The 144179-nt window shown below is 38.3% G+C and overlaps 5 protein-coding genes across 6 annotated transcripts; 3 read left to right on the top strand and 2 right to left on the bottom strand.

Annotated features, from left to right (window-relative positions):
- Nucleotides 1-4793: 4793 nt before the first annotated feature.
- Nucleotides 4794-18936, top strand: lpcat2 (lysophosphatidylcholine acyltransferase 2). Its single transcript, XM_084720572.1, has 14 exons — nt 4794-5101; nt 5521-5663; nt 9576-9793; nt 10570-10682; nt 11052-11112; nt 11536-11594; nt 12345-12379; nt 12740-12794; nt 13137-13219; nt 14303-14428; nt 14522-14675; nt 15293-15391; nt 16085-16226; nt 17626-18936. The coding sequence occupies exons 1-14, from the start codon at nt 4991-4993 to the stop codon at nt 17802-17804; spliced, it is 1578 nt and encodes a 525-aa protein (XP_084576698.1). The 5' UTR covers nt 4794-4990; the 3' UTR covers nt 17805-18936.
- A 6521-nt stretch (nt 18937-25457) lies between these two features.
- slc6a2 (solute carrier family 6 member 2) lies at nt 25458-61607 on the top strand. 2 transcript variants are annotated; one of them, XM_084720559.1, is made up of 15 exons: nt 25458-25612; nt 29531-30000; nt 32973-33104; nt 36150-36387; nt 47764-47902; nt 48804-48938; nt 49577-49680; nt 51819-51943; nt 52117-52229; nt 55342-55470; nt 55678-55777; nt 56909-57009; nt 58043-58210; nt 59395-59466; nt 60717-61607. In XM_084720559.1, exons 2-15 carry the CDS (start codon nt 29709-29711, stop codon nt 60738-60740), a joined length of 1872 nt encoding a protein of 623 aa, XP_084576685.1. In that variant the 5' UTR covers nt 25458-25612; nt 29531-29708; the 3' UTR covers nt 60741-61607. The 2 variants fall into 2 exon arrangements, with proteins under 2 accessions (XP_084576685.1, XP_084576679.1); XM_084720553.1 differs by lacking the exon at nt 25458-25612 and adding an exon at nt 29009-29107.
- A 23763-nt stretch (nt 61608-85370) lies between these two features.
- slc12a4 (solute carrier family 12 member 4) lies at nt 85371-111071 on the top strand. The gene is made up of 24 exons (XM_084720540.1): nt 85371-85611; nt 98189-98283; nt 98379-98510; nt 98873-99019; nt 99386-99440; nt 100504-100634; nt 100777-101018; nt 101348-101562; nt 102767-102931; nt 103298-103396; nt 103522-103579; nt 103700-103874; nt 104143-104261; nt 104396-104494; nt 104716-104835; nt 105444-105548; nt 106577-106745; nt 107428-107623; nt 107921-108090; nt 108399-108530; nt 108846-108953; nt 109497-109684; nt 109879-110012; nt 110112-111071. Exons 1-24 carry the CDS (start codon nt 85476-85478, stop codon nt 110201-110203), a joined length of 3282 nt encoding a protein of 1093 aa, XP_084576666.1. The 5' UTR covers nt 85371-85475; the 3' UTR covers nt 110204-111071.
- An 886-nt stretch (nt 111072-111957) lies between these two features.
- dpep2 (dipeptidase 2) lies at nt 111958-123382 on the bottom strand. The gene is made up of 11 exons (XM_084724831.1): nt 123298-123382; nt 122596-122744; nt 122344-122470; nt 122006-122135; nt 120674-120824; nt 119288-119357; nt 118351-118527; nt 114697-114781; nt 114521-114596; nt 113005-113140; nt 111958-112474 (listed from the first exon to the last, which is right to left on the bottom strand). The coding sequence occupies exons 2-11, from the start codon at nt 122739-122741 to the stop codon at nt 112265-112267; spliced, it is 1308 nt and encodes a 435-aa protein (XP_084580957.1). The 5' UTR covers nt 122742-122744; nt 123298-123382; the 3' UTR covers nt 111958-112264.
- Nucleotides 123383-137706: 14324 nt separating this feature from the next.
- On the bottom strand, nt 137707-139936 carry LOC146333185 (uncharacterized). The gene has a single exon (XM_084724821.1). The coding sequence runs from the start codon at nt 139117-139119 to the stop codon at nt 138289-138291; it is 831 nt and encodes a 276-aa protein (XP_084580947.1). The 5' UTR covers nt 139120-139936; the 3' UTR covers nt 137707-138288.
- Between the last annotated feature and the right edge of the window lie 4243 nt (nt 139937-144179).

Genomic DNA, 144179 nt, shown 5'->3' with positions numbered 1-144179 from the left:
AGAAGAGTAGACAGGACCTTCTTTTTAGGACAGGTCAGGATAGAGTCGGTCAGCCCTATACGCACACCATGCAAGTTGCGTAGGGCCCTGCGAGGTATGCAAGGGCCCACCTTTCCCTCACTATAAAAGCTGGTGTCAGTGTCTACAACTTAGATTAGAGGACGAAACAGAACTAAAGAGAAAATAACATATCAAGAGTGAACATGGTGAACAGTAATCAGGTGAAGTTGTTTCCTCCTCTCCAAGTTTGATATAATTCATTCACACTAACGTTAAGTTGATGTTCCTCCCTCTGTCTGCCTGACTCATGTTAGCTGTGCTGCTGTCTGTGTCTCATGCGCAGAGACGGTCATGACCTCCATGGGGCCCTAAGCAAAATTCTGCTAAGGGCCCCTCCGAACTGACCAGAAGACACGTAAAACATTTGCCACAGTCACATGTGACACCCCAGTGCTTCCACTACTGTCAAAGAGTTTGCTTCATCCGTCAGTCAAAGGAAAATCTGTATAGAACACAATGAGGTAAGTGTAGAGCTATTGTAAGCTATTCTAACAAGCCGAGTCGCGACCATTGCGACGACAGCCGGCCACAGGTGGCACCCGGCATATGTTCAGGCCTGGACTACTATTGAACATGAGGAGTTTCAGGCAGATTTGACCAAGTCATCAGAAGTTGAAACAACTTATTGTGTTTTGGCAAAACATCGAACTTCGCCATGTCATCATGCAAAGGCTGTTTGACAATTCACACACACCATTTACACCATAGCATTACCATGGTGTTGAGGCTTTTCTGACCAGATTTGAGTTGGATATGGTCAAACTACTTGGAGAAGGACCTCAATGTCTAAAACATGATATTTCCTGTTGCGAGTAGGTGGCGCTATTACTACTGCAGAATATTTTCAGGTAGACGTGTCCAGGGTGGGTGTATTATCAAACATGTCAAGTTTGGTGCAGATTGGATCATTTATTCTTAAGTTCTAGCAATTTTGTATCATGACAAGACATCAAATTTCCACGCCACGGCCATGCCCTTCAACACTTTGTCACAGTGAGGCCAGTTGCCCAACAGCTGCCGGCTGGTCACAGGAGGCGCCTGCTGAGCTGTGATCGTCACAGCGAGGCTGAGCACCCAACAACCACTGGCTGGCCGCAGGGGGTACAGGAGGAGTTTGTTAAAATATGACACATGCAAAGCACCAAAATTAACCATAAAATTCAAAATGGCTGACTTCCTGTTGGGTTTAGCCTATGTATCCAAGACTTTTGTACATCTGGTCATGATACATATGCAAACTAATTTGGCTCATGTCAGTGAAAAATGCCACTGGGGCTGGACTTTAAAGGGCATGACCAAACCATCTGGCCTCTCCCATCAATAAAACTCATATCACATGTTCAGGACTGGACTACTATTGAACATGTAAAGTCTGAGGCAGATTCAAACAGGTAAACAGACTTTAATGCAACTTCCTGTGTTGTGGTGAAATGTCAACCTTCGCCATGCTGTCATGGCAACACCGTTTCACAAAAGGTCAAGATCTTCAAACTACAGGATTACCATGGCCATAAGGCCTTGTTGACCAGAATTGAGTTGGATATGGTCAACCTGCTTACAGGAGCATGCCAAAGACAAAAACGTTTCCTGTTGCCAGTAAGTGGCGCTATGATTATTGTGGAATATTGTTAGGTAGATGCATTCAGGGCGGGTTATCAAACATGTCAAGTTTGGTGCACATCAGATAATTTATACTGAAGTTATAGCAATTTAGCGTGTCATGGCGAAACATCTTTATTTTTAATGACATGGCCACACCCCTTCAAAAATTCATGTTGCGGCGAGGCCGGGCGACCAGCATATGTTCAGGCAGATTCAACCAAGTAAACGGAAGTTGAAGCAACTTACTGTGTTTTGGCGAAACAGCCATGCCGTAATGCAAATGCCGTTTGACAATACGTCAAGAACGATGTTGCGGCCTTTCTCCAAAAGCTGGAAGATTAACACACAGATTAAACTTTCGCTGCATGTCTATATTGGCATCGACGTATATTAGCCAAAGTATTTCATTTGATTCTCTGGGAAAATGTTGTAAGCTAAAGTGTGTTTCTGAAGTTTTATGATCAACTTTACTAGAAAAAATAAACATTTGAAGAGTCAGAACTGCTGTTTGTTTTTGTGGTCATATAATGATGTCACTTTGATTTGGTTTGATCAGAACTTTAGAATATCAAATCATTGATCTTTGCTCTCTACATCTTGGCCTGTATGTCCCTCAGCTGTCAGTGAAGTGCAGGTTATACTGTATGTAGGGATCCACAATTATTTATGTCGGGACTTTTTTCAGCTGATGCGATTATTATGTGCTTCACATGGTCAGTACCAATAAGATAACCAATGATTTCATGTTTGTATATGTAAAAGAAGTGGAAAATGTGGCCGTAAAGTAGCTTCATCATAAACATTTTTGCTTTGAGTTATTTAGCTTGTTGATACTTATGTTACAACAGTGCTCCTGATATGAACAAATAAGGAGGATAAACAGCCTCAGTAACCAGGAAAACCAGTTAATATGAACAAAATTAACAGGACAACCCACAGAGTTTTTGTGATTCGGCTCCTTTTATCTAAACATTTATTGGAATAACAAACTCAGTGGGACGATTTCATTCAGAGACCTGATGACTGTACTGACAGTCAACTATTGTTTGCTAACATTTTATATATTATATTAATATAATATGAAAGGCAAACAAACAGATCCAACTCTCAAATGGCATTTTATCATCAAGTCAAAAAGGATTTACAAAACCATGCTAAATGTGCATTGATTACATCTGTGGACTACAGTCTTTTGACCAGCTACCAAAGCTATTTTGCCCCCTGAATGCTCACATACCCTGTTATGTTTGTAAACAAAAAAACTGTCTATACCTCTCCTGTGGGCGGGGAATCACTGCTAATGATTTGTGTAGTGCCACCCCCTGATTAAGTTTAATTTACAGCAATCATGGTCTATAACCTTAGTCCCTAACAGGCGGACCGCAGTCCGAGTCCGGACCCAGACGCTGTCCTATACGGACCCGGACCTATAACCAAGAAATTATTAAGAGATTTTAAATTTTGACGAGACACTTCTATTTTAACTGGCGCAACTTTTCTAGTCTTTCCGGCGCCGGTTTAGCTGATCAGGAAACGCACAGACCAACTGCAGAGAACTACTTGTGATTTTAACATGTGAACAAAACATTCTGGTGACTGTTTCAGTTAAAAGACTTAGTTCCATCTTCTGTTTGTGGTTTCTGCAGACATTACTACCTTTACTTTTACCTTTGTACTTGAAAAAAAAAGTAAAAAGTAAAGTAAAAACAGTAAAAGTAAAGCTACTTTACGGAGTATTTTTAATTTAGCAATTTATAGTTGTTCATTTAATAGACCTGTCTTATCTTCTCTTTTGTATATTACCATTGTTCTTAAACAAAGCAAAAGTAATGGAATAGAAAAAAATGCAGAACACGCAATATTTCTTATCTGATTACTCGATTAATCAGCAGAATAATCAATAGATTATGCTTTAATTTTACTGGTCCAGCCCACTTGAGATCAAATTGAGCTGTATGTGACCCCTGAACCAAAATGAGTTTGACACCCCTGATACAACCACTACACTACTTCAGTATATATCACTCTAAATCATAACGCAAGTTAGACATTATGATGTTCCGGACCTTTGCTTTAGGAAATTTTCTCTAACTGGACCTCTTTGAATTTTAGTTGAATACCCCTGATGAAATGTCTGTTGTGTCCTGAAAGAACCATGTATCTCAATAAAGTCAGAAAACAGATTTTTTTATTTAATTTTTTTTCAGCCTTGTGGGGTGTAGTGTTGAAGCACAATACTGGATGAAATAGAACTCAAGTAAAGAATGAAATAAGTACAGTTCTTGATATAAATGTGCTTAGTTAAAGTTCACCACTGAATACATCTCTGATCTAATGCAAGATGGAAATGAATGGATTGACAGTGACTAACGATTGATTAAATATGGAATTTAAAATCAATCCACTGACTAATTACCAGGCAGAAGACACAAAGCTCAGTGTTATGTTTTAGTATTTTATATATTTTATATATTCTATTTATTTTAATGGCAATATTCAGATTCTACACAAAAATATTTCTATTCAATAAATATTGTTTGTTTTTGTTTTTTGTACCTCATTCTGTTCTGTATAGATCTATTTATTCTTTGACTGACAGATGGAGCAAAGTGTTTGAAAGGAGGAGGGATTGTAGTGAAACACTGGGGTGTCAAGTGTAACTGTGCCAAACGGTTCAGGTGTCTCCCTGGTCAGTTCAGAGGGTCCATTAGCAGAATTTTGCTCAGGGCCCCATGGAGGTCAGGTAATTTGTTATGAAACTGCGCCACCTTGTGGAAATTTATGAGAGCTTATAAACAAACATGTTAACACGTTATTATCCGTTATTAGTCCCGTATTCTTTTTTTTGCTCATTCGCCAATGGGGCCATTAGGCTACTACTATCATATATTGACTGACAAAAACAGGCTGTCAATCAGTATTTTCACAAAGCACACGCATTCTCACTGGCAGCATTTTATCTGTTTTTTTGATCTGATTTGTAATATCAAATGCAGATCATTCCAGTAGAATAAAAGCATCCTGTAAACATTCATAATACGGGTTCACAGAGTGCAGAAACCGGTGCAAATCCGTGCAGGCTTGGTGGAAACACACTGCTCGGACCCCGCAGCAGCAGCAGCAGCAGCAGCACGTTGGAGGTGGAGCCTGACGCCACACCGTGTCCTGCTCTCGCTGCTGGTGTCTGCGCCCTGCTGTAAGATCGTCTGATATGGGGGGGTTGGAAATGAAAGAGCAGGGTCCCCCGTTGAGGAAGTGAGATGATGATAACATAACGGCGCCTCGACAGCAAACATTAGCCTGTTTCTCCGTTGAACTGGACTGCAGTATGCCGCCACAGCGAGTGTTCGCCCTGCCGAGGCAGCAATCCCTGCTGCTGCCTGCGGTCATCAACCCGTTTGTCCAAGACACCAAACTCACCAAAGCTGCTATCATGAAAGTGAGTATTCAAGCGTTTCACTTAAGTGGTCACGTAAATGCAAGCCTTTGAAGAATATAGTCATCGCTTTGACACGGCTCACATACACACTGCTTCACCCGATGTGTGAGATTACACACACACACACACACACATACAGGCTGCCGTGTGTAACCAGGGCCCATAATCTTCTCCAGCCAGGCTTTGACAATCGGCTTGTAAAGCCTCGTTATGTGCAGCACAAACAATGAGAGCCGTTGTGTGTTTTTTTCTAGAAAGCTGTCCAGTGATGTGGATTTCCACACTCGTGCATGTTTCTGCTCTGAGGAATGTCAGCAGCCAGGCTGTGGTTACCTCTGACAGCAGTCCCGTCTTTATAGGCCTGTAAACTCATGTTCTGTGTACTTTAACCCTGTGCGCCGGTCCCTCTCTCCACGCAGTGTGTCCTCCTGGGAATCTTCCTGGTCCCAGTTCGAGCCATCCTTCTGTCACTGGTTCTGATGGTGACGTGGCCAGTATCTGTCATCATAACCTTCAAGCATCCTCTGAAAGGAGCTGTGGCACCAATGACAGGCTGGAGACGGTAATTAGGATACAAACACCATCCTCACTGCAACAGTCTGACATGGAGTTACCCATGTCTCATACCACATCACTCAGACCAGCAGCTTAAGTCACATCCTTTTGGATATCAAACTTACTTAGTCATTAATAAAACTTAAATCGCTTTAAAACATATTGTTATGCCACACCCAATTTACTTTAGCAATCAAATTTAATAAATTAGTACCATTTTTGTACATCGACACTGGTGTCAATATAAGACAGCTGTGCTTTGTGATTACTTAAAGGGAGCACTTTTCATATCCAGTCATTGTTTTTTATTTTATTTTATTTTTTTCCTTTATCATTCATGTTAGAAGTGGCCATTCATATGAAAGTGCCACAGCAGAATTTGAATTCTCATAGCTCATCTATTCAGTTGGGTAATCCCATAATCCTTATGTACATTGCTTTCCATTCACATGTTGATGTGAGATAAAGTGAAATAACCAAAAATAAATGAACAACTACAGTAAGTAAAGAAAAGTAAGTTTTAAAAATGATGTAATAAAATAAAACTTCCATCTACACTTACTTTGATCATAAACTATACTTTACATACTCTTTACTCCAACCTTCCCTGTGGCCTGAGTTCTTGTTTTTTTTTAAGCTATAAAGTTAGATTTGCGATTTACACAGTTATTGAATTCCCTTCTTGATTTTTTTTAAATTATAGTATTACAAGTCATACAGAAATTTAGATATACTGGGTTATTATATGTTCAAACATAATCATGCCATATTTTGTATCAGTTCACAATATTTTATGGAACTACAGATAACTCAGACTAAATAAATATGTCCACTCACTGCTGATGGTAAATGTAGTCAATTGAAAAAAATAAATTCCTCAGTGTGTGCTATATTGACCAAGAAAACTGAGTGTTCCTGTTCACGGAGCTGTGCTAGCAGCACCTACATGTGTCATAATGCTTTACAGGAGAGCTTATGACTCCCAAGTCATGTTGCTCTGTTATCACCACCCTTGACTACAGCCACTACTTTGTCAGCAAAAACATAGTGTTAGGTTACAAAAATACTCATCCAGTATGCTCCTTGGCTACCCAGAGGCAGAGACTTGAAATCCCAGCTTAAATAACCTGTAGTTTTTAACATTAACTACATCATTGTGATATCACTAGATGCAGGAAGAACAACAGATTTAGCAGTTTAGCACACACTGGGGAATTTATTGCTTCAATTTACTACATTTACCATCAGTCCTAACTGGACATCCACATGAAAAGTGCACAATTTTCTTTAGTACTTGCACAGTACAGCTGCCTCATTGATACCAGTTGTGTTTACATGTACAGAAAATTCCCTTTTTTTAAACTTGGTTGCTCAAGTAAATTTGACGTGGCATAGTGCATGTGTAGTCACCAAAGCTATGGTGTCAGAATCTTATTTGAATACTGTTTTGCTTTTTCACTCTTATTACTGCAGTGCCAGTAATTATTAATTATGCCAGTAATTTTATTTTTGCACCATAACTGTGTAGACTAACATCATTTTGTTATAATATTAAACTCACATCCAATCCAATCACATCCAGTGCATGTAAGCATAGCTTTTGGTGGAAGCATACATTGCAATTAAAAAAAATACATGGAGTTTCACTGCACTAAAATAGTGAATTCTATTAAAGCAAGAAGTAGTAGATGTGGTGTGTTTCCTGGGTTCATAAGCTGAACAGTAAAATACAGTGAAGGCAGCATATTCTCAAAATAATAGTTCCTGACATGAGTTGAAGAATGTGCAGCTGCTTGCAATACTGCCGAATCATGCTCTTCTAGATCATATCTGCACCACAAGCATTACTCAAGCTCAGTTCCCCCCTCAGTTCTCAGAACCGAAAGAGTCAAGTGGTATTAGCAGGGCTTAATAAAAGGAACTGTGAAACTGATGTGTCTCTTTATAAATAGCCAAACCAGTGTTTCATCATGTAATGCATTGTTTCCCAGACTTAATTTTTCTCTGGGGTCCCACTTTTTAAAAATGACACCATCTCCACACTGCCATTTCTGCATCAACTTAAATTGTCTCGGCATATGTTGTTAAAAACATAAAGATATATTGGACAGTGTATATCTACACAGTACAGATACATTATTTAAACATCTTATAAGGTGCTTAGCATGTGATAAGCCATATATTTACACATAAAATGTAAAATAATTGGGTTGTATGTTACTTTTGAGTACCGAAGTGGGAGCAGTATTTTACACTGTTCAGTTGCGCAGATAGTAGCTGCAGTTCCACAGCTAACAGGAACATTCTTGTGACCTTAGTACACAACTATATATGTGTAAAAGCATGGTACAGGTGACGAAACAAGAGAGAAGCTTATCTCGTTTAAGTTGTAACTTTGCTGTCAACAGGCTCAGACATTCTCAGTTGACAGCAGAAGATTTATGAATTTTACAATTTGAATTAGTATTTACCCTTTAAAACCGGCAACGTGAAGCTCCATTAAATGATGTGTGTGATGTTATCACTGAATCAAATGATTCCCTGGAAGTGTGAAAAAGCATGTACTAAAAAATCCACTTTCAAGTTTTGATTTGCTTTTTTGATTTTTCGTATTTGTTGAGTCACAGAAGTTCTCAGCAGCCGGCTCAGTTAAAGTGTGTAAAGCCCCACTGAGCTCAAAAGTTGTATGTTCCCTGCCTAGAGACAAATGGCGAAGAAGCAAGATAAATGAGATTTGATAGACAAAACCAGGGCTTAAAAGACCAGTATATTCTGCAGCAGGCTGCACCAACTGGTCTTTATTAAGTATAGTCTTTAGAATGGACTTCATGTCAATTGCACCAACCAATCTTAAACCTAGTCTTAACTACACATGGTCTTAGCAATGCATGTTCATAAGCAGTGTGCATTTTTAGAATACATAGCAATCTTCTGTTGTCTTGCTGATTTACTAATCAAAGTTAAAAAAAAACATGTTATTTCATCTCGCACTGAGATAAGAAAATTACTACTGTGGTAAGCTGACTATAGAGAAATAACAAAGGACGTAAATGGTTGTTCAGATAAAATCGATTGGCAGATGTTTGTGAACACACTGTTATAACTGATTTAACTGATTTCACCATTGAACTAGTAGCTGTTTATGACGAATTCTTCATTATTCTGGCCTCCTCTTGATTTTAAATATGTTTTAGATTGCTAAATTATTAATTTTTTGTGTAAACAAACATGTCCATTTGCCTCAATGTGTTGGCTACTCTGTTTTCATAAATGAACAAATGGAGGACTGTGTTGCTATTTGTGCCTTCTGCATATTTAATTTGGCAATGTTTTAGCCACAGTAACCTAACCAGCTCATAGTACTTGTTGATCCTTTGTGATTATGTCGGAAGCTTTCTGCTCTCAGTGCTGCCATCATGTTGCATTAAGCTTCCTGCCCCACTGATCAGAAAGATTAATGCAGTCTTAAATATTCATAGGTTTGTATACTCTGGATAAAAGTTTTCAAATTTCTACATCACCAATTCTAAAAGTCTCAATCCATATTATTATGTCCCTCTCTCCATATTATGAGGAAGTAAATGGAATCTTACAGTTAAAGTACAAAATGGTGCAACTCTTCCTGTTACTAAAACACTTCCATTTGTTAAGACACTGACGTTTTGGCCCATGAAAGCCCTGGAGGTGAAAATTATTTAAAAGGAAATCTAACAAAAGATGCTGGAGACTTTAAAATATTTGTATGCATCTGTTTTACTTCTTTATATCTTGCACTGTTATAAGATAACACATTTTAATATTGCTGATTTCAGTGTGAAACAGTGTTGTGTCTTTTCAGCAGTACATTCATTTCTCCATGCGACTAAATTTTTCCCAGCCTCCTCAGTCCTGTAGTCTAAATTGTTCTGGTCATCTGCAGGTTCATGTGTCGGAGAGTGATGGCTGCCTTGGGGAGGGCGTACTACTTCTGCATGGGCTTCAGAGTGGTGGTGAAGGGCAAGCAGGTCAGCAGCAGTGAGGCCCCCATCCTGGCTGTGGCCCCCCACTCCACCTTTTTTGACGGGATTGTGTGCATCGTTGCAGGCCTGCCCTCCACTGTCTCTCGTGTCGAGAACCTGGCTACACCCATCTTTGGCAGTAAGATAGTTTTCACTCTTTTTTTAATTACAGGAAACTAGGGTTGAGTGTGAGCGCTTTCTTTTCCTCTCAGCCTCCAGAACGTGTTTAAAACGTATGAAGACGAACAGAAGTGTGAATCTTCTGAGTCATTTAGTTAATTTTGGTTTATCTTCATCACGTAGAATGTGTGAAATAGTACCGTCAAATTTCACACATTATATTTAGCCTTTTCTAAAATACAAAAGTCAGAGTCATTATCCTACAATGCCTTTAGTCTGGTAGATTTTATTTTTCGCCCATACATCAAAAAAAGAAAGTTCACAAGAGTCCAATATGTCTTATACTGAAACTGGTTTAATAATACTTGGCCAAGGAGAGTGAAAAGATAATCGGTACTTGTTTTGTCCTGATGGTTCCCTTAAATTCTCGAGTTTCGGTCCTCCAGGATAGTCTTTAAACATTCACAGATAAGGTCATGATGAAACTGTGCCCAAATAAGGTCAGACCCAACACATCCACAGCATAAAGAATTAGCCTATTGGTCTGCAAATCCAAACACAGGAATTATGAATACACAAGGTCTGAGACAACAGCTTAGCACCTTTTCCTCCCGTTCCTTGCACGGTAAGTGATACGATAACAGTTACGTCTGCTCCGTTCAGAGATAATAAAACCATGTAGTTAACCAAGGCCTGTGCATAAAATAATCAGTGGAAAATATAACAAAAAACTATTAAAATTAATTTTATCTTCTTAGTTTGCATGTTTATGTGTGTGCGTTGCTCTCTCTGCAGGGTTTGTGCGCTGTCTTCAGCCAGTGTTGGTGTCCAGAAAGGACCCAGACTCCAGGAAGAATACAATCCAAGAGATTGACAGCAGAGCCAAGTCAGGAGGCCACTGGCCACAGGTCTGTCACAAAACAAACAAAATACCCCCCAAGGCAAAATGGCCCTAATTTTAATTATTAGCATTAGTGTTGCTTACAGCTGCAGACAAAACTTTAAGCTTGTCAGCTTAGAAAACCAGCAAGTCGTAACGCAGGATGTTGCTTTGGTTTCACAGTTTCCTTAGTCGGTTTTAGAGGGACGCATTGTATAATTTTGTTTCTTACTATCAGAGAAGCAGCCAAAAAGGGTATCATGTTTACTCATATACGAGTACTGTCATTTAAAAAGCATGCTTCACCTGTTATAAGCAGCAGTAGTGTAAGATTGCATACTTGGATCAAAATACAGCATGTGATTTTAACATTTACCACTTATTCTTTGTTCCTCAGGTTCTGATATTTCCAGAGGGAACATGTACAAATCGTTCATGTCTTATCACTTTCAAACAAGGTAAGATACAAACTGTTCATGTAATGTCATGTAAATGTAGCTTTTTTTTCCCTTTGCAACAAAACTCCCAAACAAAATTAATATAAAAGATAAAAGAAAAAGTGCAAAACAACAATCTGTTTTACTGACAGCTCCATCTGTTGCTTATAGCACCACTATCTACCACTTTCACCCAACTTAACTCTAATCCATTGAGCTAAAAAGCTACACGAACAGCACTACTTGATACTACAGTGCTTCATTCATTCATTATGTGATGTGGTTTGTGTATTTACTTGTTGTTAACTGATGCCCACAAAACTTGCTTAGAGGGAAGAGGGAGAATTGCTTTTTTGTTTAGTCACAAATGACACAACTATCCAGCTTTCATTCATAACAGCCTCCATTATTTTATCTTCATGCTGTGCGTTCCTCGCCTGCCAGGTGCCTTTATCCCAGGGGTCCCTGTGCAGCCTGTACTTATGAGATACCCCAACAAACTGGTGAGAGACTGTGATTTTAATACAACTTCAAATTTCACCTCATATCTTAAGAGAAAACTTCATAGAGGCCACACTTTACTCCACAGAAGGGCAGTAGGGCCAGGAATAAGAGAAAAAAATAAAGAGGAAACTTTTCTTTTGCATTTCGAGAATAAAGTTCAAATTTTTCTCATGCCTGGCACTAATACTCAAAGTTAGACTCAATATTTTGACTTTATTCTTAACGTTTTGACTTTGTTGTCAAAATCCCTTATACCTGGCCCTAATACCCCTCCATACTGCTCTGCTAGATTGCACTGAAGATAAATGTATTTAGGCAGAGCCAAAGATTACATGCATCCTGTTGGGACACATGACATACTTTTGGGTTTGGCAATTTAGGTGGAGCCTGCAACCCAAAATTTCTAGATTTGACAACCTGGGAGGGAGACTAATCAGTAACTTTCTTTCTTCAGAATCACTTGTTGTAGCTTTAATAATTTGTTTATTTCGATTCAAGCAAAGATAATATGAATTCATCAGTAAGCTGAATCCACCCATCTTTGTTGAAAACCTCACATGTTGTTTGCCATTTCAGTTTTTAGGACCTTGGCGAGCTGAACTGTCAGACTTGAATGCAGTCAGTCATGAAGACAGACTGATAGCAACACTAGAAGTTTAGCTGTATCACACAACGACTTGTGTACACATTCAGTCCCAGTGTTAATGTTTTATGAAGCTTTATGCCTTCCCCTCTACTTTCTCCTCCAGGATACAGTGTCTTGGACTTGGCAGGGTTTCAGCTCGTAAGTGTGCTTCCTACAATTGTGCATATCAGAATCACAAATCTGAAATGCAGTTATAAAAATAATAGCATGTAAGAATATAAAACAAATAAGTACACAGACAAAGTACAGACACAGTACAGACAGTAATAGCAGCAGTATTTAATTTAGATTAAAGGTTATTCAAATCTTAAGAGGTTTCTCGTGTCATTTGTGCGTGCATAGTGTGGTGAAGGTTGTGTGTGCTGCTACTTTTTCTTACACAATGAAGATGATTATAAGACAATAACAGCCACATTATGGCCGTGTATCACAATGACTGTTGGTACAATTGAATCAATATGTAACTGAGTGTACTGTGTACTGTACTGTTGTTTGCAGGAAGACGCTGCTGCTTCTGACTCTGTGCCAGCTGTACACCACAGTAGAGATAGAGGTAACAGGCATTTCCACAGAGACACCACAACAAACTGTTTTTTTTCATTTAGACATTGCATCATGGGTTCAAAAAGGATTTTTTCCAGTGTGAAACGTCTCATTAAGAAGATCATTTGATTTTTAAAAATAACATAAGTTTTACTGGTAGTATCAGTGCCTCTCTCTGCTACAGAGTTAAATTTAAGAAAACTAAGTATTTTACCTTAATTTGCTCATTTGATTTTATGCCATACTCCAAGGTGCCATATTTACTGGATTGGTTTCCATTGCAAAGGTTTAATAATTTACTTTCAGCTTGATCTTCCTTATGACCTCTACATCTGTTTGGTCTGTTTTTCAGTTCCTGCCACCACATGTCCCCACAGAGGAGGAAAAGAAAACCCCCGCTCTGTTCGCCAGCAGAGTGCGAGATACTATGGCCAAGTAAGTGTTCACTTGTCGTAAAATACACATTTTGCTATGTTTAACACATATTTGTGGAACACAAATGGAGTACAAGTGGTAAGTGGTGGAGAGTATGTGGTTTAATATGATGGCCTTAATTTAAATTCAACCAATAATTCTGCATTTTTCTGACATAAGAACCAACATAGTGTACAGTGAGTTTGATTGTTGCATTCCTCTGATCTGTCCGACCTTTGTATGTCTTCCTGGCCTACTGTGCAGTATTAATTTTAACAGTAAATTTTAATTTAGTTTTAATCTTAGCCTTTGGACTAAAAATAGCCATAATTCAGTTGACTAAATATCATTATGGGTTTAGTTTAACAGTGATGCATTGCTTAAACATTTCTCAAGAATTTCCAAAGCCATTATACCATTTAATTATTATATATTATTAATTATCATATAAAAACATCTATTAATCTGCCATTAACAGAAACATTGTATATACTATATATCAGCTCCATTCTCCCATTATATATCTTACATCACGTGCACGTTATTGTTACATGTTTGTTTCAATTTGTGGATAGCGAAATTTAATTTATCTTTAGCCTGCCACTTGAAATTGAATTAATAATCTAAGATTAGCAACTCAGGGTCATTCTCTAATCAATATAGAGCGTTTGTGTTTCAGGTTTAGTAAATAGCAGCTTGGGTTGGCTGATAATATAATGTTAGCTTGAAAACCAGAAACATTTAACTGTGTATACCTTTGCATGCATTTTGGGATAGCCTCATTTGCAAATGTCACACAAGTTTGTTGTGTTGTAGGAGTGACTGTCACTCCTCACAGCGTCTTGTTTGCCTTGACATCAAATGTGACATTCGTCCATGTGTCTGTTTTCCCTGTATAGTTTATATAAGGTTTCATTATATTTTGTCATAGTCTTTGTCATGATAAATTAGTCTTAATTTGTTTTATTACTCTCAAAAAATGTGGATGATGAAAACTATGATGCAAATTATTACTCCACAGATTAAACTCTGCTACTGCGTCCATCTTTCAAGCATCACACACATTTGATCTGAGCTCATTTTATGCAAACTGTTGGGTTTCAGGGCTTTGGGAGTTCCAGTGACAGACCACACATATGAAGACTGCCGCCTGATGATCTCAGCCGGTGAGCTAATGCTGCCCATGGAGGCCGGCCTGGTTGAGTTCACCAAAATTAGCCGTAAACTCAAGTAAGAGCATCTCACTTAAATACACTGTTGTGCATCACTAGGGCAGGGACATTAACAATGACACATGTGGCTCCTTGTGCCCTGCTCCCTCAGTCTGAAGTGGGACAATTTGAGGAAGGAGCTGGAGGGCTTCGCGGCCATGGCCAGCTCTTGTAAAGGAGGACGGATCACCATCGAGGAGTTTGCCAGATTCCTGAAGCTACCTGTCAGCTCGCCCCTCGAGGAGCTGTTTTCACTGTTTGACAGAGTGAGAGACATGTATATGAATAGCACCATTGTGAATGGCATGTAAATAATCATGTAAAATGTAAATAATCTGGTAAATAGGTTCCCTTTGTTATCACAAAGCTTTGGTAGAATAAAAAAAAAAAAACTGGCCCTGACACGTCCTACAGGAAACACACTATAAAAATAATATTTGACAGAAAAGTGCAACAATCTTAATATTTGATTTACAGATATTTCATCACTGGATATCAAGTGTAGCACTGAAAGTTAAATCATGGTGTTGGGTTCAGGATTTATACAGCCTCGAAGAGGAAACTATGACCAAAGTAGTTTGGCCTCCCTCCCTGGTATGTCTATCAGACTAAAAGCCTAAAAGCCTAAAAACAGCCTCTAACATCTAATTCGATGACTGTCCGGTTTCCTCAGAAAATGGGTGCCTCTGTTTTCCAATTTTCCAGTTTTATTTGTACATATACCCCCCTTTAAATTCCTCATACTCTCTTTAACATTCAAAGCTGTTGATGCCAGACAGAAGTCTCTATTCTAGACCATAAAGGATAAAGCACTGTCCATCATAATAATCTGTGCAGTGACCTTGTTAAGTATTTTTATTGCTGTCTCTTTGACCTTGTCCAGAACGGAGATGGAACCATAGACTTCAGAGAGTATGTCATTGGCGTGACCATCCTGTGTCGACCAGCTAACACCGAGGATGTTCTTCGAATGGCTTTCCAGGTACGACAGAAACATTTTTGACACTGCTGTGCTCCTATTAGGGTCTGAAGAATACAATAAATACAATACACTAAAACATAGAAATGCATATGAAATGCATGGCAGGACCCACTTCATAGGGCAAAGCAAGATAGTACTGAGTACATAACTGATTGATCAGTCAGGGAAATAATCAGAGTAATAGACGCTGACAAAAATTATTTGTTATAGCCCTAATGTATTTAGTTGTTATACTAAAATGGAAAAAGAAGATACTAAAATTACAATAAAAAAAGGCAAGCATAGAGCAAAAGAAGTGCTACATTTAAGCAAAATCACCCAGCCCTGCCTTTATTTGATATTAGAGGACAGCAGACAGTAGCAGCAGCACTGTAGGAAGAACAGAGGCAGCATTCAGAGAGGATTGGATAATGTCAAGTTAACAATGTCTGTCTGTTGTGGAGAACATGGAGTCATTTTACTGGCCATAAGGTCAAATGTGGTTTTGGATAAACAGTTCTGGTGTATGTAATGTGGCTGAAGAGTTATTTTGGTCCTACTAATTCAACAAAAACAAATTTCCCCAATTGCATGTTATCGTTTTCTAACCCACCCACCCCTTTTTACACCTTAAATCATCTTTATTTTTTTCTGAAGTTGCAAAAATTTGTAAGTGAAATGCATTTTTCCCTATTTTTGTTGTCTCTCCTGCAGCTGTTTGATACAGATGAGGATGAGAGAATCACCCGGGAGGAGTTTACAGCTCTGCTGCGCTCTGCTCTGGGTGTGTCAGATCTAAACATGGTCAAGCTCTTCAAGGAGATTGATGCTGACGGCTCTGGTTTCATCACCTTCAGTGAGTACACTCTGCCTGAAGACAGACGCTACAATTTGGTCTTCTAACCTCCTTTTGTATTTCCACCAGAACGTTATGAAATGGGAGTATGAAATATGTACAGTATTTTATTTTATCATAATTATTTTACTTCATTCTTTTGACTTTATTTTAACTTATTTTTCTTAATAATGTTTTCACCTGGGTCATAAGTACAATAAACTCAAACAACCACTGAATGATTCGTCACGTGCCTATCACACTCTCTATGACTAACTCACTGTGCAATATCCTCTTTGCGCAATATGCATCCGTATTAGTGCAATATTACATTCATTCATGTGTAACAGTTACAGTCACACTACTGAAACTTCTTTGTGCGCAATATACAACGGGTCTCATGCAGCAACATTCTCTTAAATTGTCTCTTAATTTATATTTAATTTATATTTTCTCTTAATTTTCTGTTAAAAGAAAAAAAATTTCAACTCCAGATGCATGATACCCAAATCTGCTCTAACTGATGAATCCCACTTGAAAACTTCAGGGTGTAGCCAGCTGTTTGTTATTACTATAGGTAACTCCCACTAAACACTATATAAGTTTTCTGAACAACAGTCTACAACCCTTAAACTATTGAATGTGACATGATATAACAGAGATAAAAGCAGCAAAGTTTGTCAAACAGGAAGTAGATATGGGAAGGCTTGTAAAATATGACACCTTTAACTGTTAACAGTTAAGGGCATCCCCCTAGAGGCACTAAATATGTTTTATCATTATCTAACTATAGATTAACTATAATTATAACAAATAATTATATATAAATAATAATTATTATTATCATAAATTATAATAATAAATACTTAAATCTGCTTTAAACTCGTTTCCTTGTGTTGAACAAATAATTATTGGACTATGAAAACATGGTTTTCTGTTCTCTTGATAACTGTGCTCTTGACCTCTCAAAGAAAATCTTCTTACCTAAAGCAAAGTAAGAAAACATATGTGAATCCCAGAACTCAAAAAATAAACTCAAATAGGAGAAATTTTGTTTGTAAATGGTTTCATGCATTTCTCCCATTATAATGCATTAAATTGATTTATTTTTTTTTACTTTAGAATACAAGTTTTATTCTAGTATTATTCTTCTTGCATCTTTTTCTAGTTTACTTTATTAATCTATTTTTTAACTTATTATTGACTATAGGTGTTTGCTCCCTCTGGTTGTTTTTGCTCCTGTGTGTTTTTGTATATTTTTATACATGTCTTTTTTTATTCCACCGATTAGGAACACCTTTAATCCTTTAACACCTTTAATTTCATTGTATTTTGTACAATGACAGTAAAGGCTTTCTATTTATATTTCTCGTAGCCTACACCGTATCCAAATGCTTTCCTCTGTGCCTGTGTTTTTCAGGTGAATTTCAAGCCTTTGCCACGACCCACCCGGAGTACGCCAAACTCTTCACCACCTACTTGGAGCTTCAGAGATACCAAGCGATCCAGGAGGCGAGGCCAGGTGATCTGGAATTGTCCTGTCCAACCAGTTCAGGAGAAAACTACGAAGACAGCACCTCTGACAAAAAAGACGACTGATACCGAGGACGACCGTGAAACTCTCCCTGACTGCGCCGAGTGACAGAGCACTGAATCCGCTGTCTTCGTTGAGAAGGAAGAATTCAAAAGTGTCACCTGCCCTCCAACAACTTTTAGCAAATTCGAGTCATTTGCCACAGCAGAGCCATATTATAGGTTATGTGCTTGCCTTTTTATAGATGGTTTTTAGAGTGCTTCTGTTTTCAATTTTAGTGCCTTATAGAGATTTTGAAGAACCACTTCCCCATTGCCACTGCACAAGAAATGTCTCCTTTTCACCCCTAAATTTTCGTGAGTGTTTTGGTTGTGTGTCCATCCAAGAAAAAAAAAACTGAAAAGCTAGTCCGAGGATGAAAATCTATCAAAAAAAAAATTCATGTGGGCACTCATCGGTGTTTTAAGTGTTTAAACCCTGCAGTCTTTAGAGTTCTAACTGTTTTATGATGTACTTGAATATTTTTTCCGGATCGTAAACTGCCTCTAGACTCAGATACATCATTCCCTGTAGCCTGAGTTTACCCTTGTTTGGACTTAGATGAACATAGCTTTGTGTACCTTCTCCTTTGTCTTTGTGGTCCTTGGTAAATGAGTGAAAAAAATTGCCAAACCAACACCTTTTTAAATATAAGCAAAGAGTCCTCGTGCTTCTGTGTTGCGGTATAATTAGTGTACAGTAAGCTTTATTAAGATCTTTCCAATCTGGCAACCCGCAGATGTTCTGTATTAAAGCTATGTCTACGAAGAGCATACATGCTGTGCATTACACTTTTTTCCAGCGCTCAGGGACACAGACCTTGTAAGACGGCTGTATAATTAGCCAGAGGTTTGCTTTGCATGTGTATCCATTTGCATTTCTACTGAAGATTGTTGTTGCTGAGACAGCAGCATGTCGATGCAGCTTTAAGTTTACTAAAGCAAATCAAGCCGTGAAAAAAGGGCAATTTGTGAGCAAAAAGGCAACAGTGCTTCTTCACAACAGCGTATTCCAGCGGGGTATGCTTAGAGATTAACAAGCGGCACTGTTATTTATTTAGCAAGGTGCAGTTGCAATTATGAGATTTCTTTTTTCCTTTTTTGTTAACACTGCAAAGTTTGCTTTTTAAAATAAAACAAGAATACAGTTGTAACTCTGCCTGTGTATTTATATTCACCACTGAGAAAACTAATGACTCCATAGACTTTGTTCATAATGAGGCGTGGGTGCGATGAAGGGGCCTCGGCTGTACCTCTAGTTCTCTAAACCTCCACCAGGTGGCAGCAGTTATCTATTACATCTCCATTTTGTGTGGTTTGTTCCAGTTTGAATCTGTTTTTTTGTTTTTATTTTGGCCTGTCCTTTAAATAATTGTTATGGCTGGACAACATGAGGGTATGCGTTAGAATCAGATTAAAGGTGTGGCATGTGTTCTGATTACCTCAAGAGTAATGTTGTTTTTAAAAGCAATGGATATGTATATTCAAAACGGATATCTGCGTATAATGACATTTTGTGTTTTTTCTGGGCTAAACTTAGGGCCATGACTCCAGACATGAAATGATTTGAACTGAATCGTTAATTGTGTAAAGGAAATATTTAAGTTGCAGCAAATGTTACATTTAATCACGAGTGAACTCCCACATTAACACAGAGGGTAAGGCATGAATGATTTCTGTAATCATGTTTATACTTTCATTCCAGCAGGAAATAAAGTTGATGTTTGATCTTGAATATTTACATTACAAGAAATTTATCATTTTTGTTCAAAGCACTGAAAACCTTTGCAGTATCTTCAAGAATATATTACACACGACATATGTGCTATAATTGCCTGACTTGTCTGCATTTCTTCACTTGGCCTTTCACAACCTGTTTTCATTGTGAGGTGGGAAGAACACTGGATCATGAACAGATGTAAAATCTATATTCTCTTAAGATTTTATCATTTAAAAAACATTTTAAAATGGTCCCAAAGGGGAACAATGGACTGTATATGTTAAAAGACAGATGCTGAAGGATTCTTCACTTTGTGAATGATTTTGTTGTTATATACTGTGTACATGTACAATTTCTTCAACAAAGAATTAGTATAGAATGTAAACCAGTGTACAAAAAAATAAACATTTTCATCAGATAGACTCTTCCTTTTGTTACAAATGAGTTATCCATCCGCTTAAAGCATTGCTTTGTGCTGCGAACATAAATCCATTTACTCATAACTGATTATTCCAGCTGTCAGGAGGCAAGGGAAGCAACCCCAAGTCCCAGGAGTGCACCTGAGAAAATGTTGTTCAGGAACTTACAAATAATGAAATGAATGCAAATATTTCTTTTATCCAAACTTGCTCATTATCAGTCTGAAAAAATCAGCTCTATGATTATCTCACCATAGTTAAAAAGATCTGATTTATGTTAATGAATCACTGATTTAATGCTCTCAGATTATTCCCTTCATTTGAGAGATATTTTATATATGTATTTATCTTTTGTGCAGAGTTTCTATTTCGTATTCAAATCAGAATCTTTCTGGACATTTTTCTCGGTGTCTGATTTTTCAATATCCGCCAGTCAAAGGGGAGGTGGTGGTCGGCTTCAGACAGTCCATAAAACTTAGTTTAGTTAAAAATAAAAAGAGGGAAATTGTAGGCACAACAATTACATCACGAAACAGGTTAGAGAATAAAACATTTGCCTGATTTAACATGACTTCTGGTTAAGTCATGCCTGTGTCTGGTCCTCTATTCGAATACACAGAGACAGAAAATGTTGTTCGAATAGATAAAGATACAGATAATCATGTTTCTGTGCACTTCTCCAGGAGAGTAGACTACTCCATCTGTAAGGAGGCCATGGTGCTGTTACAACCTAATATATGCTGTTCTCATTACAGCTTCAAACACTCAAACACACACACAAAAATGCACAGTCTTGCTCCATATACACACACAGGAGGCTGAAATGAATGATGGAGACCGGGTCGCTTCATTAAAAGCCCGCTGTTAGACAAACTGTGATTACCAGCTGTGATTTCCACCTTCAATTTGTTTTAACCTTTTCAAACGTACAGAGGCTCATTTCATTTTAATCAAAATTGATGAGATGGCATGGAATCAATTAAGTCACATTGTTGCTGCTCTTACAACAGCGTGTCTCCTTCCCTAGCCACAGCTTCCTGCTCTCCTCTTTGGTCCCACACCCCTCCATCCTCCCTCTTTCCTCTGCATGGCTGTTGTATATTGCTGTATCCATTTCTGCCCTGCCTGGGGGGTGATCCTGTCGCAGTAGATTGTGGGAGATATGTGTTGGTAATCCGATTTGGTCTCCTCAGGACCTGAGTGAGTGAGCAGCCTCTGTTTGTGGACCCACGCTGGACACGGGTCTCATACAGATGAGAGACTCTCTGTGCCAGGCTGGAAGGAAAGGTCAGAACCGACAGGCCTCACTGTTAAATTGAAGTGACACTACTGTGTCCCTCAATTTAACCAGGTAGCCCGGCTGTCTCAGGCGAAAGGAGGATGAGTCCTGGCTGAGCTCCACTTCACAAGTTTAGAGCCACACGGCCATTTATTACAAAAACTTTGAAGGTATTTTACCTGTTGCGTGATGTTGATAGTTCCACTTACAGGAGTAAAAATAGTTTCTTAATATTTTGAAGCTGAAAGTAATGCTATCATTCATTGAAACTATGAACATATTTTTACATCTATATAAACAAAGTATATGCAGACTTCACCCAAGTTTACCCTGCGTGACCACAAAAACACAGTGCAACAGACTGACTCATTGTCAGCGCAGTATTCAACAGAAAATTTCAAGTGAGAAGTGATTTGGCTTTTTATTTAAAGGATGTTACACAAGAGGAAGTATAGAATAGACCTTCCTGCTTAAAACAACAGGATACCTGGGTGTGTATATACACTCCTGTGACCCCACCTTTGTCCTCTTGAAAAACATGGATGTATGACTTTAAACATTCTTCAGCATGCAGTAACATTTGCCCACAGGTTAGAGAAGTGCAGGTAAGTTGATGATGTGCGCTAAACACTGAACAGAATGAGAAAAGGTTAAGTACAGTTGAAGATATTGACTCCAAACCTCACACATGACACGACTGTAGCACTGGCTATGTTTGCATGTGCACTAATTTTCCACTCTTATGTAGAATGAATTTGATATAGTTCATGTAAACAGCATTGTTAATTAGGCCTTATTCTAAATAAAGCATTTTGTGGGATACCCTGGAATTATTCAGGTTTTAGGAATATTATTTGGACATGTACACAGCACATTCAGAATATACGGCCCAATTTTATCTATGTATATTTTGGGGGCTTTTGCATTTATTATACAGTACAGCTGAAGAGCAGACAGGAAAGGTGGGAGAGAGAGAGAGAGCTAATGACACACAGCAAAGCGCCGCAGGCTGGAATCAGACCAGGTCCGCTGCACAGGAGTGATAGCTCCAGTACGTGGAGTACATGCTTTACTAACTGAGCTATAAGGATATTTCTCAGTTGTTGTTTTTTTTTTTACCACATTTTGCGACCAGGGTGGGGACATACCATTAGGCAAATGTCGGCAATTGCCTTAGGCCCCAAGCTACCAAGGGCCCCATAAAAAGCCTTATAAACTTATGGTTGAGTTTTTTTGTTTGTTTGTTTGTTTTTGTTTGTATTCTACTTTGTCTTTAATTCATCGTGTCTTTCTAAAAATCCATAGCTAAAATTGCTTCAGAAAGCTTAATTCATGATGGTCTCAGGGCCTCATCTCTAACTTATTATAATTCAATGATCTTACTGCGCATCTGTAGAAATTAATCAAGAAGACAGCTCATGTAAACAAATAGACTGTTCTAAAATTAAGTGAAGGTACTCCAGAGGTGTTGAAAAAAGGAAGAAGTGACACGATAGTAAAAAATAAAATACCCACCCAAACCACAGCCTTTTCACCCTGCTGTCATCTGCCAAAAAAATACAGAAGTATCTGCTGCCCTAACACACGTCTTCAGAACAGCCTCTTTCTTGAGGCTGTGAGACTCCTCAATTCAACTCTGCCATAAATAAACGTTTATTTTTATGACTTACCATTAATTCAACGATTAAAAAGGGGGGAGAGCAACAGATGTCGAGGGCCAATGCCTGCTTTTGCCTCGAAATGACTCAATCAGCCCCTGTTTACAACACACGTCTCCTGTCCTGTTTACTGTCAACTCTGCGCATTGTAAAGAAGACAATTAGCCAACAGTGTGCCACCGGTGGAAAACTTTGAAAAATTACAATGTGCTATTTTGTCATGAAGCAAAATGGCTGACACAGCTCTAGTTACTTTCCTATAATTGTATGCACAGCTACATGTTAACCGGAATATTAGTGGAATATTAATTTTCATTATGTAAACAGCTCAATAGGAATATTATCTGTTTTGTAATAAAGGCAAAATAACAGAATATATTGTGCATGTGAACATAATCACAAACTAGGTATTACAGAGGCATCTTATTTACATTAAATGTCTTCCTCTTGAAGTCTGTCATCATCCACCTGAAATATTAGATGTCTTGTACATCATTTTATAAACATTTCCCTTAATTCAGCATAATATACTTTGGCAAGTAGTGTGATGTCCAGTGAAATTGGCAATAAAATTCCCTGAATTTGAACAATGCTTGGCAGCATGACATATTTTTGTAAAGATGGACCCACTGCTTTGTCTGCTCACAGAACAGACATGGCTTCTATCCAGCTGTGCAGTCCAGAGAGTTCATTTAACTCTGATGGGTGTTTATTTCTATAGATACTGGCATGGTGTGGAGTTTTACATGCTTTTGATGCGAGTCATGCAATCACAGAAACACACCCACACAACACACGCACCTTGCACCACCCCTGACTCCTGCAAGCTTGAGCCTGGCAAGCTGTCTCCTTCTGCTCTACAGGGAGTTCCTCCAAACCTCATTGTTACGTTTCCTTATCGCCCCCGATGACACCTTGTTGATTTTCTCTCTTCTATTATTCTCTCAGGGAAGTGATTGTTCCTTAATTCCTGTGTGATGGTTTAGAGGAACAGTGAAGGTCCTGTGAGGGCAAGTTTTGAGGAATCATCTGAAACATCAGTGGTCCAGTGCCGGTCTCTACAGCCCAGCGTTGTTTTCTTGCTCATGTTTTGGGTGTTTCACATCTCTGTGTTTGATTCTTTTCCAGATGTTTTTTTGGATGACAGGCAACAACTTTTCCTGTGTAATGTTCAAGAATGGGTCAGCGTAAGGTTGTGGAAAAGACATTTGTCTTTTACTTGTCAGCAAGACTGGCCAAATAAGGTGTGGAAGTGTTTATACAGTAGAAACAAACTCAAACTCATCCCTCTACGCTCCTTGAGACAGGGAAAAAACATGTTCAATCACTGTCGCCAGTGTTTCTCTTTTTATTTCTATTGTAGGAACAAATTGTGATGTGTGACAGCGTTTATGACTGCACAACAATATGTCCTACGCAACATTTACATAAGAGAAAATTTGAAATATCAGTATGGAAACTAAATGTACTCTGAATCTTACTGTGAGACTGTCAGTCAATTCCAGCCCTTATTTTCTTTTTTTTTTCAAGCGCTCTCACAGTTCAAGCAGCAATCATGCCAATCCTCCTGCTGTCAAGCCTCCTTTTTGTGCCCCCTAATTACTACCCACCATTCAAACTCAATTTGTGTGTAGCCCCCTATTGTGTTCTTCATTCACCAGTCACTTGGGGATTGAAGGGGTGTGACCAACTGAAAGATAAAACCCTTTGATATATAGATGAAGGAGAGTGCCAAAGAATCATGCTATTATTTTAAGCATTTGAGGACAATGGCACAGCATTCTTACAGATTGATTTTAGAGCATAGGTGTTGGTTGTGATGAGGTGCTGCTACAGAGCTCACTTTACGGCCTGCATCTTTGTGTAATTATGCATCATATTTTCCAGATGTGCAGGGAGCTGCTGAGAAATGTAGCTCTCTGTGACTTGGACACCTGACTCACACTGCTGTTTCTTCTCCATGAACCTATACGCAACATGTAGGGAAAAAGACTTAACATTGCTGAGGTGCTTAAATCTTTGTAGATACTGGTAAAGCCCTGAGAGAAGCTTAATGACACTCCTCCTTTCGTAAGACCCGGAGAGATTTAAACCAGAGAGTTTTAATGGGGTGCAGAACAAAACAAACCCCACTCAGGGCTAATACCACGACCTGATTACCATGTCGTAATGACCTGGTACTTTAAGTCTATGGAATGACAAAACAAATGGTCCTCAAAGTCAGAATGTCACTTTTATAATGGAGTATCAACAAAATCTTTTTTTAGATCAAGTTTTAGAATGTGGGCTCACATATACAGTTCATTTGTGACACAAAACATCTAATGAATGGTTACTCTCAGTCATTCTTTTTTATACTAGAGGTTTTCTGATGGAGGGTTGACATCAATGGCAGATTTAGTAGGAATTACTGGGACTGAAACTGTGAGGTCACCTAAACACTCAAGAAGGTGGGTGAAAGGTCATGATGGGGTGTGGTGTGAATGCATGTGTGTTTGTGGGGCAGGCAGCAGTGCATGTTTGTACAAGTAAGTCTAAAGGTAAAAGGGCAGACAGGAACAGAAGTAGAGATCTCTGTTGTGACCCTAACCAAATGCACGGGTTAAATCCAGAGGGTCATATACTGTGACTGCGTCTTGTCGCATTAGCTTCTCATCCTCAGGTCAGCGTGGTAGAGTCCGACCCCTGAGAATGAGAAGGGAGGTCTCAAGAATTGTATACCAGCCAGAAGCAGGGATCCGGGATGATCAAGGTAAAAGGTGAGCGATGATATAATTTTGCCTCAAGCGGTCCTGTACACCCTTCAGGTTCAGCATGATGGTCAAGGTTCAGTTCCTACCTGTTATTTTGTATTCTCCATAATAGCCACATTCTACCCAAAGCATTTGGATCTTTTAGTCCCAGTAACTACTTTTCAAAAGACTAAAAAGAAAGGTTGTGACGATTACCACATTACTGCAACACTGAAGCCATGTGATGAGCTTATTACTGTCATCACAGTGCATTTTATTTTGGAAGGTCAGTATCATTTTATTCCATTGTGTAATGCATTTGAGATTAGCACTGTCACACACAGGAAGTCAGAAACACAGCCACTGATTGGTCGATACTCAACCCAAGGCATCATGGAATTGCCAGTAGACCGCTAACAGCATGCTAACAACAACTAACCATACTCTAACTTTAACAATAACCATTTTCAACATGGAAAAATGGATAAATGATCACAAAAGAAATTCAGTGTGATTTAGTGTTTGATTTATTTTTCATGGATTTGTTTTACCACATCTCCAGAAAGACATTGCTGTTTAAGGCTGGATTACAGAAGAATAAGGATGGAGAAGTTCAGCGTTATAAGCAGGCGCTTGGCTGTGTAATGCTCTCTAGGTAGGAGTGAGAATTTTAAACTATATTCTAAATGAAACAGGGAACCGATGAAGAGACTTGAGTATGGGGGTAATATGAGACCGTCTACTTCACTTAGTAAGCAAGACAGGACAAAGGAAACAAGGACAGGGGGAAAACGAAAGCCACAGAGCTTTATATACATAAATATGCGTATGAATGTATATATACACACAGATATACATGTATAATACATATTCTACATACCATAAATATCAAGTTGTACATCATATTATATTGACCAGCTAACACCTCAGATTATCTCAGATGTCTTATCTATCAGCTTGCAACATAGGAAGGGATTTTAGCCATTTTGTCAAACCACTCCTTCACTGATATATCTCCTTTAGTTTTCCACTGTTGCAGCACTATCCTGCCTCCAGTAATAAGTGCTACCCTGCACATGAGATTTGGTGAGCATTAAGACCACTTCCTTTCGGCAGCACATCTAATAGACAAAGCATTGGTGTCTGTACGAGTGCAGAGGACATCACTGTATTGATGAAGGAGATAATCTTAGGCCATAGCAGATCTATCATGGGGCATGAGTACAACATGCCACAAGTTTCTAAGTCCTAACTGTGCCATTTTACTTGGGGTCCAATAAATCCTACTGATAATTTTACAATTAATCAGACTTGTCTGCATTTGTCTTGATACTTTAAACCACAATCAAATAATTTCCCCTCATGTTCCACTAGTTATCTCTTCCCCAATATCCCTCTCCCAGGCCTTAAGGCCTTAACAAAACTGGTTGTCTGAGAGCCCCTTAAGAGGTTATAAAAACATGTTTTTCTTTTAAAGTGCCAATCCTATTCCAATCTGTCCTGTATTTCAGTTCCAGGTATGAGTGACGGTTGTTTAAAGCATGTCAAAATGTAACTGAAATGTAACATGATTCCCAGTTTCACCCATCCACCCATCCATTTTTTGTTTTTTGTTTTTTACATATTTTAAGGGTTGCATTATGCCACAATGATGTTTTATGGGTAAAACTGGCATCTGAGCCCATGATGTTGTGTGAGGTTCCCCAGGTCTCCTGTGAGAAGTTGAGGATTGGTGAGATTATTGTGAGGGATCACGCCACCAGTTTGAGTAATAAAGGCCTGGACAGGGTAAGGGTGTGTGAGGTCTTTCTCTATAGACACACACACTGGAGCTTGCTCAACTGCCATAAATAGTTTAGACAATTGTTTAAGACAGAGAGCATAATGATACCAGGCTATATGGAGGAGGCCCAGGCCTCCATCCTATATGGTGGCATAATGTTTTGTCCGATTTACATATGCTTTTTTTTTTGTTTGTCTATTTTTATCAGCCCACAAAAAGTTGTTTATAGCTTTTACATGTCAATTTGCATCAGCACCATCATTATGAGTCACTGAAGTCCAGCTGGATTTCATCCTCAGCTCAATAAAGTCAGCACTTTATTGTTGGTTCATCTGTCATATGCCTTCTTCTCTAACTCCTGCTGCTGAAGCACAATGAACAAAAAGAACACATGAACTGGTTAGCAGCTGCAGTTTGTTTAAATGGTGGCTGAAATAAAATACTGCAAGTATTTGATCCAGAAAATCAGAAAATTCCTGTACTTTTGGGAAGTACTATCCCCTTTTGGGGAGTAAAATAATGTATCCTGAACTTAATTTAGTTCCTGCAGTGGAAAGGTTCCTCCAAAGGTTCCTGGTCCCCAGGGAAAGTGGAAACACGACCAATATGTCACCTACAATATGCACCTGCTTAACATCTGAGTCATTTGTGAGACAGTTTCCATCAAACTATGCTACTGTACATTACTTTGAAATTTTACCTTGAAATTTTCAGAAAACCAGTTATTTAATGTACATCAGACGGATATTTAGAAATACACTCCCCATCAAACACTATCATGATAATAACACAAAACATTTGGCTCGAGATACCTGACAATACCAAACAAAGTGCAAAAGAATAGAACTAAATCAGGAAAAAACAGCAGTAATAACACATTATCCGTTCCTGATACCTGTTCCTTTGCTTTACCATAGCCGCAGTTATTCGATCTTCACAAACAAAACGCCCAAAACCAGCCCTATTAGGCTTTTATAAAACAAGCACTGGAGAGCAAAGAGGACATTCATTGACTTTAATGGGATGAACTGATCAACCATATCTAATAGAAATCATTGCCACTGGCAAAAGCTGCTGTAGAATTGAATTACACATGGAACACAATGCTTTTTACGGCTTCTTAGAAAAACTGTAATTCAATCTGTGGAGTACAGAGAAGAAACAGATCAAGTCCGAATTAAAACATTAAAAAGTTTTGTTGTATGTGAAATTCAAGTACAGATATTAGGCTGAAGGTAAAGTGATCTTAAGACTCTTGTAAAATGTTAAATTACCAGCCTGATGAGCAACGACATGTGTCTTTTTTTTTATGTTGCACTTGAAATGGAAATCACATAAATAAACACGCAGATAGCTTATAAAATTCACATCAAGATTTTCTAAAGAGAATATTTGATTTCATATTATGTTCCACTAAACATGCATTAATCTTAAAACCCCGCTCTGATCCCGACTGATTGTTGAACTGACAAGTCAGAAGCAGATGCACAAGTTTATGAGAACTCCGAGCTCCGACAAGAGGCGATCCTGCCAAGTCGACATCAAACTGGAGAGAAAGTGTTCAATTATAAAATATCACGTGGAAGAGAGAGAGGAAACCGATTTAAAAGCTCGCATTTTATATGGTCTCTGCTGGAGAAGGCGAGTCTTATAGTTCCTTCAGAATGGGCAGTCTTCCCTCAGATGCATTTGGACAACAGCAGCATCGGGTCATGGATAGGTGTCCATAGCTTTACCAAGTACGGAGGAAAGCCTCGCAGCTGCATATTTTTTAATAGCTTAACTGACGGTGACATATTCAAATAACCATTTATCTTTCTTATTATCCTTATGTTTAATGTTTTTAGGTAAAAGTTTGATTGAGTAGACTCTTTGGCGCACAGTGGCTCAGTGCGCACGGTGACGTAGAGAGGAATTTGCTGTCTTTCACTTGACGTCTGCTATTGCTCTGCATCAGACTACAGATACAATGTTTTATCTTAATGCTCTACGGGCATTAGTAGTACACAGACGTTGTGTCTGTCTGCTTTAGAAGGAATAATATCGCCTATTCCTGCCTGCCTGTCCTAACCTGTATTTATCGCTGTGCGTAACTGTGCTGAAACTTTACGCACAAACACCAAACCACTCCAAACTCTGTTTTTCTCTTCCCTCCTCTCCAGCTCATGTACGCGGAGGTGTCAGCTGTAGTTTCGGGGGAGAACACTCGCTTGTCCGGGTTTTGTCAGCGGGATTTCCGTCCGTATCCGAGCGTACCAACTCCGACCATCTGCTCCGCCAGAACCCGCAGGGGGCCGTGAGAGCACCGGGCCAGCTTGGGCTTCGTACGCACCAGAGAAGATGAATATCCAAGTCCTGCCAGAACACAAGCTCTCGTCGGTGGCCCCGCTCAAACAGTGCAATGTGGAGAAAAAAGAGGTTGAACTGATACTGGTGAAGGACCAGAATGGCGTCCAGTACACCAGTTCCTCCATCATTCCCACCCCTGGCCACCGCGCGGGTCCCCCCGGATCCGAGGACGAGCGAGAAACTTGGGGCAAGAAAATAGACTTTCTCCTGTCGGTCATTGGCTTCGCGGTGGACCTGGCCAATGTTTGGAGATTTCCTTACTTGTGCTACAAAAATGGAGGAGGTGAGTAAACCATGTATTTCTGATCGCTTCATGCTCGTACACAGACGCATACAATTTTAGAAGAGGTCACAAAAGTTATGATGGCACCTCGCCAGGCTCAGGTACTAAGTCCTGTTGTAACACAAGAATAAAAATAGAAGGCCTGAACTGCAAGTTAGTAAGTCCATACAGTAAAATTATAGTATTTTTTCTTCATAGATGTTCTGTCTTCTTTTATTCAGGGTCAAGTTCTAACCTTTTCTATTTTCACTCTTAAACGTTTCGGAAAAAAAAAGGTTTAAACCGTCTAACAAAGCAAATACTACATCACTGTTATGTAAGTTTAAATTATAGTTATTTTTGCAATGTTGTAGCTCTAATTTAGGTTCCTTTAATCTTCTTTAATTGACTTTTTAATAGTCCCAGGTGTATTAATTGAGAAGTGCATTTAGCTTTCATGATGAAGGAAATACCTCATTTCATCAAGGCATGCGCATGGCGAAGGATACTGTGTAAAACATCTACAGCTTAACTCAATCTTGTGAGGCTGTCATGAAACGTGACAATATCCCCTGCCATTCATGGATCAAATTCATGATTCATTTTCTAAGAAGCTGCTGAATATACAGCTCAGTCACACATGCAATCACTTGAAATATGTTGAACAAATGACCAGGTTTGTGGTCACTCAGCAAGTCAAGATGCAGAATAACCGTTAAAACTGAAGTGTGTGGGTTAAAAAGTGTGTTGAGTCACTAACAACAGGCTGTTTATACAGTGTCTTTCCTCTAATATATTGCTGTTTTCCTTTCAAATATTTTTTTATTTATCTTAATAAACAAATTACATTGTTAACTAACACTGGCTCAATGCAGAGATGCTCTTTTATCATGTTTTCCTTGCCGATACTCTTCTGCCGATACTTCTGATACTGTTATCAGCCAATAACGAGTACCATTCCGATACCAGAGTCTTAAAAAAACTATTTTTTAAGCAGTTTATAGTCCTAACCTTGTATGGTTATACTATGATTCCTATCAGTATTGTGTGGCCTGGCGCAGGTAAAAATCCTTTGCAAAACATGAACAAATACATACAGAGAATGAATGGCATAAAACATGACAGTGTTCCATTTCAGGGTTAATAAATTACATGGTATTGGATCTGTGCATAGACACGCGTACTTGCCAATACGAATACAAGCATTTTAGGCAGTATCTGACGAATTTTAAAATATTGGTATCAGTATTAGAACAACCTTGGTTTAATGTTGTGCTTTCAGTTTATTATATCTATTAATAGCTAATAAGAAAGTGTTTTAGCTTACATGATAAAGACAGGCATGTACAAGTGGAGAGTCACTGTAGCTCTAAACCTAAGCCATAATGTTTAATTTGATGATTGATGAAATATTTTGACATCTACTTCCAAGTATTATGAATATCTGCTTCATACAGTTTAAAATACATTGTTCAGTTTTTTGCTTGTGTACGTGTCTGAGCTCAGGTTTACTCATAAAGTCTGAATAAAGGAGTAACAGACTGCCATCTGGCACTGTTTTCAAACCTACTGACCACTGAAGCCGCACCGTACTGAGAGAAAAAAAAAGTACAGTGCGTGTAGTTGAAGCAACAAAGGCTGGTTTTAAACACAGTGTTGTTTTACCTTCAACTCTCATGACAACAGAGTGCTCACCAGAAGGTAAGCCTTGTCCTCTGCCTCTGTGTCCATTCACAGGGTGAAAATCAACATGTTGTACTCAGTGCCACAAAGGGTCAACTCCACCACTGGCCTGTCAATCATATTGGCCCTCAGCAAAATGTATTCATTACTGTAGATAATGTGTCATTTGTGATGGACAATGTCAAGAACAATTCAATTATGAGAGCTCATTTCCTTGTTGGTGGATGTGCATGAAAATAGCTCTGAGCCTTCCTGCGTGTATGGTGTGTTTTCTAACAATGTCAAGACCCCTTTGAACACCTCTTTTTTTCCTGGTATTTTGTTACGTCTAGCACTTATTTCCACAATTAGCACATATCCTACAATGTCATTTTACTGCGAGCAAAATATAAGACACACTAAGGGATGGCTCAATACCACTTTTTCATGTCTAATACCGATACAGTAACCTTGAGGTCGGATACCAATCTGATACTGTCATATTCCCTCTCTGAAAAAACTAAGCTGTTAATGCATTTGTATGGACACAATGCTCAAACTGTGAAACAAATATTCTACTCCCATGAAGGAAGAAATTCAGTCCACATCATGACTCAGTTATAAAATACAGCTGCTTCTTTTTAGTTAAACCTCTTTAAACGGAGAAGATTTAGCAGCATTTTTAATTGTTCGGCACCATTCAAACATTCAAAATGAAAGTTCATAAATGCATATACAGCATTCGGCTGTTTTGTAATAACTCCACACTGTTGACACGAGGACAGCCCTGCTGACAGGTCTCACTTTTGTTCTAGCTACCGTTCACGTGGCACATGCCACTCATACGTGTTACTTGTGACTCATCTTTAATGGATCATATACTTTTTTTCCCAGTAGATATTGATTCTGAGTATTGGATTTGCGCATCCACTGCGCAATTAATTGAAGTATTATTGAAATCATAATGTGGGCAAGTGCAATATCTAAACTGCAGAAGCCACAATTTTTTGATAAAGGCAAAATGTGTGGCTACAGAGATGCTCTGGATCACAAATCTTCTCCTGATGTAAGAAAACATGTTTGTTTGGCATAGACCACAACAAACGTTACATCATCATGATTTTAAGAGTTTTTTCAGTAAAACAAGAAAAGTCGTGATTCAAATGATTATCATTCCCACTAATCGTGAATCATATTGCAAAATCTGTCAAAATAATTGCAATATGATTTTTTCCATATTGTACAGCCCAAATCTTAGATACACTAGCAGAGAATTAGCTGAAAAATACTTAAAAATATATAGCATGAAATGTAATTATTTCTCTTTCCAGGTGCTTTTTTGATCCCCTACATTCTTTTCTTGGTCATCGCGGGGATGCCATTGTTCTACATGGAACTTGCCTTGGGCCAGTACAACAGGGAAGGGGCAGCTACAGTTTGGAAAATATGCCCTGTCTTTAAAGGTGAGCATGTCTGTTTACTTCAGCCTTCATCTAACCTCTTAAACCGTTACAGCTCAGTCATGCTCCTCTTTGCTTCTCTTCAGTTTCTTGCCCTTTTCGTTTCATCCCTTTGTTCTTGTCTTTTCCTCCCCATAGGCTCAGAAGTGTCACATGTAACTAATCTCTCTGTCACGTCGCCTCTTTCCCTGTCACCTCTCTGTATTTTTTTTTAATATCTTTCCTTTGTACTTGCAACCTTACATCCCTGTCTATATTTATAAAATATTTGATTTCAAATGACAGAATGCACAAGCAGAAGCAAACCATTTAATGCTGGGGAAAACAATTTAACTGCAAGACAGTCAGCTAAATTAATCAGAAACACAAACAAAAATTTCAGATCAAACAAAACAAAACAATTTTTTTGTTCTAACCTGGGCTGGGAGGGTACTTTAAAAATGTATTCCAATACACTTACAAATTACCTGTTAAAAGTGTAGTCAGTAACCAAGTATCACAATATTAATGTAATGTAACTTGATTGCTCTCCATTGCTTTTAGATTACTTCAGTACCATACTTCAATACAATAAATGAAATTATTTAGCATAATACAATGTTTTGCATATCTATTTTTGTCGTTTTCGCTTTTTGGTTTATTGATTGTTTGTCCAAGTCTTCATATTCGTATTCGTTTGTTATGTGGCACTGCATGTTTACATTAATAGCGTTCCCGATTTCTTATTTCAGAGCAAAATAGTGGCAAGAATTTCAATTCAGTGAAAGCATTTTTTCACCAGAGGACATGATAATGAATTGGCACCTATAAAACTAACATGGTGGTATAGTGTTCTTTTTTTTAAAATGTATTTTAAAGTTGTAATCCTACTAATAATCCCTATTTTTACTTAATGTATTTGTAATGTGATTACATCTTTTAGTTCTGTAACTGTAATGGAATATAGTTACCTTTTTTGTGTCCAAATTACATAATCCCATTACATCCATTACTCCCCAAGCCTGGTAGAAACAGTGTACCAGTGCAGTGCTTACTAATACAAACATGTGGGTACAAGGGATCAAGATATCAGGCTAGGAAATAAGGGCGTAATAATCTGGGAGCTCAAAAAATAATTTATGCTGTACAGTTTTCAGTGAGTAGCCATTCTGGTGTCATGAGACACTGTATGATCATTACTGAGCAGCAAAGTTAGAAGTTTGAAAGATTGAAAGATTGGATAATGAGTCCTATGTAGCATAGCGTATATAGGCCTACCTGCAGTATGGAGTACAATATTGTACTTCCACAGGACTCGAGAAGCTTGAGCTGGTTCAGGTGTAAGTGGACTGATTTATTGTTGGTGTACAGGAAGTAGAAAAGCTTTCTTATGATGAGACAGTTGCAGATGATTGATTATGTCCTGTCACAGTGTTTAACTATCATAAACAGCAAAGGACATGATCACTACAGTCAGTGAAGAACTTTGCTGAGAATCACTGCGCAATATCAAAATGATGACGAGCTCGTCTAACCGTGAACTAACTACTAACTTCAAACTACTTCAACGTGCATGCCTGACCAAGCAGACCTAATGCCAAAACCACAGGAGTTATACAAAACACCTCTTCACAAAAACTCAGTGGAGGACCAGTCTCTGTTTCTACTCACATGTGACCTGACTCTGAAGGATGGTCATGCTCACATTAGAATTTGTAACTTTTCATTCATATTATTCATATTATACTCATAATACTTACTGTCCATAAAATTCTTCCCAAATGCCTGATTGTTGTTCAGTAAGTCATACTGTATCCTGATATATTAGAATAGGTATGTATAGTTCATTAGTGTATAATCACCTAAAAATAAGAATTGTTGTGTTTTTGCAAGAAGTCAGAATGAGCCATGTATATCAACCAAATACTACCATAAATTCTCCTACACATTTGGAGGGGGGGATAGACAAGGTGTTTGCAATCTGCAAGCTTAGTTCCCACATTGTAACCACTTTATTACCTCACATGTATGTACCTGTGCACAAATTAATATTAGAAATAACTCTGTAAAAAGGGAAGAAATATGCTGTACATTGTGGGCTGTAACCTAAAGCATTACATGTGCATCTGGAAATCCATAGAGCTGCACATAAGACCGGACTACATCTTACTCTCAAGGCTCATATTCAACAGATATTACTTGATACAGGATGTTTCAAATACTGTCAGATAAGTACCTCGGACTGCACTACTGAATCAGCACCAGTCAGTGCTTGTGTTGGCCTCAGTGCTGAGGAGGGTTTGTTTTTTTTCCTGGCTAGAATGAGTGGGTGATGGGTTTATGGCTCCTCTGTTTTCATGTGCGGACATCACATTCCAGTGGAGGCAAAACAACTCATCCCAGAATCTATCCGAGAAAGCGCAAAATGGTGGAAAGTACGCATGAACACACCGTGACCGTGTGTTAACGCTAAGATTTGGAGAGGTTTGATAAATGATGTGAATGTACCACACTGCTGACAGAAAGATATATACTGCGTGACTATGATAAGATGGTGAAGGGACAGAAATCTGTTGCAAGGTGCACAAGGCCTCAGATACTGTATGAGGCAATACTGACGTTTGTTTGTTGAAGAACAGAACTTTACTAAAGGTGACTTTTTATCTAAAAATAATATATAACACAGCAACGAGAGAGAGGGGAGAGAGGGGGAGAGACGTTCTTTGAGATGCAGCATCTGTTGAATATTATCAGTGCTTCAACCTTGTAAATCTGTATCTGTTATCCATGATTTGTTTGTTTGGAGCGATGACAGTTCCTAAAACAAATTTATGTAGGCTATTCAGTGTTAGCACACCTAATAAAGCAAATATGACTTGCTTTTTTAAAATGCTATGTGCACGTATCAGTAATTGGGATGCAGCATGCATTGATACAAATTATTTGAAGGCCACGGTCGTCTCTAAAGAGAGTGTGTATTTAAGAGTGTTTGCACTGGGCTGATGTTCCTCTGCAACATATAATGATATAATGTTTGTTCTTCCTCACTAATACGTCTCTGTTCCGCAGGTGTGGGCTATACAGTGATCCTCATAGCTCTGTATGTTGGCTTCTACTACAATGTCATCATTGCCTGGTCCCTCTACTACCTGTTCTCCTCCATGACCAGAGAGCTACCATGGCTCAGATGTGGCAACAGCTGGAACAGCGAGAACTGCACTGACCCCAAAGCCATCAACGGATCCCTCCTCGGCAATGGAACATCTTACGCCAAGTATAAGATCACCCCGGCAGCAGAGTACTATGAGTGAGTCAATTCTCAAATTCATTGTAATTAATTCATCAGATAGTGATAGATAATTGCATGATTCACATTTCATGTGGAGAAAATCTGACAACTTTGTGGGAACCTGACTTTCTCAAGTTTTAAAAGGAACATAATGTCCTGGACAACACTTCTATTCAATCATGCAATTTCAACAAAACACAGATCAAATAACCCACAGTCACACTGCTGTGTGATTTCTGCTGTTCCCATGCAACTGTCTCTGGCAGCGCTCTTATTAACACATGAAGGCTGAGTCTTTACTGACATCTTTTCAGGTCCCTGAAAACCCAAATCCACAATAACCCCTTAACTATGTCACTTATGACCTTGTGTACATAATAGTAAACATCTAAAACATATTAGAAATTAGTTTATTAGTATATCATAAAATATATTATAAAATGTTTGTGCGTTTGAACTGGACATTGTTAAGCTTGGACATATATTAAGAAAGTAATGCAATTAATTCTGGGAACTAACCAAAAAAAAGTTGGTAAAGGTGTGCAACAAAGCCTCTGGTCTTGCTTAATCTGCCTCTTTGAGTCTGAACCAACTCAGCATCGGGGAAGTGAAGCTGTCAACATTATATTGCTCCAGACTCCATTGACAAAAACAGTAATTTTGGAAAGTGATGTCTTACAGCAAAGTGATGGTGATTTTTTAGATAGTACTTTTTTTTGTGTGGCTAAAGTATGTCTTGCTTCTAACCCTGTCCACACCAGTACATTGTTTACCTTCCTACACAGTGACTCCTGAATCAAAACGTGATCTGCCACGCCTACAGTCTTGAGAAATGATCTAAATGGCAAAACAAGCTGTTTTTTAAAACTACTAAACTTCTAATAGTTATGAAAGTTTATTTTAATTCAGATTTTTGTGGATCCGTCATGAGACACTAATTTTTGATATCATATATGCATTCTTACTAATTCAAGCTATTTGGTAGATGTCAAAATGCAGCAATCTTAACCAGTTACACAGATGGATGCTACTAAATATTTTGACCACAGTATTGAACATAAAAGCTTTGGCCTGCATGTGCCCAGTGACCACTGTCCTCTCAGCTTTCTGTTTGGTTCATTGTCTGTGGATGTTTGTTTCTTTTGGACACTCATAACTGATCAAATTTGGCTGAGTCAGTATTTGACTACAGTCCAACCAACAAAAAAACAGCGGTGCGAGGAATTGATTCTTTCCTGTTTAGTACAGTTGTCTAGTTCACTAAATACATGAAACAAGTGAACCACTATCCACAGGAAGGGTGTCCAGAAACCAAAAACGTGAGCAAAGGAGTCCAAAATTACCCAGCTGTAACCGTTTGCACTATAAAAGGTGTATACATAAAAAGTTCAAATGCAGTCTTTGAAGTGCATAAAAAAGCTCCATCTGTTTATACTTCAAAGACAGCCAGTTCTTCCCTAGCTTCTGTGAAGACTGACTGTGCAGCCCAGAGGAAGTCTGTGAAGTGACTTGGACAGTACAAGGGATACATGCTAAGCGTGACGCACACAACACATTGAGCATGCGTCTCAGCAAATAATTGAGCTTGTAAAAGTTCCAGTCCCATTCTGCTGGGCTGCTCTGTCTTATACAGATACAGTTTATTTAATCAGTATCCCTGGATATCACTCAGCCTCCAGGAACCTTTGATATATTTTAAGTAAGTAACACAAACATGAGGAGGTCAGCATTCACATGAAAGCTTCACCAAAGGCTTGTGAATTACTACAGACCTTCAAAACAGTGATGCAATATCACTCAACAAGTAGACATGGTCTGTAAAATCAGAAGGTGAACTTTACGTTCCAGGTGAACTATCACACTTCAGTCAGAAGAAAAAAAAATCAGTAGATGTGTCCAGACAGACTGCCAACAATAGGATGCTTCAAGACAGATCTTGCATGGGGTTCGTCTCTGTAGGGGACAATAAATCCTCTTGCTACAGCTAGCTTTGAACGCAGGAACAATGCCAAGGCACAGCATGAAAGAGTGAGGCCAACTGAGCCAACATTTCTCCTGCTTCACCTTTAAGAATCTTCTATATACACAAAACCTATTGAGACTATTATTTTCAGCTATTATGAGAGTAGCTGGCAGCAAGATCCAACAGTAAAACAAACCTGTTGTAAAAAGGAACATTCTTCCAAACAGAGATAAAATGGGAAATTTCTTATCATGATTAGTGAAAAAAAAAGATCACAGTTATCAGTATTCTTACGTGTGTGTGTGTGTTTTTTTTTAATGTTCTCAGAATCTTCAGAAGGTACTGATACACCACTGCAATTTAATTTCATTTCAAGTTTGTTATTGAAAACAACAATTTGAAATGTCATCATGTCCTTTACATTGAGTTTTTCAAACACACTTTCAACAATAATTAAAATTTGAAACACTAATACTAATCATCAGGAATTTTATCGTGGTTTAACATGAAAGTGGTAGTTGTTTCACTCGTACTTTCAGACTTACTTATTTTGCACTTAAGCTGGCATGCTTTGCTAGTTCGTAGAGTTCGGGCCCACTAACCAAGGTTCTTAAAACAGTACACAGCATGAGTCTTCACGGGAATTTTGTTTTTCAAATATAAATAATAATAATAAGAAGAATAAATTCAAATATTTCTGAAAAGTATACATTAACGTGAATTCAGCAGAGTAAAGATAAATCAGCCTATTTTGTAATCCCCCCACCCACAAAAAAGCATTTAATTTACACAACATTGACAAAAGGCTACCCATGAATTTTGGTGTAAATTATCACAAAGTGTAATAAATTACTTTTTACTTATTACTGGAAAATATGCCTCTCTCTCCCTTGTTTGCTTTTTGGCTAGCAGCTGATGTCACCTGCCGCACATGCAGGTCATCATAAGACAGCCTACCTAGGTCAAAAAGTAACTAAGTAACTCAGAGTTACTCAAAAAAATAATAAAAAAAATAATTACTGTTTTGGAAATTGTAACGCCTTATTTGCCACCAGGAAAAAATAATAATATTTCAGTAATGTATTACTGAGTAATATATTACTGCCCAACACTGATCACGTGAGCTAGCTAACCTATCCACTGCATTGAATTAGTTAGCTACATATTATTGAAACATTATGGCCAGTTAGTGTACACTCCACAATGGATCATTTTAACTTCACAAGCAAGAGACTCTGACCATCAGTGAAAGTGCAGAGGAGACGCTAACACACCTAACATTAGCCATGCTGCTGACTTAGCAGCTACAGGTGAACGTAAACAAGCACAGATCTGAAAATATTCAATGTTGCTCTCTCTCTCTCTATCAGCTCAGGGGTCCATGGCCTGAAAAACACTGAAGACCTCTGGTATACAGTTTTACTATTAAGCTCGTATTTAAGCTGTTTTACTATTAAAGATTTACAGTACAGGAGGCTATTCTTGACCACACACAGCTGTACTATTTATGATAATATAGTGTTTGCAATGTCACCGATCTGCTGACACTATAGATAATGGCATCATGCAGAAGACACAGATGTTGTGCAACTAGCAATTTCCTATTTACACATTAAGTAGAGACATTGGCATTAATTTGGAGCCATGTTTCTGAACACCTGATGAATGTAAATCCATTATTCACACTCCTTTAGCTCTGTTTTCAGCCTCCACAAACTCCTGAGAGAGAGGGCACTCAGAGAGTGCAGACTTCTACCAATGCCAAATGCCCTCTCACAATGTTAACGAAGTGAAAAATAATTTGTGTATCCACCCTGTGCTTCGGATCTGCTCCAAGATTTAATGGGTTCTTCCTTGGCCCCTGCTACACCCCTCTTCCACAAAGTTTCATGAAAATCGGGCCTGTAGTTTTTCTGTAATCCTGCTGACAAACAGACAAACAAACTGCACCAAACCTCCTTGGCAGAGGCATTAAGCTACTATTTTTGGAGCATTCAGCTGCTAAATGCTCCACTATGTTAATCATCTAGTACACTACTAGATACCACTAGTAGTAAGAAAGTAGTGTGGGTTTCACACATGAAAACAAACATGTATACATATCTTTTTCTTTCTTTTATGTCTTTAGTATGAACATATTCTGGATTTGAGAATACAGTTATCTTAGAGTTAACAGCACCCAAAAACAAGTCTTGGACAATTCATCATCTTGAATTGAGCTCTCAGGTAAATGTAATACACATCATTAAAATTATATCACCACCAAATCAACAAACCCTTTAAAGACGAGGGAATCACTAGGAATTTACAAAGAGGTTACTTAATCATCAAATATCATATGATGAACCACTAACTAGAGCCATTTACAATTCTTAACATGGATTATCAGTCTAACAATTTAGCTGCTCAAAAGATTGCAGAGGGCATCTTACTGTATTTCTGCAAAAGGTTCAATAAATTTTAATCATATATCATATCTAATACAAGTTAGCACTGTAATACATACACTTTTGAGAAGAAGAAGCTGGTATGAGGGTAACATATGAATTTAATAAGAATATATTGTAGATCTCTTTATGACTTGACTTAATGTTGGTGAATGAAAGTGAGTTTTAAATCATACAACAGGGGATGTTCGGTAGATGATGAGTGGAAAGGGCTATGTGAGGACAACCAAAAACATAGCCTCTGCCAAAACACTGACCTGGAAAGAAGAGATTGTGGGCATTTCTCTGATTAATTTTATAACTTTGTGCAGCCTCACGAAATCAGAGAAAACTCACGGATAAAAAACTCCCAAATCATAGCATCATGTCCATTAACTCTGGAGAATGATGCTTTCTCAATGTTGGCTCATTGCTTAAAGGCAATGGCAAATCATAAATCAGTTGGGGTCCGTATTTAAAGACTTCTTAAACTTATTCTTCATCAGAGGTGCTTGTCAGATGGTCGAACAGCTTTGGAAACCCACTCCTCCTAAACCTTTTTGATTTGGGAGGGTTGTGTCCGATAATATCTGTAGCTTTTGTAAACTGACAACCCGACATTCACATCCACACCAAGCAGTGATTGACCAGGTATGTGAAGGTGAAAAAATAATAGGGTTTAAAAGAAAAGTCTGTGATATATTTACGGAATAAAGCGGAAAATACTACGGAAGCAAAGCTGAAATACTTGCTTCCCTGATAACAACTCTGCAGCCACAGTGTCCTCCTTTGAATTTCTATTCAGGCCTTTAACTTGCTGTAAGTGTTTGCCCGTTTCATGTTAATTAGAGTTCAAATTAGTACAGAATATTTACTGAATGAGTAAGTGTGTGTTATGAGTTGTAATCATTAATAATCTTTTAGAAGGAGTACATGTTTATAACGGTTAAATATCTTAATGGAGTCTGGCAAGCAGAAGGTAGGCAGTCACTGAGCTCAGCCTCCAGAGTGTGTAGTTGTGTAGCAGTGGGCTTTTGTTTTCAGGATAATGAGCTTAGCTTTACATTGACAGACAGGTGTCAGAAACAGCAGCTTACAGTAGGACCTGTCCTCACATGCCATTGACAAATTACAGTGTTGCACTCGTCTTGCACTCCTGCAGTGTTCTTGCAGCCTGCCTGAGCTTCTTTGAGTCTAGGGAGGAGGGGGCAGGGGGAAACAACTCACTTCAACCATAGATTGTCTATTAAATAGGATTTCAACCTTTTTAATATACCATGTATGGTTCCAACTCTATTCAGACTGCAGTAATAATTTTTGCAATTGTTACACCTTTAACTTCCAAACTCTCTTTTATAATTTTGTGCACAGCTTGCATAGAGTGCAACGTAATGAATCTGAAAGTGTGCACCTCTTATTCCATATTTAAATGATTATTGCATCTCATTTGTGACAGTTTTTCAACCTGCCTTCAAGTGTGACCATTCGAAACAGCTACAGACACCTTTGCCTTTCAACATGGCCAGACAATATGTCATACAACCTAGTTTCTTTGTTACGTGAACACAAAGTTGACATGCATATACATACTTGATATGCACTTGATTTTTGAGTATGGTGCTCATGGATGCTCATGTCCCACAGTGCAAAGTGTTATATTTTTAAACAAACACTGGGCTTTCTGTGTGGGTCTTCCTGCTTGCAGCATAATCAATCATGTAGACGCAATGTATGACAGATTCTGTTGCAAACTTTAAGGGAATAGAAAATAAACTGGTGTTATTTAACCTTGATCTCCAGAGTGTTTAGTTTTACTTATTTATCAAATCATGATTTTTTGGAAAAAATCTTAAACTGTCGATGATCTAACAAAACCAAAATGACAACAACAACACGTTTCATTAGCATGCAACCATTTCCTTTTTCTTTACATCTATCCTGAGGCAACCACATCTGATTTAATGTCAAGGATAACTAGACTTGATAAATGGCCCTCATTTAAACAAAAAGATCTAATTACATAGACACTTGAGAAGATTGCTTTCACTTCAATCTCACACGCAATTAAACATATTTGTTGAAAGAATTACTTTTAAAATAACAAGGACAGAATCATTTGCAGTTAATTAAATAAATAAGGTTGAAATTAGATAGAACCCCTCAGCTGTGTTTTGATTCTGTAGTCCTTTTGTATTTATGTATTTTTTGCATGCCCTGTTTCTCCTTCTGTAACCAACATTAAGACCAGACTGGATGCAATAGTGTGCCAGCCTCAAGTATACTGAGATCTGCTAATGGCAACACTGTTAGGATGGCAGTGTAACCAGCTCACTGAGTGACGATAAGAGTAAATGTGTTTAGAGTAACTGGGCCAGAGGGACCCAGATTGATGTTATAGTGACCATTTACTGGAAGTGCACTATCAATGCTATCAAATGAACAAGGAGGCCTTGGGGCATTGCAACACATCACCAACACAAGGCCTCCAGGTCAGAGCACAGACTCTAGATGTCCCTCCCCAAATTAACTGAGGTCTTCACGCTGCTATCTGCTTCCCCAAAGACTGAATAGCTTTGAATTCATTATCAGCCACAAGATAAGCGTATGCGAAAGAGGAGTTTCACAGATCCTTCGGTCCCTTTGGATTAAATGTCTGAACATACTTCAGTTTGCGCTTTTTTTTGTGTGCTGGGCTGTTGTGTAAGCAACCTGTGTATCAGATCCAAATCCAGTTCCGCTGTTTGTCAGCTCATAGCGTCACATGCTGACTTAATTGAATCTGCCTTGAGGCAAGTTTTAGGAGAAATGTGAAGGCAACACAAGTGCTTTTAAATGTGTTACTGCAGAATATTGTTATCCAAATTAAATACAAACCTGTTCCTGGTTGTAAGGGACTACACACTGTCCAGGATTTTTTCCTGTTTCAGCTGAACATGTCCAATGAACACGTGTAATGGTAATTGGAAATATGCAGACAAAAATAAATAAGTAAAGGAAAATTAATATAGTTTTGATCTGTCTACAACAACTTACTGTAGAATGGGCAGAGTGGTGAATAAAAGTATCATTAGCTGGATTATGCTGCCCTCTATTGGCTGCACATTGGTGCAGGATAAATATGAAAAAATGGTAAATACCGGTGCAATAATCACAATTTGGTGCAAAAGTCACCTTTAATAAATTATAACCTAGTTATGAACAACAAATACAGAAAAGTTACAACACAAATTGGTCCAGTTAAGAGAGTATAAACAAAACAACATAACCACATACAGACTTAAAAATATACTGGAAAAAACATTGGAAAAAACAAAACAAAACCCTAAAAAACCCAACCAAAAACAAACAATTTTTGCTTTCACTAACTTATCTTTACATGTGAAGTTCATGAAATGGAGACAAAATAAGAACTAGAGTAAGAAACAAAAAGCAAAGAAATAACAACAAAGCTAATATATCTGACAAAAATACTAAACCAACTATAAAATAATAAGAATAAGAATAATAGCAAATTTAAAAAACATGAGACACAGCAATTTTCTGTTTCCATTGCTCATAGTAAAAAGCCATGGTGATTATATCCATTAAAATGTTCAATTTCAGCTGTATGTTAGCTGTGATCTTTTCATAAATGATCACTTCATTCTCCTGTTGTCACAGTTGCTGTGTTGGGGTTTTGGCTGCAGTCATAGATTGTAATAGTTTTTTGGCTATTTATAAAAGTAAAGTATGTAAAATAATTACATTTTCTTTTTTACCATCTGATTTCCAAAGAGAGTTCCTATGATGAATAACTTTGGGTCCAAGTTTTGCATCCAAGATTAATTTATTCTGTTTCATTTTTAACATCCTCCCAGTACCCCTGCAGATTTGGACAGGCCCATAATTTACGTTAGACATCTCCTCCAACATAATCCTGAAGATTTTCCATATTTAGCCATTATGACAGGAGTTCTGAAATATCTGTTTTTGACCTTCAAGTCAAACTACCTTCAATTTGGGTTTTTTGCTACTTTATGAACAGACAAGGATGTTTCATCCTATTCGTTTGCAGAGATTACAGTGTTCAGTTCCAGTCCCCATCTGTTTTTACCAAATTTATAGTCTTAAAATTGTGTGACAATGCTCCATAGAATCTTGAAATAGTTCCTTTCTTCAATTTTCTACTCTACATCTTATGAAAAGCTGTTCTATATTAAAATGTTCTCAGTATGTTTTCCTAATCTTTTTATTCCTGGAGATAATGTGTGACAGGGCAGGGAGCTGGATAACATTTTGAGGAGATATAGAAGCAAACCTGACAGGCCCATACTGTTACCAGATGTCAGGACAGCGTATTGACAGCAGCATCTGACCAGTGGCTAGAACAATTTTATGTTATGTACCACATTAACTTTGCCCGTACCCACGATTGTAAACTGCAGTTTTGCACTTCCTTCCCACTACTCTGAGCAGACATTCAAAGAATGAGCTCACAGCTGGAAACAATATTTAGACAGGGGTGGAAGAGATACCATTTGTCTCCCTTTGTTTACTATGTCATGATAAAGCACTTGAACCTTTGAACATTCACCTTGATCTGACAGTAAGTGTTTGGCCTGAGGAGGCTGGCCAATAATAGCAAAACAATACCGGAGGTCATTACTGACCGTTTCAAAAGCATGTTCAGAGAGAGAGGAGGAACACTGTTAATTCACTTTAAAAGCCAGTCAACAGATGACTGATTGATCCAGTTTCACTCAGCTTTTGCCAAGATGGATACCTCTACTTTAGGTAAAAGATATTTAATCTACATTAGTGTTGAAAATTTTTGAATTGATTTGTTTTAAGACATTTAACTGAATACTTAAGCCAGTGATGAACAGTTTATGGTGGAAATGCTGTGTGAAGATGGAGTGCTGCAGGGGTGTTTCTAGGAGTTAACAAGGTCAGCGGCTGAGTTCAGCATTTTTTGTTGGGTGGTCCCTGCTGTTCTGTCTGGAACTCTAGTGACAAAATTTTGTTTCACTTTACTGCATTGTGTGACTACAGCAAACATATTATTATTAAAAACATCTCAAATGAAATGTATAGACAATTTCTCTGGACAAAACACACCTCAGCAGGGCTGCTGGCACCAATGTTTAATTGCTACTTTACTTTTTTATTCTGTTTTTGAATTTTTTATTTGACTATAAACCAGCAACCTAATGATGGTACACTGAATTCACAAACACATTTTTACTAAGGTTGTCCAAAGTATCAAAGCATTGATACGTTTAAATACCACATGTTTAAAAATCATAGGATACAAAATTTCAGAACTATACAAAAAAATATACAATTTTAATGTATGTATCATTTCTTTGTACACACTCAATAAAGAGGCAAATTCTATACCCCCCAAAAGATCTTTATAAAACTTTGGTCAAAACAAACCCCAGGAAGGCTGTGTGACACATCAAAATTATTTTTGTCTCCCACCAGCATGCTGGGAACTGCCTCTGATTGGCTAGTACTTGTTGTCTCTGGCTGGTTATAGAGGTTATATGGACAGTATCAATACAGGTGTGCCCTGAGATTTTGGGTTGCTCTTTCGTGTACATTGGGTAGAAGACGTTTGAAAACTGCTGAAAGGGAATACCGTGTTTTTTGACCATCTCGCTTTTCTCCAAATTGTGTAACCAACTATCAAATAATTCTATATCCTAAATCATGTATCACATTAAGAATTGCTCATTGCTTAGCCCTGCTCTTTGGCAAAAATGTCACAATGCACCAGCAGCAGCTATCACAGTTATGTAGAGTTTGCCACAGATGCTGGAAACTTGAATGGCCAGATTGATTTATATGGAATACTTAAATACAAAAAAAATTACACCAGTTAAAAAATTTGAAAATGAAATGAGGTGTCATAAATGTACATAAATCTATGATTCAATTTGAATCATGTCAACAGTACTGTGATGTGCCAGGTCTGTATGTTATGTGCTGATCTAGAGTCAGTTTGGCAGGATTTAGATATAAAATGAATGATTTTATTTCAAATATGTATCTGAATGTATAGATGTTATTAATATGGTTTCCATATAAAATAAGTCTACCCAACCAGCAGATAAAAGCTTCATCTTAAAGCAAAGTGAAAAAAGTACCCCAAATCTGTGAGAAAAATGTGGACCTGGCAGCCCTGCCATGGCCGTTACTGAGAACTCACTCTGTACATGGGTCACACAGTACCAAGTGAGCTACTGGGGTTCTCTTACTTATCATTTCAAAGTCACAAATTGATTTGATTTTCCAACGTAAACACTAATGGCTATGCCATAGTTAGACTGCCGAGTCTTGATTTGTAAAGATCAACTGGTTCATTGGTTTTATATATAAATGTATAAAAACACATATGACAGAATACGCAGTATGTGTCACCAGGGACTCCAGTATGCAATAAAGTTCACTGATAAACCACACAATTGTAGAGCAGCATTAGGTCTCATGGTCAAATTAAGTTTTTACATCATGTTGACATTTCTGTCCATAGTTACATACTCTTTCTCTCTGAGTTTCTCCTGCGTGCCCTCATCACATTTTATTAACAGAAGCAAGGGCTGGGGCTGGCCAGGAATTAAATTATTTATTTTTCATGATGACTATAGATTTTTTCCTCTGTCAGAAAGATTTGGGGTTGGTCAAAAAACATTTCTGGCTACAGCCCTGGAAGCCTGATGCTGACACTGCTAATAGAGTGCTCTAAAACATGTCCTAAGAGAGCCTCTGTCCCGTGCTTCATCTCCCACCTTCACATCACGCACTATCAGTGTGGGCTGTTTTGTTTAGACTCCCCCAGCTGAAACTGGGTGGGCCTTTGACAAAAACATCTGTTAAGATGTAGCCAAAAAAACAACAGCGTGCCATATCATAGAAAAATTACAGTTACAGGAAATGAAGTGTACAGTATATCAGGGCTAAAAGAATGTCCTCTGGTTATCATGATACTGTATCTTCTGTTGTGTGTGTGTCCTTCTGCAGACGGGGTGTGCTACATCTGCATGAGAGTAAGGGTATCCATGACCTGGGCCTGCCTCGTTTGGAGCTGACCTTGTGTCTGGTCGTGGTGGTCTTCATCCTCTACTTCAGCCTGTGGAAAGGTGTCAAGTCCTCAGGGAAGGTACAGGCCTAGACCACCAAACAACAGTTGTTGCTTTCTCACTTTTTACTCTTAAGTCTAGTGAAACATTGTGAGGATCAGAGACTATTCTCCCATTTACTCTTGTAGGTACTTGCATTCAACAAACTCTTTTGGTCAAGTTTTCAATTAAAAGCTCATGCACACCTTCAGTTTCTTGTAGACAGGTGCATAGAAGGAAAATCTATGGGTGAAAGAAGGGAGTGTTCATGCACACTGTCCTTGCAATCGACTTTATTAGGATAGAACATTTCAGTCCTTACACCTTCATCAGGTACAAACGTTCATCAGGATTTACCTTATAACGGTCCAAGGACCCTAATTTGTATCCTAATAAAGACTAATGCAAGTAAAGGACATGCTGTACTGGTACCCGGGACTTTTAGTCCCAGGAACTACTTTCATGGAACCAAGTGGTTCCTTCAGCCCTTTGTTGTCTACATTTTCATCAAAGACCAGCAAAGACTATAAACAAATTGAACTCATTGAATTTTTTGCATACATTCCATTTCCAATTCCTGCTGGACGTCCCGGACTTTGTCACTGATCCATCTGTTGTATGCTTTCATCTATAACTCCATGTTGATATGTCGAAGCACAATGAATAGAGTCCCTAAATCACGCCCCTTTTGGTGGACCACCATGGGACTGAACTTTGGAAAAAATATGAACTATGGCTATGGCAAGAGATACATTATTTCTTGATCCCATTTTAACTTTACCATGAATTACACATATGATATTTGTCAATTTAAAACATAACTTTACACATCAAGAAAGTTGCTTTTTATGGTAAAACTGCTGAAGACTTTGAAGATATGTAATTTGAAAGACTGATGTGTTTTTTCCTCATTTACCCGACTGTTCTGTGTCTGTATTTCAGGTGGTGTACATCACAGCTACCATGCCCTATGTGGTCCTTTTCGTTTTGCTGATCCGAGGCATAACTCTCCCAGGGGCCATAGAAGGCATTAAGGCTTACCTCCACATCGACTTCAACCGGCTCAACAATCTAGAGGTTAGAGACAGTTCATGATGATCAGATGGATTGCCGTGGGATATCCCCGGTTTCAACAGACAGGCCTTCAGTTTTATGTTACTTTTTGACACCTGATTTTGTGCTAATCCGTGGGACTTCCAGATCTATCCATTTAGACTTTACGATTAACACTTACATCAGAGTTTATGTGGATTTAGAGAGCCTTCTTTCAATGTTACTGTAATTCACTGGGGTGGAGTAACTCGTGCTGTGAAGGTTAAAGGCTATGTACTTTCCCATTTCACTCCCATACTGAATGCGAGTGTACGAATGAATGCACTCAATGCATGCATACCTCAGATACGATCTTTAACCAGCTGAACTGATGTATACTGAATGTGTAAGGGTTGAAAACAAGTTCAGTTGTGTTGCAGAACATGTTTGGCACTTATCTGACTTAATCACATGTTTTGCACACCAGAGCCAGGCATTGCTGGCTGATAAAAAGTGTACAGGTAAACATACATGTTTTTCAAAGAAAGCCACACAGCTTGCCCTAAATGATGGAAATCAGCATTTACATTCAAGCCCATTCCTGTTTGTGTGTTTTTTAGTATTGAAGCATCTTTATTAGGATTTCTAAAGCTTTCTTGTTTCTCCTTTTATTTTTTCTGTAGGTGTGGATTGATGCTGCCACCCAGATATTCTACTCACTAGGAGCAGGATTTGGGGTGCTCATTGCATTTGCCAGTTATAACAAATTTGACAACAACTGCTACAGGTAAGAGTGTGCTACGTTTGTGATTTTTGATAGTCCAAACAAGCCCGCAGCAACATAACATCCTGCTGTTTTGGAGCTGTTGGCTGTCTCCATGCGTGTAACTGGATCATGAAGCAGCAGAGGTGATGCTAATCTGACCCCAATGGCCAGGTGTTAGCAGGACAGATAAAGCACAGACCAGGAAGGGTTGCCAGATAATAGCCAAAGGCTATATGTTGCCTTCTTTGTCACTGTGCTGCTCTCCTTCAGAAAAAGCAGGCATAAGGTCGGGAGCTTGGCTAATCTTTTTCCACATTAATAGGTTGCAGTGGTGCTGTTGGAGGCAGATGCAGTTGGCAAAATGGCAGTTTAACCCATCATGGTTATAAATGAACTACTCCCATCAGACAAAACATGTTTTGCTGGCTGCACAAAATCAGAATGATAAAATGATTTTGCTACTGCAGTCCCACTTAACTAAAACATAGAAAGGTTCTTATCAAATAAAATAACAAATAACAAAATAAATTATATCCTAGCAAGTAGAATATAATACAAGTTTAATCACAGCTCACAAGCTTCCAAAATAAATCATCACAGTGTAATGTGTCATAAGAATTATGAACCCCTTCCTCTTCTGTCCTCTCTCACCTCCTCTATCCTCCTAAAACCTAAATGGGGCCTCATGCCTGACTCCTCTTAATGTCCCATATAGAGATGTGTGTGGACTGCTGGCAGGTGGGATTTGCATTATGCCCAAACCTGAACTGGGTGAAAGGCAGCAGTCTTGAAGAGCCAGTAATGTTAGAAAAACAAGCACTGAACCCAGACTTTTTTTTGAATACCCACACAGATGGAAGAAATCTGCATAAGATACAGTGAAGTGAATGAGCAGCAGAAAAACCATAGGAACCAGGCAAATATCATTTATTAGGTTTCATTTTTTTTCCTCTACTGGGGGAAAACTGCCAAAGCAATCAGAGGAGTAAAAGCTGAGGATGCAGCACTGCTGTCAGACTTTGTTCATTATCTACTAGGACTGTGTGCTGGAAAGAATCTGGCAATATGATACGTATCACAGTACTGTTTGAGTTTTGATTCATACATTGTTATATATTGCGGTACTGCGAGCAAGGTAAAATACTTTTTTTTTTTTTATCTAAGACTTAAAAAATCTTCCTTTTTATCCAATCAAAACAGTTCATATAAATAACAACACTTCTGTCTAGCAGGTATCATAATATTACGATCATGATTTATCTGTATTTTCTTACACCGCTGTTATCTACTCTTAAAAACTATGTTCAATATTTTTCCAAATTGAGCTAAAATTTTACTTGACTGAGTTATCTAAAATGAGAACTAATTGAAATAGGTCAGAAAAAAGATCAGTAAATCATACTAAATATAAAATGAGATTAGAGTTTTCTGTTAAAATAATATTGCTAGATATTTGTATTTGAACTGGGCAGCTTCAAGTTGTAAATTGGACACAAATTCCTTCTTTATTTACCACTTAGCTGCAGCAATAATTTCTCTGATCGTGTTTGCATACACAATATATTGTTCATATACTTTCTGTCCTTAATTTATGTATTAGTTTGTCATACAGATGCTTTTTTGTGATGTGTAAAAGCATCTGTTTGTGTGTAATGACCTGATCGACCACAGTGAGGGCTGAACAAAAATAGAAAAAGTTTGATCACAGCCTGCATGCAATATAAAAAGGAAGGTAAAGTCAGTGGGAAGAGAAGGCTTCATCGAGAGATTTCTGCTTCCTCGGCCCGGGAGGCAACTAAGGTCAACTTGAAGTTGTTCAGATTGTCAGACAACTGCAGATCAGTGGCCACAGAACAGCTCACTAATTACTGATTAAAGCACCAACCAGGAGCAGAGAACAAAAGCTTCTCATTAACCCTAATGTCCCCCTAAAACACAGTGTTTGGCTGTCAACTTCAAAAGATATCAACACATGGCCCCATTTTGACTTTCAAGAATGTCAGCCAACAGCACTGGACGATGGCAAGAATTATACTGGCTTAATGTCTCTTTTGCTTTAGGGTAGTTTGTCTCTGTTAAGTAAATGTTACGAAATGGAAAATGTACAGATAAAGAAACCCTGCTTTCCTTTCAACCTGTTGTGTGTTTTCTCTCTCTAGAGATGCTCTCCTGACCAGCACAGTGAACTGCGTCACCAGTTTCTTCTCTGGGTTTGCCATCTTCTCCGTGCTCGGCTACATGGCTCACAAACATGGAGTGAGAATAGAAGATGTGGCGACAGAGGGTAAGTGCTGATGTTCGAGATACAAAACAAATGTTCTCGCCATCACTGATGGGCTGAATACTGTATATTGCTGTAATTCTGTGTATCACATGGGCCTTTGTTTTTTTCTTCTCTTTGTTGTTCATGAAAGTCAGAACTTTGGTGTATTTATGTTTCTATGTGTGTATGTACAGGGGCAGGATTGGTGTTTGTCATCTACCCTGAAGCAATTTCTACACTGCCAGGCTCAACATTTTGGGCTATTGTGTTCTTCATCATGTTGCTGACTCTGGGCATTGACAGCGCAGTGAGTCCCAACAACCACCACAACTGCTCCATAGAACACAGTCATACTCTTATCACCAGAAGACAGACAATTACAGACATAGATACTAACAAGCAGCAAGCAAACAGTTATAGATAAAAAATAAGCAATCAGATTACAGATACATTTCCTTAAAGTGGGCATTATTAGCGGGGTTAGAATTTTCAATTCAAATACACAGTTGCACAAAATGCTTCACTGGGCAGAAATTTTGACATTTGAATCTCATCTCATCTTTAAATCAATCAATCAGTCAATAAATTGTGCACAACAAAAGACGGTACAGCTGGAAAAACTAATAAACCCAACAACAAACATAAGACACTCAGAGCTGATAAATCTATTATTAATCAACTATTTGACTATCAACTACCAACTACTTTTTTTCAATATTTTCTGACATTTCATGGATGAAACAACTAATCAGTTAATTAAGAAAATAACAAACTGATTAAGCGATGATGAAAATAATCATTAGTTGCAGCCCTAAACTTATTAATCTGATTAGGCTAACCAATTTTACCATAATTTATAGTGGGGTAATCCAAAAGCAACTTAATATTGTGATACTTGGATTACATTACTGACTTGGATAATACAAGTGCAAATACATCAGTAAGATGCAAGTTTAGGGGTGAACAACTCCTACAGCGCTCACATAATGCTGGATATAAGTTTATACAGGTGCAGATAAGTTCTTCCTCTGAAATGAGGCATAGTTTTCCCGCTGTGTTTTTCACACAGTGTCACTTTTTAGTACAGAACAGAGCAGACACAGTCTGCGTCTAGACCTCTTTGGAATAGTAATGATATCCATGTATCATGGAAGATAGCTTCACCGAGTTGCCCATTAAACCTGACATTTGTTGGAAAATAATGGTCATTGCATACCCACTGTGCAAGTTAATCTCTGAGAAACTGCAGTTTTTCTCCTCAAAGCACCAATTTGCTCTAAATAATGAGAGATTACAGTGACTTATCATGTGACCAATTAGTCCGCGATAACACAGAAATAAAACAGTAGAAAGACTTCTAAATCAGGCGGGCTAAATAAATGTCAAGTGTGATGTACACCAAGTTTCTTTTCTTTTGTCTTTTATACTTCTCTGTGGGGACATTTATATTTACAGCTCAGGTTCTGAATGGCATTAACGTTGGCGATTAAAGGGATAATTGGCGATTAAAGGGATAATTATTTGATGTGGGGTTGCATGAAGTACCTATTGATAGTCAGTACTTTACCTAATGCACACCTCCAGTCTGGAGAAAGAGAGAGGAGCACTAGCACAGAAGCTAAGCAATGAACTGCTGTGGACAGGGTCAGCAGCAACATGGATTTTAGCCACTGAAAAAAGGGCAGAACTAAAAAAAAAATCAGCATGAGTTTAAACTCTCTTCTCACCAGCCAGAATCCATAGGTGAAATAAGGTATTTTACCTGACAGAACATGGGAGCTGCTGATCTACTGCCACCTTGTTCTGTTAGTTTGTTTGTGCTATTGTGTGACTTGCTGTTCTGCATTTTAAAAGGACAGTTTGGATTCACTGAAGTCATACAATGACTCAAACAGATCAAGGCAGTGTTAGACTTGCTGCTTCTGTGAAGTAAAGTTACTGATTTTGCCCGTGGAATCTGATTGTTTTTTTATAATGGTCTGATGGTGATGAAAATACACTACACACTTACACTAATTTTGATTTTTCATGGTCATGGTTAAAATGATCACTCCTGCGAGATCTTGACAGTGACAGTATAGATAATTTGGTCGACGATGTTAGACAGTGGCCCTCAGTAACTGACAAAGGTACCTTTTAAGATGGCAATATTAACTTTCTTAAGATTTTACATAGTAAAAGTACATTATTTCTACAAAAGTTGATGTTTGTTATGTCAATAGCCAGAAATTAATGCAGCAATGGTGACTGATTTACTTCTGGAACTTCACTGTGTTTGTATTTAAACTCACATCAGATAATCCGAACTATCCCTTTACTCACTGAATTGCATTGAACATGATGTTACCAATGACTGGTGTTTTCAGTGGGTACTACCAGCTGTTCAATGCACAAATAATAAAGTTGATAAGAGTGGACATCCTTGTCCAGCACCTCTGTGGTGTGCAAAACTCTAAACTAACATGATTCTTGACCACTGATGATGTGGGTAAGTTGTAGAATCTAAGTAATAAGAATAAAGTCATGTAGAGTATACAATTCTTAAGTGTGGTAGACATTGAAGTGACTGTAAAAGGTCTGCTGGAGCAAAAGCTTCCTTCTTTGGTGCTTCAAAAGCCAGAGGTAATTTAACAAAACATCTGCCTGATGACTCACTGAGGTGCTAAATAAACAGGATGGTTAAATCATCTCCTGTCTGTCAGCAAACGTCCCCAGGTAATTCTTTCAGTCATTTATCAAGTGGATCACATGTCAGCATTATACTGTATGCTGTAATGTACTAGTTATGTGTATTTTACTGGATCTTTCTCTGTTTCTAGGACTGAATTGTTATGCTCATGTTGGACCAAAGATACATTTCAAGCCCTGGTTGGAAAATAAAATAAAATAAAATTTTAAGCAATACTATCAATAATATCAACCTGTATTAAAGGATATATGGTGTTGCAAAATGACCCAATTAAATTTAAGTATGGTTGGATGTTACTACATTGCTATTTAAGAAGTCACATTCACTTATGGCAGACTGAGTTAAAAGACATGATGGTACATTTTAAGGATTGAACATCAAAAGATAACATTTTCATTCATATTAAATGGACATACAATATTGTGTTAAGTGATGCATTAGTGTTCCTTTAAAGGATACATCTGAACCATAAATGAGTATTCTTCAATACTGTGTTTTATCCACTATTTCTTATTATTGATGGCTGAATATTGATTGGCTGCTCAGTTTAATATACAGTATGTATGAGGATACTAGCAAATTCAAATTATTAAAAATATTTTTGTCACACAAAACTGACTGAAATCCTCAGTTCAAAGTCTAGCAGGCCAATTTATCCTGCCTGTGAGAGAACACTCTCAGTGGGTAGAGATTTCTGAGTGTCATGTTTCCCCCTGTTTGTGTTCACCAGATGGGTGGAATGGAGGCCGTCATCACAGGCCTGACAGATGACTTCAAGATCCTCAAGCGAAACAGGAAGCTCTTCACCTTTATCACAGCCTTTGGGACTTTCATGTTTGCCCTGCTCTGCGTTACTAATGTCAGTAACAGGTTTTAAAGTGCTGTTAAGTTACACACAGTTCCACATTCAATACAATGCTGGCTGATGTATCATTTCTACATTTTATTTCACTCCTGAGAGGAAATTATTTAGGAAATTCTAGGTCTGCATTTTTTTTTTTCACCCATGCAGAAATACCCTACAAAGAAAATCATACACTATTTCTGTCTCCCTCTCTCTCTGCAGGGTGGCATCTACATGCTGACGCTGTTAGATAAGTATGCAGCAGGGACTTCTATACTCTTTGGTGTGCTGGTCGAGGCCATCGGAGTGTCATGGTTTTATGGTATGAAATTCGACAGTTCTTTGGCATTATTAGGAAATTATGTTTTAGAGAAAGACTACGATTGTATTATGAACACTGTCTTCTACAACAGAATTATATGAGCAAGAAATTAGTAAGATAATGCTTAAACATCTTATTCACTCACCTGTTGTCAACCTTAAAAGGACAGTTCACCTCAAATCAAAAATACACATTTTTCCTCTGGCCTGTGCTATTTATCCGTCTAGATTTTTTTTATTTTTTGGTGTAGATATCAGATGTGGAGATGTCTGCCTTCTCTTCCATAAAATGGGACTAAATGGTACTTAGCTCAAAAGTCTTTCCAAAAATCATGACTTGTTTACTCAAGATAATCCACACACCTTGCTGTGAGCAGTTTCTTGTAGGAACTACTTTCTTTAAGCAGAAAGTAAGTAAATCTAGGAGAAAGAAAGTAGTACCAGTAGATTCTAAAGTCATTTCAGTAGAATCTACTGCAGAAAGAAAGTCGTTTCTACATGAAACTGCTCACACTTTTAACACCATAAGCTGAGTGCCAATCCCATGATACTGGAGAGAAAGCAGACATCTGATTACTGATAACTCCAAAACACCACAGCTCACACCAAAAAAACTCTAGATAGCACTACAGGCCGGTGCCAGTGAACAGTCCCTTTAATTGCAGAAAAAGATTCAAGGTGATTACACAAAGTACAAGTCATAAGATTACGTGCTGGAAGACATAGCAGGTCTATCCAACATATCAAGCCTTGTCTATCTTGTCACTATCTGTAGGCCCTCAGAAAAGGGAAGGTAAAATTACAGGAAAAAATGTAGAAACAACAACAACTTAGAAACGCCCATTGCAAGAGGATCCCATGGCAGGCAAATTGTGCAGCCGGAAACAAAACAATAATAAATATGGATAACAGCATGGCAGCATCTTGAGATAATGAAACAAATAAGGCAAAGATGCATGATGAGTTCTGTCGGCTCAAAAATCAGTGGACTATGAGGCCGTCATGTGTTACATTCCCTCCTACTGTCCAGTCAGACTTAATAGTTTGCACAAAGGATTTTCTGCCAACATTGATTTAATGTTGAATTGTATAATTTTACCCTCTGCTGTGTGACTTTTCATGCTCACTCCAGGTGTGGACCGCTTCAGTGAAGATATTGAGCGAATGATGGGCTTTAAGCCAGGACTCTACTGGAGGCTGTGCTGGAAATTTGTCAGCCCTGCTTTTCTGCTGGTGAGAGGATTAAAAAAAAGCATTAAAGTAGATTCACTGGGCTGGCTATCCTGGACAGGAATGGTATCTTGGACCAAAGACAAATACATCAGACAAACTGAGTAAAAAATTTTAAGTATCATCTGATTGCTTTAAAGGTTGATGTTTTCCAGTAACTGCATTGTGAAGGTATAACTGATTCCAGTAAGCAGCAAATAGGTCAGCTTGTGTCAGTGACAGAGTTCTTGCCAGCTCAGTTGTAAGATTTAAACCAGAGCATGAATAGCTTACCTATTAGAATAATCTAAAGTAAATCACTGTAATAAGTTGGATGGCACACCGCAGTTACCCACCACCACAGGAGCCAAGGTCCAGTCATCAGTGGCGGTGCTTCTGGCTTGTACCCAGAAGGAAGGTAGGATCAGGGAGGATAGTTTGAACCTCAGTGAACCTCCTGGCGAGCTCCTGACTGACAAATGAAGTAAGTGTGTGAAATAAGGAGCTTGCGACTCCATGTGCGGAGGAAGCACATGGCTGTGTCCACTGCTGTCCAGGAGCGATTGTGGATAGATGTGTGCTTCCCCTAATACAAATGGCTGTCTGCACCCTCCTCTGGACAACAGTGGGAGTTTGAAATAACAATTGCTGCAATGCAGGAGAATCAGCCATTGTTCACTATGAGACACAGGGACAAATGCAAAAATAAGTCACATTTTACAGTTATATTTTGGTATATAGGATACCACCCCAATGACAAGCTTTTGTATTCTAAAAGTGCAACAATTGCGTATGTCATCTGTTAAGTGAGTGTTTTCATCATGAACCATTGTGCTAGTAATATAGGAGATGAGTAATGTGAAAATGATACAACACTTCACCCTGCTAACTACATTCCACTTCATTCACCCTTTTTCCTGTAGTATCTATGAATGTGCACTGCACTTATATTTATGAAGAGACTATAAACATTACAAACAGCATTACAGCCAATATAAATAGATGTACTGGTCCTTATGTGTGTTACTTTGTGTTCTTTTCCTTCTCTCTCTCACAGTTTGTGGTGATAGCCAGTACTGTGACATCATCAAGCTTGAGGTATGATGACTACGTCTTCCCCAACTGGGCTAACATACTTGGCTGGTGTGTGGCCATGTCCTCTATGATGTTCGTCCCCTTCTACGCCATATATAAATTCTTCAGCTTACCAGGAACATTCAAAGAGGTCAGTATCAAAACATGTTCATCATGCTAGGTGAAAAAAAATCACTGTACACTGCTTCAAAAAGTAACTTTTTGGGAGTTTTTAACTGGTTATGAAACAGCCTCAGTTTAATAGTGATGCCTTTATATGACCTATATAAGCAAAGGAGACCATCCACGAGAAGACCAGCTAGTTCTATATAGTTACTCTTTATGTCTGCCACCAGGCTGATTCTCCTTGTAATGAAATAAGCCCATTTTTTCCCAATTTTCCCATTTAATTTCCCTAAATTGACAGTGAGTAATACATAAGCCAGTTAAAAGGAAGAATTTATTTAGATGATTTAAATTTTTGACCTCATATTTTGTGGTTATGGCTGAGAAAATGCGACTTTTTGTTCATAGGGGCCTCCAAAATCAAGAAGAGAACACTTCTTTAAATTTCTGCCAGAATCATAACTAAAAAGGAGGAAATGTGGTAAAAAAAAACCAAAAAACCCCCAAACATTTCTAGTTAAACAAGTGCTTAGTGGGAACAGCTTGTACTGAGTACAGTACAAATAAAATAGGATTTCATACACAGTGCAAATTGACATTGCATAACAGTAGCCAAATGTAAGCAGTGGTAAATGGTATAAAATGTGATGAAAATAATACAGTACATATTTTTTTTAACAAAATTCAAAAACAGTAATCCTTATGAGCCAACCCTCCTCTTTAAACTTGATGACACTGGCACTGTGAGAACACTCTCAGATGAAATGATCACTTCAAAGCATTGAGAGTTTATGATTGTAATCATCAAAAGCACTAGAGAGCTATTTTCATCCCTCAGCAGTCAGCCAGTGTCAGCTTCACTCTACTGTAACAATTCCCACATCCCACTGGCATATCCCATCGGTGCTCAACGCTGAAGATTCTGCTCAGGTTCTCAGGACACTGAAATCTCCTGTTATCGTCTATCAAGTTTCCACTGTCTCTTCCATATAATAAACATCTCTGAAGTTCTTGATAAGGATTCCTCTCGGGTTCCCAAAAGCATTGACATATTTTAAGATAAAATCCATGATGATTGTTTTACTAATGTGTTAGAGTTTGCATCCCTTCTTACATCTCAAATATTACATGAACTCTTTGGCTCCTCTAAGAATCTGAAGTTGTGTGAGAAGTATTGAGAATGATGGATTGTAATCACTTGTTTTGCAGAGGATAGCCTATTGCATCACACCAGAACATGAACATCATTTGGTGGCTGAAGGAAATGCACGACAGTTCAAAGTAAGGGCAATTTCTTATGCTTTTCTAAGTGTTCATTTGAACTGGCTAAAGGGCTAAAATTAATATGAATTTGAACATACTCATTATTAATGAACTCAGTAGTACACTGACTATTGCTAACGTATCAAAGTACACAATTTGAAGAGTAGGCAAAAAAAAAAACAATGGGATACTTTTCGGTGTAGTTTAAAGAAGTCTTAGGTCCTGTGTCCATATTGTGTTTCTTTTTTCTGAGTGCCAGCATCTGTTTTTCAATTGTTGCTTGAGTTGAAGATCTCTGACTTTCTCAGAAAGGCACTTGTGTCATCATCATCATTTCTTCAAGGCAACCAGTCATATATTAAATGTGGACTCGTCAACCTGGCAACCAAGACAATGGAGTTTGCCTCTCTTCTGCTTTTGTCCTTCTTCAGTTTTTTTTCCGATGTGTGCCAGAGAGCCAATACTCAGCTCAACACAGAGGTTTTTAAAAGTGTTTGTGTGTTCAGCTCTCAGTACTTTTGTAACTTCCAACTGAATCTCTGTGGTCTGAAGTTTAGTTTCTCTCCTGCGTCACTGTTTGTACTTTCAGGTATCTGCTTTATTTTACTGTTTCATCTTTGCTTTCTGCTGTATAGGAGTTATGTTAAGTTACTCTTAGCGAGAACCAAACCTTTCCTGATTTTGTTGCATCATAATAAAAGCTTTTAGATAACAAAATACAGGGGACTTTTATTGTGAAGAATTGATAGCAAATGACATGTAGTTTACCAGTGTTTTATAGCTGCGCGACAACACGACGTGAGCACATACGTACAAACACCTTCAGTTGGGTAGCCCAGAGCCAAATCCCTGCCAGGCTGGGCTGGCAGGCTGAGTCAAAACAAACCAGCACATGTGTGTGGAAAAGGGCCATATGAGAGCATGAATCTTCCAGCTGGTGCTTATAGTGAAAAAATGTCAAACAAATGGATACAAAAATATAATAAAAAAACAAAGGGCCGACAACGGCAGTCATGGGAATTTTCCCAGCTTTTTCTTTTTCTTTTTTTTAGTGCCCTGCTAGTGCCTTTTTGCCAAGAAAAAAAAATGCTATGTGGACATGGGCCCTTGCAAAAACAACAGATGAGGACCGTAAATTACAGTTTTAGCAAGTAGAAAAACAGGCATAAGTGAGCAAGCAAGAAATGTCAACCAAGGCAGCTAAATGGACTAAAATACATATACCATTATGTCACAAAAAAGACCCAATACTTTCTTTTGTTTTCCAGCTCAGACATTGGTTGGCCATCTGATGACAAATATCCAGAACTCCCTCATCCATCCTCCCGTCTGGTGTTTGGAGTTCCTGTGTGCCTCCAGAGGTTGGACAGACAAGGAGAGCAACAGGCTCCAACCTCCTGCAGCAGCCTCCCCTCTTCTCCCTGTGCATTTACTACCCAAGGCCTTTGTTGCCAACAGTAGCTTTAAGCACTTTGATTTTACAGTTATGCCTGTTAACATTTCAGTGCCATTCTACAGCTTCAGCTCATAAGGGAGGGCCATTACAGGGGGAAATGTACTGTTATTCACCCATGACACCTATATGGTTTTTATATACTATTTTAATTAATCATAACTTCAGTTATGATTATGTATAGTTTGTGATGTGACTAGTATCTCCTGGAAGGGACACAAACTACAATGAAAACCAAAACAATACCATCTCCTGGTGTATTACAATACAGGGGACCCAAATAATTCAATTGTTAAACCTTTTTTTTTTTCTTCTTAAGCTTATGATTATTTATTATTATGTTGTTATTGGAAGAAAGTCTCTGTTCTTGCCATTTTGTTGGCAGAGTTGCTTATCTGTGTCAGTGCCTTATCAAGCGAGACACTCCTTGTTTCATACAGTCCGTACAGGAAGAAATAAAACTGTGTTGACTCAGGAACCAACTAAATCAAACCACAGTTTGTGGATGGCAATCTCTCAATTTGACCCAGTCCTTTGTAGTTCAACTCAAAGAGCTGGACGTCAACAGTGCAACAAGGTCAAGCTACTTAGCAAAGAGTAAACAGGCCTGATATATAACGCTTTTGTGTCGCATTCTGTTACAGAAAAGGGAATAATGCATGCATCACTCCAAAGCTTTAAAACAACTCAAAGAAAGAGTGAGGCTGGCGCTAAAAATTCAGCAAAACAAATGGCTGTTAATAACTGTTACAAACAGTTTTGTATTATTGTTGTGTGACTTTTACTTTACACATGTTTGTCTGTTCAGTGCTCCTGAGGAATATATGTGGCTTTTCCTCCAAAGAGACAGCGAGAGAAAGAGCCAGAGAAAGTGTGTGTGCGTGTGCGTATTGGGATTTTGTTGCCAACCATACAGTATGCCGTTAATGTACAGTTCACGAAAGAGTAACAAGTGTGCCTCTTTCACTGCGCTGTATATTAACTATTATATTCAATGCATGATAAGAACTCTATATTTTCATTTGAAACATATCTTGTTATGTTCCACCATAGAAGTGCCAATATGTCCCTTTAGGAATGTTTTTGATTATTATATTCTGTTTCTCTTTTTTATTTATTGGAATGAAGTTGAATTTTAACCTTGCATTATGACAGACCCTTGCTGAAAGGAATAAAGCCACAAAGAAAAAATCAAATATATGTGGAATATATAAGAAGATATAAAAATATATAAATATATTCTTTTGTTATATCTAATCTTGTATTTATCAAATTGTTTATAACAAAACGTGAATGTAAAGTATTTTAAACGTAACTGTCCACAGTCATAACATGGTGTTTGATGTATAGCTAAGATGAACTATTTAGAAAAAAATATTCAGTGTAACCTCGGGCTATTTTGTCACATATGAATGTGAGCAAATACACCCTGACTTTCCTGGACTATGTTTACAGAAATACAGTGTACAATACCAATGTCCTGTTGAACGTGAGTGACAACTATCTATGAAGAAGTCTGAAGTATATACACTATGATAATAAAGAATTTCTTCTACACACACTTGAAGACCATGTGCTCTGATTTAATGTCTGTTTCAGAAATATATGGGGCCTTTTTAACTAACTGTTTAGTTTTACTGCTGACTGAGGGCTTCTCATTGTGGCTGACTGTGCCTTTCAACTGTCTCTCCCTTTGTCCACCTGTTGTACCGCTGGCATAAGGGCCTTTGATATCCATTCTTTGCATCTTTGCTGGCCAAGCTAGTGTTGTTCACAGTCTTCTGCTGCACACATGCCAGTTTTCCATGTTCATCACTTATTCCTGAAGAAATAATTAACAAAAGCCTACACTGCATATAGATATAATATTTAACAACATCAGCAACACATCCATTTTTTTGTTTGTTTGTTTGTTTGTTTTTTACATAATACTGTTTCAAACACTGGTTCAGTACAGATCTTTTTTGGGAAGAATGCACCAAGGAAAAATATATTTTATAAATTTGTCTATCAATGAATAGCTCTTCCATGTTTGTATTGCACTGTGATACATCATACATCGACATCACACTCAAAAAAATCTAGAGACATTAGTATGCATACTAACATCTTTGATTACTAGTTTGGAAACTAGTTAAGTAAAGAACAGTATTAACAAACAAACAAAATGTTAAAGCCAAAACAAATTAACACTGATATTATCTTTGCAGGATAAAAAAGCACTTCATGATAAGAAGGAAATGTGGATTTATGAAAATATCACTTTTATATATATGACCTGATGATACTCAATGCACAAGACCCAGAGGCTGTTGTACAAAAATGTATAGATTTTATTTACAATACAATAAATTTACAATAAATTGTGGCAAAAGGTGATCTAAATGATTGTACAATCAATTAATTAAAACTTAAATTAAATAGATAAGCCAAGAAAATAATCATTATGGGACTATCTGGGGAGCTAGTGTAGAGTTGTGTGTTATAAAAAACATGAAATTGACACAAATAACAACAACAAATTATGAATAATCACCAATACATGCTTATCAATTTAAACACACAAATTTGCCTATTCAGAGCAAACTAAAGTGACCTGAACCACACAAAAGCACATGCAAGATGGCTACTCTCCCACTCAGTCCATCCCTTACATAAAGCAGAAAAGACAACAAGAAAAAAAAATAACAAAAAATAGTCAGTATAAATCAAAAATTAGTTAAAGGCACACTGAATCTAAAAAATCTAAAATGATGTTTGGCTCCCTTAATGGTTTCTTTGCTTGCAAAATAAAGAAAACAGAAGCACATTAATATATAAAAAGAAAACTTTACAAAAATGAAAAAAATCATAAAGACATATACAATGTTAATATATATATGTACACACACACACACACACACACACACACACACACACACACACACACACACACACACACACACACACACGTTAATATTGAATTAAAACTATTTTAAAATGTCTACCTTATGCTTCAGCAAATCTTGATTTTGGCATATGTAATTACTCCATTATCTATCACTCCAAGTTTTAGTCCCTCACCAAAACATGAAGAATCTATCAAATTACATATTTTTAACCATTATTTATGAAATCTTCAATGTTATGAGCTGAAATAATTTTTCATGCTTCTAGAAATTCCCTTTTAATATCAAGCTTTTAACAGCACTGAAAGAAAAGACAAGACAAAATGTATGATACTCTTCAAAAAGTAAGAGGAAATTTGTTGGCACATATAGTGTATTGACCAGGAGTCCTTTGAGCTATCTGAAGTCAGAGCACTTAGAGCAACTTATTGGCGGACATGAACTGGCTTTGACCTCTGTGTAGAGCCGATACAGGTGCAAGGGGAGTAAAATATCTGGATCCTCTCCAACACACAACTTAAGTAAAAGGCCAAAGATAACCCAAAACTATGTTAAGCCAGTGGAATGCTTGTGTACATGCCACTCTAAACATTTCATAACCTAACAAGAACTTCATCGCCTGTCCATGAAGCAGGGCTGGATGCTGGCATGGTGGTGCAGTTGTAAGCACTGTTGGTTCACAGCAAGAATGGCTCAAACCAGATTGTGGCTGTCTGAACATATAAGCCCTGTGACTGAGGAAGAGTACAACTTGACATGGGTGTGCCCTACTTTTGACAGATATGCACAGGAAAAAACTCCAAGCAAATCTGCAAATGATAAATGGCTTTAGGTGGATGGATGGTGGGAAGGCTGGATGTTGAAACTCAGTAGTTTTGGGCGTTTCTGGTGGAAGCCAACAGTGAAGGAAGCTGACAAAAGGGATCTTTAAAGCTTGACTGAGGAATGTTGCAGCCTCAGTGTTTACCATGCCAAAAACTTGGGTGTGGGGGGAGCTTGGGGAGGCCTTGGAGAAAGACTGTCTGTTGACCTGTTTTTACCAACACGGAACTGGACCCATTCTGAGGTCATGGTTTTTGGTTTCCAGGTTGAACCAAATCATTGCAGGTTTTCCTTGGGAACAAAGTAGGAGTGTCAAATTCTACAGGTTGTTGTGCCATGCCCTCTGTTGATGATGATCATTGATAACAATGGTTCCACTCAAAACTGTTTAAAATGTGGGCTGGTTTCACAGATAGCGCCAAGCTTCCAAGAATCTTGAACAGAACAGGTTAAAGAAACAGAGACTAATTTGGTGGAAAAGGGCTTAAAGTGTTAAAGAGGTTAAGGCGAACTGTTTTCTAAAGATGCAGCGTCAAGGCTTAGCCTGGGCTGTTTTCAAGTGATAAAATTGCCTACTGCCAACTGACCATCACTGAGACTATTGTAGGGTGGTGCAAGGATCCCTTCCAGGAACTCCTGAACCTGACCAATATATTGCTCTGTGGAGCAAGCATAGGTGGAGGACTTGAGGGAGCCTTGCCAATTTACCTTGCAAAGGACATTAAGGTAATTAAAAAGCTCCATACTGGTAATGCATCAGGAGTGGATAAGGTTCCCTGCATCACCCTTACACCTCTGGATATTGTTGCACTATCTTTGGCAACACATCCACTTCCTCCTCAATGTTGCATGGAGATTAGGGACAGAGTCTGCGGACCAGCTGATGGGTTAGTGGTTGCCAAGAGAAGAAAGTCTTAGCTGCCTTGTTTAGGCTGCTGCCACAACACTAAAAAAGCCAGAATTCTGACCAGTAAAAACATTATCTTGAATTATTATGCTTGTTGGTCACTGTAAATATAAATTTGAAACCTTAAATCTATACCGTCAAAGCTGCTTGCCATATCTTGTGAGCTGCTGTTACTTTCAGGACAAGATAACAGGAGCAGAGTGCTTAAAAAAACAATGAAAAACACACAAAAAATGGTCTTGGCAAAAATGTAAGGGGAATCAAGGCTTGATGAGACAAGACTACTTTCAGAAAGAGACCTTCACATCTGGAAAACAATTACAGCAACAGTTACTGGTGTGATTATTGAGTTAAGACCTCTTGTTTCATGAGACTCTGGGGTTCACTGTGTAACAATGTTCACAATGGCTGCTGCAGTGTTTTCAGCAATGGCTTTAAAGCGACCAGGACATATAGATTCTTGTCAAACTGGAAATAGCAGACTTTCCCTGGGTAAGCAGATAGCATTTTCTCTTTTAGAACCACCTAATTTGATAGGTAGCAGATAATCGAGCCTTTGATCTGTCCTTTTGAAGTAGGGCTTGAACAGTCTGCCTTTTCCATCTCGTTTTATCCACGCACTGCTTCTCAATGCCTCCAGTTTTACCTTAATGCAACAAAAAGGTCAAAACCACAAACTTTCATCAAATTTGTTTAGCCAATAAAAGTCAAGACGGACCACCATAGACTCCTTCTTAATTGGCAGCTCTGTGCAGTACTAATGTGATTGGGGTAGAGGAGAGCCATTTTCTAATGCGCCTCTTTAGACTGAGGACTTGTTCTATACTCATAATCCAATTGCCAGGGAATAATCCATGTGACTGAGCAGTAAAACCTTTTGTGGTCGGCAGGAACACTTCATGGAGAGAATCCTCACACAAGGAGAGCAGTGAAGGTGCTTTTATGGAAAGGTTAGTTATAAGATCCTCTGTGGGGAGAGGATTATACCTGAAGTTTAGCTTCCTGTAGCTACAGCAAAAGAAAAGCATTTATCATAAACTGAAAAGACATCATGTGTCTTTGCAATTGTTTTAAGTAGTACAGATGCAGCAGTACCTCACATTTCAGTCAGATTTAGTGGCAGCTCTCGGATTGTGCCTGATGAGATCTGTCCTCTGCATATGCAATCCTGTAACGTGAGCGCTCTTCTTTGTTCGCACACCTGTGATGTATACAGCTTGAAGCAAACATGACAGATGTATCATTGCTGATTATCACTGATAGTGTTAGGGTAATGGTTACAGTGGAGTTTAAATCCAAAGCTTTTTTAACAGGGTTAACAGAGAATATCAGACATCAGTGCCTCTCTTTGGAACAGAAATTATTCCCTTGTTTTTCTTGGAAATTTGAAGGAAAGTCAGTGAGCGATGAGCTTTTCCACTATGATGTCCAACTGTGGCAACAATCTTTCAATGCCTGAGCCTTAACTAAAATATTTGTTGGTGCTTTAGCATGTGGCTGTTTTGATGGATGGAATGCCCCATTAGGCGTTTTCCATTTCTGAATGCCAAATTTAATGATTAAATTAATTTGATTCTGCAGCTTTTGTTTTGTTCTGTACAGCACCTCTCATATCTCCTACAGTTAAAAGAGAGGGACTTATCAAGAGGTCACATTTCCTTTTTGAATAATATGGTGTAACCACATGGCTAACTTGGGTAAAAAGCACCCACAGAGCAGCTGTGGGCATGGCATCATGGTCAGCATTCCTCACAGGCAGGAAACCCCTCTCCTCCCATGGGCACACTTTGTGTATGATGCATTTCCTGTTTACTTCTTGGGCCACCCCTACAACTGTGAACAAAACAAAGACCCTGGACTTATTCCAAATAGTCTTCACAAGAATCAGAACTATAAGGACTAGGCAACCCTTTCCTCCACATTTGTGCTTTCAGTCAGTCTTAATTTATCTATAGTACCAAAGGTTTCCTTAAAAAGTCAGGCCTGTTTCCTGTCTCCTGAGCAAAACCAGACATGAATCTAATAAACGCAGAATTGTGATTCCCACATACGATACTGTATGGTGACATGGCCACAGCTTCTCAGAACTCTTGGTAAGTATTTCTGACCTCAGGTCATTCAGCCTAGACACTGACACTTAAATGAGTTCATGTTTAGGAAAAACTAAATGTGTACCCTGTAGAAAAACAATATTATTATATTATATTATTACAGAGAGGAATGTGCTGTAGAAATTGTTTAAGTCATAATCTGTGCCCCTCCACTGTGTGATGAATCACATATCAAGTTTAAGACATTAAAGATGTTGTCTATTATTTATAATTAGGGCTGCAAGTAACAATCATTTACTGATCAGTGAAAATCAGGGTTCAACATTAATGTTTTTTCCCTCGCCCAACTGGGACAAACATCTACTTTAATAGTTTAATAGTTTAATAGTTTAATAGTCTTTAATAGTTTAATTATTTTTTCCACTTGCACTGTGAGTTGCCAGATTTACTTACCCAACATGACATTTTACTTTGTCTACTGTCTGGGAAAGCAGGAATTCCTTATTGTTGACCCCTGAAAAGATTTTGACAATTAATCAAGTTTAGCGTAAAAAATTTTGAAAAAAAGTGAAAAATGCTCACCACAATTTCCCAGAGCCCAAAGTAACATATTTAAGTTGCTTCATTCGTCTAACCAAGAGTCCAAAACCCAAAAGACTCCTAATTTACTATTGCAAACAACAAAGAAAAAGTAGCAAATCATTACATTTAAGAAACTGAAACCAGTAAATATTTGACATTCTTGTTTGAAAAAATTATTGAAACTATTAATCGAGTAGCAAAATAGTTGGCACCTTATTTTCTTTCAATCGACTAATCAATTCATTGACTAATCCTTGCAGATCTATTTATGATTTCTACAGTTTTTAAAAGTATTGCTTTGCTAGCCACACATGAATAAACTAAACAAAACTTCAGTCACACTGCTGCAGCATTTATTTGAAAATTAATTTTGGAATTTTACATTTTTGTATTACTAATTCACAATACTGTTTTCAGTTTAGCAGCTTTGAAGTTCATCACATCTGTAGCACAGTTTACAAATTTCTGTGTGAAAGACCAATAGTCTGTATGCAGTGTGTCTGTGCATATGCATGCCCGTAGGACACAGAGGCGCACACACACTGCATACTGTGTACACAGACACACACACACACACACACACACATACTTCCATTGCAGACCACAAAAATCTGATACAAATCCTTCTGGGAGGGTTACTGCAGGGTTCATGTTTAAAAATAGACAGTGTTGCTTTAAAAAAAAATGTGTTATTAAGCTGGAAAATCACTTGAGCTGAGTACATGCTGAAATACCAGTCTGCATGGACAGACAGTAAACAATTCTGTCCATTCATTATGACATTCTAGATATGTTTCTCTGTTTATGTAGCACTGTATGTCATGACATTTCCAAGAGTGATATCACTGATATGACCTTCATTTGATGATCTGAACATGTTAAACTTTTGTTCTTGCTTTGTTCTTATGTTTTCTTTCATGGTGCGGCTGCTTAACTGTTATCATCATTACTAAAGAGACTTTCATGTGACTCCAAATGTTCACTGAGGGCTAACAGTGCAGTGAGGGGAAGACCTCCTGAGCTGTATGTGCAGACTGTACTTGTAGGCATGATGTATATCTCAGTCTGAACAAAATGTTTACTATTGACACTGAGGACATTTCTGTTTATTCAATCATTAAATAAAAACAAGAACAGATCAGTCAGATTGAGTTATGCCGACCCCAAATTTCAGTTCACGTCCATGCTTATCTCCAAAACATCAGTATGAACAACAGGAACAGCTCTGTCTTGCCTTGACATAGAAATGAAAATGAATCAAATCAGAACCAGATCCTACAGAACTTGGGAAACAAAGTACAGGAAGGAAGCATATTTTAAAATAAAATATAGTGACAGTTTCAATTATGTGAAGAAGTACTGATGTGAAAATAAAATGCTTTATATTAAGGTAGGAATTTTGTCTCCTGTGGTGTATGGGGTCTCATCAAGGGCTCAGTGCAGCTACATTACTTCCTGTGTATGTTTGTTCATGTCTGTGCATTGAAGTTTTACGCGTCTTCATTAATTTAAACATGCAAGTCTGTATCAGTGTGTGTGCATCTGTATGTACCAAACAATAATCCCATATTTATTTACAGATACTGTAATATGACTAACATTTGATAGGTGGTTGTAACTGCTTTTACAACTGTGACAGTGGCAGTGGCAGCTCAGGACAATTAAACTACAGGGGCCAGACTGGCTTCTTTTAGAGGGGCCACTTAAATCAACCTTAAAACTTTATAGCAGCAGCAGAAAGTAGGGATGTTAATGATTAATCAGTTAATTAAGATTAATTTAAGAACTTAACCAATTAAAAAAATTAACTAACTTACATAACTGAATGTATGTTTTGTGAATCATTTTTCTGGAGCTCAGATTTTTTCATGATTTTATTTGGTTTGCCTTGTTGGTCTGGAAATGGCAGTAACTGTGCTCCATTTGACATGGTTGAGCCGTTTATTGAATAAAGACAAGAGCAGACGTTTTGAGCAGGGGCCTTATTGTTTTACAATTCTGTTCCTTTAAATTGTTTGTTTGTCATTAATTATTGGATTACATAATGTGCCACTAGCAATCAGTGTTAAACTGAAAAAAAAAAGATGTTTTGTTCTTAATTATTAATGACTAATTGATTGTTAAAGTCTTCAATTATTAGTTAATATTCACCACTCTATATGGAAGTCACAAGGGCCTCGACAAGAAAATTAAAAATAACTACAGCATCAAATCACAGACAGCCCAGCAGGCAACTTGATTCCTTACCCATGCAAATCTGGGGAAATTCCAAATTTACTGAAAGCTTCAGCTGGCTCTGTCCATGGTGCTTATCGTGTCTGTGTTTCTACCACACACAACGATTAAAAACTTCAGCCGCCTGATTCTGGTACAAGACAAAGAGTTTAATCCAAGCAGACGACACGGCTTGCATTTTACTCGTGCCTTACATGAATATGCACCACTATTAGCATCCATTTTACGTGCATTACTACAGCGACTGCCTAGCGTATTGGATTCTAAGCACCACCAGCACATGGTAACCTACACAGCAATACTGTTCCTAGACACATCCTGTGTCACTATGCAGCTTAAAGCAATATAATCACATTAACAGCACATTTGAACACTTAACTGAGGTGTGACTACTTCTCATCAATACAGTGAGGGAACATCCAGAGAAAGAAAGAGCACAAGTTTGGGTCTCTAAGATGATGTTAGGGTTGGTTTTTGACCTCTTAGCACTATGGCTCATTTTTCTATCAGTGGGTTTGTGTGTCGTTCATCTCAGGCACGTCCACACTGCTCATATGCTCTACATATTGCTGCCAATGGTTTCATAATGTTCCACTGATCTACAGGAGGCATTATGCACCAAGCAATACAGCAGTGCTCCAGCAAAGGCAGAGGAGAAGAAACAGTAATAAATAGCACTGCATGTTAACATTGCAGGGTTCAAAATTTTGAGAGAAATTGGCTTTACATGTGATCTGTGCAGGAGGAAATGTATCCATCAAGTTTTTCAAGAATCCACACAATTTTTTACCACTTTTTTATTTTTGTTGTTTGAAAATTGGGTTTCTAGTCATTTTTGACCATTGATTTCAGGGTTTCTGCCAACTCCTTTAATGAATAACTTAGTACTAAGACTTGAAGGGGTTACTTTAAAAATGAATTCTGATAGTTCCTAATTACCTGTTCAAAAAGTAGTCAGTAACCTAATCCAAGTACCACAACATTTAAGAAACATAACCTGATTACTTTCCATTACTGTTGGATTACCTCAATATCAAACATGTTAAAATTGTTTAGTCTAATATATTTTGTTTGTTGTTAAGTTTGTTAATTGTTTTCCCAGCTATTCCTTCCTTTGTTATGCCCAAATGCATGTTTATTTATTTTCATATTTACTGTAGATAAATAATACTAATTATGTGCATTTAAATATTCCTTAATTCTGCTATTCATATGTCACATTCAAACCTCATATTTTTACCCACACACATCTGTGTGACCAGCCTCACCACCTATAGCAGTATTGATGGATCAGCAAGCTAACTGGATTTCTATGTAGCTAACATTAACGATTGGCCCTATGTGTTTCTTAAAATTAGATGTCCAGTCTTGGACGAGGACAATATTTTAATAGCTAAAGGCAGAACTTCACCGTTTAAAGACAAAATAATGTGGAAATTTCAACCCAGTGAGGCATTTTTTTCACCAGAGGCCATGATAATGAATTGACTGTAAGATTAGCTGGTTTCACTGAGACCAGAATGGTGTTGTGAGCCTCGTTAATTGCTGTGCACTGTGAATTACAGGATATCATTCTTTATTTTAAAACATATTTTGAAATTGTAATCCTGCTAAGTAATCTCCATTTTTTGCTAAATATAACTGTGTATAACAGATCATGAAATTGGTTCAGGAGGTAATATTATAACTCGTCTGTATAAGCCATATACACATTTATATACACAACCATGCTAACATGTGTGCAAGTACACTGTAATTGTGGGTATTTTCCCAGATTAATAGGTCAAAAGCTGTTAAAACTGCTGTTCTAGTATCCTACTGTGTTCATTCATTAAGTCCATTTAAATGTCCGTGACAGTGTAATGACCTTTGAATCATTACTGTACATGATGTCTACTTTTCATCCTGTGTCTGTGGTCTCTACATTTTAGTCATTGTAACATTAATATAACATAACAATGTGACATACAATGAGTTGTACACCAATACACCCACTTACTACTGCAAATTCTACCTGTTCCTTTAGTCATTGAACACCCAGGACAACAATAATCAGCTCCAGCATTCAGACAGCTGATCAACATCCCCTCTCATTTTGTCCACAAATTAAGACGGAGGTCAAGGCCAGTTAGTTGCTATAATTTTTGAAGAAAAATAATGCAGAACATGCCCTCAACCGAGAAGCTTCATGTTTATAGTTACACACTGCTCGCCAATGATTTGTTTAACATTACGTAATGCTGAAAACTACGAAGCTTGGCTGACATGCAAAGGCTATCTAGAAAGACAAAGCAGAGCAGGATAGGAAAAACAAAAAACCCACCCTGTGGCAAGTAAAGAGAGAATGTTTGTTTTCACCTAACCCTGGGTTAATGTCTCTACCTCTTCAGATGCCTGGTCCTTGGTTCCCTCTCAGTTTTCTTCTTCTTTTTTTACAGATTCTCATTTTCTATGTTTTTACCTTCCTCCTCTCTCCGTATCTATTTTACTGCCTTATTTGTAATCCAGTTTGAGCTGGTTCCCAGTCTGCAATCTGTCACAGAAGGACTATGGTCCTGATGTTATCATGTCCATCAGCAGTAGATTTCCTGAGAGGATGGTGTGTGTCTGAGTGTGTGTGTAAAAATCTGTGTGACACCAAGCATAGCGTTTGTTTGATGCGCTAAAGAAGAAAACATGTATCACAACTAAAAAAGAGAAAGAGAAAGAAACGAAGAGTAAGAAAGGATCAAAAATAAGGGTACTATGACAGTACATTTGGAATAGATTTTGACATCAGCTGTCCTTTGCATAGAATTAAACATGCTGTGCATTCCACATCACAGCGAGTTATCCTGCTTCGTCACCATATCTTTGTGATAAGACAAAGTGTGTGCATTAAGTGTCTGTGTGAGGAGACACAGAGCGAGGTTATCTGAGCCGTTTTCTTATCAGACAAATTTATAGTCTCAGCCAGGGCATCTGGTGTGGGAGCTGAGCATACAGAGGGAATTACAGATAACTGGAGGATATACAGAGCTGGTCCTGACTTCCACGGGGCCCTCAGCAAGGTTCTGCTAACGGTCCCTCTGCACTGACCAAAGAGAGACGTAAACAATTTGCAACAAAGTCACACCCCACTGCTTCCTACTACAACCCCTCCTCCTTTCAAGAAGTTTGCTCCATCTCTCGGTCAAAAAAATAAGTAGATCTATATAGCACAGAATGAGGTACAAACCCCTCCTGAAACAATACTTATTGAATAGAATAATTTTATGTAGTATCTTAAGATAAGTGAATGCTGACGTTACAATAAATAAGAAATTTTAGATTATATAAAATGAGAAAATACTAAAAAAATAACACTGAGCTTTGGGTCTGCTGCCTGGTAATTAGTCCATTAACTGCTTTTAAATTCCATAATTTGAACTTAAAACTAAGCACATTTATACCAAGTACTGTACTTCTTTTATAATTTACTTGAGTTCCATTGTATCCAGTTTTATGCTTCTATACTACATCCCACAAAGCTGAAAAAAAAAAGGCCGTTTTCTGACTTTTTCAAGATACATGGTTCTCACAGGACAGTGACACTACAGTCATTTGATGATCTCATAGACCATGATGCATTGCTGTAGATTAAATTTAATCAAGGGGGTGGCGCTATACAAATCATTAGCAGTGACACCCAGCTCACAGGAGAAGCCAGATGTAGCTAGTTACTGTAATCACCCAGCAAAACAGAGAAGCCAGGTACAGTGTAGGAGGGGGTGGGGTGTGGGGTGGGAGGAGGTGGAGGTGTGGGGTGTGTGGAGAAGGCGGGGACTACTTGCATATTCATGAAAGCTTGAAAACTAAATGGAGCTTATGTGTAGAGACAAATATAAGCCATTTTAACAAGTTATTTGAACTTATTTTGTAACAAACACAAATGAGAGAGAATTGACTACTTCTTGGATTTCTAACAGCTATTAATTTTTGATAATTGACATCTTGTTAGTCATCGCTACTTAATTAGGCAATATTACACTGTAATAAGAGTGCTGCTAGTCAGGGCACCTCCGCTGTCAGGACAGGAAACAAACACCTTTTTTAAGTTCCCCAAACATGACACAGAGAGGACAGAACTTGGCATTCTTGGATAAGTTAAATTCTGGGTCAGTTAGCATAGTATCTGAGGCCAGTGTGAAAACTTTACATGAATGAAATAAATTATTGAATGAAACAAAAACTGATACATTTCAGAACTTATTCTCTTGAAATATATGTAAATAAATATTTGATTAATTTACAAGATGTACAGTGTCTTTCCTAAAGAGATTTACAGATTCACAGATTGTCATGTATAGATTATTTACAGCCCATTATGTATTTATATTATGTCATAACTTGTTACAATGACAATAGGTACAGATAGAAATATATTAAAAAATTAAAATATATACATACATTTTAAAATTATTCAATGAAATTAATCATATATTCTTCCATTTGCTCAAATAAATTAAGAATTTTAAATGGAAACAGAAGACATGAGCTTTATGTGAAGAAATTATGCAAAGCTGAGGCTATTTGCTGCATTTTGAATGAACAACTACTGACAACCTTTGCTGAATAAAGGACAACAGAATGTTTGATCATTTTGATCAGCTCTAACATGAAGAACTACAAACAAAATTAGTGTATATTAAGAGGAACTTTTAATTGACCCTCACTGCCCCAAAGGCAAATGTTCAGCAACAATAAAGGATAGTTCAGTGAAAAATTAAAATTCCTTAATTATCTACTCACCCTCATACTAATTGAGAGTCAGGTTTATTTTGTTAGTCCTCAAAACACAGCAGTTTCACAGGAAAACAGTGTTGGAGGATGACCCAAACAATCCAAGTGAACAGGGCCAAGTTTTCAAATTTGGAAAATGATGATTTGCCTCCATACTGCTCATCTGGTGTAATCCAAGTCTCCTAAAGCCCCAACATGTTGTCTGCACACCATCACACCACAAACACACAGTTCAGACAGTGTCTATGTGCACATGAATGTGGCTCCAAGTAAGGATCTACAGTGAGACTAAAACATGGTGTAAATAACATTTTTGTAACATGTTTCAGCAACTTGGCAAGTTGAGGCTTTCGGAGACTTGGATTACACCAGACAAGCACCATGAGCATGGGCACCATCACTCAACTGTTTGGGAGATTCTGAAACACTGTTGGCCTGTCAAACTCCAGCAGTGTTTTGTGGACCAAAAAATAATAAACCTGGCCTTCAATCAGCATGAGGGCGAGTAGATAATAACTGACTTGTCATTTTTGAGTTAACTATCCCTTTAGGACAAATAGCAGAGAGAGTTAGAACCAAACATGAAATCAACAGCGGCTAAGAATGGAAAATAATATCATATAAGGGAAGCTAAAATTTATAACTATTCAAGTAAAATTCAAAAGTCATTCACAAATCATTTCATCTAATTACATGACAGCTGATATTCTTTGAACACCATATACACATAAAGACATTTTCTGATCCTTCAACAGTGGTTAACATTTGTGACAAGTAATGGAGGCATTATGTGTTACGGTACTTTATTGTCCCAATTCATTATGGGAATGCATTATGCATTCAAAAATGCAAACAACAAAAGACATGTATATAATAAACCTGAATTAAGAAACCACAATAATGGTAATTATTTTCAGGAATGTGTCATAACCCTGTGTTTCATACTATTAAAAATAGGCAACCTGTGACAGCTGCTGAAGAATAGTGAAACCTAAAACATCTCAAATAAATTAAAAATGTATCTCTCAAAGCAAAATTTCAGACATTGTCACAGTGAAGTCCACGTGCCAGTTTGTCTTCGAGTTCACTGGACAAAAGAGTCAAACCCAACAAAGGATAGGCATTTGTGTTTTAATACACCTATACCCCTGGATAATTTTTCACAACAAAGAATTTCATAAATTATGTGCAAGGAAAGAATTAAACCCTCTTTAAACAAACCAACACCGTCAGTTATATTAAAAAACACAAAACCAGGTCAGTCCAGTTCCATGTGAATCAGTTCAGTACATAAGGTAACACGAAAACTCCACTTCGGGATTTCCCGCTAATGCAAACCAAAAGTCTCTGGTTGGGATGCCCTGATAGCTCAGCTGGTAGAGTGTGAGGCTGTAAGTCCTCTGCAGCAGCTGTGGGTTTGATTCCAGCCTGTGGTCCTTCACTGTATGTGATCTCTCGCACTTTCTTCCTGTCCTCACTTCATCTGTCTTGTCAATTAATGCCATAAAATCCTTGAAAAATATTCATCTATCTTGTTACAAATACTTGCTCATCAAATGTATTTAAATAAAATACAACAAAATACAGGCACAGAAAATGTATGTCAAAATACAAGTAATTTGTAGTTTCAAAATACAAAAAATACATGCTATACAACCAGATTTTAGGCTTGTTTGAGATGAACTGCAACTCAACTGGAGAGTAGAAGAGAGCCGGCAGCTGTAACAGAAGTTGGTGACAAAAAGCTGCAGTCAAGTCAGACAGTTTTCAAGAGCCTTCAGAGAAGGAAGGGACAGAAATTTGTCCATCCTCTTAGATCCATTTGTGGGCTACCTGTAGACTGCAGATTACATTCAGATAGTTATGACAGAAGAAAAGAAAATGGCAGCTGCTTTGATCTCATGGGGTTATTGTTTCCCACATGTGCATGACGTCAGAGTTGACATCAAGTGAGACACAAATCATGTGTCTGACTTGCATTGTGCGGCAATCTGTATGGGTCTGACCTTATAACCCCCCTTTGAAAAGATGAGCTCTACTAATTTCTAGTTTCAGTTTCAGTTTTTATTTAATTGCCCAAGACCACACACTACAGTATAGAATCCAAACATAAAACAAAGCAACAATACAGTGGTGAATGACCAAAAAAGAGTCATATGACAAACCAGGTCATTTAAATAAAAGCAGGACATGGCTCAAAAAAGCACCTACATTTGAAGTGGCCAACCAGGATATTTTGCAGTTGGGAGGATGCAAATTCAAGTGTGCATGATGGGTGGTTAAAGTAGTAAATATACAATATAAACCAGTTCTGTTTCTTCTCTATTTTAGCATCATGCAGTAAGCTGTAAGTCAGTAGCTTGAGGAAAGAAGCCAAAAATAAAGGCATGTAATCAAATTATGATCAGATATTGCACATGTTGTTGCTGGACCTGGGAAACCTGGGAATAAAAATGCCTTAGAAGAAACTTTACAATACAGCATTATCAAAGATTTAAGGCTTTTCTGACCACATACGAATTGGATCTGGTAAACCTGCCAGGAGAAGCACATCAGAGTTTAAAAATTTCCTGTTGCCCGCTGGTGGTGCTATGACTGAATATTGTTGTGTATAGGTCTTCAGGCTGGGACTCTTATCAACCACGCGAAGTTTGGGGCAGATTGGACCATTTACACTGAAGTAAGAGCAACTTACTGTTTTATGGTGACCCTTCAATGATAGCTAAACCTTTAATAACTGTTGATCATAAACTAGTGTAGAGTGCACACACCTATTGAAATAAGTCTGATTACTTCTGTAAGAGTTTGTTAAAATATGTGTGGAAGTCACCAAAAATGATAAAATGCCAAAACCTTCAGTTAAGTCCAAGATAAACTGAGCAAAGCAAAAAAAAAACTAAGCTGAGGTTACTCATGGAGAGGCAGACTACACTGAGGAGTGTTCAGGGGTGCTACCACTGTTCACCTCAGGTGCAAGACAGCAAACCTCACAGCAAAAATGGTGCAGTCGATATTGTGTCTCTGTATTTACTCACATGCAGGTGAAGGGACCTCACTGTGACTGCCTAGCCTCCTACAAACATGGCATTCTGCTTCTGAAAGAAAAAAACTAATACAGAAGAATCAGAAATCAAATATTTAAATAAACAGAATGGAATTAACCACACTCACCATGCTGCATACAAATATATTTATTCTCAACTCATGGGTTCACTCAGGTGCATGGGCAGGAGGACACAACAGGATTCCTCACACGTTCCACCAACACAGACAGTTAAAATAGTTAAGGTAAAGGTCAGTCACTGAGTAGACAGTAAAGGTTGAATTATGCATGTTAAAGGATTTCTTTTACTACATACTGTGGACACCAAACATTACCAGCCACAGCAGAGACATAGAGCAGAAGGCAAAGGCAAAGCAGTGGTGAACAATGGCCAACAGGTACTTTATACAGTCTGCCCCTGATTAGGGAATTTGTGAGCGTCAGGTAGTCAGGTCAAGACTACATTTACCATCACTACACAACACTTCAAATCAAATACCCATCCAATCTATAGTTAGACTTCATGCAGTGTTCCTCATCAAGTTACCTATTGAAATTAATTGAAAAAAACAAAAAAGCAAATGACAAAACCCCATCACAGCCTAAAAGTAAAGCAGTTCAACAAGCTGCCACCAGACCTCTGTACAGGCTACATAAAATCCTATACAGTAAAAAACACTGACTTAACAGCTACTAAATGTGAAATTGGGGTATCTGAAATTCATTCAAAGCTCCAGCAAGCCCTGTCCATGGTGCTGAGGGTCTGTGAAACACACGACACACAGCCCAAACATACACGTCTAAACACAAAACATTGCGTATTACCCATTGTCAATAACCACATCAACAATGGGACTTTTAACAGCAGACATTTGAGTTGGCACAGTAGAAAAATCACAGTTGTTAATAACTTTAACGATGGCAAGTATCTCAGTGAGCAACATGCACAATATAACAGGGCCCTAAAACCAAAGAAAATAAATGGAAGTCAGCCATTATTCATCTTATTTTTTATAGCTGTGCTTTCTCCTGCACTATTATGTCAAAATACATTATGCTGTCAACAGACAGGAACTGTGGCCATTTTATTTCAGGAGGAACAAAGCTCCTTGGAAGATGGAGGATGGTTCACCCACTGGAAGAAGACCTTCATGATGGCAAAAAAATATGATATAACACTACTTATAATGATAAGTCTCTATGGCAGTTTGTTAAGCTGTCATTTGAGAGGTGAAATATGCCCCTGTGGCTAACTAAAGACCTCTTTGCGTAATACAGAGACTGAGTTATCACCTTGTGAAGCAGAAACAAGATCCACAGAGTGACACAACAAGCACAAGTTGCTCTCAGTCTGGCTGTATGGATTGGAAAAGCTGCTTTGGAGACCTGGGCAACCTTTCAGTCACCAGAGCAGTCAGGCTGCATGGCATTCATTGTCCGCAGAGGCCAATCTTCAGTGCTAGAGACAAAGTGAAAGGGCCCCTGGGGCCACGTCAAGCTAATGATGGCAGCCAAAGGTAATTGGATCGACTTAAGTCCCCTCAGGCGCAGTATTAGAAAATCCTAATCAATGTCACTGGTAGAAAGACAAGGGGTGCTTAGCTTTCACAACCAATTAGATTTAGCCATGCAGCTAAGTACCATTCATTCAAAATGCAGAGAAATCCCCTCTTTCAGACAACAGTCTTTAAAGTTGTTCTTCATCTTAGGAAAGTCTCAGAAGGTAGATGTGGTGACTGTGGGAAAAGATAATTTTAATAAATCTGAGAGCTGCATTAACAGGTGATTATTTTATGTTTTCCACAGTCTTTGATGATGATACAACTGATAACCATATAGGTTTAAAAAGATGTAAATATTCATTGAGAACTTTTGTTTTCAAAGTCTGAGACTGTGGGCTTCAGCAAATCTTTTAAAAAGCCAACTTCTCCTTAGTTCACTTAGTTACTTTGCTTAATTTTCCACAATTCCTGAATGTCTATGGGAAGACAACCTAATATTGCTGTTTGACATAACTACAGACTACAACAAATATGTCCAAATTAAAACATGTCCAAAGGCACTGAGTAGCTTCTGACTCTGGAGTAGAAAGTAATATTCCCCAAAACTGTATCTTGTGACTGTCTCTATAACCTAAGGTACTCATGTAGGATATTCTGTGTGATCTCCTTTATTATTATTCATTAATGTAATAATCTTCTTCTTCATTCCCTGATTCTTCTCTGGAACAGTTTGTGGCCTCCCCTTGGGAAGCCCGCCTCCCACATTGAAAACTTGTGATTTAGAAACTCTTTCTCTACAAACAGAATAACAAATGTGAGGAGAGGACATTCATCATGCCTCTCTGTATGTTGGTTTGGACTACAATTTGACCTCATCTTTAGAAATGTAGGATGTCTTACAGAATATATAGTCTACAAAAATGGAAGCCCCAACATCACAGTTCAACATTTCCACCTGCTTAACTGGTTGACATATATGTTTTACATGGGCTAACACCAGAAATTGACCGAATCTAAGAATTTATTTTTTTTTTAAGAGAAAAGGTGCTCTTATGATTATGTCTATTTTCTCTGATATGTTTACCAAATTAACCAAATTAAATTCTGGGAGGTTATTTCATAATATACTGCTGTATGTAGCTCTGCCATATAATTATTAAAGGTCTGACACCTAGTGGGGATCCCATTTTTACATTTCTGTCAAGAAGCTGAAAAGATTAAATGCATGTGCAGAATGTCTGAGGTATAAGGCTGCCATCTAGTGGGTAACAGCCATAATTGCAACTCAGAGAAGTATGAAATGCCACAGTGTCGAGCATCAAGTGAAAACACAACACTGAGGAAGGAAGGTCAAAAGATGAAGAGTGTGTCATAGTTAAGCCTTTCAGGTAAAAGAATCATCTCATCTTGCAGCATCACAGGTGTTCATGTAGCTTAATGACACATTAGAAGAAAGTACATGGGGGGGCAAGAGAAGTCACTGGCAGTTTGTCATATTCACAAACTAGCCATGAAAGGGATAGCAGAAAAATGTAACTGAATATAGTCCTTTTTTGAGGATCCTTTGAGTCTAGAGGGAAACAAGTTACTGAAACAAGTTACATCTAAACATTTGTTCAGCTCTTTCAGTCGCTAATAGTAACTTATAATGCCATTTCTACAGCCTGTACAGCCCATCCATTTTTTTTGAAATGGTGTATGAACCATGACCTGCCTTCAGTTTGAACCTGTGACAATACCAGATAGGCACAGAAGTGATGCAGAGCCAGCCCAGAGAAAGCACTATGAAGCTCCCTTCATAGTGCTTTCTCCTCTCAGTACCTTTGCTACCACCCTTAAGTCTCTTCATTTCTGTAAACAAGCTGACCCTTGTGGGCCTCATGTTTCCTGGGACCTGCCCCTCCTGCTTACATGTCTTTCCACCAGACTGAGTAATTGTGGTGGAAGAAAAGAGTGTGTCAGGGCCTGCTTTCCTGCTTGCTGCTCACTCACCCTCACTTGTCCGCAGCCCTGCGTGGGTTAGTCAAACTAGGAAATAACCTTATATGGTTGATGGCACCCCATGTGTATTACTTTGCCAAGCCAGCAAGTCAGTCAGGAAAAAAAAATACTTCTGTTACGTCAACGCCTCAGACTGTCTGGGGAGAGGAGAGGGAAGACAATACGTTATAGGTTTTAGTGTGGGGCAGGGCTGTTTTTTCATTTTCATCATTTTCCAGTAAACCTTTCCATGATGGCTATTTCTAGATTTAGGCTACATATCAACATTGAGTAGGCAGATTTACAGATGTTACAGAGGCCATTCTAAAACATTTATAGGGATGACTCATCTTTTAGACTCATTTTTTTTTTCTGTGTTTTTGCAGTCAACTTTCAGAAGAGTCTTTAGGTCTTTCTTTAGGTCTTTAGTGTTGTGTGAGATTAAGGTGTTATGTGCTATTGTGATAGTTATTATGTAAAGCAAAACAGCATATTTGCCCACACAACCAAGATTTCTCATGCAAAACAGATTTCAACATGTGCTGAGTCTCAAAAGACTCCAAGAAATATTCCAAAAATATCAGTAAAACATATCTCTGATACAATATTCAAAAGAAGAAAATCCAATTGTTTTTTTTAAATAAACATCTTGCAGGTATTGTATTCATTATTTGGGGTTAGTTTTACAGTTTATGAGTTGCTGTGTACTGTTACTTTGATACATTCAACATAATATTGTCGCTGTTGGGCGCAAACCTTGTATGTCCATTTTTTTATAAATTAATGCTATTGGTCACAAAACTAAAGTGTCTGAAAAGTAAAGTTTGGACATAAGAGTTTCTGCCTGACAGTGACGATATGAAATGTCCATAAAATAGTAGGTAGGGGTTGTCGATTGACTCAATGGTAGAAAAGACTGGGAACCACTAGATGATAAAAACTGTATTTCTCCTTTTTAATTACATTTTTTTTTATTTTACTTTTTGCCTTTAATGACAGATGCCACTGAAGAGTGTGACAGGAAAAGGGAGAGAGAAATTGAATGGCATACACCAAATGGCCACATGCTGGAATCGAACCTGGACAGCTACAATAAGAACTTGGCTTACAGGTGCAGTACCAGGTAAGCTAATGGGGCACCCCAACAGGACTGTATTTCAGTAGGTTATTATTATTGTATTGTATTTATTTTTCATGTTTGTTGGCCATGTATCCTATAAAACCATATTATCCTTGACTGTAAGGTCTGCAGTCAAGGATATACAAATGTTTTTCACCAGGCCTAAGTTACCTATTTTTTCTTCAGTTACAGATTTGCCCTGTATTACTGAAAACTAGATGTAATTGTACCTCCAGCACTCCAGCCAAGTGAGTGAATCACACTTTAGCACTGTCGTAGATTATTTTCCAAAGTTGTTCTAGTTTGAATTGAGAAAGGGGCTAGAAAACTTGAAACAATAAATCTGTGGTCTACACCTAAGGACAACCTGCCTATTTCTTGATTTCCATCAACATCAGCATCAAGCTGACAGATTTACAGATGTTACAGAGGGCCATTTTATATTTAAATGGCTCATCCTTTAAGACTCCAGTTTTTTCCTGTGTTTTTTCTTTTATTTTCTTTATCTTCTTCTGTGTTTTTTACTTTCAAAAGGGTCTTTAGGTTCCTATAATTTCCTATGAGATTATGGTGTAATGTGGTATTGTGATGGTTAGTATGTAAAGCAAAACAGCATATATGTCCACACCACAAAACTTGTTATGCAAAACAGATTCCAGCATGTGGTAATACTGTCTCAAAAGACAGGAAGTCTTCTGGGTATTGGACTACTTTACATAAAACATAGGCCGTCACCTCAAGTAGGCAAAATGTACCGTGATACATTTAAAGTTAAACCATTCCAATTCCTGGTTTAGATTAAATTGTTGAGACTTTATTACTCTAAAGTATACTGGAGACCATGGAAGAAGACAACAAACTTTATTCAGTAACTAATATTTCAACATCAGCTGCTATTCTGATGACGATGCATCTGGAATTTAAAAAAATAGTCAATGAATGAATGAGTTGTGACCATAAACATGTGCTCTAGTATACTTTGAACAAATTTTCCAAGTCTGTCCCATGCAGTGATATTGCTTATAGATGATAAGGTTTTTTTTTCAGTAGATTATATAATGTAGGCCTATTTTCTTCCTGTCTTTCTTCTTTGTAGGCCATATATCCTATAAAACTAAATTTCCCTTGACTGCAGGTCTGGAGTCAAAGAGACATAAATGTTTTTCACTGGGCTTAATGACTGGAATTAATTTTCTTTTATTTCACAGATTTGCCTTGTATGCCTGGAAATCTTTTTTTAAAGATACATGTTATTATCTCTCCAGCACCTCAGCCAAGTGAGTGAATCATGCTTGATCTCTCTTGCAGATTATTTTTTATAGTTTTCTTCTTCAAATGATACATAGTTGTGTCTAAAACTACATGAAAATTCACCACAACACTAAGCCTCTGCAATCCAAACAGAGCAGTAACAAGATCTAAAACTGCCTTAAACAGGACCTCTAATAACAGCCTTTCTAGAGAGTCTTTGATCTGCTGCCTTTATGGTTTGTGAGAAGCTACTATTCCTGGAAAGAGGAGGGCAAACTTTACCTTCTGCTAGTGATGTTATACTGCTGAGCCTTTCCTCATTGCTTCAACAGCTGGTAACCATCTCAATTCATAATATATTATGGGCTACTTAAAGCTACGACCTGGAATTCCGCTGTAGACAAAAGCTGTAATGTTTCCACTGCAATAATCACAAAATGTGATGTCAGAAATAAAAGTAATGTAAATAAAAATCTCATCCTGCTTCTTTTTTACTGGCTAACATACTGCTCAGTGTCATACTGTGTGGAAAAAAACTTAAATACGGGTTTGTTTCATCTGATTTCAAAGACAGTCTGACTGGTGCCAGGCATTAAGAATAACCATATAAATAGCCAATCTTCTCGCAAATGGTTTTGTTAACTTATGTAGGCCATATAGAGGCATCAGTAATAAATTGAGGCTTTTCATGAACAGTTAAAAACTCCTTGTAGTTGCTTTAAGATTCATTTATTGTCATGTAATGGGAATTTGCTGAATAAGCTACATTTCAAATTCTGATTGACCCTGAGGTCGAAGGTTGGAATGACAAGTTCAGCTGTGTGAATAGTTGTAATGGGGGCTAGGGCCATTTACTGTTTCCTCTCTTTTTGACAATTCATCCTTTTTTCTTGTCTCTTCCCTTCCCTCTTTTTTCCACTCTGTGCTTCCCAGTTACGAATGTGGTTTGATTATTTTCCAAACTGCCACGTTGCTGTGTGTGTGTGTGTGTGTTTTGAGAAGGGCCCCCATACACAGAGGACTGTCTGTGTGAACCTTGAACAGACAAGGTTTACTCTGTTAGCTGTCATTATGACACAGACAGCAGAAAGGGGTCACCCTACACTCTTTCACCCTTTCACTCCATATGATTCAGGGATGACGATGCTAAAGTCTTCAATCTGAGCTGTGCCCCTCTGGTCACTCCTACCCCATGGGGAGGGGTGTGAGTGTCTTTCTAAATGCATCCCAGAGACCTCCATACCCTCTCTGTTCACTCAGACAGTCCAGGAGGGGCTGGCCTGTGGGCGGGGAGTATGATAATACCCTCAGAGGAAGTGAGCGCAGTGTAGTGGAATGTAGTTGCCATTAGTGGGAGTTGAACTGAGGCTGGCTAATAGCTAGCCTGCTATGTTGAGTCTGAGCTGGAGACGCAGAGGAGAGTGATGAAAACATGCCTCACTTCACAGTGGTACCGGTGAAAGATCAGGCTCAGGCCAGCTACGACAGTCTAGAGGGGATCAACTGGGTGGATTACAGGGACACTGGACAGGACTACCCTGATCATCAGGACACTGTCAGCTCTGATGGTAAGTCTAACAACTTTTACTAAACTCTTAATCTCTCAGAGCGACAAGACTCATTTAGAAGTTGTCACATATGTCCTAAAAGTGAAACTTCATGAGTAGGACAAAGCAGAACATGAGAAAGCTTTGCTTTGTCCTGAAAGACTCTTGAACAGCTGGTTGTATGGTTACCATGGCAATTCTCATGGGCCAGAAAGCAGTTTTCCTATAGCAGGTAGGTCTGTTTTTGACAGCTCACTTTGGTTAAAGTTCTAGACACACTTCTTTTTTTTATAATTTTAGAATATTTTTTGCTGGCTGTGGACGCTTTTTAAAATAAGTTCAGGGACAGATAACAAAGGGAAAACAATGAAAGGGGTGAGGACCGTGGGGAAAGGCACAACGGGGGTGGGATCGTGTGAGGGGGGGCGGGTACCGCCACAACAAGAAAAGGCCTCAAGTGCTTCCTTGCACAAAGGATGGAGCTTTCTTTGTGCCAAGGGAGGATTTCCTTTCACAGAGATTGGCTGTTCAACAACACAGCAGCAGATTTCTACCTCCTCGCTTCTGTGCCTCAGCCTGTGTCTCACTGTCACTCACTTGTTTCTGCACTGTATCAACATGGAAAGAGGGGTGGGGGGCGGCAGTCCCTGACAGAAGAGAAAAGGAGGACAAGGAGAGGAGCTTGTGGGATTATATGAGAGCAGCACTAATTTGTGTTGGCTGAGGGAGTGGACCAACTGAGGGAGAAGAGCTTTTTAATAAAAGACGCACATACATGGGTGTGGCCTTCCAATGAAGCACCCACGTTTCACCCCAGAGGGCCGGGCTGGGCATAAAAAATGCACACTGACTGGCCATCCATTTACAGCGTATCACAACACTGTCTAGCAGTAAATGTCATGACTGACAAGTTTAAAGGTACAGTTCACCCCAAACCCAAAAATACTTATTTTTCCTCTTAACTGTAGTGCTGTTTATCCATCTAGATTGTTTTAATGTGAGTTGCAGAGTTTTGAAGATATTGGAGATGTCTGCCTTGTCTCCAGAAATCATGATCCAGCTACTCAGAATAATCCACAGACCCTGTTGTGAGCAGTTTTGTGTATGAACTACTTTCTTTCTACAGAGGAATCTACTTGAACTGTTTTCTTTCTGCTATAAAGACGGTAGTTCCTACATGATACCTCTCACGAGGTCTGTGGACTATCTCTGGTGACCAGGTCATGATTTCTGGAAAGAGACAGTACTGTTTCAGATGTATTTCAAATGTATTTCTTTGGCTCTTTTAGCCACAAGCTGTACGAGGAAAAGTATATATATTTTTGATTCTGGGCTGAACTGTCTCTTTAACATCAAAAAGGATCAGAGTGGAAAGCTGAGGATTCTAACCACTGAGTTACTGAGCTCCAGTTTTAGGACGGGAAGCATCTCTGTGTTTTTGTGAATACATGCGTGCATATGTGTCAATCTGTAATAAAATAGTGCCATGCAGATGAGATGATCTATGCCTCAGTGAGCCACAGAGCTCAAGAGGACTGATATTTGAAACAGAACCAGAAGGTATTTCAGCGCATGTTTACATAGCTGCCCGCTTGTGTATTTCTGGAATGCATGGAAGTAACCCATGCCCAAACAACAAGGTCTCTTGAACAGCAGAAATGCAAGTTAACACACTTAAGATACAGTATATAACAGTAATTTACGAGTATTAAAAAGTAGTGGCTCAAACGTTGTCTAAGCTAAGAATTTTGTGTTGTGCTGCTACAAACAGCTGTGATGACAGAGGGGAAGGAAAAGCAGATGTCCTGATATGACCCTCCTTTTATGGGCGAGTTTCACACACACTTGTGGCTGTCTCCCTTGTCTTCCCGCTGTCATAATTCTCTTTAAGTCACCCATGGAGAACCTCCTGAGGCCTGAGGAACAAAACACCCATTAAACTTAGTGGAATAGCAGGAGAGGATGGCTACATGCTGGGGTGGACAGGGTGAAAAGGAGGGGAAAAAGAAGGAAGTGGGACTATGATGAATGGTAGGAGGGACCAAAGAGCACACAGTATGTTACCATTACGTTTCAAGCATATGAAACAGGAAAAGCTACTCAAGTTGACTGTAGTTGACTGCATTTTTATAGCATCTCCACAGTGTTTTTAAAGCATGGATAAGAGTCTTTGAAGCATCATACCAGACTCATTGTGAAGCATAAATTCCAAATGTTTTGTTTTAGAGCAAGAGTTCAGAAAGAAATCTGGAACATGCACAAAATACTTAAGTAATGTGATTTTATCAACGTAAAGTGCAGCATTGTGACATAGTTAAGCAGAACAAATTTGGGTGGGAGCTGCAGGGAACATATTCACACAGAGTAGTTGAATGATTTCATCATGGGAGTGGTGGGCTCGGGTATGGTAGGCTACATGCTGAATGTGTCAGCTATGGTGTGACGTCTGCAGCATGGAGGAAGTGACACAGTGCCGAGTCTGTTTTAGCCTGTGAACTTAGCTGTGTTCAGCAGAGCACAGCACAGCACAGGACAGGACCAACACTGTGGTCATTGTAACAGTGCCGCAGAGCAAACTACCCTGAAATAGCCCTCACATTTCAGGAAGGAAACTTTGCTGCTGAGTCTTGCTTGTCTTAGTTTCTTACTGCTTTAGTTAGTATAAGTCAGAAGGTAACAAAACATTTAATCTTTAACGTCTGTCTAAAGTTTCTTTCCTTCCAGTCTTTACTTTGAAAGTAAAAGATTGGGACACCTCTCAAGATATGTGGCAGGTGCAAAGTGTTAACCTTTAATTATAATAATGATATTCACTTGTTATCTGTATGCCTGCATTTCTGTTAATTTTTGGTATGGTTTCTTTTCCATTATCTATTTATTGTACTATCATAACCCCTATAATTGTTGATACCCTGGGAAATCTAGGAAGAAAGTGAGCAAGAGGCACTATTTTCTTTTCTTTACTATGGCTCAAGTGCCATTTTGCAAGGATGAATACGAATGTGAAGCAAGGCAACAAATAATACATAATTAACTAAATAAAGCTAGTTAAAGTTTCTTTTTCTTAACTTTCTTCTTCTTCTTCGTTAACTGCTGTAGAGAGTGTTGTGTGTTGTTGCTGCTGAGCTCACATATTAACTTTACACCAGAGAATTTGCCATCAGGATGGATGTTTAGCTTTGAAATTATACATGTTCATTTCATTAACTGTTATTTTGTCATTACCAAGTATTTTGGACCTCTGACCTTGAACAAACATACCATTGAGTAATACATTTATGAACTCCTGATAATCACTGGTAAAAAAAAAAAAAAAAAAGGACACTTAACAATTAAGGATTACAAATTCTTATAACAATAAGATTTTTGATGTTATTATTTTTTATAATAAATAATTTGTTGATGATTTTGGGGGAGGGGATGAAATTTTATGCGCTGTGCAGCAGACAGGGAGTAACAGAATGGATTTGTGCTCTGGTTTCTGTCACTGCAATATTTGGTCTCTTCCAAATATGGTCCAGTATGTTTACCAGCTAGTCTCTCTGCTCTTTTGCATTGACCAGGTGGCAAAGGGTTTATCAGATTTAGCTGGTCATAAAACTATAACTCTGAACTGAAAGATGCTAAAACACTCCCTAGAGCTGAGGTAAAACTGTATCCTACAAGTAACAGTTTATACAGGCAAATATTTGATCCATTCTAAATACTTTAACCACTGCAAGCTCCATTTTTTTCTTTTGTTATTGTCAGTTATTTCCTTTGACAATTAATTTGTCATTATTTTCTTCAATAATCAATTAGTTGTTCGAGCTATAAGAAAATGGTGAAAGATTTCCAAAATGATGCCCAAAAATGTCTTGTTTTGCCCACAACCCAAAAATATTCAGTTTACTGTCACAGAGGAGTAAAGAAACCAGGAAATATTCACCTCTTGAAAGCTGGAATCAGAGAATATTTTTTTTCTGTAGAGAATAACTCAAACCGATTAATTGATTATTAAAGTTGGTGATTAATTTAATAGTTGACAACTAATCGATTAATTGTTGCAGCTCTAAATATAACCAGTGCAAATTTGCCTTTTGCCTGTGTTTGCTTCAAACTAAAATGGTCCTGAGAAAGTCTGCAATGAGTGGATGATTCGGAGAATGCTGCTGTGTGTGTTCCTCTTCTAATTCAAGTGAACACGATGACCATTCCTGTCATGCTGTCTGGCATGACACTCTGATAGCTCCTGAGAGATAAACACACTGTGGCTGAGCAGAAATGTGGAGCCAATGACAGAGTCACACACACATGCACACAACCCACAGTTCTTATCAGCTCTAAGTTTAAGTCTTTGTAATACTCTATAAAGATAATCATAGATGATAAAGAAGATCATGCTTTAATTAGATTATTTGTCACACATTATTTGCTATGATGCAACAGTCTTGCCATTCAGTCATCTATCGTCTTTGTTCTATCTGCTCATTCACATCAAAGTGACAACAGGGCGTTGATGTTGTTTTTTCCAGTGCGTATGTCCAGCTCTGTCTAAGGACCTCCTAGCAATTGAATGCATTCAGTGTGTCCTGGGTCTGCTGGGGTCTTTGCTGCTTCACTTGTTTAGACGTTACTGTAAACAGAGATCAGTATAGAACATATACAGGACTACCCATGAACCATAAATAGTTTAGTGGCCTTGCATAAATGTTTGTTGCTGTGGTTTTTTCTTGGCCGTATGGTGAATGTGAAACATGTGGAACTCATAAATTATCACTGCTGTAGCATCAAATCATGATGCATGAGAAATGTACAAGACCGTTTACAAGATAAGAGCATGAAGCATAAAAGTATTTCTGTCATGATTGTAAGCAAATTGCTCAAACAGACACAGTTTTGTAGTAGTTTACAACAAACAAACTGGCAAGATGGTGCTATTTTATGTTCTTAAGGTTTATTTTTTGCCTCTGTGCAGACCGGAGGCATTACATTTTTGGGTTGTCTGACGGATGGATTTCAAATTTGGCACAAATGTCCACTTGGATTCAATGATGAACTGGTTCAGTTATAGAAGTCACAGGTCAAGGTCACTGTAACTTCACCTCTGTTACATTCTTGTGAATATGATATCTCAGGAACACTGGGACGAAATTCCTTCAAATGTTGCACAAATGTCCACTTCTGACTCGAGAATGAACTGATTAGAATTTGTAGGTCAAAGTTTAAGGTCGCTGTGACCTCACAAAACACGTTTGGCCACAACTCAAGAATTCATATGGTAATTATAGCAAAATTTCTCAAAGTCATGACATGTAATATCAAGAAGGTCAAAGGTCAACTTCACTGTGACATCATAATGTTCAGCTCTCTATAAGTTGTCTGTACTTAATTGTAAAAAATAATCTCTAAGTGAAGACAGCATGTTTCTGACTGGAAATTATTAATTGTAATCATAATGTCTATAAAATATATAATATATAAATATAATAATTGATAACTTCCCTTTTTACAAATAATACTCCTTTTAACCTTTGCTAAAGTCCTTCAAAACCTTTAGTATACACATATTATGAGACTGTACAGACACGGATGTAAACTGTAACTTGACTGACTGGTAGAGGCATACGACCGCAATAAAAGACGGGGTACAAAGAAACAGCCCTTTCTGGACATTGTCAATCAATGTTTTCATGAGCTACAATAGAACCAGTGGATCACAGGCTTGGGCTGATGTTTGAAAGGGCCATAACAGAGCTCATACTTAACTATGGAGTATGATTTCTGAACAGGGATAACATCTGTGGCCTTTCTTATTACTTACGTAGGCTATTTTTGTAGGGAATCTTGTTGTTCACTTTCCCTTCATTCATTGATGCTGACACATATTTAGCAGCATGTTGTTTACCTCCATGGTAGTCTGCTGTTTATGATATTATGTAACATACAGTAGATCATATGTAGATAAACAAGTCTGTAACTGATTATCTGTGCTATGAACTGTACAGTCTAATGTTATATGCATGCAACATTCACTCAAAGCAAACATTTATGAGTATGAGTTGTGTGTGCTGCAAAGGCACAGTTTAAAAGTCATTAAGTGCATGAAACCATTTTGTGAAGCCACTGCAGACAGACAGTTCTCCTGCACAAACCACACTTTGTTTAGTCATTAGTTCTACACCCACTGACAAACGCATTTAGCTAATTTGTGTCTTTTGAAAGTCTGCTGTACGATGCACCTCTTCCCGCCCACCTTTACCCCCTGAGGTAATCAGGCTGAGCTGCCATCCTTTTCTCATCATTAGCACACATCAAAGCTAATACGTTTTGCTGTACAGCTCAGCAGGTTAGCATTCCTCTGCTCTGTTCAGATGCAGCTCCACATGAAACACAGCCATTACAGCTAACATTGGCCTATTGCTACAGCAGAATTACATTGTTTCATGCCAAAGGCGAGGGAGGAGGAAAAAGTACAAAACCAAACAACTTTATTTAAAGCTGTTTTTGAAAACCAAAAATGATTTGTTTTTTTTAACTTGCCTGGCAACATGCCTTTTGAAAATATGTCTACCTACCATGGTCATTTTTCATGACCAATGTGACAATATTTGCTGAAATATACTAACCATATCTGTCTAGCAATACATATAAATGACTCCATTTGTGAGTGACAGTGTCCAGATGTTGATTTGTACTACAAAAGAGTATCAATATCAGTGTGCAACTTGGCTGGCCCAAGACTTTATGGTGCCATGCAGAATTAGATTATGGGGCCTCTATCGCTTCAGTGCAGCCAATACTATTTGCTTGATCATTTATGCAGCTACTTTAAATCTAAGACATGCATTATTCATTTTATTAGTTGTGGCTGTGTTGTTAATGTCAGGCTGGCATGTTTTTACGATTCAATGTTTTTTATTCTTAAAAAGGTAGAAAACTTACAGGACTGGTCTGGTGTTAATTTGCACTTTAATGTTAAGTATCAGGTCTTTACTGTGTGTGTGAATGTGACACCAGGTCAGACAAAGGAAGCTGGATTTTATTAAGTGTAGTATTAGTTAGTCCTTTAACATATTACTGTGTTTTTGTATGCTTACCACTGACAACAATAACATCACAAGATGAAGCAAATCAAAACATTTCAAGCTCCCTTAGGGGCCCTCTGGTGGCCACAGGGGCCCTAAGCACACGCTTAGTTCACGTATGCCTGTGGTGTGCAAAGATGCTTATTGGATTTTACAATGCATTTTGGTAAGTGAGAGCTGTCAGTCATTGCACTAGAATGATTTTGGGATTGCCACAGTATAGAAAATGTGTACCTTCCTGGACAGTTATTTATTAAGCTTAGACTTGATTTGAGACACACATTTTCATGAACATAGAGGCATTTATTCAAATTTGGTATTTTATTGGCTTGCTTTCAACTTTCACCATAATGGGAGAATAGGTACACTTGTCATGCCCCAGTTATATATAAATTTGACAAATATAATGCTATCCTGCCTTAACACAGGCTGGGTTAGCTCTGGACTGTGTATAAATGCAGACACATAATGATCCAGCTGGACTTTGCTTTTGTCAACTCCTGCTTATGAGTAATGGAAATGAGGTTTGAGATCATGTTGACTGAGCCGGTTTAGTTTCCATATACAGTATGCAACACTCCAAATAAGTCATGTTAAAGTTTTCCTGTCATAGGATTGGTTGCTTGATTTCTATTTTGCCATACACACTGAGATCAAAAGCTGGTAGAGTTCACCTACAGGCAGACAGTAAGAAGTCTCTGGGAGTGGGAAAGAATCATGTAACAGGCCCAGAAACGTATAATGAAATGAATACAGTGAACAAGTTTACCTTTTAACTGTTTGAGCTGCTGCCATGCAACAGTTGAATCATGTTTGCCCAACCCAGTGGCATTTAGTCCAATCTAACTGTGCTTTGAAGGCATGCAGAGGGAGGAAATGATATGCACATATATGCTCTCTTTTAGTTTCTCTTACACACATACACATACACAAACACACACACACACCACTTCCAAACACATAATCAGTAGAACATTCTTGCCAACAAGCTGCACAAATCAAAGCAGGCTAAGCTGGACTACTTCTCTGCCTCTCGGTGTTAAGTCTTAAATGTTTATTAAAGAGGAAGTTTAGCAAAGAGGCTTTTTCAAACCCTAAGAAGCTAATGGACAGTGATATTGTTTTCCATGTGTAATCGGCTTTAGAAAGCGCGCACACATTACTGTGAAGTTTCTTTCTCTCTTGAACTCTTGAACACTCCAAAACTTCCGTCTGAGCACACTGTGCAGTGCAGATAAACAAACTAATGACCTGTTTGGTGAAAAGTCGTTTTGCAGAAGACACTATTCTGAAAGTTGTTTGCTGGACCTATAACAAATCATAAATCATATGGATTTTGTCTTTGAGCATTTGCCCTGAGTTTGTTTTTGTTTACAAGTCATGTTCTTTGCAAAAGACTTGACAATGTAATAATCTTCTCTAGCAACTGAGTGAATTATACCCAGACATCCCTGACACATGGTCTGTCAAAACATTTGCTTTGGACTTGTCTTGTTGGACTGGACAACAACTGGAAGGTGCTGGACAAAAGTATGGTAGTTTATCTGTTACCCTGGAGGCTTACACATAAAATCTGCTGCAGTTCTGGCAATTATAAATACAATAGCTCTCTAATTTGGCTGATAGGCGAATTAATACAATCTTTTGTTCCAGATTACATTGTTTTCATTTTTAACTTCTAATTTCATGCTTTGGACTGAGCATATGAGTAAGAGGGTCCAAGTTCAAGGTCAATGTCATAAGAAAGAAGCATGTCCTAATTATATGCATACTGCATGCAACAGTATGTAAGGGCAGCTCCAGTACACACACACACACACACACACACACACACACACACACACACAAAACAGAGAGTAAACAATTTGGAATGCAGCATGTGTTTTTTTTATTATTATTTATGATATGGTTGTAAGTACAATGTCAGTACTCCACATCACCAACACTACACTTTTTTGATGAAAAACCTCAACAAAACGAATCCTCTCAATAACACGGAGGAGTAAACAGATGTCTTGAATGTCTGTCTTCAAATAGTTAATCACAAAGTAAAAGTCATGTACTCTGCTACTTAAGCTCTCTACCTTGATACACCCTTTTGTTAATGTGCCTGTGCTATGACTCAGATAGTCTTTTATCTTCTGTCTGAGGTTGGGAGCTGTTTCAGTGGGAGCACAGGTGACATGTTGGTACACGCCGCCATAAAGCCTCTGTGCTATTCTGGGCACACAGCATGACTCCTGTGTGCCTTCATAACAAGGCAGTTAATCTTTAATCTTTTTAATTAGACTTTTAATGGCAGGTTATGAACAAGAGACCCCCACTGTCTCCTCAGCCCCGCTGTTGAAGTGACTTTTACTGGGCTGGTCCAACAAATGGAATGAGACTGTTTTGGGTCTTAGCATTAGGATGGTCATGTGGAACACAGTGTTTGGGGCAGCACTGAGAAACTGCCAGGACACATCAGAACATATATCACTTTATTTCTCATTATGGACTAAAACCCATCTGCATTGTTCCCGAAATGCAAGATGTCTCTTTAGGTCAATCAGTGACTCTATTTCATCTGCAGTGGTCTCCTTTCATTGTTGCTTCAGACACAGAGACTCCATGTCAATGACAGCAAGATGACACTAGAGGACAGTGTTGGCATAGTTTTTACTCGGATATCTTCTGAGTCACTACTACAATCCAGCTGTGTAGTTTTCAGGGTTTGGAAAGACAGGCTGGTATGAATTTGGCCTTCGTGCCTCAAGTTATTTTCCTTTAATTGAGAAATGAAACATCATGTCATGTTTCTCATCATGCAAGTTATTGTTATTGTTTTGCATATTTCTACATTACTAGAATATAGAATAAAGATTTTTTTTTTTTTGTCAATACATTAAGATTTATCCAGACTGAACATTAGTACAAAGTGGAAATACAAATTAGGATGCATGATAAATATGGGAGCTGATAAATTATTGTCCAATAATGGGAAATTTACATTTTCATTTACATAACATTATTCTGATAATGAGGTTTTAGCTGATAATTGTATCTGATTTGACAGATTATGTCAAAGCATTTAATTTGATTTTTTTTAGGAAAAATGCTCAATAAAAACAAAAAATATATTTATGAAGTTTTGATTCCATTTAGTCCTTTGAAGAGTCAGAACTGAGCTGTTAGTGTTTGTTGTAATAGTGATGTCAGTTAGATTTGGTTTGGTCAGAGCTGTGGATTTAAATCATTACTACACATCAAAACTTCTTAGCCCGTCTTACCCTCACATGTGCACAAACTCCATGTTATATGAACTTCTTTTAGAAATATGCAAATGCAAAGTTATTGATTTTGTAATCAGTATTACCAATGAGAAACAGGTAATCGGTTATAATATCAGCTGAAAAAAAGACATATTCTGCATCATTAATACAGATACTGTAATATTGAATGCCTTTGAGATAACTTCAGTCCAACCCAAGGCTCTTATATACCCATGAACGGACGTCTGTGTGCGTATATGTGTGTGATTTACCACTGTATCCTCCACTCCCCACCTCCCACCCCCCTCACTGTGCACCATGTGTTAAATCAGGCCCCTGAATGACTATTCACCCTGGGTGACCGGGTGTCCCGGATAGTAATCGACAATTCCCCCAGCTAGAGCACAGAGTCCTGTGTTCCAGGCTGCACACAGCTCATAACTATGCTCACCCACAGTTATAGTGGCAGCAGTGGGACACAGAACACAGGTGAGTGAAGACCACCGTTGAAGCTCAGCCAGCTCACTTGCAACAGAGCTGGTCTATTAGCAGTGTAGCTAAGAATATGTTTTCTATTTCATGCCCACTCGGTAAGTTGGCAGACTTTTTGTTGCAGGATTAATTTGGATTCTGAGATGCCGTGTCAAAGTTTACATGCTCTAATAATCCAAGGTTAGGTAATTTCTAGGTAATGGGGTATGTGCATGTCTGTGAGTGTGAGTGTGTATGTGATGAAGTTTGCAGTGCAACTTTGTGTGCAGTAATTGCCTCAGGCAGTAAGCTCATCTCTGCTTGATTCTTTTCTTCAAAAGCAGAAGTTAATGAGACTAAAATCTAATTATATGCTCGTTTATCACCTGGACTTCACTTTGTCGGTCTGTACTGCTTTTGGCCTTTCACTGCAGCTTCACTGCAGGAATTCTGTTTCTAAACTTTATTGCTACATGGGTATTATTAGGATGCTTGAGTTATAATTAACAGTGACTGTTAAAAGCTGACTGAATGTTGAAAAGGACTGCTGTGGAAAAACTGGAATTGGTATAGAAAATTGTGTTTTTCTTGTCTAATTATTGTACAGGCAATGCTGCTGAGCTGTTTTTTTTTTTCGTAACGGAGATTTTATCTCTTTAATGCCATGTTGAAAATTCTTTGAGCAAATGAAATGTTTTCTTCTTATTCTAAATCTAGAAATAGATACAAATAGTTTGTTTCCAGCGACTGATCTTATTCCATTTCATGGGTTGTCAGCCTTTTGGAAGTTAAGGCCTGCTTCGTGTTGTTCCCAAATAAATGAGGAAAAATATATAACATGACAAAAAAGGAGAAAAAAATAATTATGATGTTATGAATCCAGATTTACTGTATTCAGTGTCATATTTCCTTAACACAGGCTTTGGAGGTTTTACTGGCACAGGGTTGTATATCAATTTTTACTTTCAAAAACTGATCTATTTGGTGTCACTGCATCTGAGGGAACATCAGCTCGCTAACAGTGGCTCGATGTTCTAAAATAACTTGTCATTGTAATGAATTCTTGTGCTTATTGAGATATATTTAGATATTTAGAAAAATAACTAGCTTTGTAAATTAGCTATTTTTTAAAAGATTCTCTGTTCTATTTCTATTCTGTTCTATAAATATTAAACTAAATATTATATCTTCTATCACTATTTTACCAATAAATTAGTACTAAAAATAACATAAGCTGTTCTGGAGAAAAATCGTTGATTGTGAAGTTTCATCCCCAGGTTGTCAAATTATCGACACTTTGGATCGGTGGCTTGAAGATGGTTGATTTTTGAGTTGGATTCCCAGGTCATCAAATACTTTTGGAAATGAGATTCAATCAATATCTTACTCACCTGTGACTGGCCAAAGTTTGTTGTCACAGGCTAGATTTTTTTTAAAGCCTAAAAACAGAACCAAGAGGAGGAACATAAGTTTTCTCTCAGACCACTTGAATTACATTATGCTTAAAAGTTATTATGGAACTTTTGCCCAATGACAGAAAAATAAACCGCCTACCCTAGCTTTAATTACATTAGAGAAGCCTTTGAATCAGCACTCACACTGTCCATGAAAGTCTGCTTGTTACAGTAAACAATCATCTTCTTCGTCATGCCTCTGTTGTATCCGTAAAGTACACTGACTTGATGTCACAGTTACAATGTATGTGTTACCAGGGCACTTACACTATATCTTCAAGAACTCAAATTGTTGGTCAGCCAAAAAGAAATGTTTTTATTTTTAACCCTAAGTCTTTTTTCTTTTATTTAATAGGACATGGGAACCATAAAGAAGACAGTCCATTTCTCAGCAGTGCCGATGCTGGCAAGAAAAATGACTTCTATGACAAGAACCTGGCTTTGTTTGAGGTCTGTTGTTTTTATTTCCCATCATTTCTGTTAAATGATGCACTGAAACCACACTGATTCATTTAACCTCTTCCCCTTTTCTTTTTTTTTCCTAGGAAGAGCTGGACATCCGGCCGAAGGTTTCCTCTCTGCTCAGCCGCTTGGTCAGCTACACCAACATCACCCAGGGAGCCAAGGAGCATGAGGAGGAGGAGAGCGCTCAGGCCTCTCGTAGGAAGACCCCCAAGGTCAGCAGTCTGGGGCACAGCGGAGGAACACTGTGCCTCACTGTTGTTGTCACGTATTTAGAAACTTTATCCTTCACTTCTGGCTCTCTCTCCCGGCTTTGCTATCCAAATTCTAGTTTTGTATTAAGACTTGCTGATTGATTGCTTATGCCACTGCACGCTCTGCAGGCAGAATGTGACTGTGCAAGACCTGCATACATGGAAAGAGCTGATAACATGATTGAATGACCTTTAAAAAGTACATCAATCAATGCTAATGATCAATACTCTTGTTTCCTGAAATGTCATGGTCAATAGTCTCTCCTCTCTCTCGGTGGCCCCCCTTCATCCCCCCACTTTCTCTCCCTCTTCCCCTCCATCAGTCTCCCAACATGGGCACTCTGATGGGAGTCTACCTGCCGTGTCTCCAGAACATCTTTGGTGTCATTCTTTTTCTCCGACTGACGTGGATTGTTGGGATGGCTGGCATCATGCAGTCCCTCCTGATCGTCCTCATGTGCTGCTCATGTGTCAGTATGCGTACACACACACACGCACACACACACACACACACACACACACACACACACACAAAGACATACTGTACTGTACTCACCACAAGCAATGTGGGTCAGCTTCTATTGCTAAACCAGTCAATAGAATCCACATAGTTGCACAAGCAACAGCAAATATTTAAAGTAAAGATTTAGAAATAGTAGAATAGAAGTTGCTTCTATTACCTTTCTTACATAACAAATGCTGTGATCTTATTAACACCCAGGCCTTATTTGCTAAATATTTGATCAGAGGATATTAATGTAACACCCACAAGTTGCTATGACGTCTGTATGTGGGTCGTCTCCCATATTAATTATATTTTCCTCTTTCCACTGCAGACAATGCTTACAGCCATATCAATGAGTGCCATTGCTACTAATGGTGTTGTTCCAGGTAATACTTTAAACTTTGTCACTCGGGTTTTCACTGAAACAGCTCCTCAGCATACATTTATCTAGCACATTAAATACTTAAATATTTTGTGGCCTATTTTTTCAATTTTGTAAAATGATTCAGAACTTAATTGCTGTTTTTGGGAAGTAAACTGCTTGTCAAATAATTAGTTACTGGACCTTGATATCAGAGCTGGGACCAAGTCATTGTCTTGCAAGTCACAAGTCTTTGCACTCAAGAGTCATTGATTTACAAAGTTTCTTTGCTGTAAAGCAAACGTTAGTTAAGCATTAGTTCATGAACTATGTCAATATTAGCCTCAAATTACTGTTCTTTGTGAAACTTCAAATCTTGAACAAAGTTGGAAGGTGCTGCATCTCTGTAATTTTCGACCAGCACAATTGTCATACTGCAATTCATATTTTGTTGACCACCTTACAGTTTTTGAAGGCATGAATAAAATGATTGATTTAGATGATTTGATGATGATTTGGTATCATTTTGTCCAACTGGAACTCAGTAGCATGACATTAGTTCCTCATGGCTCTCTCCTGTCACTTGATTGCACATTGGTTCAAACAAAGTGGATCTGGGGAAATAAGTGTCAACTTGCTGGGAATTAATAATATTAAGTTTAGTTGACTCACATAATGGAGGGAAAGGAAATGATTTGTGGATTCACACTTTTTACATATAATACTTTTAATCTTTGGGCTTGGGGGAAGTTGTATTTTCAAGTCAAAAGGCTCAGGTCCAAGTGAAGTCGAGAGTCGTTGCTGTTTAAGTCCAAGTCAAGTTGCAAGTCTGTCTTTATTTGTATTTGTATTTTGTATTTTGTGAAGGTGAGTCTTAAGTCATCAAATTTGTGACTCGACTCTGACTTGAGTCCACTTCACCTCTGCTTGATATCTCCAGACCGTTCGTATGGGTTTAGAAGTTAAAATTTATTATATATTCCTCCACTTGGGGGCAGCAGAAATACACTTCTGTCTCCACCACATGTACAAATTATGGGCTCTCCAGTGGCTTTGTGTGTGGTTAACAGTTTGTTTTACTGTTGCAGCTGGAGGGGCATACTTCATGATCTCACGCTCCCTTGGTCCAGAGTTTGGAGGAGCTGTGGGACTGTGCTTCTATTTGGGCACTACTTTTGCTTCTGCCATGTATATACTGGGGGCCATTGAAATCTTCTTGGTCAGTATACTTAAATAGTATTCTATGGTTTTATTCCAGCTCACATTTGCTGCTATGATCCCTAAGCACTCTTTCACATTAAACTGTATCATCCATTACACATAGTACATGCAGTAACTGTCCTGTTTTTATTTCCCCTCAGAAATATCTGGTCCCCCAGGCAGCCATCTTTCATGCCACAGACCCCCATGGGAGTGACAGTGCCATGCTGAACAATATGCGTGTCTACGGCTCTATCTGCCTCAGCCTTATGGCTGTGGTGGTTTTTGTAGGAGTGAAGTATGTCAACAAGCTAGCTTCTCTCTTCCTCGCCTGTGTCATTATCTCAATTGTCTCCATCTATGCTGGGGCAATCAAATCAATGACTCACCCGCCAGAATTCCCGTAAGTCTGAAGAGAATATAATAAACATATGTATGAAACAGGAAGTTGAGTGAAATTAGGGGGACATGATGGAGAATTAGCAGTTGAATCCACTTTTTCTCTGCCATCAGTTACTTGCAGTGTTATTTTTCAGTGAATAGTTGGATATTTCCTTTTGAAGCCTACAGTCCATCTTATCTCCATCAATGTGTGGAAATAACATTGAATAAACTTTGGTTATGATGATAAAGAAAAGGTATATGATAAGGACCGTGATGATGGTATTGGTGGTGGAAATAATGACGGCTAACATAGTAATAATTTTATTTTTGTCCCTGTTATTGCTGTAGGATCTGCATGCTGGGAAACAGGACTTTAGTGAGAGACCGCTTTGATGTGTGTGCAAAGACTGTGATAAAGGGGAACATCACAGTGCCAAGTCAGCTGTGGGACAGGTTCTGTCTGCCGGGGAACATGAGCAGCACTCAGTGTGATGACTACTTCATCCAGAACAATGTGACAGAGATACAGGGCATCCCTGGACTGAGCAGTGGGATTATTAGAGGTAAATTTATCTTTAGTAGGCTGGTTTTTCAAATATAAAGCATGGCATTTTTGTTAGATAATAAAGATGACAACTCTGAGGCTTAGGTTGCACCAACAAGCAATGATTTTCAAACCCAATTATATTATGGTTGAACTTTAAATTATTTTGCACCAAACTTTAAAACTAGCTTAAAATTAAGAAAGACTAGATTTAAATCTTAAATTCAATTTTGTTACACCCAAACTTTAAACTCTGATTTCAACTATGATCCAGTAGTAGCTGTAAACTTACACTTGAGGAGATTTAACTTTTAAAATGGCAGCTTGAATAGAAAATTAAGAAACAGACTCAACCCTTTTGAGTGTTATGATGCATCTATTCTTTCTTTAATTCCAGTTGATCTGTTAAAACAGTCTGCAGGTTGCTGCAAGGCAGTTTCTTTTTCCTTACTGTGCTGTAGTCTGTAGTCTTTGGTCATATTTCTCACTTAATTTGACCAACAAGTTTTTCTGAAAGGAGAATAAATTTAAGCTGTTCTGCTAAGCCTAGGCTAACTAGTCTAAAGTGTTACTTAGCAAATAAGCAAAGTAACATTTTGTTAACTATTTAATCTAGCAAGCGAATGTAACATTTTGTTAATTTTTATAGCTAACAAACAAAGTAAAGTTTTGAGGAATACAGAACAGCCAAAAGTTAATAGTTCCCCTCCCTCTTTTATACTTGCTAGGTCCTAATAACACTCTTTTTAAAAATGTATTTATTTATTTTAATTTGGGTAAGCAAGTGTCTCCATATTAGTTAATCCGTATTTAATTTTGGTTTACTTCAATAAACCTGGAGTTATAGTTTTCAATTGTGCAGCAAAGCTCTGTTTGATTTTAAATCTGGATTAACAAATAATTTTTAAACCTTGTTCTGCTAAAGTCTGTTTAGGACTAATCTTAGATTGAATTATTGTTGTTAGTGTAAGCCGGTGTTAATGTTCCAAGTATATACTGTATATCATTGTTATAGACATACTGAATATTGAATAGTGTTAGTAAATCTATTAAAGGTCAATTTGTATTTTGCACAATTTTAAAGGATTTAAGAATCAGTAATCATTATATGGCAAACCTAATTTATCATTCAGATTTCCTTTTTCATTGTTTTTTTTCAGTGACAGGATGCCTCTCTGTTGGTTTGTTGGTTGCCCATGATTTAAATTTCTGTTCTCTGTTAGAAAACATGTGGGGCAGCTACATGCAGAAAGGGGAGATCTTAGAGAAACCGGGGCTACAGTCAGTCGATGCCCATGGTGCCATGGAGAACTTTGGCATGTATGTGTCTGCAGACATCGCCACATCATTCACACTCCTGGTGGGAATCTTCTTTCCATCCGCCACAGGTATAACAACATCAAAAAACAGAAAAGGTCCTGCTATGGCATAAACCCAGTCTACAGTGTGCATGGAACTGTACAATTATTTTAGTTGATATTAAAGCAAATTATTTGATTGTGACAACTAGTGCAAAGTTAAACTATTGAAACTTAAATATATAATGATTTTTGATGCAATATTAAGCCATCAAATACTAATAGTACCTTTTACTACCTGCTATGTTGTCATTTTATGACACAGTAAAACTGCTCTGCAGATTCAGCAGATAGGAAAACTTTAAACCTCTGTCTAATCTGGCCAGAAGGGGTCATAGTTTAATTATTTTTACATGTCCTTTGCTTTTTTAATACACTGTCTATTTGGTCTCATAGGTATCATGGCAGGCTCCAACAGATCAGGTGATCTCCGTGATGCCCAGAAGTCCATCCCTGTGGGAACTATCTTAGCTATTACTACTACTTCTCTTGTTTGTATCCTTATTTTTGTGACTGTACACAATAACACAAACAATATTACTCCTTCAGTCCTCAAAATGATAGCAAATTCGATATACATACCTTGTGTGACCTTGAGATCCTTGACCTTTTGTATTCAGATTTAAGTTCTGTGGTCCTGTTTGGTTCCTGCATTGAAGGAGTAGTCCTGAGGGACAAGTAAGATCATTTGTGTCCTACTGCAAGTTTTATCAAAACACTTTTTGTAAAGAAAAATGTAACAGAAAAAAAAAGATAATTCCATTATAAAAGTCTCATTCAGTCTGCATGTACTTGCAGGTTTGGGGATGCTGTTAGAAAAAACCTGGTGGTGGGAACGCTCTCTTGGCCATCTCCGTGGGTTATTGTCATTGGCTCGTTCTTTTCTACGGTTGGGGCGGGCCTGCAGTCCCTCACAGGGGCTCCCAGACTTCTGCAGGCTATCGCCAAGGACAACATCATTCCTTTCCTCAGGGTGGGACAAACAAACCATTGATGATACATTGTGTAACCATATCATGTCTCTTGGAAAAAAATGCCATTAACTTGCTGCGAGATAGAAATGTCTCAGAGAGACAAAAGTTACCCCACAGCCTGTTTTGTTATTGCTTCCCAAAGCATATGATGACATTCAGTATGTTTGCATTTTAGATCTGACTGGCAAGCTTATTTGAATATATTCCAGTACCAAAGCATAAGTGATTTGCATCGCTGCTTGTTAAGGTTTTGAATTTTTATTTCAGGTGTTTGGTCACGGAAAGACCAATGGAGAGCCTACATGGGCACTACTACTGACTGGTCTCATAGCTGAGCTGGGCATCCTTATTGCCTCACTGGATATGGTGGCTCCTATTCTTTCCATGTAAGCACACATGCCAAGAATTTGGTAAATGCAAAGTATATACTGCACATACCCGACATATTACGCACATCATTTATGATATTACATTATCTTTGTCAAGTTTATTGAGAATTCTCTTTGTCTTTATTTAACAGGTTCTTCTTGATGTGCTATCTCTTTGTTAACTTAGCCTGTGCAGTCCAGACTCTTTTACGCACACCTAACTGGAGGCCAAGGTTTAAATATTACCACTGGTGAGTACAGGTCTATCTCCACTTCACTTCATCTTACAGGGTGTGGGAGCATAGTACATTCTTCCCAGTCCAGATGTCACAGGCATTCAAATCACCTCTGTAATATGTATGCTACAGTCGACTTCACGAAAGACCAATGTATCATGTAGGCTTGTAAATAATGTTACTGTTCTTGGTGTGCAAAAAAAGACATAACTTCAGGCTTTCTGTCGTACCCACAGGGCTCTGTCCTTCCTTGGCATGAGTATGTGTCTGGCTCTTATGTTCATCTCTTCCTGGTACTATGCTATTGTGGCCATGGGCATTGCTGGGATGATCTACAAGTACATTGAGTACCAGGGGTATGTCTGGAGTTTAATTAGCATTTGTAATTTTAATTTCTCTGCCCTACTGACTCTTCCTTATTCACGGCCCTTTTTGCTCTGTGCTCCAGTGACAGTTGAGCAAGGCTGTTACCTTGGTCACTGTCTCTTTTTTCCTTTTTTTGTTCTTAGATATGCTATGTGTTATGCGTGTCTGTGTTACAAAAAACATATTTTAAAGATGGTTAAAAGATGTTTCTGTGGGGACCTGTAAAAGTGGCATATATTTATATCTTAAATTAGGTAATGTTAGCAAAAAATGGTGGCTAATTAGCTATTATCTATATCAATCATCAGTTAGATAGAGATTTGCAAACATTACATGTCTTGTAACACATGAAAAACACCACATGGACATGTTAACAAGGTTAAAAACATGATTTAACATGTGACCCTGTATGTCGCTTTCATAGATAAAGGAAGAAGTTCACCAAGTTTGTTTATTTGCACAGAGAAAAAATGGGCATTCCTGTATGGTGTGGCTTGGCGATGATGGTTGTGTCTGTGGTTGCTGGTGGACAGCTGGTTGCTTAAATTGTCTGTCTTCCCTTTTTGTTTGTGTTTTGTCTCGTCTTCTCATATAACAGAGCAGAGAAGGAGTGGGGAGATGGTATAAGAGGACTGTCCCTCAGTGCTGCACGATACGCCCTGTTAAGACTAGAGATTGGGCCTCCACATACCAAGAACTGGAGGTACAGTACAGCTGCACTGAAAGGAGACGCTCTGATCATCTCCATAAAATATTCCTTTGGATTCCATCTCCGAGGAGCTGCATTGTACATTGGAACATAAAACTTGTTTTCACGTCTGTGTTTGGTTATGTAAAGAATTCATGTTTTATAACTGAAGCAGCATCAACAATCCCACACTGTCACCTTCTGACCACCAACAAATGTAATAAATAAGAAGGCTCTCCACCTTCTGTAAAAATCACCCTCCACAATGATGATAATGCCACACAACATGAGCAACATCTAAAAGACTTACACAACAATGACACACATTGAGTAAGTTCCATTTACCAAGTATGTGCGTATTTAAAACAGTTTTGGGAAGTTGTGGGCTGAAGAAGGGTTCATTTAGAATAAGAGGGACGCTTGCTGGGCTTTTCCGCGAAGTTTGCGTGTTACATTTTGCTGTAACATATTACTCACTCCAAATGTGCTGACAGTGTCATAATAACTAGTCTATTATACTTTTATAGTAGGCAGGTGAGAACTATTTTAGATGTTTAGGTGTCATATGTATAATATGTCAAAAGCATTGCTTATTATTTCAACATGTATTTTTGACCTGATTCACAGTGGAATACTTTCATGTAAATGCAATAGAAGCAACAGTTATAATGTAACCTAGATGTCTTTATCCATTTTTTAGGATAGACATCTTAAAACTTGCCAGGATGGGATCCTGCAAGGATGTTTTATCTGGTTATGAAACAGTCTCATATTAAGACTGATGCCTCTGTATGACCTCCATAAGTAAATAATACCATCGGCTAAGTAAACCTCTGTATTTGATACTGTTATTTCTGATACTATAGTTTGTGGTTATGACAGTCAACACAATATTAAAGTTCCCTGTAGTGGTTTTAATCTTGCTTTGATAGATGTGCACTAGCATCATACTTTAATGGCTGATGTGTTTCAACAGGTGGTGCAAAGACCCACCTTTGATCCAGGCCTGTCTCACATTGACTGTCTTTGACTGTGCGTTACAGACCTCAGCTGCTGGTGCTGTTGAAGCTGGACGAGGACCTTCATGTAAAATATCCTCGACTGCTCACCTTTGCCTCGCAGCTGAAAGCAGGAAAAGGTCTGACCATCGTGGGGTCTGTCATCCAGGGCAACTTCCTGGACAGCTACGGGGAAATGCAGGCAGCTGAACAGGCAAGCACTGGAAAGTGACATATGCTGTACACGCTCTATACAATTCTCTGTTGTACTGTTTTGCTGACTGTGTTGCAACAAATTGTTACAAATGAACACCTTTTGTAAATTGAAAAGCACAATGAAGCGTACACATGCATCAATGTGAATTTTAAATTTTTGTTACATTTCTTCCTCAGCGACTGTTTTTTGTCACTTTAATCAAAGGGCACGACTGGAAACAGCTTGTTGTTGTCTCTGCAATATGCTGCCAATGAGCCATTTCAGATGAAATAAGGGATTGCAGGAACATTTGTCATAATGCAATGTGTTTGGTAACAAGAGAAGGAAAGTTTGCTGTTGTTTATGTGAAATCAACTGGAGAAATTAATCATTAATCCTCAATTCGCTCGGTGCTAAGCCAATATTCATGCATTATGTCCAATATTAAGTTATTATTAGAGCTTCTGCTATACAAAAAGTTAGAAAAGGTAAAAAATGTATTAATTTAATTTCAACTGTTTAAAATTTCTTTGGCTATTTAAATCTTTATGTGTAAATTTAAGGTCTACTATAATCCATTCAGACATATAAACATTTAGATCATTTTCTTTCAAAGGATAATGTGTTAATAGCTTAGAACTGTTTACATGGGTTATCTGATATCTTAAAGTTCTGTTTGCCCACTTTTTTTTTCTGCCAGGCCATCAAGAATATGATGGAGATTGAGCGAGTCAAGGGTTTCTGTCAAGTTGTGGTGGCATCCAAGGTGCGGGACGGTGTCGTCCATCTGATCCAGTCCTGTGGTCTGGGAGGCATGAAGCACAATACTGTGGTGATGGGCTGGCCGTATGGCTGGAGACAGAGTGAGGACCCTCGCGCCTGGAAGACTTTTATCAGTAAGAGTTTCACTGAAATACTGCTCATACAGTATTACACTAATCTGCCAAATCAGCACTTTGGCCCTCTACTTGTTGACTGCCACCTCAGATCGTCTCATGTGCTACACAAACGTCTCCCTATTGTGGACTTGTACTTACAGAAACTGAAAAAAACTCATATAAAATATATCCTTTGAATGTCCAAATACATTCTGTATTAGTTTTCAGCTGGCTTGTACAGAATGTAGGGCGTCGTCATATTCATTTACACAGTATGGTTAATATCCATGCCTCAATTTTTTCATCTCTACTCAGACACAGTCCGCTGCACCACAGCTGCCCACCTAGCCCTGATGGTGCCCAAAAATGTGTCCTTCTACCCAAGCAACCATGAACGCTTCACAGATGGCAACATTGACGTGTGGTGGATCGTCCATGATGGAGGGATGTTAATGCTGCTGCCTTTCCTACTCAAACAGCATAAAGTGAGACGACAGATATCTTTGAATTTTATTACAAGCTACTTCAGAAGTTACAAAAATGTTTTTGTTTACAAAAAGCTTACCTATAATAAAAACTGAAGAAATTCTTAAACATGTGTTCAAACTTACAAATATATTGATAATTTAATGGATAATAAAAACAAAACATACAGAAGAGTCTTATGTCTTTTAGGGATTTTCCCTTTTACAACTGTTGTTTTGAAGTATGTTTTCTGTTAGTGAATATATTCACATCCATTCAATATTGCACAATACACATGGTATTAAACTTGGCTGGCTATGCCTTTTAGGTTTGGAGGAAATGCAGGATGCGTATTTTTACCGTAGCCCAGATGGACGACAACAGCATCCAGATGAAGAAAGATCTGGCCATGTTCCTTTACCAGCTGAGAATAGAAGCTGAGGTGGAGGTGGTGGAGATGGTGAGAATCCTACTTACACAACTACTGAACTGAGCAAAAGTGAAGACTTAAATAGGGCTTTTTAATGGCTTGAACCAACTCAGAATTAATGCAACTCAGTAATAAAAATTGTAACTGAAACCAGATGTCCACTGCAGTTTACTGAGATTAAATAAGTTTGTTGTTTACCTCAAGATGCCATAAACATGTTTGTTTCAAAGAAAATTGGAGGGTTAAAAAACTCACTGCTTTCACTGAACATGTCACTCTGTTCATGTTCAACAGACAAATATGTTTCAGTTGGATTTACTACTAAAAATGATGTTTGTTCTTTAGCATGACAGTGACATCTCAGCATACACCTATGAACGAACGTTAATGATGGAGCAGAGGTCCCAGATGTTGAGGCAGATGAGGCTGTCCAGTGCAGAAAGACAAAGAGAGGTATGTTTCTGTGGTCTTATGTTTATTCCTGAAATATTTCACATTAAAAAAACTCTCTCTAGTTTGTTTTAGTGTGAATTGCAGAGACTTGGAGATACTGGCTGCAAAGATGTCTGCCTTTCCTCAAATATAAATAGAAAAAATACATTCAAAAAACTCAAAAACAATATCTCTTTCTTGTAATCATGACCTGGTTACTTAAGACAATCCACATCCCTTATTGCCAACAGTTTCCTACATGAAGCTGCTCACAACAACGTCTGTGGATTATCTTGAGGTCATGATTGATGAAAAGAGATTTTTTTTTTTCTTTTTTGCGCTTTGAGCACCACAAGCTGAGCTCCATATAGTTTAATTATATTTGAGAGATGGCAGACATCTCTACTCATCTTTGACTCTGGGGTGCACTGTCCCTGTTTTCATATGTTTATATTAAAAATCTTCACTACTGGTTGTAGTCTGTTAACTGCTATGAGTAACAGTGTTCGCTACATTCAGTATATTAACATATTGAGCCTTATAATACTCCCATTGCGCTCACAGGCCCAGCTGGTAAAGGACAGACACTCTTTGGTACGTATGGGAAGTCTATACTCAGACGAGGAGGAGGAGGTGGTGGAGGGTCCTCCAGAAAAGGTTCAGATGACGTGGACGAGAGAGAAGTGCGAGGCCGAGAGGAGGAACAGGAATAATGCGCCCGAGAACTTCAGAGAACTCATGAGCCTCAAACCGTAAGTTGGACTCATTTATCTTCAACATTTTTTACTGCTTTGTAGTGATAAACCTTTCAGCTCATGTTCCCCTTCCCTTTTTGTGTGTTTTTTCTTTTTGACTCAGTGAGAGTTGGCTCTGAAATAATCCAAACTAGGTTCTTATTAGCACAAATCCATTTCACACCATGTCTCTCCCCCTTGCTGCACCCCAGGGATCAGTCTAACGTGCGGCGAATGCATACAGCTGTAAAGCTGAACGAGGTAATAGTCAACAGATCCCATGATGCTCGATTAGTGCTGCTCAACATGCCAGGGCCACCACGAAACACAGACGGAGACGAGAACTGTATCCTTTGCCAATATTATCAAAGAAAAAGGGTCTTAGAATATGACGCACATACAAAGTGCATTGTTTGGCTGATTTTTTCTTTAACGTGTGCGTCAGATATGGAGTTTTTGGAGGTGCTGACTGAAGGCTTGGAAAGAGTGCTGCTGGTCCGAGGCGGGGGTCGGGAGGTTATCACTATCTACTCATGACCAATTATTAGCTGCTACACGGGAGCATCAGCCTCAGCAGAATACATTCCACCTCTGGACACAAGGCAGCTCCTGTTCTGCTGCCAGACAGCTCTGGGTAGACGTAACAATTTGACACTTTTATTGTGAAGTACAGACTTTTGAGTACAAAAGAGGTTTATTCTATTCTTGTAGAATATTGGGACACATTAGTGTACATATCCACTTGTATGTTCACGGCTCTGCCACTCTTTACAAATGAAAACTGTTATTTTTCTCCATTGGAAATCAATGCTTGTGTGCCAAACGCAAACTTTAGATGAGCGTTTTCTTATTTATAGGTCACACATACCTCTTCATGTGTACTAATAAACCTATTTTTGACAATTTGGCGACAGAACTACCCTGAACAGTACACCTGTGAACTGTTTCAATAGTGTTTTAATAGATTTTTATTCTCTTTACAGCTCTTTATTTTGGAAGCACGTCTCTATTTATTTATTTATTTTTTCAACGTTTCCCCACTGAGGTTAAGAAAATGTTACTGTAGATGATGAACACAGTGCTTGACGTTGGTTGATGGCACAGTATCCAGTTTGTAAATGTGGATGCCAGACATCATAAAGTAAGTTTTTAAAAAGAGTTTTAATTTATGATTTTTGGACAGATTTTGTGTTGTTGAAAGAGAAAACTGTGTATGAATGACTTTTGAACTGTTAAGTTTTTATTTTTCCTGGAAACCTGAAAAGCTTATCTGCACAGAAAAAAGGCAACTTAATTTAAAGTCCTTACAGTTTTCATTTTAATTTAAACCTATTTCGAACGCTATTTATAGTTCACATTGTGCTCTACTTTTCTGTACAGTGTTTTTCATCATTCCTGCCCTGGATTCAAATCGCCCAACTACAACACGGGTTTGTTTAGTTGCCCTTTAATCAGTTGGACCTATTGCTATTTCTGTCAAAGTAGTTGCTCAACAAGTTTTTGCTGTAGTATTGAACCACACTTGTTGCCACGGTAACCTGACTGAAATCTTAAGGATTACAATGATGACTTTTAGACCCTTTTTTATGTATTTTTCTAAAAAGCTGAGTATGGTGAATATTTCAGGCCAGCCTTCACTGAAGAAAACAACTGCTTATTATTATGTAGGCTAAAAGTTCTGTACAACCCAACAGTGTTTTTAAGGGATAAACCATGACAAGGTGTGCAGTTATTAAAAAATAATCACACAATGCTAAAAATGCTTCTGGTCTTCTTTTCACTTCAATTTTTATTGTTTCATTAAAATTTTAGCACAATTCACAAAGTGGCAACTTTATGTTGGCAGTATTTTAGGGAAGCTATGAGTATTTTTTGAAGAGTTATCACCTCAAAGCTGTGTGGTTTTGTGAAAATCGTGCACATGGTGCTGAAGAAATGAAACTTCAACACTCACTAAATTCCTATCAACTTTACTGGCAATACAGTATTGAATCTTAACAAGGCAGGTTTCACACTGTTGCTTTGACTAACTGCTATTCTAAATTAAAGATTTTGTTTATTTCTGTGTACAAATATTAAAATTTGCCCTTCCATAATTTCTAATTGTGCTGTAAGACAAAGTAAAAAGAACATCTGTTTTTAAACTACTTCACTTGTACTATTTTGTTGAAGCACTTCATGAAATATCTAGCAAGTAATATTACAGTAACAAATAGAAAATAGTTAGCCTGGTGACCTCATCTCTCTCTCTCTCTCTCTCTCTCTCTCTCTCTCTCTCTCTCTCTCTCTCTAATAAATAGATTCCAAAATAAATGTCAAAGTGCTTTTCAGAAAACTGGTGTTCTGTTTATTTTATATATCTAGGATATTGTATAAATAGAGGGTGCATTTAAATTATCTCCCAAATCAGGCTACACATTAAATTCTTTTTTATATTACTGGTTAAAAAGTGATTAATGTCCCCTTATCTTTACTGACCTTTGGAGTGCTGGGATGACCGGCACATAGCTACAAAAATCTCATTAAGCTCTTCCTATTTCCATTAAAAGTATGCTATTCAAAAAAGAAGGTGCAGCCGAACTGAGTCTCTAAATATATTCATTCAATCATAAACAGGCTGGAAAACAGCAGAACTACAGTGAGGATTAGCAGACCTTTTGGTCCATGTTGAGCTTTGGAGGAGGGACTCTGGTCATTGGGCAGCACTCTCTGGTGAGGAGGTCTGAGGACCAGCCTGCAGGAGTTCTGCACCTCCTCTAAGGGGATCTGGGCCTCACTGGGCCGGGTCGAACTCATCTGATCTCGGACCTGGGAAAAAAAAAGCGAGACAAGGGAGGGAGATAATATGTATAAAACTTCAACTTTTAAACTCATCTGTGCTGTGAATTTAGTTGAAAATATCTTCAAACTTTCAGTGCAGAGAAAGCATTTATTTATTTTATTTATAATATGTTAATTGTCATTCAACTAATCTTACAAAGTCATTCAAACTATTGATGAATCTTAAAATGCTCTTTTGGGCCAAAGAGTTTAAAAAATGGTCACAAATTCTTGAATACTATATTCCTAATGAAACAAGATGATTTTTATCCATTTGTGTCAGGACAGAAAATACCTTTTATTTCAGAAAAAATACAATAGTCAAAAATTTTATACATACTGATGAAATAATACCTGTCTATGTTTTCTACCAAATGTACAGCTTTTAATCCTTCATTATAGCCAAATCACTCTTTTGGCCAGGGCATGGAGTGCAAATATGCCTTTCAAATTACCTCCCCACCCTCATCCATCAGAGATGGCTGTTCTTTTCATCACATACATTAATCTTCCCTCACCCTCTCAACCTCCTCGAACACTCGCAGGAAGTTCCTTCGGAGGACATCAGCCAACTCATCCTCAGTCCAGTTCCTCTGCAAGAGTTCCTGGATTAGGGCGGGATACTTTGACACATCCTCTAACCCCTGAGGAAAGCTGTGAATGAAAAATACATTTTAATTTATGGGTATTTAGTTTAGTTTAGTTTTTGACTATTTTGGTCTTACTTAATACATTACTTATAATCATGAATACATAATAATAACAATAAACTTCATTTGTATAGCACCTTTCATACAAGAAATACAGCCCAAAGAAATTACATACACCAAGTGCTTCACATAAAAGAGACATACAATGAACATCAAAACAGGAATATAATGCCATAATTAATGTAAAATGAGATGAAGAATAAAACCCACATGTAAAAGTAAGATAAGATGAGAACAGAGCATCTTCACATGGATAAAACCCACTAGATAATACCAGTAAAAGTAAAATAAAATAAACATAAGATGGAAAATAAAACCTGTCAAGATACTACTACTACTACTACTACTACTACTACTACTACTACTACTAAATATAATAATAATAATAACAATAATAACAATAATAATAATAATAATAATAATAATAATAATAATAATAATAATAATAATAATAATAATTCACGTTAAAAATAGAGTATATAGAATGCGTAAAATGAATGAAAATACAACATTTTAAAAGAAGTACAGCAGTAAGTAAGTAAGTACAAAGCAAAATGTAAAACAGAGTCTCAGTTCTGTATCAGGAGCATCATGGGTAGTTAAAGGCTAAAGTCAAGAGATAAGTTCTTAGCGAGCTGGCGTCTATCATGTTTATTTGTAGTGTGTTCCATAGTTTTAGGGCATAAGTGACAAAGGCTGCATCTACGTCTTTCGACTGCTTCTGGGAACCTCTAGTAAACCAGCGACAGACGATGGCAGTGTTCTTGAAGGCAAGTAGAGAACATGGGGGTTAGAGATGTAATTAGGTCCTAGCCCATTAAGGGCTTTGTATGTATGGAGAAGGACCTTAAAATCCTTAGTAAATCTTGCCATTTTGTTTTGTGACTAGTTCCTGTTTGAACTAGTTTGTGACTGCATGCAGGGAACACACAGATGCAATGCCCATCACACTCCAGTGAAACTACAGCAGCAGCCATCTCTTTATTGCCTGTTAGAAGTACAAAGTTATTGATTTTTACTATTTTTCAGCCTGTTGACAGCTGAGACAGCCAAATTGCTGATATTATGACAGGCAAACAAAAGCACAAAATTGATCTGGTTCAACAACAACCTCTCAAATTTCTTGTCTGGAATCTGTCTGAGACATGTGTGCACCTTACTGGAATAAGCTTTGTTTTGTTTTGATTTCTATGTGTGTATATACAAGGTGTGTCTCTGAAGAAAACCACTCTTCCACAGTAAAGCAACCACAGTGCAGTAGATTTAGTACAGTTGTATTTGCTCCTAGTTATCCATATCTTGTTTGCAAGTGAATATTTCTTACCTCACAGCACCTTCAAAGTCCCCTCCAATTCCTATCGACGCAGCTCCAACCACCTTCTTGATGTGATCGAAATGGTCTGTAAAACCCAGGTGGAATAATAAATCAACTCACATGTGAGAAATACAAACTACAGATTCACTTCATGACTAAAAAAAGGTTAAACATGGATGTCTCACCAGCCACAAGAGATATGTTGGCCTCATCCCTGCAGGAAATGAAATTGCTGTGGAGATTTATCATGATCAACCCTTGCTTCTTTTTCTGAAACAAAACACACAAAGTGTCAATGCAAATAAAAGTAAAAGCAGAACCATTACAAGTGAAAATAATCTATGTATAGGTAAGAGAAACAATGAGTCTTTATTTCTACACTATTTACATTCTGTAATTGTAATGGTAGATGTGGAAAACAGCAGGTTTATACTTGTCTTATCTCAAACACCCTGAAACCCTGTGCTGCAGTAAACTCATGAGGGATCAGAGCGGGCCACAGTTGTATATATATCCATGTTACTACAGTTAATTGATATTCAGTCTTCATCTACTGCACCACCAGGTTGATAAATTGAACATGGCAAATCTACATTGAGAAGCAAATGAAAAACTCAGTGGATTTCAGGAGTGTATATCAGCCAACATGGTGTTTTGATGTCAACCAGAGAAAGAAATTTGCTATGAGGGTTTGTTTTTTTTTAAAAAGGTGTCCCGACACTCTTTTAATGCTCCTTTTAATGTACCACATGTTTCAAGTAAATCGGGAAAAGCATTACTCATTTTACAAACTTGTTGCATATTAAATACATTAAAAGAACACCAGACAAAAAGAGCTACTTCTCTGTCAAGTTCCTGAAAATAATAATCTATATGAAAATAGTAACTTATAGCTGAGGAGTGTACTACAAAACAAGATTAACGGGTTGGCAAGAAATGTCGAGTTTAAAGTCAGTTTTCACTGTCACGAAGGTGGCCCTCTAAATCGCCATGGTAACTTATGCTCAACTCATAACCTGGTTGGGTCTTTCAGATTAAATTGGCTATAGGTGCTGTTCTTTAATTAATTATTTCCCCGATGATGATCTTTAACAGCAATATAGATTCTCAGCTGAAGGAAGATGATATATGGAAAGTGGCTGAGCTGTACGTCAGTAACGTCACCAAATGCAGCCATGCAGTTACACCAGCACTGCAACTATGCATCGTGCTGCCACGGAAACTGCAGTTTGGAGATGCGGAAAGTCATCTTTGTCCCATTTGCTTCAGATCATATTAACTTTTTAAATTTTACATAGCAGATCATCCACACACTAAAAGAATGATGAAGATGAAGATAATGAAGACACTTTGAATAATGTTTTTATGCCTGATCCTAATTTTCTGCCAAGTCCATTTTACACTGCTGATATTCCAGCTCAGAGGACTGATTGAAAACATTCCTTTTACTTTGACTTCACCAAAAAACTAAAGATATTTCCATGAAGCTGATATTAATTTACCTACAAAAAATCCTCTCTTGCCTTATCTGCAGCAACAATATTGCTTTCTGCTGCAATATATGTTCGTATTCATCATAAGTCTTGACTAAAGCAGCAATCAACGCTCCTTTATATGTGAACGTGCAAAGAGTCTAAAAAAGATAGCTTGGATTAAAAAAGCAAGTTCTGTTATCTCTGACTGGGATTTTAGGTTTTGTCAAGCCAGCTCATGCAAAGAAAGCCTGGCTATGTTAAGCTAGAGCTTGTATTCCCTCTCATCTATAGGAACAGTTAGTATGTTGGTCCAGCACTGCTACAATATACTTGCAGTTAGTGAAATGCTATGCAGATATTGCAGAAAGAAGAAATGATGTGCCCCTTAACATTATGCATTTCTTGCTCATTACTCAATTATGCAACACATTACTCCTACCCAAACATGACATTACCATTTACAAAGTGAGAGAAGGTGTAAGTATATATTTTAACATATTACTAGTTGTTGTGTTCAGCAGAAAAAGAGAGAACCTGTTTGAATTCTTGTAATGTTAGACAAATGCTCAAAAATAATAGTAGTGAAGGAGATTAATGTTCTATTGTAAGCAAAGCTCCACCCAAACCCTCTGGACTCAAGTGGGGAAAAGTGAAGAAGTTATTAATAATTTACTGTTGACAAAAGCAGAATAGGGACACAGACTAATGGCCTGTTCAAGGGATATCCAGAGAAAGGCTGTGGGAAAGAGAGGAGGAGACGACACAAGTGCAAAGTATAAAATGATATAACACTGTTTGGAATTAACTTCAAATGGTCAAACAGTACATTTAGTTTACATTTTTTGATTTGCAGCCTCATAACAACTTGGATAATGCAGTTTACTGTAAGTCTCACCCACAGCACAACATTAAAAGTACAGCAAAAATCGACTAAACAGTGGCAGGATGGTCACTTTGGAGTGTTGGCTCATGAAGTCCTGTGATGGGTATTCTAAGTGCTTACATTATGCTGGAGGAAAACACTCATAATTAGTGGCTTCTACCACTTGGTGTGTTGCTTTTCTGGCTATGAGCCATCATTTATGTTGTGCAGATGATCTACTGTAAATCTTCAATTTCATCCAGCCATTATCAGACATTATATGTGTGTACATGTACTGTTTGTGTATGTGTATGTGTATGGTAAGAGTGGGCGATGATGGGAAGCAAACATGATGGTGGAAATTATACAGGAAATGAAGCAATACAAAGTCAGAAAGGACATGGATTTCTTGATCCTGCAAATATACCCTCACGATTTAGACTCAATAATATGGACTATTAATGGGTTGAAATAAAATAATTTTTTAAGGGAGAAAATATTTTCATAAATTTTACATCCTGTTGATACACATAAAACAGTCATAGTTGAAAAGATAGTGCATGTCATTTGTCAGAGGTACAAGAAACTTTAAAGGGATAGTTCGGGTTATTTGAATTGTGGTTGTATGAGGTACTTGTCAATATATGTATGTATGTATTACCTACAGTAGATGAGGTGAGTACCAGCACAGGACCTAAGCAATGAACTGCTGCGGACAGGATCGGCAGCAAAAAATACTTCAAACCCCCCCCCCCTAAAAAAATCAATATCAGTTCAGTTGTACTATATACTGAGAATACTGTCATTGCTTTACCTTGTTATCAGACCGCCTTTTCAGTCAGTACACTGCCATTATACGAGCCAAATATCAGTTTCTCCAAACCAACCAAACTCCACAGGCAAACTCAGTCATTTTACCTTGCAGAACATAGGAGTTGCTGGTCTACTGATGCCTTGATCTGTGTGTTATTGTCTGACTTTGATGTTTGAAAAAGATAGTTCTGAATCATCAAAGTCACACAATAACACAAACAAACTAACTTATTGAGGCATTTGTAGATTAGAAACTCCTGCGTTCTCTGAGGCAAAATTACTGATTTCACTAATAGCATTTGATAGGTTTGGAGAGACCAACATTTGTCTTGTATAACAGCAGTTTCCCCATCAGAAAATACTTCCTGAAAGCTGTGAAAATATTTGTACACTTTAACTGATGTTGAGTTGTTTTTTGGTGGACCCTCTTTAAGATATTAAAATACCTTTTGTTGCTGACCCTGTACACAGCAGCCGATTGCTTAGCTTCCGTGATGGTATTCCTCTCTGCTTCTCATAACTAGGTGTGTGCCAACTGACACTGAGAAGTACCTCATATAACCCACTTCAAATAATCCAAACTATCCCTTTAAATGAAAACAAACGAATCAGTGACTTGATTGACAATATAGTAATTTAATCAAGCAACTAAGCAAGCAATTAATCATTCAGTGAAATGGGTTTCTCACCAGCTCGCGCAGCAGCCAGTCAGGTACGTTGCGGTCGTGCTCACAGATGGAGTAGGAAGATGAATGGCTAAAAATAACAGGAGCCTTGGAGTGCTGCAGCACGGCCCAGGCTGTGTCCCAAGAAGTGTGGGAGAGGTCCACTATCATTCCCAGTCTGTTCATCTCCTCCACCACGGCCTGGAAAACACATTCAAAACCCTTTTAAAAAGTTATTCATGTATTTGTCATGGGAAGCACGGAAGTCAATTCAGCTGACAACAGGACACGCGCATGTAAACACACTCACGCAGATAATAATCAGGGAAGTCCTGCAATGCTGCTTTTGGGAGGGCCAACTGAATAAGAAAAGCATTATAAAGATGTTATAAAAGTTGTTTACACTGTGTGACAGAATTGCTCTGATAAACAAATACAATTTAGAGGACTTGCAAGTCAAATTTGGGTTTCAGCAGTTTCTCTGTAAACAGCCTCTTGGCAGGAGAACATGCAGTGTGTACAGCATTAACCAACATTTACGTAGGTTCACTCTCTTTAGCACAATCCATTACTGCAGTGTCTTAAAGCTAAAAAAAAATACTATCATATCCTCAGTATTCAAACTTAAAAAAAAAATACAATTATTTCCACTACAACAAGCAAAACAGCTATGACTATTTCCACTAATACTATTGCCACTACAATCACTAAAAAAGAAATAATAAAAGTGATAGTAAAAATACAGTTTCCTCGTGTTTGTTCCACATCATTAACTGTCATATTTGTCAAATAATGTTATTTTTTTTTTTAATAAAATATTTCCTCTTAAATACAGGTACAGCAGGCATTATATTCTAATGCCTTCACAGATAAGAGAGCAAAAATCAGCAAACGTGCATTCATGATGTACTGGTTTGTGGAATGCAATAAATGAAACCATAGTAGTGATCCAGCAGCTTACCTTCCCAAAGGGTGTCAGGCTGTTGTTCTGTCTTTGATAGACATGATAAAGTTTGGATGATGATTCAGCCCTGCATTGATAAAGAATACTGTCAAAACCACAAATTACACGAGTGTAAGTTTTGCAGATATCCTTCACTTAAAATATAAAATATATCCAAACAGTGCTTAATTTATGGGATTTGACATGGGCAACAGAGTACAGATACACATTCATATGCACAGATGGAAGAAACACGTGATCTTTTACATTCAGTCAACCCTGAAAATAAACCTTTAATCTAAAATTTAATCATTGTTTAAAATAGCAACAAAAGCTTATGGTAATGGCATAGGTCTATACAGATCTGAGGTAAAGAACAATGTTAGGAAAACATATTATAAAATTATTTTAAAAAACAATGTATTTTCTACAGTAATATGAAGTAGAGCTATTGTAGCTTTATAGGAAATTTAAATTAGAGATCCTGGTTTGCTGTATCCCTAGTATTGATGCTCTGTTGTGGCATGTGGCCACCAATCTCCCCCTCAAAACATTCAGAGAAATGTGTGTGTGTGTGTGTGTGTGTGTGTAGACATATTATAAATTACCAGTGTGCAGGATTTAGTGGCATCTAGGGGTCTGGTTGTAGACCTCCCCTTTCAAGCACACAGGAGAAACTATGGTGGCTGGGAAAAAACAAAATAAAACAAAAGGCTGTATCTTATGGGGGAGGTTAGTCCTAACTCTATCATAAAAACTATATCTGGTGGCTTGGTCTGAGGGTCTGGGGGTCAGCAGCACAGAAGCTTCTGAACAATCACAGAAATATTATATATGAATATTATTAGAATACAAAAGGCAGCAATATGTCTCTATGATCCTCTTGCTCTACTGCGACTACACATTGGTAAATGTCACTTGGAGGCGATTCTCCTCTAGAGTATATAGAGTACAATAAAGTATAGAGTTGAGTATTTAAAGTTTTAAGTTTACTGAATATTATAGATCCAAGACTAAGTGACTAACAGAAGGGAAAGCCTGAGAAAAAAGGCACAATTATAAATACGTCTGCTGCTTCAGCACTACAGACAGCGCCAAGGATTTTCAGCACAGCACAGTTACACTACCAATATTTCAGAGCCATGGTCAGGGACATACATTCTGACTTGCACAAACCTGAGTCAGATGAAGGATCAATGAGTCAGACAGACTAGACTCACATATTTAACTAAACGCCCCCTCTGCCCCTGTACCCTGTGCTATTGGGGGATGGAGAGGGAGGACGGCAGGTTAACAAGGCGGATGCATTTTGCTCACTTTGCTAACAAGGAGGATGGCATACTGCCTCACACCACTCAAACTGCAAAAGTAAAATAAGGCATTCAGAATAAGTCTCTTAATTACCAGGGTGTGTTGCAGGTGTGTGTGAGAGACATGGAGCGGACCCCAAGCTGGTAAAACATCCGCAGGGCTGGCAGGCTGCTGTCAATGGAGTGGCCTCCCTCAATACTTATTAGACAGGCGATTTTACGCTTCATCTCAGAATCCCTTAGTTCTGCAGAGACAGACACATGTATGACACACACAGGATGCTCCAGCTGAGCAAATAGCTGGTTCAGGGTTGTATTATCATTCAGACAAGAGATAACATATTGGTATAATTCATTCAAATTAAAAAAAAATCTTGCAGAGAAGAGTGAAAATCTACAACAAGTCACTAACTGGTCCCAAGCTCTGCACCATTTGGAACCTAGGTCAGCTTTCTCCTTTACTGTTTCCTGTTCTTCATGCTATCATATGTAATATTTCTACATTTTTTGAGTTGTGTACTTACCAAAATGCCGCCAATAATGGTCAAATCTAGGTTCAAGGTAAGCGGGCACTTCTTACTAGCTGCTAGTGGCTTTAACTTCCATGAAAACAAAGGATACGTCAGAGAGTGAGGAAGGAAGTCGGCGAATGTGACTAAACGTAACTTTAATAAAAGTCGATATATTACCTCGTCCATTAACATGATTTGTGCCTGAGTCATGTCACTGAGATTTTCATCAGCAATAGTGGTTGTCGCTATGTTTTTAATGTGCTCATCTATGAGCTCATCTATGTTGAAAAGAAAACCAAATTTTGGATGATTAGCTATCTAATCTACATCAGTCGTTAGCAATCCAGTTACATCTGTTAGCTTATGTAAGCAAAATTTTAAAGCTACATCAATCATTAACTAGCTGGCTGGTAAAGTTTTGCTAATTACAGTCAACTCAGAAATGTGGCTACATGTTGCTTTTGCAGGTCCCTCAGTAACATATTCTAATCATCTTTAAAATGTTCTTAGATGCATTTCTAAGTACAGGAAACCGGAAAGGAGAAAGTTGACTGAGGTACTGCAGCTACCAAGCTTGTTCAGCTGTTATTGGAGCACAGACCAAAAAAGGGGGTGGGACTTAGAAAGGGTCAATTATTTTTTGTGTTCTAGTTACTTTTTAATGAATCCATTTCCATTTCCATTTTTCACATAAGGTAATGAACTTCTCATTATGAGACAGCGATTATTATAGTTTTCGTGGCTCACAAATCACTAGATTATAGATGTGTTACTATACACATTCATACTGGAAACAAAAAATGAACTGAATCAATAGTTGTAGATAGATTTAAAAAAAAATTTGATTCCTCTTCCATCTCCACAGTGGTTTTGTCGATACATTGCTGGCAATCCTATCTTGATGTGTACTGTACCCCGAGCAGATGTGACCAGCTCAAAGTCCTGGTACTCAGTGCACATGCGTCTGACTACATCTATTTGCTCCAGAGTCAGCCTCACAGCGTCCTTGTCCTGGGCCCCACACATCACATAAACAGCAAACATCTGACAAAAGGATGAGAACGTGAGAGAACAAACAAACAGGAGAGACATTTAAGTCAAGTGTAAGTGAGGTGACTGCCATTCTAGGTTTGGACCCCTTCAGGTCCGAAATGTAAAAGTTTAACATTTGAAATAAATCGGCAGTGTGTGCTTTCATTAGACTTAAGAAGAGACCTGTGTCAGAAGTGAAGGATTGATTAAATTACAGTACCTGTGTCTGTACATGGCCCGCTTGAAGACGAGTGATGTCCGTGGCCACTGCGCTAACATTATGAAGGTCGATTTTGCTCAGCTGATTGTTGTGAAGTCTCCTCAGCTGAAGAGCAAGGTCATTATGACTGACAGATGGATAAAGAGGGTGTAAGCAAAAATGAAAATGATGAAGAGGTATCTCAATTGGATTCTATTCATTTATTTCTATGAATGTAAATTGTTTATGGGCAAGACAATAAACATCCATTACCCATCAATAAGAGGATATCTGGCCATCAAGTCATGGACTCTGTCTCTCTGAGAGTATCCAGATATCAAACTACACAGAGAGGAGAACACCACCAGATGCCTGAGGGACTGCATCCAGAAGCTGCTTGATGTTTTTCTAGAGGGCATATTCTGAAGAGAAAAAAACACAACAGTGCATTGCAATTACCTGATAACTTCTGTTTTCAGATTCAAAGCTGCATGGTCAAGACACACACACAGACACACACACACACATACACACACACATCTTAGGATAACATAAGCCATAAAAATAACCTTGACTACTTTGTATCCATAATTAATTTCGGAAAGAGACAACTATTAGAGCAAAAATAAGTTCCCTCTGGAGAAATGATAGTGACAGCTAGAAATGAAGAAAATAAAAAATAAACTATGACAGCATCATCATAAACGCTCTGGTAGTATCTCATGCATGTTTGAAGAACTTGAAATACATTGCATTATCTCTCTGATAAGATTAAAATGTCCTAAATTATGATGGGATCCTGTTTTCTTATTATTTATTAGAACACAAAAACAGTACGTCCATACTGACGAATTTTGACATTATAGCTCATTTTATAATTATTGGACAGTAAAAAACACATACAACCTTATTTCCAATAAGACTTTGTATCTGTATCTGCGAGACAAAGTTTAATTTAAACAACAATTGACTTACCGGCTAGATCGTTAAAGAGCAACCTGTTGGCCACCTTGATGAACAACCGCATACAAACAGCACGAACTTTCCAGCTCCCCCGCCCAAACAAATGTAGAACTAACCTATACAACACGGACAGCAGTGCTGGGTGCTGCATTCAAATCCTGTCGGAAAAATTGTGAAGAAAAATTGTAGTTTAGGGGTCCACCGTATTTGGACAGCAGATTGTGCAATGCTGTCTTTAACATGTCAGTGGCGGCTATCTTGCGGGTTTCAGTTTTTGACGAACTTAAGCTTCTTAATGCTTCATTTTCACTTATTCACTTTTAAAACCTGCCAGTTTGTTAGTGCTGCAGTGTTTGCAACTAACATCAATGCAATGGCTGAAGTGATGCAATGACAATGGGGAAACAATGAAATAGTTAGGTTTCATACTCGCCATGGGCAGCTTGCTCCCCTGTTTCTGTGTTGCCTCTCCAAGAGTTAGGAACTTACGAGGAGCACTTGAAAGCACCGTTGAGACCTGTGGACGTGATGTTGCCATCTGCTGGCCACATTATGTCATTGCTTTCATAATAAGCTTACAGGCTACAGGTGTAGTTGCATGATTCCACGTTTGCTCTCACTCACGGGTATGTTTTATAAATGTGGCAGGTGGTATCTTTCTAAAAAAAAAAAAAGAGCAGGTGTACCAGTCAGGGACACCCTACAGACATGGAGTTACCTGCAGGAGGAACGCAGGTTCCGCTGTTGGTTCAGACCGGTGGATTGAGGCAGGTGCACACCTTTTTCCCACTGGCGTGCTGATGGTGCGAGTTGCAGGAAAACTGGTCGGTTGGCTAATTCTGTTGTTTTAAGAGAGCGTGTTTGAGCGTGTGTTGGATTTTTTGTTTTTATTGATTCCAGACCTGCTTCGTGTACTTGTAGTAAACTGTGCAGTGAACACATTCACGTGTGTTAACTGTATGTTAACTCTTATTAGTGCAGACTTAGGGACTGCAGTGCGCTGGTGTGTATTGGAACTTATCCCCTCCTGTTAGAATATCTGGGAACTAAACTGGGATTCGGGTGAGAGGATATAACATGTAAAGCTAAACTCCTGTAATAAATATTATGTAATACTTAACTACATGAGTGTCCTTAGTTAAGCTAATCACCTAGCTGAGTGTAACTTAAAGTTAGTCATTCGTGAAATTTGTGAAATACAGGTTGTTTGACAACACTTCATGAATATCAAGACCCAGAAAATGCTTTAACTGAACAAAAATGGCAGAACTAATGGAAACATGGCCTTCATAGTAAAAGTAAGTCCCGAATATAAAAATGTGAAATGGAACAAAGCTTGATATTGGTACATTTTAAACTTTTCAACTCTTACGCTTTAGCCTACGAATATTTTTGAAGAGGGTGAATTCATGCTAATTAATGTTTAACAAAGTTTGGCTTAAGTTAAGGCTAAATGGATCCTTAATTTAGTTTAACTACTGAAAGTGAACATTAAATTAGTTTTGTTGTGTGTTGATCCATGTCTTTTTGGTGTTTTGCAAGTTTCAGAGTTTTGTGAAGAATGAAGTTGGCGTGGCCTTCAGTAGATCCTTTTCACAGCGGTCATATTGATATGAAATAGTATGGTAAAACGTTACCAATGATACATATTAAGGGCCCCTTCCATGTCCTTGTTTAATATCAGCACTGGGTGTGTTTAACTTTACTTGAACAGAAGCTTAGTTAATATCACTGTTTACACCTGGGTTTTACTTCATATCAAAATGGCTGCTGTGAAAAAGGTATATGCTCCGTTGTCAAAGCTCAAAGTTTTGAAGCGTTTAAGTTAATTTCTACTTAAGTGTTAAAAGTTAAATCAGAGTTTTGAGTGAACTTGCCTGTATGTGTGTGTCAGTGTACTAGCTTACTCCATTTAGCGGTTTGTGACAATATATCTGTGTGTGACTCTTTTTTTCTGAAGGTCGAGTTTAGTTTTTTTGTCCACAGAACACTGCTGTTTCACAGGAAAACTGCATTGCAGAATCTCCCAAACAATGGAAGTGACAAGTGTGTTGTGGACCAACAAAATAAATCTGACTCTCAATCAGCACGGCAAGTAGATAATGACGGAATTTTTATTTTTGGGTGAACTATCCCTTTAACACTGATCTATGGAGAGCTTATAACAACAAGGTTTCTCTTCTGGTCATGAGCAGGAGGACAGGCTTGCTGCAACAGACGGAGGTCAGTTGTTGAGAGTTTCTCTGGTTAAAGTGACACTCTCACTTTGACACTTTCTGTGGGTTGGAACTGTGAGTGAGCTTCTTTCACTCTTTCTGTCTGGATCTCCAGATCAAGACATTCCTAAAAAAAAAAAAAATATGTAAACAGTTTAAGCTTCTCTCTCACTCTCTCTCCTGATCTCTGGCTCAATGTGTTTATAAACAGAGTCATCGGAGGACATACAAAATATAAATCTGTTAAACAATAAGTAAGAAATTTGGAAATCTAAATAGTTTGATCTTGTAAATATTTAGTTTGAACTAATAGTTGATTTCTCTAAAAGCTGGAAGATTAACACAGATTAAACTTTCGCTGCATGTCTATATTGGCATGAACGTATATCAGCCAAAGTGTTTCATTTGATTCTCTGGGAAAATGTTGTAAGCTAAAGTGTGTTTCTGAAACTTTATGATCAACTTTAGATAAAATGAACGTTTGAAGAGTCAGAGCTGCTGTTTGTTTTTGTCATCATATAGTGATGTCAGTTCGATTTGGTTTGATCAGAACGTTGGAATATCAAATCATTGATCTTTGCTCTCTTTGTCTTTGCCCTTATTTCCCTCAGGTGTCCGTAAACTACAGATTATACTGCATGTAGGGATGCACAGTTTTTCATGTAGGGACTTTTTTTTAAGCCAATTCGATACTCACCTGCTTCACATGGTCAATATCAATAAGATAACCAATGATTTCACGTTTGGACTTTTAAAAGAAGTGGCAAATGTGGCCATAAAGTAGCTTCATCATAAACATTTTTACCGGATATGAACAAAAAGGAGATCAAACAGCCTCAATAACCTGGAAAACCAGGTAAATTGAGTAAAATTTACAGGACATGTCAGCAATCAATAAAGTTTTTGTGATTAAACATTTATTTGAATAACAAACTTAGTATAGTCCTCAGGTCTCTGAATGAAATCGTCCCACTGTCAACTATTATTAGCTTACATTTTATATAATAGATTAATATGATATTAAAAGCAAATAAACAGATCCAACTCTGAAATGGCACTTTATCATTGAGTTGACAAGGATTACTATACATGCCTGATTATTTAGTAACCGATTCCTCTTTATTCTTCCACTGCAGGGAAGAAGACTCCAGAAAGAGGATTTTTTTTCAGCCCAGAAGAAAACTTGTTCTACAGTTTTGGTTCAAATTCCATTCCAGTGTTTTTATTAAATTTCAGTTTTAAAGGAGCAATATATCGGACTTGTGCATGCAAAAATGAGGACTGTAGTCCAAATAGTGAGTTGGCGACATAGTCTATTAAATAGGATGAAATCCTATTTAATATACATCTATGGTTAAAGTGAGTTGTCTTAAGGAGCAAAGTGAAACACTGCAGGAGCGCAGGACGAGCACAACACAGTTAGTTGACAACAAGTGAGGACGAGTCCTGCACTGTAAGCTGATCAGCTGTTTATATGTCAGTTGATATAAAGTTCAGCCTGTTATCCTGAAAATAAAAGCCCACTGCTCTGAAGGTACACACTCTGGAGTTTGAGGTCAGTGATCGCCTGTCTTACTGTCTGCCAGGCTGCATTAACATTTTGTTAATTTTTTTTTATTTGGGCTTTTTACCTTTATTCAGATAGGACAGCTGAAGATATGACAGGAAAGGGGGAGAGAGAGGGGATGACACACAGCAAATGTGCTGCAGGCGGGAATTGGACCAGCAGCTGCTGCAGAGGTCTGATAGCCTCAACACATGGTTCACATGCCCTACCAACTGAGCTATAGGGACACCCCCCATTTTGTTAAATTTAACTGTTATAAACATCTACGTCTTCTACAAGATTATACTTTGTGTCGTTGGATGTGTGTCGATTATGTCTGTCTTGTCAATGCATTCTTTTGGTTAAACCTTCTCACAAATAAAGAATTTTTAAGAAGTCACCTGTCATTGTCTTCATAATGGTAATTCTACTTTCAATTAAGAAGATGATAGATGTATATATTGGTTATTGCTTGTTGGAGTGCTGCCAGTTTGCGTCAGGTAAGGAGGCAAACAAAACACGAGAGAAACAAACATGATTTACATTGCTTATGTTTCAGTACAGTAACCTCTGAAATGTCTGTTTTTCATTAATTTACAACCAGCAAAATGCTTTCCAAAAGAGATAAATGTGCAGATTATTTACAGATTATCATGTAATATTGATTACATACAGACTATTAGGTTATATTCATACCATGTTGTCCTTGATAATTATGGTATATGATAAGAATAAATTAGAATTTTAAATGAAAACAAGCATCAACTTGCATCTGACTCTGGGAGGGGGCGCCTCTTGAGTGCGTTTGACGTGGATGTAGGCTGTTGTGTCACTGTTCTGTGAGACAATGTATCTCAAAAAAGTTAGAAAACAGCCATTTTTCAGATTTGTGGGGTATAGTGTAGAAACATTAAGTTGGATAAAATTGAACTCCAGTAAAGTATCAAATAAGTACAGGACTTGGTATAAATATGCTCAGTTAAAGTTCACCACTTACTACAACTCTGAAGAAATGCAAGATTGAAATTAGTGGATTGACAGTGACTGATGATTGATTAAATATGTGATTTAAAATCAATTAACTACCAGGAAGCAGACCCAAAGTTCAGTGTTATGTTTTAGTATTTTAGATATTTTAAAATGTATTATTTATTTTGATTACAGTATTCACTTATCTTAAGATTCTACACAAAAAATTGTCAATACGGTAGATCTACTTATTCATAGACCAACAGATGGAGCAAACTGTTTGAAAGGAGGAGGGGCTGTAGTGGAATCACTGCGGTGCGACTGTGTGGCAAATGGTTTAAGTGGCTCTCCTGTCAGTTCGTAGGGTGCATTAGCAGAATTTTGCTTAGGGCCCCACGGGGGTCAGGACCGGCTCTGGTGTTACATGCATATATTAACCATTTCTTCTTTGAGACTGATCCATGTGTGAGCTGTTTGGTCACAAGAATATGAGAGAGAGTGGTGACCAGGGGTGTCCTGATTCTCCAAATCCACGATTCAATTTGACAATTTCTCACTTTAAACATTGTTTTAACACTGATGCCTATGCCATTGTTACACTATTGAGTTTTTATTTTTCATAGATCCACAGATCACTGGTTTTAACGCCTGTCATTTAGGCCTACATTTGTACATATACATTTAGTGTATATGTTTAGTGTATATGTATAAGTGTGATGCAACAACTGCTAACCTACGCTGTGTTGTCTTTGAATGTTTTTTGCTTTTTTTCTCAGACATGTACTGGATGCCCTAAGTAATTGGGCATCTATTAGATTGAGGTCTGGGTTTTGACTCAGCCACTCCAGAACATTCACCTTGTTGTCTTTAAACAATTTCTGTGTAGCTTTCCCTGTGTGCTTCAGGTTATCGTCTTGCTGGAAAATAAATCTTCTCCCAAGTCATCATTCTCTTGCAGACTGAATCAGATTGTCCTCCAGGATTTCCCTATATTTTGCTGCATTCATTTAACCATATACCTTTAGAAACCTTCCAGGGCCTGCTGCTGAGAAGCATGACGCTGCCACCACCATGCTTCACAGTGTGGATGGTATGAAGCAACATAGCATCTAGTCTCATGGCCAAAAAGCTCAATTTTGGTCTCATCAGACCAAAGAACCTTCTTCCACTTGACCATGGAGTCTTTCTTGTCTGCAGAGTTTCTCCCATCTCAACTGCTTGAGCTTGGTGACCTCCCTCACTAGTCTCTTTCTTGCATGATCACTCAGTTTGTGTGGATGGCCTTTTCTCAAAGTTTCTTGGATTGGTCTTTTGTCTTCATGGTGTAATTGGAACTAGGAACACTGATGAACCAGTGACTGGACCTTCCAGACACAGGCCTTTATACTACAGTCACTTGTCACTAACTGTGAGACCACAATCACCAGTTGTCTGGACCTCTGTTGAATTAGGTCAGTCACTTTACAGGGGGTGAATATTTTCACTTTTTTTTTTTTGACATTATATATTTATAATTAATCAACATTACGTTGTAGAAATCTCTTTTCACTTTGACATTAAAGAGTATTTTTTGTTTTGTCTTGTCAAAAAGGGAGGCACTGTATGTTTTGGGCTTCAGCCATCTGAGCAGAACACTACAGTGTCATGAATCCAGAACTAAATTCTGAGATTGGGGTGCTTGGTTTGAAGTCTTTTTTTTTATTCACCAGGAATGCTCAAGAATTTCGATGCTTTTTGTAAGGGAAGTGAATGTTGTGTTTTTTCATAAGCACCACAGCCAAGTATGGTTGCAGCATTAGGAAATTTGTTTGCCTTTTAAGGCAGCTTGAAGTAGTTTGGGTCGCTTTAGGGCAGGAATCTCAAACAAAGGGTGCATTTGCCTTTAATAGTTATCAAATATTGATTATTTTGAAGTCCCTGGAATTTTAGGAGCTGTTTAAATTGCCCAATTTAGACTGTGATAAACACATCTGCAATACCACACAAGATCAGACATGTATTGCAGAGTATTTGCACAAGTTTGGTTCTTTAGCATTCAGTGGTAGGGGAGGTCTTGATGGGAATGGTGAATGCATTAGCTCTTAATGTGTTTGTGATAATTGTTTTTTTTTTCGTGTGTGTGTGATGAGTACTTTGGTTTGCTTTGGAGAGATCAAAGCTTTTACATGTGATGTGTAAATAGTTCTATGAATGCATTATACCAAACTGTCCATGTGGACTTTTAAGCCTGCATGTGATGCAAAACAAGGACAGCAACCATGTGACATCTGGTACATTAGTTCCTCGTCGATGAAGGCGTCCTAGTCGTTACAGCTGCCGCTTTAGTATTTGTAGCATACATTTATTTCTGTCTGAGACCCTAAGTCCTCCATGCAAGAGTAAATGCATTCAGGCACCCCTTCACTGGAGCAGTACCTGGTCAGATTACTTTGCTTTGGCTTAACAAGAAAGAATCATCTGATGCTGAGAACTGGAGTTTACAATCTAGCCTGAATACAGAGGTCCTGACCACAGAAGTCAACCTGTGCTGATACATGTTTTCAAACTTGAAATGTGCCCGAGCTTAATGAATCCGGGTTGTATTGAACAAATGTGAATGAGTCTGGTGTTGATGGGGAACATCAGGGTGCCACAAATGAATTTCAATTAATTTCAGTGGGAAGATACAAAGCCTGATTCTGTGGTCCACCCACTGAGATTTGGCCTTGTAGTCTGTAATGAGGAGAGTGATTCGGCTCTGATTGGAGCACCCCACCGCTTCAATGGAGTAATCACAACTGTGTTGATATTACTCTACCAATCCTCCTACTGCGCGGAGTGGACCCCCAGCTGACACTGTTTGAATTCAAATTAACCAAATCATTTAGTCATATTGTCGACCTTGGTGTGGAAAGTGACTGGCAATGCAAGAGATGAAAACCCCTCACATTAAACTGAGTTTTAATATTTTGATGAGTGAAGCCAATATCTTGCCATAAGTGTAGCTGGCTGCTGTTTTTGTTTTAAATAATGTGGCGTAAAGTATGGGTTCAGGGGTTAGATCACTATCAGGCGAACTACTCGAGAAAACCTACATAATGATGTTTTTCTTTCAAATCTATGAAATGCAGATAGCTTCACACAGAAGTACTTTGAAATACCACAAGGGAAAAAAGAGACCATTCAATTAGAAAATGTAGCTGGCCTCAGGTGTTTATAAGCATAAAAACCAGTATTACAAATGACGGATCTGTAATTGTGCTACTTTTAATAACAGTTTGTAAAAAAAAAAGTGCATATTGTATAACTGCAGAATTACACTGACATCTCTCTGTGCTATAGCAGCTTCCAAAAACAAATGAGTTAGGTAAGAAACAAGTACAATTAAAGCCAATTACCTAAATTATACAATATTTAGTATTTAGTTTCAAGCTTGTCTGTGTGCTGTGCTGCATTACTTTATTTTGCTGGGCCTTTAAAATATTTGTACTGTATGTGTGTTGATGTGTATAACCCAGTTATGGAATTGGTTATAATATGGAAGAAAACAGGATTACAAGAAATATATGTATATGGGATAAACAAATGACTGGCTCTTGGTCAAGAGATGTGTGCACATTGTTTTAGAACATTTCTTAACAATAAAAAGATCAACGCTGGTATATTCAGAGCTTGTTCAGTCTAAAGAGCAGTGGGCTAATTATATATGCACCAAACCAAAACTGTATATTTAGGATGAAAAAATTTGAACATGGTATTGAGAATTATGTTGAGCTGAGAATTGAAAACTAGATGATATGTAGGTCTGGAAGAAGAAAACAGATTTGTTCACTGTGTTGTTTGGCTGATGTTGAAAATGAATTTCACTTTGTTCTCTACTGCCTTTTCTACTGGGAGCCGCACAGTACTTTGTTTAGTAACATAACATCATATATTAATTTTGTGAATATGGATGATGCACAAAGATTGAGTTGCAGGTTTACATATGAAAAAATAAGATTAGCTAGATACCCAGAGAAGGATAGGGAGATGAGATAAAAACCTTTCATGATTAACTGTAAGTTTGTAAGAGTTCTTTTCAGTTCACAGTTTACCTGAAATCTATTTCAGAAATCTTTTTCTCCTTTTCAGAGGGACTATGGTAATACATTAAAACATAGTTCTTTGTTTTATTTACTTTTATGCTCCTATATGTATTACTGGAAGATGTGTTCTACATTTGGTAATATATTGGTGTCTTGTGATCCCATGTTGGATGAGCCAGATGTTTGGCACGACACAGAAATACTAACTAACTATTATATACGTAACCTAAACCATTTAGGGCTGCAAATACCAATTATTTTCATTTTTGATTAATTTGTTGGTTATTTTCTCAACTGATCAAGATGTCAGTCCGTGTTTCCCAAAGCCCAAGGTGACATCTTCAAATGTCTTGTTTTGTTCACAAAAGATATTTAGTTAACTATCATAGGGGATTCCCTAGAGAATCGATAAAATAACCACATTTAAGAGGATGGAGTCAGAGTCAGTCAGAGTGATTTATTTTTAATCAATTTAATCATTACACCTCTAACAGTATTATATACTTTTGTGATTATACAGTAACTAAAATAGATTAAATGAATTTCTAAATTATAAAATTTTATAAAACACTGAAAATCAACACTAAAGAGAGAACTATAGCATCAACTTTAATATGATAGCATGATAGTAATAAATTGTACATTTAATGAAAGTTTATGTTAAACAATATCAAAGAAAAACAAAAAATATCAGTTTGATCTCAGATACAATGCAAGGTGTCATTGTGAATTTTTATTTGTAGTTATAAATATCATCTAAAAACTAAACTGGAATAGTTTTTCAGTTTAGTTTTAGATTACTGAATAGTTTCAAAAACTGATGGACAAAATTGTAAAACAAAAAAAAAAAAACTATAATACCTGCAGCTATACTGTGTTCTTCAAAGTTGTAGGACAGTCTGGAGAGAGATGTGTAATCCCTTGCTGTTCCAAGAGTAAGATGCTTAAGAAAACCATGATGCCTTCTTGTCAATGATTATATTGATTGCACTGGAATGGGCCATCCAATTACACAGATAACACTCAGAGGAGGCAGCTGTTCATCACTCTATCAGTAGTGAGACTGGGAAGACCAAAGAATGTTAATATGCAACCCAAGAGCACTGCACATTGTAGGCTATTTTTTTTCTTTTAACAAATGCATAATTCAACACAGCCAGTGTTTTAGAGCAGTGCAGTCACAGTAGAAATATATTTTCCATATTGTACAGTTTACATTTTTACCTCAGGGGTCAGAGGGCAACATTTGTGTTTGAACTGTCCTGCCTCCACCTTATTCTAGTCATCATGGGAACATAACAAAGCTAATCCTTGCTGGTGCAGCTTCTGCAGTGGGTGTATTCCTGCACATGCTTGTTTTTCCATCTTGCTTTATTTTACAAACATAAGTCCATAAGCAGATCGACTCTTGTTTCTCACCAGACTCTATAGTGTATATTATTATTATGAGTGCTTTTCATAATATTGGGGACCTCCTTATATTTCAAATTCTAATTCTAAGATAATTATGTCTGAAGTCCTCTCATTATTATGAGGGGGAGGGAAAAATGGGTAGGGTAGATTGCCGTCTTTACACTCTTTAAAATTAGAAAAGCAACATTTCAATAGGTTTGTATTGAGATTTCCACTAAATGATTCAAAAACAGCATTACCCACTGCTCCCATTAGCTTTTTGTGCAAATGTTGTTATATTGTTAATACATGATTACAGATAATAATCTATTCTGTGACCATTTAGCTTTGTTGGGCAAACCTGTAGGTGCACAGTTTTTCCTGTGCAATATTCTGAACTTCTTTCTCCACCAGAGGGCAGCAACAGTCAGAACAAACTCCTGTTGGTATTCTTCATCTTTGTAAGCCCATCCTTCATTAAAGAAAATTAATAAAATAAAGCGTGTGCGTGTGTGTGCGTGCATGTGTGTATGTATGTATATATACACACATACAATTTTAAAAGCTTAAGAAAATCCTTAAAGAATATGTAATTTTGCCTGAATTTGTTTTCAAATGCTAACAGCTTAATGCAGCTGTCAAAATATCTCCTCATTAGTAACCATTAAATCATAGGTGATATTTTTCCATCTTTATTTAGTGTAAACACAGTGTGCCCTCATTTTCTATGAGACACTGAAGACATTTTGGTCTCTGAACTTCTCATTTCTTTCGCCCTGGATTCTGGCAGCCCTGTAGTCAGTGTTCATTATCTGCTCTTACAGCTTTGACTTCAGCACAGCAATTACATCCTCAGCTGCGCTGATTAATCCAACATGGAGGCATTTCACAAAATGGTTTTGAAAAGACATTTCCAGACACTTACCAGGGAGTAGCTGTGCCACGGCTTGTTTATGCAGATAGACCACAACCAGTCATATTGCAATAAGATGTTTTCAATGGCTGCTTAAGTGTTCTCTTAACCTCTAGTGTACACTGTGCAGGAAACAATAGACTGTTGGGAAAGTGATTAATTTAATCTATTTTGCTCCTGACATAAAATGGAGGTTGCCTGATGTCATGTTTGGCTAATGTACGTTTTTCTATTGTTGAACATATTCCCTCCACGGCCATTCGTTAATGTCTCCACTGCTCTCTGCTTAACTGCTTAACCTTCCATTCTCTCCTGACAATCACATAATCAATCACTGTCCCATTACTTGACAAGGCAGACAAAGAGAGTGTATGAGTGAGAAAAACCTTTGGCCTGTCTCGACAAGCAAGAGGAATGTCGACTTCAGAGGGCTAACACAGGCAGAAAACATAGGCCCAGTAAATATTCAATTTAAAGGATTCCTAGATAAGGCGAGTTGAAAAATTGAGGCAGCACCCATTCTTCTAGATAAGAGAAGACGGAGCCATCTGGAGGCTGGGAGATAGCGAACTCCCACACCATCCCAGAGACCTCACTCTCATCTGCTGCAGCGGCAGAGACGGGAAAAATAGAGTGCCAACACTTTCATTATGTTAACTTCAAAACGAATTTATTCACATTCAGTACATGTAGTTATTGGCTTTGGTAAACAGAAGGTTACTGTTGTTATCCGCCATAATAGATAACCGTGATTGGTCATTCTAAATGTAATGTTGTCCAGTGATTTAATGATTTTTATATATACACGTAGGGATACATTTTATATATGTATAAAATAAAAATCCATATAGTATTTTGTAAACAGTTTCATCCTCTCTACTGTTAGATGTATCTTTAAACCTGCTGCATTAATAGTGACCATTGAAACTGTTTAACACTGTATACACAGTGGAGAAAAAAAACAGCGTCACCAATCTCTAAAAGAGTTTCACACACTTTTGAAAAATCCATGGCCAGCCCAAAAAAGTCTTTAGCTATGTATGTCAACTTCAAGGCTGAGGGTATGGATAATTTTATCAGTGGTAGGGCCGGGCAATATAATATCAATATTGCGACATGACGAGATGTCATCTTAGACTTTGGATATTGTTACATTGTGATATGTCATAAGTGTTGTCTTTTCCTGGTTTTAAAGGCTGTATTAAAGTTATATAATTTTCTCAATTTACCAGATTTTTATAGCTGTTCTATTTCTATTTCTTTTAGCCACTTAATCATTATATCCTAGTGATTATTTATCAAAATTCTCATTGTGATAATATTTTTTGAAAGCACCAATGTCCATATCACCCGGCCCTAACTACTGTTTATGCTGTTGGGCCGTTTAATCTACAGCAAAACATCATATTCCATCAGTTTACACTATTTGACATTTTACAGGGTGTTATTTTAGAGAAAATATGTCTATCAAGATACATACTGTGTATTGCAAAATAGCCTTTACGTGCAGTTTTACGTGAAGCCTTTACTTTTACCTTTGACTCTGCCATAGACAGAGCAGGTGTTCTTTAAATGTAGCCTACTGAATATACATTATATTATAGTACAAGGTAAACCAACCCTAAATAGTAGATTTTAGGCCTTGGCCTGTATCTCCTTCAAATCCACCTTGACTGCGTCTTTGAAAACAAATATTATTGACAAAATAGACTCTCAGTTTGTGAATAACCTTGTCCACATTCTTATAATGCATTTTGTTGACTCCACCATGCTATTTCGTGCCAGCCACATTGGATTTAGCTCCAGGATAATGCTTTTGTCAGTATGTTTTATCTGTTCTTTCACTCAGGTATGGTATGCCGTTATCCCTAATTACCCCCACTGCATTTTACACTTGGCCCAGAATTCTTAATGCTTGATAACAGATGCAGGTCGATTTGAAATTTACTTATAGCGGCATTATCTTTCTGACCTGCATCGCAGACTGACTGTCCCATAGACTCTTAGGTGAAAGCTGTTAACTCTGTGATAACAAGGACATGAAGTGATAACCTTCCTGCAGTCTTGAGGACACACAGTTTGCTACATATGTGCTGTATTGCAGTCACAGCATTTCTTATTCAACCTTGGGTGCTCTGCTGTGCTCTGATTCATTTAATGGGATCGAGAGGGAGGTTAATCACTATGTCCGACTGCCATAGACTGTTAAAGTTCTGGCCGACCACTATATGAAATATTACAATTTGTACTCTTTTGAAAGACGAATTTGAACAACGACGCCATAGGGTTGAACTCTCCTTTTTTTTCTCCATTTTAAGCTGCAACAGAATTGTCTCAGCCGTTAGGAGTCACTTTGATTAATTTACTTTAGGAGGCCGACATCTGCGTTTGCAGATTTTCATTAAGATCAACAGTAAAAGCTTCAGACAAGGTTCCACTTGTCTAAGTTATTATCCCCAGAAGACATGGTTGATTAAGTGGAAAAAGTTCTTAAGTATTCGGACCAAAATAATTCTGAGGAAGGTTTATTTTGTTTGTCTTGTTTAGGACAACTTTTATAGAAATATATGTCAAAATCTTTAATCCATAAAATTCAACACACACACTCCAAGCGTTTCTCTACCACCGTGCATTCTGCCCGGAGTTGAATTTTGATCCAATTGCCATAGATGTCTGCAGCATCCAGTTAAGCTCCAACAATAACTCAGAGGTACCTTTTTTGCAACTAAAATAGTATATAAATGGTGTGAAAATGCAAAGAGGCAATGCATAAAAATGTCAACTTGAAGTCTGTAGCCATTTCATTTATTTTGTCAGCCTACTAGAAGTGTATAGTGTTACTGTGGAAACTTGTCTCTTTTTAGAGCACATTGTTCAGCATATTATTTTGCCTTAGAGATGGTGGAATAAAGCAGAAGAGGTTGACTGTACTATACAATAGATATGGTGGGTGGTTAGGCCTATTGGCTGAAAGGGAAGGAGTATAGTGTGTTTCCTTGGTTTCATATTTTGCAGGAACAGTGTAGTGTGAAGCTCTGTCAAGCCTAGTTTTAATCCTTTTCTCCACTGTGTTGTGTGATGTTATGTTGTTATCTTAATGATAATCTGTGCCTGTATTTCTGCCCTAGGCATATCTGTCAGGCTGGGTTGGTTTAGGAGCTGTGCCTTATCAACAGCTTTGTCATTAAATCAGCTTTTTCTACAGACAAATTTCACTGCAGTTATTCTTATCAAAAGATCAGCACACTGTGATTTTCTGTTCAATCAGAGCTTTGCAAATTCAATGATGTGTGAGTAAGAAAGATGAAATACAGAACAGAATTTCCATTGGGAAAAAAACAGTTTATTTAATTTTGTTTTCATGAGAGTTAATAATCAGATAAATAAAATTGGTATGTTTTGCATTTATCATACCATCAATGGCTTTAAGCTGTTTTTATTTTAAGTCCTTGGGTCTACTTTGTGTATTTTTGAAAGCTACACTTAAGAACATGGAAGAATAGAGATGATTGTAACATGATGCTAATAAATAATTTTGTCCACAGGCTGTAGATGGTTTACTGCAACCTGTGCTATTCATGGCTTTTTCTTTGTCAGTGTGAAATGGGAATCTGGTAAAGATTTTATAGCTCGACAGCACACATCACCACAGTTTTGTGGATGTGACTGTGTTGGATGTGCCGAGAAACGCATCCCTTAAATGCTGTATGTACAGAGGCAAGCTTTTAGGTCCCAGTCAAACTGACCTCTGGAGGCTGGAATTGGTACTCAGTTCTTGTGAGAAAGCGCTGTTCTGTCTGAGTGAATGTTCTGATTGTCTCAGCATTGTGCTTGAGTGGAGGGCAGCGCCAAATGAACTCCTCTGATTCAATTCTCTCCACTGTTTGACACCGGTTCAGCCAGTCAGTGAGGAGGGTGGACTGAGACTCCTTCCCCCAAACACACTCTCTTACAGTGAGGGAAACTGCTGTATGGCAAAGGTCCAAGAGGTCTCTTGCATGCTGTCTGTGAGGAAGATTCGACACCCTCTCTCTCCTCCCACAATGCACTGAGAGTCTCTGGAGGCTGATAGCCTGGTTCCTGGGGATCCAGCGGGTCTTTGGAAAGAAGGATGCTGATGGAGGGCACCGTCCTGTGCACCGTCATCTCAGATGTCCCCCCTTCGGTACTCTCCCAGACCTCTTTCACCACCTTGTACCGCAGTTTGGTCAGCTGGTGCAGAGAGCCCACTTTTCGTTTCATGATCTCAGCACAGGTGATGGTCTTCGTGACCGCACGGCCTGACCCCGTGAAGACCACCTGCCTGAGCCCTCCGCCGTTCACACCTCCCCCACTCACACCCTTTTCTCCCTGCATCCTTGCCATGGCAAATCCCATTAAGTTGCGGATCTTACTTCCCTCCTTCACGCGCATCTCCAGCACCCCAGAGGCCAGTCCTGGAAAGGGACAGGGGCTTTCCTCTTCAGTTCGGCAGACTTTCTTGAACCCCTCCTGCCCTAGTTTAAGAGCAGGTGGAGGGAGTGGCAATGGTGTTAGCGGGCTTGAAACATTGTTCACCACCGCTGGCTGGCCGGTCTTGGTGTATGTTTGATCCTGGTAGATAGAGCAGGTCCCCGGGGTTAGTCCATTCTCCATTTGGATCGGCCTGTTCACCTCTAGTCCTGGGTGGGGCCTGACAGCGTCTCTGATAAGGTACTGGTTCTGGCTGCTGACCACTCCACACCCTGTGAACATTTCTTCCGTCCTCAATGCTCCACCGCAATGTTAGTCCAGACACACACTTTCTCCACATGGAAAACAACTCAACATCATTTTCTTGTGTCTGTAGCACTTTTCTCTCTCTCCAGTCAACAGCTGTAAAGTTTCAAGACTTCATATAAGAAATATTAACCGCTCTCCCAAGAGCACTATCAATGAAGTCTTTAAAGCTCCCTCTCCGAAAGAGCTGGAGAAATAAGATAAACGCCTGGCTGGTGAATTAAGAGCACTGTCGGGACCATTCAAGATGTTCTTTAAAGAGCATCTCAATTTCATACCACAAATGACTATTTGGAAAGTGCTCTGGAGATGGATAAAAAATAAAAAACTAAGCTAAATTATCCTCTTTGCTTCGTTTGTATGCATTTCATATGCTGCTTTTATCTGTAATAGCTGCAAAAGATATGGAGTACTTTGTCGATTCTTCTTTAACAAAACTTTTCTAAAGAGAAACTAAAGCTCACATTAAGACTCCACCTTTTTCTTAGCGATCCAGTCCAGCGTTGTTGATTTTGATCTGCTGATCATGTCGCCTTCAACTCAAAATTTGACCTCTTGGCTTGTCCAGCTGTTCCACCTCCTGTATTGGATCTCTGGATGTTTTACTCCAGCTTCAGTGGGTCTGCGTCTCCTCTCCTGTGCTCATCTGGGCATCCACAGCAGTTGAGGCCAGGGTTGCATGGAGGTCTGCACCTGGGGTGTCCTCCCTAGAGCTCTGTCTTGTCTCCAGTGATGCTCTGGGAAGTCTATTCTGTTCCCCACAAAGAGACATAAGGGACAGGAGCTGCCTCACAAATGCTCACAGGAGGAGTGTCTGTGTGGTTGAGGGGGAGCATGAGGGAAAGGGGAGACAGCCCTCTTAAAGGCGCAGGTCTTTTCATCTTTTAGATGAACACCCTCCCCTCCACAACTGAAGCCTGCCATCTGAGGAAAAAGAGAAGGGCAGGGCTACTGTGTCCCTTTAAAACCTAGAACGCAGATCCCCGGCAACTTTGTCAATCTCTTTAGAGGACGTTCCAGTGTTCAATGTACATGACTGATTAAACCTGAGTTCTGAAATAGAGACTCAGTCAACCTTTAAAAATGCATTTTCAGCTACGAAACAATGAATTAAATTAGCTCCGTTATAATTGAAAACATCCTTCAAAGAGCCACTGAAAGTCAGCAGCATTAAATTGCACTGTACTTAGCCTTTATCCTATTAGATGTTTGTGACCATTACAATTTACATAATGCAGCATTAATAGCTTCATTGTTGAGGCAATCAAGTGGTGCGGTAAGAATGCCTGTCTCTCTTAACGCTTGAATTGTTATATTGTTACAAGGCTGGAGAGCCCTTGTGATCAAGGACACCAGGACCACAAAAAGCATAGAGGCATGACTTTCATGTTGGAGGTGCTGTATTAATAGTGACTGTCTTCATTAGTCTGGTGTATCTGTGCAGGTGAGGAGGAGATGGGGCTGACAGGTGGGGTAATAAGCATCTTAATGGGCTCTCCATCACCAGTGGAGGGCGCTGGCTCGCTCCCTTCTGCAACCGAGTCAGGCCCAGACAGCTGTAGCATCGTCCTGTTCAGCCCAGTCTCCTGGTCGACAGGTGGATTTGTTTTTGTGTGTGACTGGCAGATGGGAGAATAGGTAAAGACAGCCCACTGAGGCTGAACCTATGAGGCCAAGAGAGAGAGGCAGACAAGTCCTAACGACTCTCTGCTCAGTATATCCCATGGTGCACAGTAGTACACAGACAGTATAAACTCACTGTGGCTCAGGCCGGTCCTTAGTGTGAGGCTAATTCACAGTGGCATGTGTATTATATTGGATCCCTATGGTAATCAAGGAAAAAATAAGGAAACCCCTCCTCACCTCTAGCTCCAACTGGTAAAGTGGAAACTGCATTCTTTTATTAGCAGAGTTTGAATGGGAATCATCACTGAAGGATCAATAGATTGATTGGATCCATGGAATGATTAACTTTTTTTTTCCTTCTTCTTTTTTTTAAGCGCTTATGTGTGGGGAGCAAGAGCTGTTTATCTCCACTGGAACAATCCCAGACACTGCAGGAGACGTAGTAACAAATATCTTTCTTCTTCTTGCCTTTTTTGCGTGCTAAAAAGAAACTGGGAGCGAGGGAAGACAGGGAGGAGGGAGGCAGGGAGGGTCTGTGGCGCTCACCACCAAAGTGATCATTCTGTTGTTTGGGAGAAATTACCCTCATCAGTCATACAGAGATGCACAGCTGCCTAAGGGGATCTGGTAATGTTACTGCATAATAAACTGTGTTTGTGTGTGTGCACGCATATGTGTGTGTGTTCAGAGTTGGAGCGAAAGGAAGCAAGAAAGCAACGCATGAGGGCAGGGGGTAAAAGAAGTCTGATTTAACCACAGAGAGGTTAAAATTGATGATAAAAGCAGCTCTGTAATCATCCCTCTGTACTACATGATGTTGGCACATAATTTATTGCTTCTCAGTTTAACTTCAGGAACCTGTTTGCTGGCAGGGACGTGATAGATTAAACATTTCAGTGTCTGAGGAAAAAAGTCTCTTTAGACACATTCGCAACTTTTTGTGTCTCCATCAAAGACAAAACTATTCTTCTCTAGATGGCTAAATAATACCATCAGGGTTTTGCTGAAGTGCCGTGTATTGACCTTTTTGAGCAGAACACTTTTTTCCTTTAAGTGGCTTCATTTAATGATGGGTAGAGGCGGCAGCGCTCACGCTTGGTCACTCACTCCTTCACACCTCCTCCACAGAGCTGGCCTCTGCTCCTGTAGCTCTCTAAGCACTTACTCCTTGCTTTATCTGACCTTGGCTGGCATCTGTGACAGTCTAGGCATTCCCTCCTGCACGCTCAGTTCCCTGTCTTCGTTCAACAACCACCCTCGGCTTTCACTCCTGCCCGCCTGAATTTAAGTAAAGAAACATTTATCCCCGAACACCATGACAAATAGCAATGCTTGTGTCTTGCTCCTCTACCTCTTCGCTGTGTACTTCAGATGTCTGAAGTGGCTGCTGTTATGAATTGTGGGCCTGCCCCTTTTGTTGTTTGTTGCAGCACTGCAGAGTCGAGTTGTAGAGGGGCTTGTTGTGTTGTTGTCAGGGCTGCACATAAGCGCGGTGCCTCACTGTGACAGCCGGTCGCTCACTTTACGTTAACCGCAAGTGTTTTCACGGTCATCAACCAATGGTGGCCTGGAGGCTGTCATTTCGCTCCGTGTGGAGCTCGCCTGCGGCTTGGTTCTGCCCCACAAACTCACAGCCGGCCCTGGTGGGGGGACAGAGCAACACACATGCATGCATATGCACACACTTACAGACGCACGCACACGCCCACTGGATGGGCACGCACACACAAAAAAACTATATGCTCAGCATAAGGCAGGCTGTTGGAGCAATTACAGAAACATGGCAGAACACGATGAAGCAGGCCCCACTATCAGAAGGGAAATAGAGTGAGCAGAGGAAAAATGATGACGCCATTAATAACAGGGAGGCTCAGAGGCTCGGAGGGAGGTGGGGGTGGATGACCCTCTCTGTGATTTCCCTGTGACAGCACTTTGAGGTGCAAATGGTTGTGTTTGTATTAGATTTTTGGACGTTTCAATGGGCATGTTTTTCTGTCAAAGGCAAAGAAATAAATGTAAAACAACACTAGTATAATATACTAAGTGATGCGTGAAGTGATGTTTTCCTGTCAGTCGTGCATCCATTATTTTGGTAAATGACAGGTCAGACTTCCTTATTCTCATTCTCTCTTTTGCATCTCCATCTCAAAGTATTCATACACATCTCTTCTCCTCCAGCCACTGCTTTCCCCTCGGCACTGCAATGCAGATGTGTCTCACACAGTGGCAGGAAACTTTCATTGAAGATGCTTGTGAAAGAGGAACATAAGAGAGAGGAGGGATGGAGCCAAAGGTAGAAGGGGACAGAAGTAGTCGGAATATATGCAATACTTTCTGAAGTGATAAAGCAAAAAGTTTCTGCTCTTCGAAAGCCCGACTGTACCATTAGAATGTGAAAAAGAGAAAGCATATGGTAGACAAAAAAACAGACATGGCAACTTTTGATTTATGAGACCTGTCAGTGGAAGTGATGTCTTTAACTTTATCAACTAAACAGCTTTACAAAGCTATCAAACCATGTAACAAATGTTTTGATGTTTTTGAAGTACCACCCTGACATAATAGGATGGCATTTTTTTGGTTCAGCATTAAATTGAATTGGGTGGTGCTGAACCCTGTTGAGCTACGCTTTTAGGTGTATTATTGCACACACTTTGATTAACGGCACTGTTTCTAATTTAAATTGGCAGCAGCAGTTGATAATCACATTTGCGTTTGGCGCTTCTGTTTTGTCTGGCCCCAGGCTGAAAGTTAATGGACTTTATAGAAAAATTGTGATCAATTATATGAAGAATTAATTTGCCATGTTGAAACAAAAGCAAAAAGTAAATGAATGCCTCAGAGCAAGTGTTCACTAATTCTGTAGCTTTCAGTTTGGGAGCGTAGTGCTGCTTACTGTATACGCACAGACAAACCAACAGACATGTGTCACAACAACAAGATACTCGATCTGAATAGTAAGCAACCCCCAAGACAATAGCAGACAGAGCTGATGTTGGCAATACTATGTGGTCGATGCTCTAAGGCAGTATGTTCTTACTCTACAGTGAGAATATTTTAAGAAATCGGGTAGTATTACAATAGTGATTTTGTATTTTACTTTAATTTTACAACCAATTATTTATATTTTTTTTCTAGATTTTTGAATATATTTGTTCAACCTTACAGGAAGCTCTTGGCTTCTATCTTTGTCTGTAGTAGAACTTGCCTGAGATGTGTAATCCTTCACGTCTGGGGCCTCATTCATAAAATTTGTACTTGAACGTAGTCCTTATTGACACTGTGCTTAAGTTTGATTCATCAAAGATACTGAGCATAAAGAACCCTGCTTATTTAGGCACTGAGAAGAAAATTTGTAATGTAGGTACCTCTGATCTATACATCTTCAGATAACTTAAAATTGACCTCAC

The sequence above is a fragment of the Lutjanus erythropterus genome, chromosome 1 (assembly GCF_056507025.1).
Source record: "Lutjanus erythropterus isolate fLutEry1 chromosome 1, fLutEry1.hap2, whole genome shotgun sequence".
Lineage (NCBI taxonomy): Eukaryota > Metazoa > Chordata > Actinopteri > Lutjaniformes > Lutjanidae > Lutjanus > Lutjanus erythropterus.
This window is presented reverse-complemented; position numbering and strand designations above follow the sequence as displayed.

Bases quoted from the DNA above. Each gene is read 5' to 3' on its own strand.
- slc6a2 (XM_084720559.1), top strand. From the start codon at position 29,709: ATGAATATCCAAGTCCTGCCAGAACACAAGCTCTCGTCGGTGGCCCCG. The intron at 49,681-51,818 runs GTAAGAGTGTGC...TTCTCTCTCTAG, and splicing joins TTTGACAACAACTGCTACAG to AGATGCTCTCCTGACCAGCA. The intron at 59,467-60,716 runs GTAAGGGCAATT...TTTGTTTTCCAG, and splicing joins GAAATGCACGACAGTTCAAA to CTCAGACATTGGTTGGCCAT.
- dpep2 (XM_084724831.1), bottom strand. From the start codon at position 122,741: ATGCCCTCTAGAAAAACATCAAGCAGCTTCTGGATGCAGTCCCTCAGG. The intron at 114,782-118,350 runs GTGAGAAACCCA...GTTTTGTTTCAG, and splicing joins ACTGGCTGCTGCGCGAGCTG to AAAAAGAAGCAAGGGTTGAT. The intron at 113,141-114,520 runs GTAAGAAATATT...TTTCATTCACAG, and splicing joins GACTTTGAAGGTGCTGTGAG to CTTTCCTCAGGGGTTAGAGG.
- lpcat2 (XM_084720572.1), top strand. From the start codon at position 4,991: ATGCCGCCACAGCGAGTGTTCGCCCTGCCGAGGCAGCAATCCCTGCTG. The intron at 10,683-11,051 runs GTCTGTCACAAA...TTTGTTCCTCAG, and splicing joins CAGGAGGCCACTGGCCACAG to GTTCTGATATTTCCAGAGGG. The intron at 12,795-13,136 runs GTAACAGGCATT...TCTGTTTTTCAG, and splicing joins ACACCACAGTAGAGATAGAG to TTCCTGCCACCACATGTCCC.
- LOC146333185 (XM_084724821.1), bottom strand. From the start codon at position 139,119: ATGTTCACAGGGTGTGGAGTGGTCAGCAGCCAGAACCAGTACCTTATC.
- slc12a4 (XM_084720540.1), top strand. From the start codon at position 85,476: ATGCCTCACTTCACAGTGGTACCGGTGAAAGATCAGGCTCAGGCCAGC. The intron at 101,019-101,347 runs GTAAGTCTGAAG...TTATTGCTGTAG, and splicing joins ACTCACCCGCCAGAATTCCC to GATCTGCATGCTGGGAAACA. The intron at 104,836-105,443 runs GTATGTCTGGAG...CTCATATAACAG, and splicing joins AAGTACATTGAGTACCAGGG to AGCAGAGAAGGAGTGGGGAG.